The following is a 144,179-nucleotide window of genomic DNA, read 5'->3' on the forward strand; positions in this document are numbered from 1 at the left end:
ATGTAGCAACAAAACCTTATTTATATAGATCTATTAACATGGTTTTTGAACAGTATAGTTTGTTTAAACGCATGATAGCGGCACTTTTAGTTCATGGTTGACGTATTTTGTTGGCCATTAGCCAATCGGCGTTTCTCAATGAGTTCTAAGCACGTTAATGCATCCAACTGGTATTTACAACTTCAAAACCGGTATTTACCACCTTCCCACTTGGTTATAAACGCACATCAGTTGTTTCTACTCCAAATTGTCGCTAGTTATTTGGTGGGAGGCGCTGTAGCCATTTCGCCACTTTAAAGAGAGAAGGGGAACCAACATCCGAGTTCTGGGGAAAATAAATTATCCCAAAGCACTGCATTCAGACAAACTACCCCCACCGCTGCGAAGGAGCACGACTGAACGCAAACTTCGAACTCTCCATGCAGAGCACGCGGAGAGCAGACCAGGACCATCTAACGGGCTTTTGAGATTTTTTTCGGTTTCCGTTTTTTCCTTTATTTGCGGTGGATGTTGATCGAACAGTTTATGAGAATCTTGCTTGCTCTGCGGTGAGAAGAGAAGTTTGGCTGTTTTCCTAGTCGGAGGGAGACGCGGGAGGTTCGGGGAAAAAGTGGGGGAAGATGGTTTGGAACGCCGCTTTGAGAAGAGGCTTGTTGTGCGTTCTGGCGCTCTGGCTCGGTTTTACGTCTGCCCCGTGCAAAGCTCGGATTTACACTAACCATTGGGCTGTACGGATAAACGGGGGACCTGTGTTCGCTGATCGGATAGCAGACAAATATGGCTATAAGAATATGGGACAGGTATGTTTTAAATTGTTCCTCTCAGTTATCTTTTCGTTCCTTTTACATTTTTATTCGAAAGAGTTTCAAAGTCAAATCCTGCACAGCGTTGGTGTTTTTTCTTTGATATATTAAAACTTATTTTGCTTTTGAACGGTGGTGTTTTGTTGTCAGTCCGATTGAAGTTCACACGTCATAGTCACCCGGGCCCACACTGGATAGTCCACATCCCGGGCCAGCCTGAACACGCTACCTCCACTCTAAATAATGTGCCTTGAACCCTGGCGTGTGTGTGGCGGGGATCAGCCTGGCACACACGGGACTGACTATGACATGAACAAAGCGAGAGGGGCAGGGGTGCAGTGATTAGGCTCCACACCGGTGGGACAACAGGTGCCCCACAGTTCCGCAGAACAGTTTTATTGGGCTGTTAGGAGTGGAGAATTTTACCAACAGTTTAATGTCTCGTATTTCATGGCTCAGACCAATATGGGCCTCTTAAACCTAGAATCCTTAGTTGCTGCATACATTTGGGGATTTATAAATTATTTACAGTACCAGTCAAGTTTGGACACACCTACTCATTCAAGGGTTTTTATTTTCTACATTGTACAATAATAGTGAAGACATAAACTATGAAATAACACATGGAATCATGTAGTAACCAAAAAAGAGTTAAACAAATCAAAATATATATTAGAGCCTCTTTTTGCCTTGACAGCTTTGCACACTCTTGGCATTCTCCCAACCAGCTTCACCTGGAATGCTTTTCCAACAGTTTTGAAGGAGTTCCTACATATGTTGAGCATTTGTTGGTTGCTTTTCCTTCACTCTGCGGTCCAACTCATCCCAAACCATGTCAATTGGGTTGAGGTCGGGTGATTGTGGATGCCAGGTCATCTGATGCAGCACTCCATCACTCTCCTTCTTGGTCAAATAGCCCATATACAGCCTGGAGGTGTGTTGTGTCATTGTCCTGTTGAAAAATAAATGATAGTCCCGCTAAGAGCAAACCAGATGGGATGATGTATCACTGCAGAATGCTGTGGTAGCCATGCTGGTTAAGTGTGCCTTGAATTCAAATAAATCACTGACAGTGTGACCAGCAAAGCACCCACACACCATCACACCTCCATGCTTCACTGTGGGAACCACACATGCGAAGATCATCCATTCACCTACTCTGCGTCTCAAAGACACAGCGGTTGGAACCAAAAATCTTGTCACAACACAACTGATTGGCTCGAACACATTAAGAAGGAAAGAAATTCCACAAATTAACTTTTTTTTTTTTTTTTCACCTTTATCTAACCAGGTAGGCTAGTTGAGAACAAGTTCCCATTTACAACTGCGACCTGGCCAAGATAAAGCAAAGCAGTGCGACAAAAACAACACAGTTACACATAAACAAACACAGTCAATAACACAAAATAAAAATTGATAAATCTATGTACAGTGTGTGCAAATGTAGAGAGGTAGGCAATAAATAGGCCCTAGAGGAACATAATTACAATTTAGCATTATTACTGGAGTGATAGATGTGCAGATGATGATGTGCAAGTAGAGATACTGGGGTGCAAGAGGGTAAGTAATATGTGGATGAGGTAGTCGGGTGTACTATTTACAGATTGGCTCTGTACAGGTACAGTGAAGTAAGCTGCTCTGACCACTGATGCTTAAAGTTAGAGGGAGTTATAAGGCTTCAGAGATTTTTGCAATTCGTTCCAGTCATTGGCAGCAGAGAACTGGAAGGAAAGGCGGCCAAAGGAAGTGTTTGCTTTGGGGATGACCAGTGCAATATACCTGCTGGAGCGTGTGCTACGGGTGGGCGTTGCTATGGTGACCAGTGAGCTGAGATAAGGTGGTGCTTTACCTAGCAAAGACTTCTAGATGACCTGGAGCCAGTGGGTTTGGTGACGGATATGCAGTGAGGGCCAGCCAACGAGAGCATACAGGTCGCAGTGGTGGGTAGTATATGGGGCTTTGGTGATAAAACGGATGGCACTGTGATAGACTGCATCCAGTTTGCCGAGTAGAGTGTTGGGGGGCTATTTTGTAAATGACATAGCTGAAGTCAAGGATCGGTAGGATGGTCAGTTTTACGAGGGTATGTTTGGCAGCATGAGTGGAGGCGGCTTTGTTGTGAAATAGGAAGCCGATACTAGATTTAATTTTGGATTGGAGATGTTTAATGTGAGTCTGGAAGGAGAGTTTACAGTCTAACCAGACACCTAGGTATTTGTAGTTGTCCACATATTTTAAGTCAGAACTGTCCAGAGTAGTGATGCTAGTCGGGCGGGAGGGTGCGGGCAGCAATCGGTTGAAGAGCATGCATTTAGTTTTACTAGCATTTAAAAGCAGTTGGAGGCCACGAAGGAGTGTTGTCGTTGAAGCTCGTCTGGAGGTTTGTTAGCACAGTGTCCAAAGAAGGGCCAGATGTATACAGAATGGTGTCGTTTGCGTAGAGGTGGATCAGAGATTTACCAGCAGCAAGAGCGACATCATTTGATATATACAGAGAAAAGAGTCAGCCTGAGAATTGAACCCTGTGGTACCCCCATAGACTGCCTGAGGTCCAGACAACAGGCCCTCAGATTTGACACACTGAACTCTATCAGAAGTAGATGGTAAATCAGGCGAGGCAGTCATTTGAGAAGCCAAGGCTATTGAGTCTTTTAACAAAGCACACCTGTTAATTGAAATATATTCCAGGTGACTACCTCATGAAGCTGGTTGAGAATGCCAAGAGTGTGCAGGCTGTCAAGGCAAAGGATGGCTACTTTGAAGAATCTTAAATATAAAACATATTTTGATTTAACGCTTCTTTGGTTACTACATGATTCCATATGTTTTACTTCATAGTTTTGATGTCTTCACTATTATTCTACAATGTAGAAAATACCCTTGAATGAGTAGGTGTTTCCAAACTTTTGACTGGTACATAACACCTCATTCAAGGGTATTTTCTACATTGTAGAATAATAGTGAAGACATCAAAACTATGAAGTAAAACATATATATATATTTTTTTATATATGCCTCATGAGTTTAGTTAAACTGTCGTACCACATCGGAACCCAACATATACATTGTTTTCCTCAAATGTTTGTAAACAACAAATGTAAACACATGGTATAGCTTCAAAACATGGTTAAAACTATACATTTGATATCCTGGATGGTCAGTCCTTGCATCCATAGCTCTGTCTGTGCATTTGAGTGGTTACATTTCTTCAGCCCAATCCTTAGCCTTTTAGCAAAACAGGGGCGGGGACAGCACTTTGTTTCAATTAAGGATTCTAGCTTTAATGCATACTTTAACCAAATGAGCTGCAAGATTAATATTTTAATAACCTTATAAAATTACAAGCGCCTGAGATTATAAGTGGCCACAGTAAAGGAAGGATGGAAAGCATGCATTGACGTTGCCAAGGGTTTGATAATGTGAATTGCTCTGAAAGTATCAATCCATTCTGCATATCTGTTATGGTGTGTGCCTGTTGATGTCATTCCTAAGGAACGTCTACTGTCACCACCAACCCTCCCCACTCCAATCCATAACTGCTGTCAGGTACAACACTGGAAACAAAATGCTTTAGCCAAGAGGAGATATGGGCACACTTGCTAGATTTAATTGTGATGTCATTTTGTTCAACAATTCTCCTTGTAATCAGAGAGGCCCATGCAAGTTCAGAGTAGGCAACATTTGGTTGCTTAGCGACACACACATTTAAGAGGGTGGTCTATATGGGAGAAATATCTAGCAACGACAAAACCAGGCAATCCAAAGCGCTCTCTCTCCACAGAGAAGGCAATACTACATATTCTGACAGGTGGAAAATTGCTGTTGTGGACTAGGATAATCACAGGGACATCCTGCCCTCACACCTCCCGCCCCTCTTTCTCCATAATTATATGGTGCCCATATACCAGCCACCCCTCCTTTATGGAACTGAGAGTCTTATACCCCCCATTCCCTTTTAAAGCTTAAGCTTCCCAGTCGAAAGAGTTAGTGCATATTTTGTGAAGTTTTTGTTAGTTTTAGGTGTTAGGCAGCGTTTGGTTGGAGTTTTTCGGCTGTTCGAGCGCACAACATTTTGTCTTGAGGCAAGAAGTTCGCCCTTTGACCAGTGATTGGTCACCAGTAGAGATTCTTCAAGGAAGTGTTTGTGATTCAACAGCAGACATTGTTTTCATGCACATTTTTCTTCTCACTTGAAATAATGCACCGAACATCTTAGATGTAATATTAAATGGTTCTTGATTAATTCAGACTCCTGGCTACGGTGTCTCAAGGTGGACAAACGGTACTATTGCAGCTATTTTGTTGTTTTTCAAGCGAAGGTCTTTTAAGTGCCAGCCGACCCGAAGTATGTTGATGCCTTAAAGCTCTGAAAGACACTCCCAGGCGGCAATATTGCACCAGTCTCCTAACCTGAACTTTGACACTAGTGTCTTAAGTGCACTGTCACATACAGGCACACACTCTCTCGCTCTCTCACTCATGGGGACCCCACACATTCAGATCTTGAGAACATTGAGGTACTACTGGCTCTGAATATTAAGATTGCACAAAAAAGGCATACATGTGTGGGTGTATGAAATAAAGTTATTGACACTCAATAAGTTCCCACGATTATAAATCTTTTCAGGATGAAAGTAGGTTGTTTTATTTAGGGACATTCATGCGATAATGAAGTTGAGGAAGACCTTTATTTAACCAGGTAAGACCCATTGAGGTTAAAAACCTATTTTGCGAGGGCGACTTGGCAAAACAGGGAAATGTACATAAATACTGTTGTGGACACATGCAAAGAGATTGTCAGAGAAAAACAAAACGGTAGGGGAGAGGGGGATGTGAACAGAGTGGGTGACTGAGAAGGACAGTGTCATTCAGTTGACAGGGATAGAGAGATGAGAACATACAATGATACAGAAACACACAGATGGATGGATCATTTCACTTGCAACGCTAGGGTTGTGGGTTTGATTCCCATGGAGTGTCTGCTTAATGACTCCAATGTAAAGGAATAGTTGGCTATTGGGAGAGCACCTCTATCAGGCATTCTGTATGGAACCAACCTATAATCCTCTTACTTATGGAGCCCCCTGTGCATTTCCCAGACTCCGGGCCAAGCACTGATCTGAGAGCAGTTTTAAAGACACAGGGCTATGGTTTGTACATGAAGTGTATTGCAAGAGAATGGTCCTTTAACGTCTGGTTTTGTCCATTGATCTAGATTCAGTTGAAGTCGGAACAACTCTTAAACCAATTATATTTTAGCTAGATGGTTAAAGCTAGCTAATAAGTGTGTTAGGGTTATTTCCATGTTAAAGGACCCATGAGCACCTACGTGAAGTTCGTAGGAGCACATCAAATTGGGTGTCAAATGACAGCCAAGAGTCTCTTTTTGGGAAATGAAGGCATAGATACATTTTTCAACCATTTTCCATCTTCAAAATTAGGCATAAGTAATGGATTTGATTTCTGGTCAAACAGATGGAAAGGGGAGTTTTGAAAACATCTACCAGAAAGTCTTTAAAGGGTATTAGAAATACACAATGTTGACTTAAAGACCCCTGCTAACTAATATCAATGCTTAAATTTAGTTTTGGGGAAATTATTTGCCTATTGTATGTTTAAGGGAAAAAAACGTTACCAAAAACTGACATTTTCTAATGGAGGATCATTTTAAGTTCATGGAAGTAACAAGTAAAGGTAGATATCAATTGGTTCATGTTTTTACTGATATACATTTTTGTTTAAGAATTACTAAGTGATTTAAAACTCATTAACGGACTTACGACTCAGTACCGGACTTACTGCATTGGCTACAATACAAAATAATAGTAGTCACTAACCACAGTTGCTTCACCTGCTACTGTCCTCCCTTCCACTGGCATACAGTTATGTTCAACTCATAACTGTTTTCCGTTCTTTCTGTCTGGTGGTCAAAGCGAGTGTGAACTGTCTGGACAACCCCTCCCTCTCCTCTCCAGACAATGTTACCTCTCCCGGTACTTACTGACACCTACCCATGAGCCCCCTCTTTCCATTTGCTGTAACCAGCATCTCCACTGACCGGACGTCAATGGACGTTGAAATTGGGTCAATTCGCCCTGGCCTTGATTTCAACATCCACAGACGTCATTTTTTTGGGACGGTCTGGACCGGGTCTTGATTTCAACATCCACAGACGTCATTTTTTGGGACGGTCTGGACCGGGTCTTGATTTCAACATCCACAGACGTCATTTTTTGGGACGGTCTGGACCGGGTCTTGATTTCAACATCCACAGACGTCATTTTTTGGGACGATCTGGAGCGGGTCTTGATTTCAACACCCACAGTTTATTAAATAATGTCATTTCTGCATTCTTACTGCAGAAATCTTTTGAATCTTAATTCGGCACAGATATTTACATTTTAGGATTTTACTGTAATTTTGTAACTAAATTTTGCATCTGCACAGTTCTTCCAGTAAAGGTGTTTTTGGAAATGTTGTGAATTTGAGTCTGTAATTCCACTGCTTATGTTGACAAACCGTCGACTGGGTAAAACTAGCCACTTAATACACATTAAGATTAAAATGTATTTTCTTTATCATCTTTTGGGTAGAAAGGTGAACAGTCAGTGATAGTTTACGAGTTGTAACGTATCATCATTCTAGCCCAGAGAGTTGGATAAAGGGTATACTTGCCCCAAAGCCTGTTTTAGCATGGTCATTGCCATTGAGGGCTTTCACCATTTTGAGGTAGGTAGTCAACTGGTTGTAGCTGAATCTCAAACCAGGCCCTCATCCCTACCAACTCACTCAGAGGCCCCTCCATTGTCAGACTTGTTGACGTAACTCAGAGGGTGACATGAAGCACGGCGAGGGGATCATCCCCGATCAACTTCGGGACATGCTTATGACTTGAGTGATCCAATTCATGTTAAAAAATGTAACGGTAAAACGAGCATGAAATCCAAATGGAGATATTCCCTGTTTTATTTTAGAAGATAACCTATTAACAGTAAAACATCAATCGATGTGTCACGCCTCAATCAGACACAAAGGCACATGCCATATCATTAAGCACGGCTTTTGATTCTGTTTTATGAAATTGTGCAAACTCCTAAACATATCGCGGTGCATGTTGGGATACCAAACCATTGCAATGGGTTAAGCAAGGATCATAGCATTCCATCCAAGTTAGCAGGAAGTGTATTTATTTCCGACTTAGGAACTTGTACCTCCAATTTTCAGACGGCTTCTGAACGCACCATTTTATATCTTGCTGTGTGGGGGTTGAGACTAAAGATGTCAAATGTCTTGATTTGGAAATTTAACATGACAATTTTGGGCTTCATGTCTTTGTAGTCCTGACGCTATTGAGTGTGATTATACCTGCTGTTGCCTTGTGGCTTTCTGACAGTGACGTGATGAAAGCATGCCCCCTGGGTCTATTCTACTGAAAGAAATACCTGGACCTACCTGTCTGATAAGAAACTCTGTTTTCCTTTTCTGTTGTTTTGCTACAGTGTACCCTAATGAATACAACCCTGGTTTGGAGTGAAACATTGTTGTGAGTTGCCTGAAAGGATATAGGGGCTTGATACAGTCCCTTGGGTAGCTCCTCTAAAGCCCTGGGTCAATGGAAAGGGTATATGACACCTGGCAGCCATTGCGGTTTGATAATCTGCCTCTGAATTATTAAAGTTAATCACACTTCGCCTGCCTCATGTCTGTCTGTCTTTCTTATTTTGGAGGTTTGTGGTTCACTGGTTACGCTGTTTAATTCCTCTGTCTGACTTGGTTGACATTTGAATGCAACCAGTGTTTTTACTGTAGACTGATCGTGGTGTGTTTTTATTCGGTAGATTGGCGACCTGAAGGACCACTATCACTTCTTTCACAGCAGGACCATCAAAAGGTCAACTCTCTCCAGTCGCGGTGGCCACAGCTTCATCTCGATGGAGTCCAAGGTAAGCCTCGCCTCACCGTGCTGGCGGGCCACCCCACCAGGTCATCGACACACGCCTGCATTATTGATGAGTCACAGAACACCACCCTTGGTCTCGCCCTGATGATGCGTACATTACAGGGCACAACTGTAGTTCAGTACACCGATGGAAAGTCTACCAGCCATAGCACTGCTGAGCATAGTTGTCATTCAATGAGAGATCTTTGATGAATTATGTATTATATACTGTTGCTGGATATGTTGGCCCTTTTCAACTTTGACTCTGTTTATTACACAAGACTCCCCTTGGGGCAGGAGGCAGTTTTGCCATTGATAGACCAGTGTTCTCCCCTTTCCTCTCTCTCCCTTTCTCCCTTCTTCCCCTCAAGTTTCTCTCCCGTGTGAAGTGTTGACAGGGAGGAGATGTTTAAATGTCAGCTGGATCTGCAGTCTGAGCTGGAAGTCTTTCTGCTCCCATCACTACTGTTCAGGGATCAGTGTCATATCATTACCATTCTGATGCCAGTATCGTTTCACTGCTGTTTTCGGGCTGCTCTCTATCATGGATGCACTGGGGTCAGTCCATGTAGCCGGTTATAGAAATAATCACGTTGTTATGCTTAGTTGTCTAATGACAGTCATCTGTGTGTGAGTCAGATGGGTGTAGCGGACACACCTTGTGCGCTGTGCGATCTACCTGTTGGCACGCAGGTCTCCATGGTGACAAGGCAGTGATAATGGCTTTATGGCTTGCTGATGCACCGCCTGGCGCATGTGGGACACGGTCAAAGGTCATGGCTGTCAGTAAGTTACCAGCTCAAGGTCGTCGGCTTGGAGAGCGGGTGTGTGACTGACCTCACCCGAGTGACATTTGGCTCCATTTTCAGACACTCAAAGTACACTGAACAGAAATGTAAAGTTTTTTTTTCATGAGCTGAAATAAAACATCCCAGCAATTTGATTAAACTGACTAAACAGTATGATCATTACAAAGATGCACCTTGTGCTGGGGACAATAAAAAGCCACTCTAAAATGGGCAGTTTTGTCACACAACACAATGCCACAGATGTCTCAAGTTTTGAGAGCATGCAATTGGCATGCTGACTGCTGGAATGTCCACCAGAGCTGTTGCCAGGTAATTTTATGTTAATTTCTTTACCATATGCTGCCTCCAACGTTTTAGACAATTTGGCACCATGTCCAAATGGCCTCACAACTGCAGACCACGTGTAACCACACTTTCCCAGGACCTCCACATCTGGCTTCTTCACCTGCGGAATTGTCTGAGACCAGCCACCTGGACAGCTGATGAAACTGTGGGTTTGCACAACTGAATGATTTCTGCTCAAACTGTCAGAAACCGTCTCAGGAAGCTCATCTGCATGCTCGTTGTCCTCACCAGAGTTTTGACCTGACTGCAGTTAGGCGTCGTAACTGACTTCAGTGGGCAAATGCTCACCTTCGATGGCCACTGGCACATTGGAGAATTGTTTTTCATGGATGAATCCCAGTTTCAACTAGAGGTTGACCGACTAATCGGCATGGCCAATTAATCAGGGCCGGTTTCAAGTTTTCATAACAATCGGTAATCTGCCTTTTTGGATGCCGATTATGGCCGATTACATTGCAATCCATGAGGAAACTACGTGGCAGGCTGACCACTTGTTACGCAAGTGCAGGGTCAAAAGGACCTTGTGGCTGCAATGAGTAAGTTGCTAGCTAGCATTAAACTGATTGTTTTTTTATAAAGATAAATCTTCACATAATCACTAGTTAACTACACATGGTTGATGATATTCCTAGCTTAACTAGCTTGTCCTGCGTTGCATATAATCAATGCGGTGCCTGTTAATTTATCATCGAATCACAGTCTAATTCAACTTCGCCAAACAGGTGATGATTTAACAAAAGTGCATTTGCGAAAAAAAGCACATTCGTTGCACAAATGTACCTAACCATAAACATCAATGCCTTTCTTAAAATCAGTACACAGAAGTATGTATTTTATGCAACAGTTTGGGCCGCCTGGCTCGTTGCTAACTGTGTTTCTTCCTAACAAAGACCGTCATTTATTTGACAGAATTTTACATAATTATGACATAACATTGAAGGTTATGCAATGTAACAGCAATATTTAGACTGAGGGTTGCCACCCGTTCGACAAAATACGGAATGGTTCCGTATTTCACTGAAAGAATAATCGTTTTGTTTTCGAAATGATAGTTTCCGGATTTGACCATATTAATGACCCAAGGCTCGTATTTCTGTGTGTTTATTATATGATAAGTCTATGATTTGATACAGCAGTCTGACTGAGCGGTGGTAGGCAGCAGCAGGCTCGTAAGCATTCATTCAAACGGCACTTTACTGTGTTTCCGAGCAGCTCTTAGCAATGCTTGATGCACAGCACTGTTTGACTTCAAGCCTATCAAATCCCGAGATTAGGCTGGCAATACTAAAGTGCCTATAAGAACATCCAATAGTCAAAGGTATATGAAATACAAATACATTTTTTATTTATTTCACCTTTATTTAACCAGGTAGGCAAGTTGAGAAGAAGTTCTCATTTACAACTGCGACCTGGCCAAGATAAAGCAAAGCAGTTCGACACAGAGTTACACATGGAGTAAAACAGACAGTCAATAGTACAGTAGAAAAATAAGTCTATATACAATGTGAACAAATGAGGTGAGATAAGGGAGGTAAAGGCAATAAATAGGCCATGGTGGCGAAGTATATACAATATAGCAATTAAAACACTGGAATGGTAGATTTGACAGTAGATGAGTGTGCAAAGTAGAAGTACTGGGGAGCAAAGGAGCAAAATAAATAAATACAGTAAGGGAAGCGGTAGTTGTTTGGGCTATTTATAGATGGGCTATGTACAGGTGCAGTGATCTGTGAGCTGCTCTGACAGATGGTGCTTAAAGCTAGTGAGGGAGATGAGTGTTTCCAGTTTCAGAGATTTTTGTAGTTCGTTCCAGTCAATGGCAGCAGAGAACTGGAAGGAGAGGCGGCCAAAGGAGGAATTGGCTTTGGGGGTGACAAGTGAGATATACCTGCTGGAACGTGTGCTACGGGTGGGTGCTGCTATGGTGACCAGCGATAAGGCGGTACTTTACCTAGCAGGGTCTTGTAGATGACCTGGAGCCAGTGGGTTTAGCGACGAGTATGAAGTGAGGGCCAGCCAACGAGAGCGTACAGGTCGCAGTGGTGGGTAGTATATGGGGATTTGGTGACAAAACAGATGGCACTGTGATAGACTGCATCCAATTTGTTGAGTAGGGTGTTGGAGGCTATTTTGTAAATGACATCGTCGAGGATCGGTAAGATGGTCAGTTTTACGACGGTATGTTTGGCAGCATGGGTGAAGAATGCTTTGTTGCGAAATAGGAAGCCGATTCTAGATTTAACTTTGGATTGGAGATGTTTTATGTGAGCCTGGAAGGAGAGTTTACAGTCTAACCAGACACCTAGGTATTTGTAGTTGTCCACATATTTTAAGTCAGAACCGTCCAGAGTAGTGATGCTAGACGGGCGGGCAGGTGCAGGCAGCGATCGGTTGAAGAGCATGCATTTAGTTTTACTTGTATTTAAGAGCAGTTGGAGGCCACGGAAGGAGTGTTGTATGGCATTGAAGCTCGTCTGGAGGGTTGTTAACACAGTGTCCAAAGAAGGGCCAGATGTATACATAATGGTGTCGTCTGCGTAGAGCTGGATCAGAGACTCGCCAGCAGCAAGAGCGACATCATTGATTGTATACAGAGAAGAGAGTCGGTCCAAGAATTGAACCCTGTGGCACCCCCATAGAGACTGCCAGAGGCCCGGACAACAGGCCCTCAGATTTGACACACTGAACTCTATCAGAGAAGTAGTTGGTGAACCAGGCGAGGCAGTCATTTGAGAAACCAAGACTGTTGAGTCTGCCGATAAGAATGTGGTGATTGACAGAGTCGAAAGCCTTGGCCAGGTCAATGAATACGGCTGCACAGTATTGTTTCTTATCGATGGCGGTTAAGATTAGAGGTTGACCGATTAATCGGAATGGCCGATTTAATTAGGGCCGATTTTCAAGTTTTCGTAACAATCGGAAATCAGTATTTTTGGACACCGATTTGGCCAAATTATTATTATTTTTTAAATATTTTTTTTACACCTTTTTATTTAATCTTTATTTATCTAGGCACGTCAGTTAAGAACACATTCTTATTTTCAATGACGGCCTAGGACCGGTGGGTTAACTGCCTTGTTCAGGGGCAGAACGACAGATTTTTACCATGTCAGCTCGGAGATTCAATCTTGCAACCTTACAGTTAACTAGTCCAACGCTCTAACCACCTGCCTCTCATTGCACTCCACGAGGAGCCTGCCTGTTACGTGAATGCAGTAAGCCAAGGTAAGTTGCTAGTTAGCATTAAACTTATCTTATAAAAAACAATCAATCAATCATAATCACTAGTTAACTACACATGGTTGATGATATTACTAGTTTATCTAGCGTGTCATGCGTTGCATATAATCGATGCGGTGCGTATTCGCGAAAAAGGACTGTACTTGCTCCAATGTGTACCTAACCATAAACATCAATGCCTTTCTTAAAATCAATACACAGAAGTATATATTTTTAAGTAATATTAACCAGGTTAAATTGTGTCAGTTCTCTTGCATTCATTGCACGCAGAGTCAGGGTATATGCAACAGTTTGGGCTGCCTAATTTGCCAGAATCTTACGTAATTATGACATAACATTGAAGGTTGTGCAATGTAACAGGAATATGTAGACTTATGGATGCCACCCGTTAGATAAAATACGGAACGGTTCCGTATTTCACTGAAAGAATAAGCGTTTTGTTTTTGAGATGATAGTTTCCGGATTCGACCATATTAATGACCTAAGGCTCGTATTTCTGTGTGTTATTAAGTCTATGATTTGATAGAGCAGTCTGACTGAGCGATGGTAGGCACCAGCATGCTCGTAAGCATTCATTCAAACAGCACTTTCGTGCGTTTTGCCAGCAGCTCTTTGCTGTGCTTCAAGCATTGCGCTGTTTATGACTTCAAGCCCATCAACTCCCGAGATTAGGCTGGTGTAACCGATGTGAAATGGCTAGCTAGTTAGCGGGGTGCGCGCTAATAGCGTTTCAAACGTCACTCGCTCTGAGACTTGGAGTAGTTATTCCCCTTGCTCTGCATGGGTAACGCTGCTTCGAGGGTGGCTGTTGTCGATGTGTTCCTGGTTCGAGCCCAGGTAGGGGCGAGGAGAGGGAAAGATGCTATACTGTTACACTGGCAATACTAAAGTGCCTATAAGAACATCCAATAGTCAAAGGTATATGAAATACAAATGGTATAGAGAGAAATAGTCCTGTAATTCCTATAATAACTACAACCTAAAACTTCTTACCTGGGAATATTGAAGACTCGTGTTAAAAGGAACCACCAGCTTTCATATGTTCTGAGCAAGGAACTTAAACGTTAGCTTTCTTACATGGCACATATTGCACTTTTACTTTCTTCTCCAACACTTTGTTTTTGCATTATTTAAACCAAATTGAACATGTTTCATTATTTATTTGAGGCTAAATTGATTTTATTGATGTATTATATTAACTTAAAATAAGTGTTCGTTCAGTATTGTTGTAATTGTCATTATTACAAATACATTTTTTTTTAAACGTCAGATTAATCGGTATCGGCTTTTTTTGGTCCTCCAATAATCGGTATCGGCGTTGGAAAATCATAATCGGTCAACCTCTAAGATATCGTTTAGGACCTTGAGCGTGGCTGAGGTGCACCCATGACCAGCTCTGAAACCAGATTGCATAGCGGAGAAGGTACGGTGGGATTCGAAATGGTCGGTGATCTGTTTGTTAACTTTGCTTTCGAAGACCTTAGAAAGGCAGGGTAGGATAGATATAGGTCTGTAGCAGTTTGGGTCAAGAGTGTCCCCCCCCTCTTTTGAAGAGGGGGATGACCGCAGCTGCTTTCCAATCTTTGGGAATCTCAGACGACACGAAAAAGAGGTTGAAAAGGCTAGTAATAGGGGTTGCAACAATTTCGGCAGATCATTTTAGAAAGAGAGGGCCAGATTGTCTAGCCCGGCTGATTTGTGGGGGTCCAGATTTTGCAGCTTTTTCAGAACATCACCTGACTGGATTTGGGAGAAGGAGAAATGGGGAAGGTTTGGGCGAGTTGCTGTGGGGGGTGCAGTGCTGTTGACCGGGGTAGGGGTAGCCAGGTGCAAAGCATGACCAGCCGTAGAAAAATGTGTATTGAAATTCTCAACTATAGTGGATTTATCGGTGGTGACAGTGTTTCCTATCCTCAGTGCATTGGGCAGCTGGGAGGAGGTGCTCTTATTCTCCATGGACTTTACAATGTCCCAGAACTTTTTTGAGTTTGTTGCAGGAAGCAAATTTCTGCTTGAAAAAGCTAGCTTTGGCTTTTCTAACTGCCTGTGTATATTGGTTTCTAACTTCCCTGAAAAGTTGCATTTCACGGGGGTTGTTCGATGCTACTGCAGAACGCCACAGGATGTTTTTGTGTTGGTTAAGGGCAGTCAGGTCTGGAGAGAACCAAGGGCTGTATCTGTTCCTGGTTCTACATTTCTTGAATGGTGCATGCTTATTTAAGATGGTGAGGAAGGCATTTTTAAAGAATAACCAGGCATACTCTACTGACAGGATGAGGTCAGTATCCTTCCAGGATACCCGGGCCAGGTTGATTAGGAAGGCCTGCTCGCTGAAGTGGTTCAGGGGGCGTTTGATAGTGATTAGTGGAGGTCGTTTGACCGCTGACCCATTACGGATGCAGGCAATGAGGCAGTGATTGCTGAGATCTTGGTTGAAAACAGCAGAGGTGTATTTGGAGGGCAAGTTGGTTAGGATGATATCTATGAGGGTGCCCGTGTTTATGGCTTTGGGTTTGTACCTGGTAGATTCATTGATAATTTGTGTGAGATTGAGGGCATCAAGCTTAGATTGTAGGATGGTCGGGGTGTTAAGCATGTCACAGTTTAGGTCACCTAGCAGCACGAGCTCTGAAGATAGATGGGGGGGGGGGCAATCAGTTCACATATGGTATCCAGAGCACAGCTGGGGGCAGAGGGTGGTCTATAGCAGGCGGCAACAGTGAGAGACTTGTTTTTAGAGAGGTGGATTTTTAAAAGTAGAAGTTCAAATTGTTTGGGTACAGACCTGGATAGTAGGACAGAACTCTGCAGGCTATCTCTGCAGTAGATTGCAACACCGCCCCCTTTGGCATGTCTATCTTGTCTGAAAATATTGTAGTTAGGGATGGAGAACCCACCCTGTGCGTTTCCGTCGGTAGATTAGTGGGGTTCCGTGTGGTAGAGGGGACCAATCCAATTGTCAAAATAGTTATAGTGTCCCAAGAAGATTGTTCGATAGACCTGTTCAGATAGCAGCTGATATGCTCAAGACGGCTAACGATTAGCGGGCCGCAGTTAGCAGATGGGCGTTCAGGTTACGTCGCGATGGAGGGGCCAGTTGAATAACTCCCTCGGGCAGATAACGTCGGTATTCCAGTCGTGAAGGCCCGGTGGGGCTCCGCATCGGCAGTTAAACGGGTCCGGATAGGTGATTGTAGGCCAGGAGTGGCTGATGGAACTCTTCAGCTGGCTAGCTCCGGGATAATTGGTGTTTGCTCCGGAATTGACGTTAGCCTATAGTCACTCGGATAGCAGCTAGTTAGCTGCAAGATCCAGGTGTAAATGTCATAATTCCTATAATAACTACAACCTAAACTTCTTAACTGAGAATATGAACCACCAGCTTTCATATGTTCTGAGCAAGGAACTTAAACGTTAGCTTTTTACGTGGCACATATTGCACTTGTACTTTCTTCTCCAACACTGTTTTTGCATTATTTAAACCAAATTGAACACGTTTCATTATTTACTTGAGACTAAATAGATTTTATTTATGTATTATATTAAGTTAAAATTAAAGGGGTCATTCAGTATTGTTGTAATTGTCAATATTACAAATATATTTAAAAATCGGCTGATTTAAAAATTTTAAGAAATTGGTATCGGCTTTTTTTGGTCATCCAATAATCGGTATATCGGCGTTGAAAAAAATCATAATCGGTCGACCTCTAGTTTCAACTGTATCGGGCAGATGGCAGAGTGATGTCAACGTTGTGAACAGAGTGCCCCATGGTGGGGTTATGGTATGGGCAGGCATAAACTACAGACAATGCACACAATTGCGTTTTATCGATTGAAATTTGAATGCACAGAGATACCGTGACGATCCATTGTCGTGCCATTCAACCGTCGCCAGCATGTTTCAGCATGATAATGCACGGCCCCATGTTGCAAAGATCTGTACTCAATTCCTTCAAGCTGATAATGTTCCAGTTCTACCATGGCCTGCATACTCGCCAGACATGTCACCCATTGAACATGTTCGGGATGCTATGGATCAACGTGTATGACAACGCGTTCCAGTTCCCGCCAATATCCAGCAACTTCGCACAGTCATTGAAGAGGAGTGGGACAGCATTCCACAGGCCACAATCAACAGCCTGATCAACTCTATGTGAAGTAGATGTATTGTGCTGCATGAGGCAAATGGTGGTCACACCAGATACTGACTGGTTTGATGAACCACACCCCTACCTTTTTGTTTGTTTTTAAAGGTATCTGTGACCAACAGATGCATGTCTGTATTTCCAGTCATGTGAAATCCATAGATTAGGGCCTAATTAGTTTATTTCAATTGACTAATTTCCTTATATGAATTAACTTAGTAAAATCTTTGAAATTGTTGCGTCTATTTTTGTTCAGTGTAATCACTGATTATAACAGATTTGGATAGGTATAGGCAAGGACCCCCATCACTTTGCTTCTATCTATACTTTCATGTCAGATCAGTGATCCCACCAAGGAAGGAAGCATTTCTAAAGTGCCATTTCAGCCGACGCTTCTACAGTATAGATGGATTTTTTTGGGATCCTGGTTGCCCTTGGTTACAGACCAAGTCAGCGGGAGATACTGCAAGAGAGAGCCACCTCCAAATCCTTAAGAAGGGGGAATGCAGAAGCAGTTGTATTTCAGGAGTCCAATTCACCATCTGGAGAGGGAGGATCCGTCTCAGTGGACTCTCAGGTCAGTGGTGGAACTAATGGAGGACTGGCTGCCGGCTGTCGGACTTCCTGTCTGGTTGACGGTCTGAGGACCGCCGCATTAGGCTTACCGCTTATCATCCGTTACACAAACACACATGGACATTGGGTGGGCAGACAGACAGGGAGCTCTAGACAGACACACACACACACATATAATGATGGCTCTGCTGTTCTGAGCTTAATGAGGTGTGTAAATGGTTGCTTTGAAACTGATGACAGAATTGTTGAAATGAGCAGAGACTTGTGCCTGCTCTGTCTTCACATGATCATCGCCATCCATCACTGTTACAAATGTTTTTTATTTTTTGACTTAGATTTCATAATCCAGAATGTAATTTTCTCCCTCAGTTCCCCCCCCTTTCTGCCTGTGTTTTTCTCATTCTATCCCCCCTTTTCTAACACCCTTTCCTCTCCTCTATCTCTCAATCACACTCACTCTCTCTTTCTGCCAGTGTTTTTCTGTGTCCATCCCTCTTTTCCCTCCTCTGCTCTCTGGAGAAACTGACAGATTGTTTTAGTAGGTCATACTTCACTCCGATAGGATTCTTTCTTCCACTCCCACTTTCTTTTTAGCTTTGTATGAATGTTAAAGTCGATCACCTCCGTCTCTGGTTTGTTATTGTTTTACCTGAACGATTAGGCTACCTAGGGTAAAAGTGAAAGGCAGCAGTCGTTATAAAAATAATCCTACCCAACGCTTCCAAATGTCTGAGATGAGCTTGCCAAGGAATTCCTTGAAACGAACCCATTAGGTTTGAGAGCTTGATTGTGACCTGAGAAATTTGTATGCGTGTTCACATTTTTTTGTCAGCCAGTGTTTTATTTTGTGTACTTATCCACAAACATCCCTCCATCTTCCATTGTCAAGTTAGTTTTGCATGACCTGGTGCCCCGGGTGGGTGGAGATTCCACCACTATTTAAAACTAACTCGCCCATTGTCCACTCTGAACATGCTTGCCCAACAACCATGCGTATTCATGTTCAACCATTGGATATGTTTTGATGCTTTTTTTTCTTCTTCACTGTGCAATGGTGTGGCCTCTGCTATAGGTGGAGTGGATTCAGCAGCAGGTGGTAAAGAGGCGGATCAAGAGGGATTACAAGGCGGCCCCTCCCCCCCTCACCAGCCCCGCCCAGACCAGCTCCGCCCAGTCCATATTCTTCAATGACGCCAAGTGGAGCAGTATGTGGTACATAGTGAGTATGCGGACCACACCCTAGCTCTCAGGGTCAAGGGTCACCAGACCTACTTAATGGAGGTCTCCATAAGGGGGGGGAGGAGTGTGTGCATGCGCCTTGGTTGTAGTGTGCCTAAGAGTGTCGTGCCTCAAAGGCAAATGTCTAGATGACTTTTCAAACATTTCCCTGAGATTTCAAATGACATTCATAGGAATGTATATCGCAAAATTTATAGCGCATAGAATTTAAAAAGATATTGCCGGATATTATTCATTCTAATCAGAAAGCTTTTTTACATGGACGATACATTGGCGATAATATAAGACAAGTACTGGAAACAATAGAACACTATGAAAAATCTGGGAAACCAGGCCTGCTATTCATTGTTGGCTTTCAATGGGCTTTTGATAAAGTACGACTGAAGTTTTTATATATAAATGCCTGGAACATTTCAATTTTGGAGAATATCTTATAAAACGGGTTAAAGTTGTGTATAGTAACCCTAAGTGTAAAATAGTATATAATGGCTACTTCTCAAAGTATTAAACTGTCAAGAGGAGTAAAACAAGGTTGTCCACTAATGGCATATCTATTTATTATGGCCATCGAAATGTTAGCTATTCAAATCAGATCCAACAATAATATCAACGGGTTAGAAATCCAGGGCTTAAAAACAAAGGTATTGTACGCTGATGATTACTGTTTTCTTTTTAAATCCACAATTTGGATCCCTCCACAGCCTCAGAGGATCTAGATACTTTTACTAACCTCTCTGGATTACAACCAAATTATGATAAGTGTATAATATTGGATCACTAAAAAATAAAACTTTTACATTACCATGTAGTTTACCAATAAAATGGTGTGATGTGGATATACTCGGTATACATATCCAGAAATAAATAAATGCTCTCCAATAATGTTAATAAAATTACCAAAAATGGACAAGATTGTGTTACCATGGAAAGGATAATACCTGTCTATTTGTGGAAAAAAGTTTTGAGAATGACACAAATATTAATTTCCACAAAGTTTGCTGCTTCAGTGTCTTTAGATATTTTTGTCAGATGTTACTATGGAATACTGAAGTATAATTTCAAGCATTTCATAAGTGTCAAAGGCTTTTATTGACAATTACATGAAGTGGATGCAAAGAGTCAATATTTGCAGTGTTGATCCTTCTTTTTCAAGATCTCTGCAATCCGCCCTGGCATGCTGTCAATTAACTTCTGGGCCACATCCTGACTGATGGCAGCCCATTCTTGCATAATCAATGCTTGGAGTTTGAGTTTTTGTTTGTCTACCCACCTCTTGAGGATTGACCACAAGTTCCCAATGGGATTAAAGTCTGGGGAGTTTCCTGGCCATGGACCCAAAATATCAATGTTTTGTTCCCCGAGCCACGTAGTTATCACTTTTGTCTTATGGCAAGGTGCTCCATCATGCTGGAAAAGGCATTGTTCGTCACCAAACTGTTCCTGGATGGTTGGGAGCAGTTGCTCTCGGAGAACGTGTTGGTGCCATTCTTTATTCATGGCTGTGTTCTTAGGCAAAATTGTGAGTGAGCCCACTCCCTTGGCTGAGAAGCAACCCCACCACATGAATGGTCTCAGGATGCTTTACTGTTGGCATGACACAGGACCGATGGTAGCACTCACCTTGTCTTCTCCGGACAAGATTTTTTCCGGATGCCCCAAATAATCGGAAAGGGGATTCATCAGAGAAAATTAATTTACCCCAGTCCTCAACAGTCCAATCCCTGTACCTTTTACAGAATATCAGTCTGTCCCTGATGTTTTTCCTGGAGAGAAGTAGCTTCTTTGCTGCCCTTCTTGACACCAGGCCATCCTCCAAAAGTCTTCGCCTCACTGTGCGTGCAGATGCACTCACACCTGCCTGCTGCCATTCCTGAGCAAGCTCTGTACTGGTGGTGCCCCGATCCCGCAGCTGAATCAACTTTAGGAGGCGGTCAGAGGCAGAGTTGCAAAGAAAAAGCCATATCTCAGACTAGCCAATAAAATATTAAGATGGGCAAAAGAATACAGACACTGGACAGAGGAACTCTGCCTAGAAGGCCAGCATCCAGGAGTCGCCTCTTCACTGATGACGTTGAGACTGGAATTTTGCAGAGACTATTTAATGAAGCTGCCAGTTGAGTACTTGTGAGGTGTCTGTTTCTCAAACTAGACACTCTAATTTACTTGTCCTCTTGCTCAGTTGTGCACCGGGGCCTCCCACTCCTCTTTCTATTCTGGTTAGTTTGCACAGTTCTGCAAAGGGAGTGGTACACAGTGTTGTATGAGATCTTCAGTTTTACTGGACAGAAATGTGCTTTTATTTCAAAAACAAGAATTTCTGGCCTCCCGGGTGGCGCAGTGGTCTAGGGCACTGCATCACAGCGCTAGCTGTGCCACCAGAGTCTCTGGGTTCGCGCCCAGGCTCTGTCGCAGCCGGCCGCGACCGGGAGGTCCGTGGGGCGACGCACAATTGGCCTAGCGTCGTCCGGGTTAGGGAGGGTTTGGCCGGTAGGGATATCCTTGTCTCATCGCGCTCCAGCGACTCCTGTGGCGGGCCGGGCGCAGTGCGCGCTAACCAAGGGGGCCAGGTGCGCGGTGTTTCCTCCGACACATTGGTGCGGCTGGCTTCCGGGTTGGAGGTGCGCTGTGTTAAGAAGCAGTGCGGCTTGGTTGGGTTGTGCTTTGGAGGACACATGGCTTTCAACCTTCGTCTCTCCCGAGCCCGTACGGGAGTTGTAGCGATGAGACAAGATAGTAATTACTAGCGATTGGATACCACGAAAATTGGGGAGAAAAGGGGGTTAGAAATTCTTTTTTTTCTTCTTTTTTTTTTTTTAAGTGACCCCAAACTTTTGAACTGTAGTGTATATATGCAAAAAAAAAAGTATCTGCAATATTAAAGCTGATCTGACATTGAGAGGATTTTAAATGCCCACAGCAGTGTCAAATGACTCCGTTCAGACTGCACAAGATATGTAGCTCTACACAGAAAGAATACTTCACTCGCTTGTGGCCGCTAGTCACATCCACGTACAATCATTACTTCCCTTCCATTTTGTGTGTGAGTGCGCTATTTGTAAGCTCTCTGGTCTTTTGCTCTTCTTCTGGGTTCTGTCAATGGTTAACTTGGCAAAGATAACACCAATACTTTGACCTTAGTTCTTATCAGTCCAGTGTTTTTGGACAGAGGCTAGAGCTTGGACTTTGTCATAAATAATCAATCATGAGTGTTTACTGTTTGATTTTAGGCAGTACTTGTTTAGTACTCTTTGTCCATGTTCATGTCCATTGGCATTTAACCTGGGCATTAGCCTACAACTGACTTTCTCCTGCCATCTCTGGACCTGCTTGACAGCTGTTCAAATGCTTTGTTTCTTTTCTCATTGGACTATTCACTGATGATCTAGAATGATTTGATAGGTTAAAGCAAGAACCCCACTTCATATCTTTCACCAACCCAGACATGTCAGATCAGTGATTAATTCAAGGAACGGAGGGTGGAAATCTGCATTTCAAAAGTATTCAAGCAGGGCCTATATCTATGCGTTCACACTTTTGCCACCACACAGATGTCTCACTGTTCCAGAACTGTAATGACCACTTAAGTGGGTTGCTAGTTTTATTTCAGCACTATTCCTGTGTATGTGTGTGTGTGCCAGCACTGTAACGATGACATCCATAACTGCCAGTCGGACATGAACATAGTGGGGGCTTGGAAGAGGGGCTACACAGGGAAGGACGTGGTGATCACCATCCTAGACGACGGCATCGAGAGGAACCACCCCGACCTCATTCAGAACTACGTGAGTGTGGGTGCGTTTTGGAATGGGGTATGTGTGTTGTAGTAGGAGTGTGTGTGGTGTGTTCAGCCATTGGAGGATTTATGCTGCTCGGCCATAAGAAGACCATGATGGTGAAGGCTTTTCCCTCTGTTTCCAGGACAACCAGGCCAGTTATGATGTCAACGGGAACGACATGGACCCCATGCCCCGTTATGATGCCAGCAACGAGAATAAGTAAGATACCAGGTCACAGCATCACTCGTGTGTGTGTGTGTGTGTGTGTGTGTGTGTGTGTGTGGCTCTTCTCTGCCTGGGAGCCCTGTGTCCTGTGCCAGTTTGGCTGTCAGTGGTTTTGGACGCTCTAGCCCAAATGCCTTGGCAAATGTTCAGCACTCTGTGGTAGTTTGTTTTCTTAAAGAGACAGGAGGTTAACTAGCCCACTGCTTTAGATGGATCATGGTCTGCTCTTTCCCTCGCTCGCTCACTTTGCCCTTCCCTCTCTCTTTCTCTCTCTCTCTCTTTCCACCTCTCCCTCTGAGTGGGGCTCGTTGACAAGTCTGTCACAATAATGGGTACGTTCCAATGTCCATACTAGCATACTGCTTAGAATGCATGGCCCAACTCATTACTTTATTGTAGGTAGTATGCTGCTAGCGAGGCTATTGGAACATAGCCATTAGTGTGTTTTTGCTAGCTACCTAAAGCTTACACACTACACGCATTTTCAGACAGACTTGTATCTTTCCATCGTCCCAACTTGTCTTGGAGGACGTATTCTAAGTGATCATATAAACATTGAGGGAACACCATTTATGAGCGGTTCTATGAAAGCTGCCCCACACTGTTCATACACTTGCTATGTCCCTATTCAATACGTTTGGTTAGAGACACGAGTGTGGTGGTGGTAGGTGATCCAATTTCTCTGCTCTAGCTTTATGACATGGTACTGACTTTAAGCGGGAGGACTTGCCACTTCTGATCCAGACCAAACAAAGACACCAGAATGGTTTGGTTACACTCCCCTCTACCGACTCAGTCCCTTTCTATAACCAGCAGTTTCTCAGATGTTCAAAGTAAACAGACAATAACCTTGCATCCACTGTGTTTTTGTTACCTATTCTGAGTGCGTGTGTTTCTAGAGGAGAACAAGCTGTTCTTTCTGCTTATGAGGAACACATCTGCTGGTGAATTTGGCCATTTCCATGTGGTAGAATCTCTGCTATAATGTAAAACTCCACTTCCGTGAGCTAAACAAAGGATTGACCTCCAGGATTGATCCAGACAGTGTGTTATTCACATCGCCCTTTATTCATCGCACAGATGGTCTGGTTCAGACTGACTTGGAGCAGGCATGGCATGGAGATGGGCTGAGAGCAGACGACACAAACAACACACACATATGTAGAGGAGACTCAGGAAGACTATGGCGCTGTGTGAAGCCAAACAGGACTGAAGGATTTTAATGTTGGCTCAACAAACTGTCCATACGGCTGCCATAAGTGTAGAGGTTCCAGCCAGGTGATGGAATACACTACAGTAGAACCTTTAGGCTAGCGAGGGCGTGTGTGTGTTTGAGCATGGGATTGTGTGTGCGCACCCTGCCTGCCAATGGGTAGATGCTGGGTTGCCATGACAGCGGCCAGTGGTGACTCTTGGCCACTTGTTCCAGATGTTCTCGGCAGGAGGGCTGGTCGTGCCGAGCGAGAGAGTGTCTTTGCCTCTTCCTTCTCTCCTAAAACCCACTCTTGTTTGTTTGCGCTCGTCACTGAACCTGTCCGCTTGTTGACGCGGCTACAGTCTGGCAGAATGTTACCCTTGCTTGTTGAGTGCTCGGGAACATACAAATCATTGTCTCTTTCACATTGTGAAAATATTTGAGGGCTGTATGTATCCCAGTGCAGCTGCTGCTGCCTCTGAATCCAGGGTCACGTCATTGGGCACCAAAGGGAAGAAGACGTTTTAAATTGCGTGGCCTTATGAACAAGACCCAGCCCCTGCTACTGGCCATGTGGCGACCTGGTCCTTCAGCCTATAGCTTGAACTAAGTCTAACTACACTCGCTTCTCCCCACTTCTTTTTCTCCATACGTCTCAAATATGCTTGTTGTCAGATAGTATACTGATTGTTTGTGCATTCTTCAGTTTTTATTATTTGTTTTTATATGATTTTTTTGTTACCCCTTTTTCTCCCCAATTTCGTGGTATCCAATTGGTAGTTACAGCCTTGTCTCATCGCTGCAACTCCCGTACGGACTCGGGAGAGGCGAAGGTCGAGAGCCGTGCATCCTCAAACACAACCCAACCAAGCCGCACTGCTTCCTGACACAATTCCCGCTTAACCCGGAAGCCAGCCGCATCAATGTGTTGGAGGAAACACCGTGCACCTGGCGACCGTGTCAGCGTGCACTGTTCCCGGTCTGCAACAGGAGTCTTTAGAGCGCGATGGGACAAAGGACATTCCTGCTGGCCAAACCCTCTCCTAACCCGGACGATGCTGGGCCAATTGTGCGCCGCCCCATGGGTTTCTTGGTCACGGCCGGCTGCAACACAGCCTGGACTCTAACCAGGATCTCTAGTGGCACAGCTTGTACTGCAATGCATGCGCACACACAATGTGCCTTTGACCACTGCGCCACTTGAGAGGTCCCAGTATATCTGTTTACATATTTGTGAGTTTGTTAATGTGCGTGTGTGATTTTTAAATGTGTGTCTGTGTGTCCCTCCCTCTTTAGGCATGGAACTCGCTGTGCTGGGGAAGTAGCTGCATCTGCTAACAACTCCCATTGCACTGTGGGAATCGCCTACAACGCACGGATAGGGGGTGAGTATGTGTGTTTCACGTTTCAAGGTTATTTTAAATCTCATTCAACGGTGGTGAGTATGTGAGGGCTTGGGTGTGTGTTCACTCTGTGTGTGTGTGTGTGTGTGTGTGTGTGTGTGTGTGTGTGTGTGTGTGTGTGTGTGTGTGTGTGTGTGTGTGTCTCAGGGGTGCGGATGCTGGACGGCGACGTGACGGACATGGTGGAGGCCAAGTCTCTGAGTCTGCAGCCGCAGCATATTGACATCTACAGTGCCAGCTGGGGTCCGGACGATGACGGGAAGACGGTGGACGGCCCCGCCTCTCTGGCCAGGCAAGCCTTCGAGAACGGCATCCGCATGGTGCGTCTCGCGCGCACACACTGTACGTTGTGTACACACACACTCACACCAGCGGCCAGTGTTATCAATGCTTCCTTCAAGACATTTGGATTAAAGAGCTGCGTCTGATTAGCATATTCATGCATGGTATCCATATTCATAAGTATGTTGTGGAGATGGCTCAAAGAAGGAGCTTAGCCTAGGGTTAAGTGGAGGGGAGTGGCATTCACAAAGTCCACTTGCGGTGATGTCAGAGCACCCTCTCTCCTTGCTGAGTCAGAAATGCTGCTGACATTTTGATTGCGGAGAAAGTAAAACAATGGTTAGAGTTTGGTGGTGGGTTACGTACATCTCTGTTTGGCATCGAAGCTGCAGAGGTCTATTGGGCTATTATGAAGTGTGTGTGGACATATTTTCCTATACTTGTGAGTACCAGAAGTCCTCACAAGAATAGTAAGCCAAATAAAATTCAGAGAAGTAAGGACATTTTTGCCAGTCCTCACTTGTGAAAAGGCTATTTTAGACTTAGAATTAGGGTTAGGCTTAGAATTAGGGTTAGGCTTAGAATTAGGGTTAGGGAAAATAGACTTGAATGGGAATCACTTGTTGGTCCCCAAAAAGTCCTCAAGTATAGTAAGACATAGCTGTGTGTGTGACCTGCTTTCTTGGGCAAATGTTCTATGTTTTTTTTTTGTCTATCTTTTCTGCCTCCCTCTTTCTTTAAGAAGTCACCTTCTCTCTTCCTGCGCTCTCTCCCTCGCCTCCCTTCATAGCTGGTCCAAATTGTCCGTCAGCGTTTTCTCCCGTCTGATCCACTCTTCACTCAGAGGGGCTTCTCTCTCTTATCACTGGCTGACAGAGGCCTTTTGAAGTGCTACCCTCCACCTTTTATCCCCTCTGTGTTTGAGTGATAGTCAGAGCTCAGAGCGATAGGCTTCCTCCCGTGTCCCTACCAATCACACAGAGATTTTGACTTTTTTTAGGATCCCCATTAGCTGACGCCAATGGCGTGGGTCCGACACTTGGGTCCGACACGTAACGAGAAAGACGTTACAGACAAAATACGTTTTACATCGATTAACGTGTGTTCATTTATCAGTTACGCATACATGTCAATACATAGACACAACAAGTAGGTTACATAAGAGAAACACTCACAGAAATAGAACACAGCATTTTAGAATTCCCCCTCCACTGCTGCGTTCACTTGCTATTACCATTTCTGCATTCAGGTGGCGGGAGAACTTTCTTTGTTGCCGGGCGCAGGAAGTCCCGCCTCTGATCTAATTTATATTGATTTGATTTCCTGCCAGGGAAGGAAGGGGCGCGGCTCCATCTTTGTGTGGGCGTCAGGGAACGGCGGGCGGAGCCGGGACCACTGCTCCTGTGATGGCTACACCAACAGCATCTACACCATCTCCATCTCCAGCACCGCTGAGAGCGGACGCAAGCCCTGGTACCTGGAGGAGTGCTCTTCCACCCTCACCACCACCTACAGCAGCGGAGAAAACTATGACCGGAAGATAGTAAGTCTGTCTCTGAGGGGGAGGGATAAAGGGTATGTGGATGTTCCTCCACTCTTACCACAACATGCAACAGCAGAGAGAGGACAGAACTAGTGTGTGTGTGTGTGTGAGCGAGAAAGTGTGCTAATACCGCTATGTGGTGTTATTTAGGCCGACTAGATGGCATACTAACATGTAACTAATTCCTGTGCGGGCAAAGCCAGACAAACAGGCTTTAGTTGTAAAGCCTGTGACCTTTGAACCCAAGGCTGGGTGAAAGAGGTCATCGTGTTGGGGTCAAGCTGTGTCCTGGGCTGACCCCCTGGCCCAGGGTGCATTGGGACAGACAGTCGGACAGACACAGTGACAGTTGGCCCTTTTGTCCTAGCTTGTCTGGCAGTGTCTTGTCACATTCCCCATAGAGGGTCGGAAGACTAAGCAGGGGGAGACTAAGATCCAGCCAGGCCTACGCTGCCATATAGACTCACACAGAACCATGACCAGTACTCAACACGTACAGTCACACGCATGCGCACACACAACCAAAAACCACCAATTCAATCCAACCATACCAGGAGGCACCTCATGTCCCAGACCCACTCCAGGGCCCGTATTCATTAAGCATCTCAGAGAAGGAGTGCTGATCTAGGATCCGCTCCCTCCTGTGCATATACAGTGCCTTCAGTATGTATCTATACCCCTTGACTTATTCCACTTTTTGGTTATGGTACAGCCTGAATTCAACATCGATTTAAATTGGTTATTACACACAATACCGCGTAATGATTTTTTGCTAATTTATTGAAAATGAAATACAGAAATATCTCATTTACAGTGGGGAGAACAAGTATTTGATACACTGCCAATTTTGCAGGTTTTCCTACTTACAAAGCATGTAGAGGTCTGTAATTTTTATCATAGGTACACTTCAACTGTGAGAGACGGAATCTAAAACGAAAATCACATTGTATGATTTTTAAGTAATTAATTTGCATTTTATTGCATGACATAAGTATTTGATACATCAGAAAAGCAGAACTTAATATTTGGTACAGAAACCTTTGTTTGCAATTACAGAGATCATACGTTTCCTGTAGTTCTTGACCAGGTTTTCACACACTGCAGCAGGGATTTTGGCCCACTCCTCCATACAGACCTTCTCCAGATCCTTCAGGTTTCGGGGCTGTCGCTGGGCAATACGGACTTTCAGCTCCCTCCAAAGATTTTCTATTGGGTTCAGATCTGGAGACTGGCTAGGCCACTCCAGGACCTTGAGATGCTTCTTACGGAGCCACTCCTTAGTTGCCCTGGCTGTGTGTTTCGGGTCGTTGTCATGCTGGAAGACCCAGCTACGACCCATCTTCAATGCTCTTACTGAGGGAAGGAGGTTGTTGGCCAAGATCTCGCGATACATGGCCCCATCCATCCTCCCCTCAATACGGTGCAGTCGTCCTGTCCCCTTTGCAGAAAAGCATCCCCAAAGAATGATGTTTCCACCTCCATGCTTCACGGTTGGGATGGTGTTCTTGGGGTTGTACTCATCCTTCTTCTTCTTCCAAACACGGCGAGTGGAGTTTAGACCAAAAAGCTCTATTTTTGTCTCATCAGACCACATGACCTTCTCCCATTCCTCCTCTGGATCATCCAGATGGTCATTGGCAAACTTCAGACGGGCCTGGACATGCGCTGGCTTGAGCAGGGGGACCTTGCGTGCGCTGCAGGATTTTAATCCATGACGGCGTAGTGTGTTACTAATGGTTTTCTTTGAGACTGTGGTCCCAGCTCTCTTCAGGTCATTGACCAGGTCCTGCCGTGTAGTTCTGGGCTGATCCCTCACCTTCCGCATGATCATTGATGCCCCACGAGGTGAGATCTTGCATGGAGCCCCAGACCGAGGGTGATTGACCGTCATCTTGAACTTCTTCCATTTTCTAATAATTGCGCCAACAGTTGTTGCCTTCTCACCAAGCTGCTTGCCTATTGTCCTGTAGCCCATCCCAGTCTTGTGCAGGTCTATAATTTTATCCCTGATGTCCTTACACAGCTCTCTAGGTCTTGGCCATTGTGGAGAGGTTGGAGTCTGTTTGATTGAGTGTGTGGACAGGTGTCTTTTATACAGGTAACGAGTTCAAACAGGTGCAGTTAATACAGGTAATGAGTGGAGAACAGGAGGGCTTCTTAAAGAAAAATTAACAGGTCTTTGAGAGCCGGAATTCTTACTGGTTGGTAGGTGATCAAATACTTATGTCATGCAATAAAATGCAAATTAATTACTTAAAAATCATACAATGTGATTTTCTGGATTTTTGTTTTAGATTCCGTCTCTCACAGTTGAAGTGTACCTATGATAAAAATTACAGACCTCTACATGCTTTGTAAGTAGGAAAATCGGCAGTGTATCAAATACTTGTTCTCCCCACTGTACATACAGTAAGTATTCACATCCCTGAGTCAATACTTTGTAGAAGCACCTTTGGCAGCGACTACAGCTGTGAATCTTTCTGGATAACTCTAAGAGCTTTCCACACCTGGATTGTGCAACATTTACCCATTATTCTTTTCAAAATTAATCAAGCTCTGTCAAATTATTTGTTGATCATTGCTAGACAGCCATTTTCAGGTTTTGCCATATATTTTCAAGTAGATTTAAGTCAAAACTATAACTCGGCCACTTGGGAACATTCAATGTTTTCTTGGTAAGCAACTCCAGTGTAGATTTGGCCTTGTGTTTTAGGATATTGACCTGCTGAAAGGGGAATTAATCTCCCAGTGTTTGGTGGAAAGCAGACTGAACCAGGTTTTCCTCTAGGGTTTTGCCTGAGCTCAGCGCCATTCCATAAAAATAAAACATTATCCTGAAAAGCTCTCCAGTCCTTAACGATTACAAGCATACCCATAACATGATGCAGCCACCACTATGCTTGAAAATATGGGGAGTCGCGTTGGCTTTGCCCCAAACATAACACTTTGTATTTAGGACATAAATTTACTTTATTTTGCCACATTTTAGAGTATTTGTATTCTGTACAGGCTTCCTCCTTTTCACTCTTGTCAATTAGGTTAGTATTGTGGAGTAACTACAATCTCAGTTTTCTATCATAGAGTTTAATGACTGTTAGTCACCGTTGGCCTCATGTTGAAATCCCTGAGTGGTTTCCTTCCTCTCCGGCAACTGAGTTAGGAAGGATGCCTGTGTCTTTGTAATGATTGGGTGTATTGATACACCATCCAAAGTTTAACTTCACCATACTCAAAGGGATATTCAATATCTTATTATTTTTTTTTTTTTACCCATCTACCTGTAGGATACATTTGCGAGGTCTTGGAAAACCTCCCTGGTCTTTGGTTGAATCTGTGTTTGAAATTCACTGCTCGACCTTAGATAATTGTATGTGTGGGGTACCGAGATGATGTAGTCATTCAAATATCATGTTAAAAACATTAAGTCCATGCAAATCATTATGACTTGATAAGCAGATGTTTACTCCTGAACTTATTTAGGCTTTCCATAACAAAGGGGTTGAATACTTATTGACTGAAAACATTTCAGCTTCTCATTTTTTACAGTTTTGAAAAACATAATTCCACTTTGACATTATGGGGTATTGTGTGTACTAGGCCAGTGACCAAAAAAATCTAAATGTAATCCATTTTGAATTCAGGCTGTAACACAACACAAAGTCGAGTGGTGTAAATACTTCCTGAAGACACTGTATACAACTAACTGCCAAAATAAAGGAAACACTTGAGCAAATGAGCGATACAACGTATATTGAAAGCAGGTGCTTCAACACTGGTGTTGTTCCTGAGTTAATTAAGCAATTATTATGTATAAAAATGCCCAGTTGCCCGCAATTGTGTCCTATCCAGCTCTACAGTGACCTTTCAGTCAGCCAGGGATCCCTTTTGGATGATGGCTTTTATTTTGACTGACTGGATTTGGCACACAGCACCAAGCTTTTCTCTCCTGTCATTGAGGGACTGACTGAAGTCCTGCAATGGGAATATATATATATATTTTTTTCCTTCTTCCCAATCCCTTTGGTCCTCTTGGCTAGGAAATAATTTCCTGGGTACCTTTGGGAACAGCAGGTTTGTGTGTGCGTGTCATCTCTAGCAGGTTAGAGTATCAAAGCTGGAATGTATGCAGTCTCAGGTGTGCCTCCAACTCACCCTGATCCACAGGATTTAACCCCCCTCCTTTCCATCCCTCCCTCTGTAGATCACTACAGACCTGCGTCAGCGCTGCACCGACAGCCACACAGGGACCTCGGCCTCTGCTCCTATGGCAGCTGGGATCATCGCGCTGGCCCTGGAGGCTAAGTAAGCTCCTTAACCTTAATGCAGGGATTCACACGATTGCACTGCAGTCAGTTTACTCAGCCAGTCAATCACATCGCTTTCCTGCATTATCACAGTCACACTGTTCTCTCTCTCTCTCCTGACTGTTTGCCTTTCTTCACTTTCTCTTTCTGTCCTCTGCTGCACCCCCCCCCCCCTTTTTTACACACACACACACACACACACACACACACACACACACACACACACACACACACACACACACACACACACACACACACACACACACACACAAACTTCTCTTTGAGCGCTGCTGATGGTATCAGTGGTTATCTGGTGAATGAAAGAGTGGAGTCGACTTTGATAAACATACCCGAGAGGAGCTGGAGCTGGGGCTGCCAGCAGGCCTGCTCTGTCATTTGAAATCCAGCTTATCTTTCCTCCCTCCGCCTCAGATTACGCCTGTATGTTTTTACCATAATTACACTTCAGTCAGAACACCAGAGGAGACGCTCTGCTCACTGAGGAATTCAGCTGGGTTTGATGTCGGGTCTGTTGGGACCGAACGAGCTGTTGAAACAGTTTGTGTGTGTGTGCGTACTCTGGCAGCGTTCAAATGATGTTAGGATGCCTGTGCCATGGCCTAGTTAGTGCACCACGGCAATGATGATGAAACATTTATAGAACTTGAATTATGGATGGAGTTGTGGAGTTAAACTATTGATTGGTTTTGTTTGTCAATTAATCTGTTTTTATGGATAGGTATTGGAGTTGGGACTCCCCTGTTTTCCCCCTCCAGAAGACCTCTCTCTGTACTTTGTAACTGGTGTGAAATGGCTAGCTAGTTAGTGGTGCACGCTGGTAGCGTTTCAATTGGTGATGTTACTCGCTCTGAGTAGTTGTATCCCTTGCTCTGCAAGGGCCAGGGCTTTTGTGGATCAATGGGGGATGAAGCTTCGAGGGTGACTGTTGTCGATGTGTTTAGAGGGTCCCTGGTTGGGGCAAAGAGTGGGAAGGAAGCAACACTGTTACACCATTACTGGCGCCCAGGCTAACAACTTCTGGTTTTCACTTGAGAACTTTGAACAGAGTGAGAGTTGGACAGCGAGGGTAAGGGCAGACATCCGGACAGATGACTCCTGGGAAGGGAAACGCATCCACATACTGTCCCACTAGTGTTCAAGAGTTTGTTGGCATTGGGTAGCTGTGAAGGTTTTCCCCATTCCACAAAATATATATCCATGCGGAGTAGTACTTTTCTAGAATGTTCCCGGAATGCTGTGCCCAGAGGATGAAGGAGAGATGAGAGAAGAAAAAAAATTAAGCATCTGGTCGGCATATGAGGGGATTCCTGGGAAACTTGGTGACCCACATATTACATTTTTTTTTAAGTGTTTTTGCATCAAAGGACACATGGCTACCATCTTGTAATGGTTTTACGTGAGATCAGACACGGGAGGGAGATGGATAGACATATCTGCTATATCTCGCCCTCTTCTCCCCCTCTCGCGTTCTTTTTCTCACACACACACATCCATTCACCTTTTAAATGTGTGTACACACACACACACACACACACACACACACACTGTTAAGTCTGTGTATATTTGGTCACCAATGTGTGTCTGTGGTGTTTTGTGATTTATCCCCCAGTCCTCTGTTGTCGTGGAGGGATGTTCAGCACATCATCGTCAAGACATCTCGAGCCGGCCACCTCAATGCCCCTGACTGGAAGACCAATGCCGCTGGATACAATGGTGCTTAACACTGCTTGCCTCCTCTCCTCCCTTCACCTCAGCTACTCCCCCCCCCCCCCCCCCCTCTTTCTTTCATACCCCTGACTGTCCCAGTCGCTCACCATAAAACATCCCACCGCCTGCCAACTACCTGTCAGGCATTCCATGTGGTGTACTTTGTTTCATACGTGTGTTTGTAGTGTGTGCGTGTGTGTGTATTCGAGAGAGAGAGAGAGTGTGTGTGTGTGTACACACATGCTTGAGAGAGTGTGTGCTTGAGGTTTGTGTGTGTTTGTAGTATGTGAATTGAGGGTCAGCCAGGCTGCAGTCCCAGTCTGTCTGGAGTTTTTCCAAGCGGCTGTTTCAAAGAGCAATGGGAAATTGAGAGAGAGAAGTGGGGGGGAGCATGTCACCCAGAAGGAAATGGAGAGGAGGTTGAGAGAAAGGGTGAAAGCGTAATGAAAGAGCGGGTGAGGAAACAATATTTGATTGGCTGTGTTGATTGGGTTGACATTGATATGTAACTGTGATACTGTTTTAATTGGTTGTTCTATGACATCAATAACTATAGACTCAGAGCCATGTACAGGGACCATAGAACCCATTCCCCTGCACAATTTTCACGTTTACATTTTTTCTTACGTTTCAAATGAGTTTAAAAAAAGTAAAAGTATCCACTCCTGTGTCAACTAGAATCCTGTACTCTTTATCCATTCCTCTGGTTGAAATTACTCAAGATCTGTCATAGGAAAGTCGGTGGATACTTATCGAATTAAAACATTTCAGGCTGTAATACATGTTAAAACTGTCTAGATTTTTGGGGGGTGGGATATGTTGTTTACATCTGAATTCAATAACAACCCAAGTTGTAAGGCAACACATTTGTGGTAATTGTGGTGGATCCTTCCTACAGACACTGTATAGATATGTGTATGGGTTGGTGTATGTATTGACTTGATGTTTTGAACGGTTCGGATTGCCTGATGAGTGGGCGTGTCTTGCAGTCAGCCACCTGTATGGCTTTGGTCTGATGGACGCGGAGGCTATGGTAAAGGAGGCGGAGCGATGGAAGCAGGTCCCCGCCCAGCACATCTGTGTGGAGAGTGCCGACCGCCAGATCAGGTACTACACAACCAACGCCTCCCTAGTTTTCCTGTCCTTACCCAATCAACCAACCAATCAAATTTGATCTGTTCAAAGCTATTGCCAAATACATTACAACACTATATTAAACAACAACCAAGGGTAGTGTTCATCAGGGCAAAAAGTTGTTTCACTCCGTTTTGGAGAATATTTTCCCATTTCGTGCCTACTGACTCTCTCCCGGGGGGTGTGTTTTTGTCCAGAGGTTTTCATGCACCTACATGTATGGGATTGTGCAAGCTCCTGCACTGAGGGGAGCCAGCCAAGCATTCGTTCTGGAGGGTCTAACGCGCGCGCACACACACACACACACACACACATCCCAGATGACTTACAGGCCCTTTCAATTTGATCTGCTTGTTTTTTTTCTTCTGCGCAGCTGGATGCTTAATCGGGCCCTTGTTGAACACATCGACGAGCCAATCACAGTTTAGTTTACTGGCTTTGAATGGAAACAATTATCCTCATGCTAGTTCCCTAGTCGATCTCCCTATCTATCAGCCCCATGATGGCTGGACGATAGGAATCTTATGGGAAGCATATCATGTTTGTGTGTTTTGAGGGACTGTTTGTAGTATGTGAAGTGAGGCAGCACCGGGTGTGTTTTGGCAACACTGTGTTTTTGCTCTGGAGCTGTCCTCCGGGCGTCATCTTCCAGCCGCTGGGCTCTGCACTGAGACACCCCTTGGCTGGCCTCTCCATTGCATTTGGTAACGTCTGGGCCTTCTCATCCTTGGAGTATTGGAGAGAACCATGAGATCTGTAGACTGCCAGGGAAGTCGTAGTCTGGGTTTGTCTCGTCCTCCCAACCCCCCCCGTCCCCTGTCCCCCCCGTCCCAAGCACACTTAAATGCAGATCTACACCTCAAACCACACACTTGCTAGCGTGGATTCTGGCATAGTGTTTGGGAGCCAAGCTGCGATATCACTCGTCCTGTCCCCTCTGCTCTCAAAAAAACACGGTTCAGATTCATCAATAATCCATGATGGCTGGGTAGCACATGGCTCGCCTACTCTGTGTCTGTGGGTTCCAATTCCTCTCACACGTCAGATTTAGATTCTGATTGGGTGACTGCTCTGACACTGACACCTGATTGGTTGCTTCCCTCTGCCTGCAGGACGATCCGCCCGGAGCATGTGGTACGCTCTGTGTACAAGGCCACCGGCTGCATTGACAACTCCAACCACCATGTCATCTACCTGGAGCATGTGGTCGTACGCATCACCATCACACACCCGCGCCGCGGTGACCTGTCAATCAACCTCACGTCCCCCTCGGGAACCAAGTCCCAGCTGCTTGGCAACAGGTGAACCTCCCCTTCAATTCTACTGTACTACTCTCGCTCTTACACTACGCACCAGGGTTTCTTCACTCCTGGCTGGAAGGCTTGTGTTCCATCCCAGCATTAACACACTTGTTTTGACGAATCATTAAGCCGTTAAATAGTTTAACCAGATGTGTTGGTACTGGACCGGAATAAGAAGAACCTGCACATCCCTGTGGCTCCCCAGGACCAGGATTGAAGAGCACTGGTCAACATGTTTCTACTACTGAGTCTCTCCAGTTTGTGGTCTGAATGTGGTTGAACCGTGTGGTTTCTCCCTTGTAGGAAATAGAAGTGTGGTTGACTTGTGGTCTCCTCTAGGTTGTTTGACCACTCCATGGAGGGCTTTAAGAACTGGGAGTTCATGACCACACACTGCTGGGGGGAGAAAGCGGCCGGGGACTGGATCCTGGAGATCCATGACTCCCCCTCGCAGCTCCGCAGCCAGAAAGTCCCAGGTACAGTAGACTAGAGAAGCCCTGTCTAAAGAAGCGACAGCACCAGTGGAAAATATGCTGAAAAAAGTGACCTATCCCCTTAAGGATACTCACCAACCAGAGTTATATTGTGTAGCAGTAAACCAATGATGTGTCCTTTACCAATGATGTGTAATTTTTCACCTTTTCTCTTGTCTGTCTTTGCTGATGCTATGCTGGGCGGCATAACCCAGGTAAGCTGAAGGAGTGGTCCCTGGTGCTATATGGCACCTCTGTGCACCCATACTCCTCCCTGCGCAGCGACAAGCCCCGTTCGGCCGAGCCCCCTGCAGACGAAGAATTCACTGAGGAGTACAGTGGTGAGTGGGGAATATGACGGAGGGACTAAAGAAAGAGGTGGAGGACAGAATACAGGAGTTCTCTCTCCCTACCACTTTCTGTTCCTTACCTATCTCTGTTTGCTACCTTGTTACATTGCATTTGGAAAGTATTCAGACGCCTTGACTTTATCCACATTTTGTTAATTTACAGCCTTGTTCTAAAATTGATTAAAGTTTTTTTTCCTCATCAATCTACACACAATACCCCATAATGACAAGCAAAAACTGGTTTTTAGAAATGTTTGTAAGTTTATAAAAAATGTAAACATTTCACATCACATTTACATAAGTATTAATACCCTTTACTCAGTACTTTGTTGAAGCACCTTTGGCAGCAATTACAGCCTCAAGTTGTCTTGGGTATGGTGCTACAATCTTGGCACACCTGTATTTGGGGAGTTTCTCCCATTTTTCTCTGCAGATCCTCTCAAGCTCTGTCATGTTGAATGGGGAGCGTCGCTGCACAGCTATTTTCAGGTCTTTCCAGAGATGTTCGATCGGGTTCAAGTCCGGGCTCTGGCTGGGACACTCGAGAACATTCAGAGACTTGTCCCGATGCCACTCCTGCGTTGTCTTGGCTGTGTGCTTAGGGTCGTTGTCCTGTTGGAAGGTGAACCTTCGCCCCAGTCTGAAGTCCTGAGCGCTCTGAAGCAGGTTTTCATCAAGGATCGCTCTGTACTTTGTTCTGTTCATCTTTGCCTCAATCCTGACTAGTCTCCCAGTCCCTGCTGCTGAAAAACCTCCCCACAGCACGATGCTGCCACCACCATGCTTCACCGTAGGGATGGTGCCAGGTTTCCTCCAGACGTGATGCTTGGCATTCAGGCCAAAGAGTTCAATCTTGGTTTCATCAGACCAGAGAATCTTGTTTCTCATGGTCTGAGTCTTTAGGTGCCTTTTGGCAAACTCCAAGCGGGCTGTCATGTGCCTTTTACTGAGGAGTGGCTTTGGTCTGGCCACTCGACCATAAAGGCCTGATTGGTGGAGTGCTGAAGTGATGGTTGTCCTTCTGGAAGGTTATCCCATCTCCACTGAGGAGCTCTGTCAGAGTGACCATCGGGTTCTTGGTCACCTCCCTGACCAAGGCCCTTCTCCCCCGATTGCTCAGTTTGGCCGGGCGGCCAGCTCTAGGAAGAGTCTGTATTCTAGTCAATGCCATCCTATTAAACTATTGCTGTACTGTGTATGTACTATTCTATCCTATGTATTCTACAGATATACAAAATATTCTATCCACATACTTTCCAAAATGTCTATACATCCCATCACATAGATACAGTTGAAGTCAGAAGTTTACATACACCTTAGCCAAATGCATTTAAACGCCGTTTTTCACAATTCCTGACATTTAATCCTAGTAAAAATTCCCTGTTTTAGGTCAGTTAGGATCACCACTTTATTTTAAGAATGTGAAATGTCAGAATAATAGAGAGAATTATGCATTTCAGCTTTTATTTATTTCATCACATTCCCAGTCGGTCAGAAGTTTACATGCACTCAATTAGTGTTTGGTAGCATTGCCTTTAAATTGTTTAATGTGGGTCAAACGTTTCGCTTAGCCTTCCACAAGCTTCCCACAATAAGTTGGGTGAATTTTGGCCCATTCCTCCTGACAGAGCTGGTGTAACTGAGTCAGGTTTGTAGGCCTCCTTGCTTGCACATGCTTTTTCAGTTCTGCCCACAAATTTTCTATGGGATTTGTTGTCAGGGCTTTGATGGCCACTCCAATACCTTGACTTTGTTGTCCTTAAGCCATTTTTCCACAACTTTGGAAGTATGCTTGGGGTCATTGTCCATTTGGAAGACCCATTTGCGACCAAGCTTTAACTTCCTGACTGATGTCTTGAGATGTTGCTTCAATATATCCACATAATGTACCTTCCTCATGATGCCATCTATTTTGTGAAGTGCACCAGTCCCTCCTGCAGCAAAGCATCCCCACAACATGATGCTGCCACCCCCGTGCTTCACGGTTGGGATGGTGTTCTTCGGCTTGCAAGCCTCCCCCTTTTTCCTCCAAACATAACAATGGTCATTATGGCCATACAGTTCTATTTTTGTTTCATCAGACCAGAGGACATTTCTCCAAAAAGTACAATCTTTGTCCCCATGTGCAGTTGCAAACCATAGTCTGGCTTTTTTATGGCGGTTTTGGAGCAGTGGCTTCTTTCTTGCTGAGCGGCCTTTCAGGTTATGTCGCTACAGAACTCGTTTTACTGTGGATATAGATATTTTTGTACCTGTTTCCTCCAGCGTCTTCACATGGTTCTTTGCTGTTGTTCTGGGATTGATTTGCACTTTTCGCATCAAAGTACGTTCATCTCTAGGAGACAGAATGCGTGTCCTTCCTGAGCGCTATGACGGCAGTGTGGTCCTATGGTGTTTATACTTGCGTACTATTGTTTGTACAGATGAACATGGTACCTTCAGGCGTTTGGAAATTGCTCCCAAGGATGAACCAGGCTTGTAGAGGTCTACAATTTATTTTCTGAGGTCTTGGCTGATTTCTTTTGATTTTCCCATGATGTCAAGCAAATAGGGACTAAGTTTTCAAGGTAGGTCTTGAAATACATCCAGAGGTACACCTCCAATTGACTCAAATCATGTCAATTAGCCTATCAGTAGCTTCTAAAGCCATGACAACATTTTCTGGAATTTTCCAAGCTGATAAAAGGCACAGTCAACTTAGTGTATGTAAACTTTTGACCTATGGGAATTGTGATACAGTGAAATAATCTGTTTGTAATCAATTGTTGGAAAAATTACTTGTCATGCACAAAGAAGATGACCTAACTGACTTGCCAAAACTATAGTTTGTTGACAAGACATTTGTGTAGTGGTTGAAAAACACTTAGGTTGGAGTCATTAAAACTCGTATGTAAACTTCCGACTTCAACTGTAGACAGATATCTCAAACTTCTTCCATTTAAGAATGATGCATGCCAATGTTCTTGGGGACCTTCAATGCTGCATATTTTTTATTTTTTTTACCCTTCCCCAGATCAGTTTCCTCACACAATTGCGTAACCTATAGAAGTGTTGCGCAATATGAGCTCATGGGTTCTCATGATGTGTTTGATTAGATTTTCGAATTACATTTGCATTGATGTCAGAGTGATTAGAGGGACAATAGAGTCTGGAGTACCAGGCAGTTAGCAAGTTTGGTAGGCTACTAATGACCATTAGCAGCATCAGAGCTTGGAGAAGCCTAATTGCCGTGACTAAATGTTTGTAACAGGGACTGAATACTTTCCGAGTGCACTGTACCTCCTATGGTTACTATCTCGCACTACCTTGAACCACTTTCCTTTTATAGCTCTAGCTCTCTCCGTAACTTCTTTATCAGCAAAGTCCGTGCTAGTAGGAAAAGAGAAGTACACATTTTTTCTCTTTCTTTTCTCCCCCTTTCTCTACCTCTGTGGGTTTCTCCTGCAGGGTTACAGTGAGCAGGCAGCTGATAGTCATTAGCCAGTGTGATCAGCCACAGCCATGATAGCAGAACATAAACACCCCCAACATTTTTATGCTCGTTAGACACAACACACTCCTGCCTTCTGCACAACAGGAACACCTTTCACACTCTCACTCACTCACTCAAACAGACCTAGCAATAGGAGAATATTACACAAGACACTGAAGACTTTCTACTTCTCTAACGGTAATGTGATTCGCTGTAGTACACATCAGACACTGCACCCTAACATCACACTACATGGTTGTTTCTTCAAAACTTAGAATTATGGGTTGGAATGCCAGTCACCTCCCTTTAATCGCACCCAGTTTTGTCTCATTCATAAAGTCAACTAACCTCCCCCCCCCCCCTGTAGCATGGTGTATTACAGTACCCATAATGCTCTGTATAACACATCCTCTTCACCAGGGCTCTGTAACAGTGAGTGCAACGAGAACGGCTGTGAAGGCCCCGGACCTCACCAGTGCATCAACTGCCTCCACTACTTCCTCAAGTTCAAGAACAACACCAGGTTAGAATGTCAGTGTTCTGGCTGTCAAGTCATAGGCTGTGTTTACACAGGCAGCCCAATTCTGATCTTTTCCCCAGTTATTGGCAGAAGATCTGATTGGTCAAAAGACTGCAGTGTCAGGGATATTGCACCTCTCTTGTTTCACTCGTTTGCTTTGATTGAAGTCGGTGGTGACCCGACTATTGCCACACGGTGAGAACCATTCTTACAAGGCCATGATCCGTAGAGTAAGGCGTACCATAAACAAATCGTTTCCAAAACGAATGTGTGTGTGAGAGGGGGAGGTTGACCTGTGTGAATGTGTGCAGTGGAGATCTTAGTCCACTGTAATTGCCTATGTCTGGAGCACATTACACAGTACACTAATAAACAAGAGGGGTGTGCAGGTGCCTCTGTCTTGTAAAACCTTATCATTAGCCATCTTAAGAATACAATGTTTTTCCACTACTTCCAACCCCTGAGTGCTTAATGTAGCTGGAGTGGGGTTTGGGAGGGGTGGAAGGAAAGGGGGGGGGGGGGGGTACTGACGCTAATGCTCATAATTATATCCCTATGTTTCTCTTTGATGACCTCGCCTAACAGGTGGGGATGTGAGTGTGGTTGGAGGGGGAGGGGGCTCTGACGTGGGAGAAGTTCTGGAGCACACGGTTTTACATTTATTTAAAAACAGGCGGTTTATGAAGTTATCTAACAGATGTGCTTTAAAAGAAGCCACCTGTTCACCGTACAGAAACGCACGGACATTCCCACGCTTATGCAGTCACAAATCTGATACGCACGGAAACAAATGCTGTGTATAATTTCGGACCATGAACTTTGTTCGCTCCCATGGGGGGAAGAGGGATTGTTATTCTAGAATCTAGTGGATTTTGGTTTATCACCTTGTTCAAACAGAGTCAGCGGTCAGAGTGCAAAAATCTAGCCTAGCATTCCGTTTCTTTCCTTTAGCCTGTTCCTGTATGCCGATAACATATTTCTCCTCTCTCTCTGTCCCATCCTTCTCCCTCTTTCTCCACTGCGCTGCAGGACGTGCGTGTCGGAGTGCCCATCCGGGTTTTTCCGCGACGACAGGAAGCGCTGTAAGAAGTGTTCATCTCTGTGTGAGACGTGTGTTGGTAGCCGTAGCGACCAGTGCTCCACCTGCAGACCGGGCTTCCACCTTAACGAGGGCTCCAATAACTGTGTGGCCAGCTGTGTGGACGGCTTCTATCTGGACCACGGCAAGTCACACACACACACGGAATATTCTAATATGGGCCTTGACGTGCCTTGAAGGCAATTGGTTGGTTGATTGATTGGCTAGAAAACCAACCAATGACCTGGTGTCCCAGGTATGAAACCTTGAGGCACAGATTTGAACCCACCCTCGCCCTTCCCCTCCACCATCCTCAAACGCCACCTCTTCTCCCTTACCCACCGCTGACCCCGACTCCGACACCAACCCCCCTAACACTTCCAATGCCTCTTTGGCCCCTATGTGACTAGACGTCTTCTTTCGTGTTACAGATTCCAACATGTGCAGGAGATGCAACGAGAACTGCAAGAAGTGCACCACGTCTAATATCTGCACCGAATGCAAACCAGGGATGAGGTAAGCCAAACACACTCCCTCTGAACCCGTCACCTCTAGCCCCCCTACACACAAACACACTCCCTCTGAACCCGTCACCTCTAGCCCCGCTACACACAAACACACTCCCTCTGAACCCGTCACCTCTAGCCCCGCTACACACAAACACACTCCCTCTGAACCCGTCACCTCTAGCCCCCCTACACACAAACACACTCCCTCTGAACTCGTCACCTCTAGCCCCCCTACACACAAACACACTCCCTCTGAACCCGTCACCTCTAGCCCCCCTACACACAAACACACTCCCTCTGAACCCGTCACCTCTAGCCCCCCTACACACAAACACACTCCCTCTGAACCCGTCACCTCTAGCCCCCCTACACACAAACACACTCCCTCTGAACCCGTCACCTCTAGCCCCCCTACACACAAACACACTCCCTCTGAACCCGTCACCTCTAGACCCCCTACACACAAACACACTCCCTCTGAACCCGTCACCTCTAGCCCCCCTACACACAAACACACTCCCTCTGAACCCGTCACCTCTAGACCCCCTACACACAAACACACTCCCTCTGAACCCGTCACCTCTAGCCCCCTTACACACAAACACACTCCCTCTGAACCCGTCACCTCTAGACCCCCTACACACAAACACACTCCCTCTGAACCCGTCACCTCTAGACCCCCTACACACAAACACACTCCCTCTGAACCCGTCACCTCTAGACCCCCTACACACAAACACACTCCCTCTGAACCCGTCACCTCTAGACCCCCTACACACAAACACACTCCCTCTGAACCCGTCACCTCTAGACCCCCTACACACAAACACACTCCCTCTGAACCCGTCACCTCTAGCCCCCCTACACACAAACACACTCCCTCTGAACCCGTCACCTCTAGCCCCCCTACACACAAACACACTGCTGGTCTGTAGTTGTAGTTGAATCACTAAACGGTCCAGTGACATTTTCATGTGTCTCTGGAGTTTTTGATTATCACCGCCACAACACTTGCCCTCAGACAGAGGGGCAATTCCAAAGCGCTTCAGTTAATATGAGAACCAAACACTTTGAAGTGTTTCAAAACATTGGTCTTGAATCCAGGCTGACTTACTCCTGCTAGTTTTCAGTGCTGTCTGAGACAGCGGTGGTAACACGTGCAGTAATCCTTCCGAACGCCTGCGAGACCACAGACAGTCGCTCTTGTTCACCCTTCACAGGAGAGGGAGGACAAAAACCCAACTCCTTTCTGGAAAACAGAGCTAATATAACCCAGGCCAGTTGTTTTTCAGCTCTGCTCACCACAGAAACCTGTCCTCGCAGGAACTTCTCAGATCCTAGAATTGAGATCCAAACCTAAGTGAAATTCCCATCATACACCAACAGGACCCAGTAATAAAATTAAAAATATTTAAAAAAAATATATATATATAGTATTTATTTTTATATATATATATATATATATATATATATATATATATATATATATATATATATATATATATATATATATATATATATATTTTTTATATATATACATATATATATATATATATTTTTTTTTTATATATATATATATATATATATTTTTTATATATATAAAAATAAATACTATATATATATATATATTTTTTATATATATATATATATATATATATATATTATTTCTATATTTTTTTTTTTATTACTGGGTCCTGTTGGTGTATGATGGGAATTTATTTATATATACACACACACACACACACACACACACATACACACACACACAGTGCATTCGGAAAGTATTCAGACCCCTTGACATTTCACATTTTGTTACATTACAGCCTTGTTCTACACACAATACTCCATAATGACATTTCTAAAAACCTGTTTTCGCTTTGTCATTATGGGGTATAGTGTGTAGAATAAGGCTGTAATGTAACAAAATGTGAGAAGTCAAGGGGTCTGAATACTTTCCGAATGCACTGTATATTCGGTTCCGAGGTGGACCAGATCCGACCCAGAATATGTCAGAGATGAGTGCAAATTGGATCCAAATTGGGTCGGGTCTTTATCGGACCCAAATGGATCCGAAATATTAAAATTGCAGCTTTATTGCTGTGCATGCCAGCAGAATTGTTTTGACTTGTCTGGCAGGCAGTGAATGTTAACGTTTCACATGCATTTTCTGTTGTTGGCCTATCTAAAATAGAGTGTGTCTACACTACAGCTTAGTATTTTCATAAATGCATCCCTAATTTTAAAATATCGACACAAAAAGGTGTGTGGCAAAGACGTTTTATTTCTCCCACAGATTTGTGCGCATTCATTGTGAGTTGTTTTCCCTTTGTTAATCTTTATTTTTGATATATACGAACAAAAATATAAACACAACATGTTACAGTTCATATAAGGAAATCTGTCAATTGAAATAAGTTCATTAGGCCCTAATCTATGGATTTCACATGACTGGGCAGGGGTGCAGGCATGTGTGTGTACGTAGGAAGGCATAGGCCCACCAACTTGGGAGCCAAGCCGACCCACTGGCGAGCTAGGCCCAGCCAATTAGGAGTTTTTCCCCACAAAAGGGTTTTATTACAGACAGAAACACTCCCCCCCCCCCCCCCCCGACGATCCCGCAGGTGATGTGGCGGAAAACTGGGCTGTTGTGGGGCCGGTTGGATATACTGCTACATTTTCTAAAATAACGTTGGACGCGGCTTATGGTAGAGAAATGAACATTCAATTATCTGGGAAAGACTCTGGTGGACATTCCTGCAGTCATCATGCCAATTGCACATTCAACTTGAGACATCTGTGGCTTTGTGTTGTGACACAACTGCACATTTTGTGGCCTTTTATTGTCCCGGCACAAGGTGCACCTGTGTGATATGTCACACCTGTCAGGTAGATGGATTATCTTGACAAAGGACACAATTCTCACTAACAGGGATGTAAAACAAATTTGTGCACATAATTTGAGAGAAGCTTTGTGTGTGTGTGGAACATTTCTTGGATCTTTTATTCCAGCTCATGAAACATGGGACCAGCACTTTACATGTTGCGTTTATTTTTTTGTTCAGTGTATTTTGCTTGAGCACGCATAAAAGTACCTGGCCTGTGCACAAATGTAGGCCTATTAAAGTTCCCATTTGTGGATGTCTGATGATAGAATTTCTGATTGTATTAACTCACCACCACTTATGAGCTGCGGGGCACCACATTTATTTTATTTTACATCCATTGCGAGTATTTCTTATTGCATTTGAAAAATCTTTCCAACACTCTCCTTCTCAATACGGTTAAGTAACCTCCTTGCCTCGGTGTGACATAGCAACATGTTGCTAATCCCATATCACCAGTGGAAACGTCATAAAATAGGCTGTCTGTTCCGAGCTCATTGGCACGGGAAACCACGAGGGCCCAGTTGAAACAATGTTGCAAGTTCGCTATAGCAAGAGATGAAGCCAGCGAAGGTGAGAGGCAGACAGGTGGAGGAGAGATGAATGCTTTAGACTGAACTGCCATGCGTAGCATGTGATTTATAGAGGTGATTTTTTGTTGTATTTTCATCAGGATATTGAGCGTGAGCCGACCTGGGATCCAAGGGTCAATTATAGAATTTTGGATCCGACCTGTTCGGATACCGGGTTGGATCTCTGGTAATCGGGTTAGGATATATCCGTGAAGACCTCCTAGTTTAGAACCTTTAGTGCTGTTCTTAAACATATATATTTTTTCACACCTCTCCTCTGGGATCCCCAGCTGTTCCAAGTATTTGAACTATTCCACAGCTAGCACACCTGATTCGACTTGTTCACTAATCATCAAGCTCTTGAATAGGTGAATCAAGGTGAGCTGGTTCAGGGTTACAAAAAAAATGGGAAATGTCTTGGGACATCCGAGGAGAGGTTTGAAAGCCACTGGACTAATGTATAGTTTATGATTTTAATTTGATGTATGAGACAAATGTATGAAAAAAGGGACCGGTTGCTAGTGAAGTGTGTTGTGTACTAACGCTTTGTAATTCAGTGTATTGCTCTCTCCAGTCTTCAGGGGAATAAATGTCAGATGACCTGTGACCCCGGGACCTACTATAATGGCCACAGGAGAACCTGCGAACTGTGCCATCGAGCGTGTGCCACCTGTGCAGGTAAAGCTCCCTTCATAAAGTGAAGATGGTCCCTCCCAGTCAGTTGGCCAAAGTAAAAATCGATATTTTGCCCAAAGTGAAGTTTTTGCACTGCTCACAGTCTCCCCCTGTCTGCAGGCACGGGGATGGAGGCGTGTAACAAGTGTGCAGAGGGCTACTTCTTGGAGGAGTGGCGCTGTGTGTCCACCTGCAGTGTGGGATACTACATGTCTGAGCAGACCTCTGACAACGGAGACATCAACAAGTCCTGCAGGAAGTGAGTCTGCTGGACGCGTACAAACTCCACACCTTACACTCCCTCCTCTCTTCTACACCTCCTCCCTACAACCTGGCATGTTTATCCTGTCAAACTGCCTCAAACCGGACTATAATCTTCAAAAGGGTTCCAACATCTGTGATATACCTAAGGTCCCTTAAACCTGCCTTTTCTCCCTGTTTAATCTAACGCTACTCGCTATGTGGTCTGGAGGATATCTGCGCGTTAGCCCTCCTGTCTGATGTACCAAAATCATAAAGCTGGAAAAAGGGACCAACACGCTTTGTGGAAAGTGCTCCCTCTATCCAACTATGACCTAAACTATAGCTTTAACCCCCCCCCCCCCTCCCCCCACCCCAGGTGTGACCACAGCTGCTATGCCTGCACAGGGCCTGGTGAGACGAACTGCAGCACCTGTGTGAATGGCTATAACCTGGAGGCAGGAGTGTGTGTGGTCAGCACCATCTGCAAAGATGGTGAGTACTAGAAACCCTCTTATATTTATATGCGTTATAGACTCTTTAAGGACCTCATTCTAGAAGTGTCTGCTCAGTCACTGCACAGGTAACAGCGGTTTTAAACTTTCTCAGTGCTCTCTTTCTCTTTTTGTCACGATCTTTGCTCATGTATTCACCCCTAACTAAGCTATACCAATCTCCCTTTACATCTTGTCTAAATTGCGCATGTTTAAAATTAGGCAACTTTTTGTCTGATTCTGCAATGCCTTCCCCATATCTCACACTAGATGGAAGGTTGGTCTTGTGGCCTCATACTGTAACCTAGGATAGAAAATATCCATGCTCTTGTTGGTATTCCATTGATATGGCTAACCTTTTCAGCCCTATCCTATAGGGCCCATTTGTCTGTGAGATATGATGAAGGTTTTCGATGATCTGATTTGTCTTCAAATTGTCATCCCCAGTCTGTCCATGACCCACTGAGACCAATGGTGTTTTATTGACTACAAAACAAATTAATTACTTCTGCTTGTAGAAAACGGACTCTTAGTTTTAGAGTGCACTGCAAGTAAAAAAAAAAAAAAAACATATTTCAAATTGAGGTTATGACAGACTGGCGATCCACTTTTTCTGTGCAAAGTCATCTCTGATGAAAAATGACTTCATGTTTTGACTTTTGAAATTGACCCTCTTTGAAATTGATTGACGTTTTTTCTCTTCTTCCCCAAATTTCTGTTTTACTTTCCAACATGGATCCAATCATTCCTGCTGGACTACAATCTTTCCCCTCCGATGAACATCACACCTCTGATGGATCAAAACCAAACTCTTTCTGTCACCTGACCCCTCCTGACCAATCACTTGGCTCTGTCTGTCTGCCTGTCCTGACCAATCCCATGGCTATGCCTGTTGTCTCCCCCCCACTCATCTCTTCTTCCTGGTATGTGGAAAGCAAATGAAGAATCTTGGGCGGAAGGCAGTTTCTGTGTGCTTGTAAAAAAGAACAATTTGTGCCAGAGAAAAGTGCTGCAGCAACTGTGCTGCAGAACATGCTCGCTAAAAGGGTGACGGGAGGTCCCGCAGGGAGCCGGGGGGGGGCACCCCTCTACCCAAGCCCACTCACTCAGTCACATAATTTATAAGAAAATCTGTGCCTCTTAAGGGACTGCGTCAGAGGTGTGAGGACAGAACTACAACAAACCTACCTTTTTTCTGTACTGGGACATGTGGTCAGGGCAACAGTAGCAACTGGGACTTACTAAAAAAACAAAAACAAATAATGTGTCGGTATTTTGTGACCAAAGCATCGATGCCAAAATAATTGTACCATTTTCCAGTATAGGATGTGTAGCTTGCAGGAGGGACCTGCCAATCTGTGTTTACTTCAGTTTTTTGCTCCTCAAGAGTAACGATGCGAAGGTGAAAGCTGATGAACGTACCAACCCCCGGCTGTGTGTTTGTAAATAAACGTTAAAGCTCACTCAATAATGTGAAAACTGTCTGGGTTGCGTTTGCTATCTGCCAAGTGAGGATGCACGCATGCACACACACACACACAGCAGGATTGTGCAAACACTTGAATTGATAGGTGGGAAAATCATGTCCCCATTCTAAATGCCGCAGGGAATCCATTGTGTGCCACAGGGAATCCTGACTGCTAAACTGTCATCTATTTTTCAGGTTTTGTGTGCGAGAGAAAGTATTACAGGTGCCCTTGACTCACTCATCATTCCACAGGCACTAAGATCAGATCTGTTTATCAAAGACCACATTAGATAAATCAGGGTCGTATTTATTAGGCACAAAACATAAGAAAACTGACGAACAGGGATGACGACCTCATCTCGCCCAATAAGAAACACTTATTTTCATTACAAAATGCTTTAAGTTTTCGTTGCGTGCCCTAATGAACAAGACTCATCTTACTGCTACAGGAGACCATGGGGCCATCGCACTGACAAACAGCAGCACGAGCAGGACTTTATTCCACAACATTGCACGGTTATGTCATTGCATTCGAGCAGAGGTGGTACTGTATCTTCTTGATCATCAAACAATTTTGATATGGTCAATGTTTTTGGTGAACTTCATTTAAATGTTATTCTATCCTTGCTAGCTGCCACACATTCAAGACATGTCCATGACACTATAGCAAAGGGCGTGCATTTCATTAAGATTGTGTTCATTTTGCTCCTCAATGGAAGAGAAGACTGTTACTTATTAATGTATTAAAACATCAGAGAGACTGAGAATCCAAGACAATGGTTGGTGCTGCAAAATTGGACCACAGTCTGTCTCTCTGTAACACGCAGGCTATGGGAGTCAACTTTGTAATGGTTGAAAACCCTTTTCGTGAAACCCATTATAGAATGAGTACTGAGGTGAATACGACACTGTATTCCAATAAAGAATGTGTCAAATTTAATTCTCAATGTGGGTTTATACCTTTTGAACAATTACAGTATTACTGTAGTCGTGTTGTGCTGTTGATTGTGGTTTAATTGAAATAAAGATTGATTGATCCTTTTGGTTAACAGAAACCTATTCTTGGTCATTGTTGAAGATGACTTAGATTTGATTAGTGTCAGTAGTATGTTGATTTATATCATGTCTTGTCAGACCCCCCCCTCACACACACGTTTATATTGTAAACCAGTGTCAATGTTATACATATCAATGTTATTACTAATTAAAATGGTTAATCTGTTCATTTTTTGGGGGGTTTTCTGCTAAGCTCTGTTGGTCATTGTGAACATCCTCATTGTCCCACACTGTTTATTTGGGTTGTGTTCATTAGGGTGAACATGGAAAAATAACGGATTGAAACAGGGAGAGACTTCCTGGACTTTTTCAATAAGAAATGCTAATTTTTGTTTTCCATTGCAAAAAGTTATGAAATGTTTTCTGTTGCGAGCCCTAATGAACACAACCCTGGTTACATGATAAACCTCCCAGTCTATTCCTCACCCAACATTGTTCCTGCAAGAATTTACAGAATGTATGTAATATAATAATAGTATTTGGTCATTTAGCAGATGTTTTTATCCAAAGGGACTTACAGTTTGTAGTCTCACATGTAGTTGTCACATGTAGCATGTATGCGTGCACAACAGGTCTGTGGCATCTTAATTGGGGAGGATGGGCTCGTGGTAATATCTGGAGTGGAATTAGTGGAATGGTATCAAATATTAAACACATGGTTTCCATCTGTTTGTTGCCATTCCATTTACTCCATTACAGCCATTATGCGCTGTCCTCCCCTCAGCAGCCTCCACTGATGTGTGCACGCATACAGTCAAAGTTTGATATCAGCAAATGAAGGTTGGGAGAGAGAAGGGAGCAAATTTTCAGAATGGTACCAGATGGTATCCCCATTCACTACCACTGCTACCTCCATGAAGATTGCCAGTTTCTTCCAACACAACTACTACTCATTTTACTGTTATTATTACTACTGTTAGATTTGGTGATTGTAAGAAATGCAGTACAACTGGTCTTAATGAATGCAGCAATGTACAGTATACTTGTAGTGATTATGCATTGGGAACAAATACCATTGTAGCCCCAGTCAATATCCAGCAAGTCTGGGTCTTGTTCAGTAGGGCACACAAGCAAAACGTTATTGCAACAGATATCATTTTGTAAATAAAAATGTGTTTCTTATTGGACAAATTCAAGTAGTACTTGCTCGTTTTCAAGACATTTTCTCCATACTGGATTCTTTCAAAAAACTTTGAGATTTGGATGGGCCTGGTTGACATGCCAGATGGACAGGGTTGGTTCTGTTGCGCAAGGCAAGCTCAATCAAGCACCACTGTGGTATTTGAAAGAAAATGGATACTATTTGAACCCAGGGTAATGTTCTTTAGGCACCAAATGGAAGAAAATGGACTGAAACGGGGAGAGAATACTTGACTACCAGAAACGCTCATTTTTGTTTTCTATTGCAAAACGTTTTGATAATGCATGCACTAATGCAGTATTTCCCAACTCCGGTCCTCGATTACCCCCAACCATACACATTTTTATTGTAGCCCCAGACAAGCACACCTGATTCAACTTGTCAACTGATCATCAAGCCCTCAAGCTGAATCAGGTACGTATTGTCAGGGGCTACAACAAAAAATGTATACCGTTGGGAAACACTGCACTAATGAATACGAACCAGGTCTGGTATCCAGGGTCCATATCTGGCAGTGGGGTCCATATCTGGCAGTGCAAAATGCTTTTCCTGCTGTCAGTTTGCCCTCAAGGTCAGCCAACTCCATCACTGCAACAACTCAGGCTCTCTCCAAGTGACACATTCTTTCCTCACTCTATTCTTTGAGCTGTTCTATTCAGAAGTTGTTTGTCTTTTGTCGAGTTTAGTTTCTCTCCCTGCGTTCTGTGTTTTGGGGAGAGGGGGGCTATTTGAATGGCTGCAGCCCAGGTTCGTCTGAATGGGAGCATCTGCCCGTTGTGTTGATAGCACAAAGAGATGCTTTTGTTTTGCCCGCGAAAACAATTTGGCTTTTCACAGAAAGCCAGAGCCCACAGTCAGCGACCTCGCACTGCTACCCTCGGAGGGCTGTGACACCCCCACCCTCTGTCAGTCATGTCCTAGTACATGTAGGTGGGGTGGGGGGTGTTGATAGAAATAAAGGTGGGGGAGGGGGTAGGTGATGTTAATTCCTCAAATCTCTTTTCAATGCTGAAAAAAAACTCACCAGCAGAATCGTTAGTTTTTAAAAAATCTGCATGAGAAGTGAAGTAGTAGTAGTAGTACTAGTAGTGTTGACCTCACCTGACCAAAAGAATGGTATCATTTGACATGTTGTCCTGGTGCCTATGTTGAAGGTGGCTTCAACTATGGTGGATGCATAACCAGGCCATCGCAGTGCGGCTCGGCTCTGCTCAGCTCAGTAGTATAAAAATGACATTTGTCAGGCCACTGATGTGGAGTATGTGTCAGTTGTGTGAGACCTGAGTCCTAGTAGGGTTGTGTAAGGATATTCTCCCTCTGTTTTCAGGTGAGTACCTGAGCAGGCATGGGCAATGCCACCTATGTTACACCACCTGCTATAAGTGCGTAGGTCCTGAGAAGGAGGACTGCATAAGCTGCCCATCCAGAAGGTAAGACAGACATACAAGTGTATTAGAATGGGTTGTATTCATTAGTGCACATCGTCACAAAATGGCAACTAAAACAGAAAAAGGGTATTGTATTGGACAAGTTTAGACAGTCCCTCTCCGTTTCAGTTTTCTTCTGTTACGTGACTAATGAATATGACCCTGGAGCATCGTTTGATCCACTGAATGTCAGTGAGATGATATTTATCATCACAATGTTCTTTGATTAAACTTTGCTTTGGATGTTCAGCCATGACTAATCTCTCGTGGACAGATTCGCGTGTAAATGGGAAGTGACAATTTTCGCGATTATTTTACTTCTGGGTAACCGAGATTAAGCCATGACAAAACTAAATGAAATAAACATATTAATGAATGATGATCATGCCTTGTAGATACAACATACTTTCCATGTCAATATTATTGAAATTCTATTCAAGGTAACCATTTACGTTAACTGTGTATATTATTTTAATCCAAAAATCTGATTTTATTTGTCAACATGCTTCATAAACAACAGGTGTGGACTAATAGTGAAATCCTTAGTTACGGGCACTTCCCAGCAATCCAGAGAAAGAAAATGGCTAAATAATAGAAAAGTAAAACAGATAATAATAGATACACAAAATGAGTAAGGATAACTATTATGCAGCATACATCACACATCTATAACCTCATCATAAACGTTATAGCTACATGGAGTGTTATTACAACCAGAATTATTCAAGCTTATTATGAATGAATGAAGAGATCGGATCACAGCTGTTAGAAAAGCTAACTGGATGTATCACCCGTGCTGACTTTATGCCATTGCCTTATCAAGTCCAACTAACTCTTCCACCCTGCTTCTCCTTCAATCAAAACACTCCAAGTATTTATGGAACACCTTCATACTATGTATTACAATGAATACATTCATTAACCCTTTATAATGCTCTATGTAGCAATAATGCCCTGTTTGCAATGTTCTCATAGATAATGTGTGTATATTGTCTATAGTGTACATTAATTATACATGAAATGTTAATTGTTAACATGTATTATGTTATATACTGATGTAATAAAGTCATGAAAACCAGTGCATAAGCGATGTGTGTTCTCAACCATAATCCCCCAGGTATTTTGAAGATGGGCAGTGTGTAATCCAGTGCCAGGGAGTGCGCTATGCCATGGAGAGGCAGTGCCACCTGTGCCACCACACCTGCCAGGAGTGTGATGATGGAGGACCTGACAACTGCACAAGCTGTGACAAAGGTACAATCATCAGTTCTTAGTCATAATAAAGCACCCAACATCAATGGAGAACATGATATCGATAGTAATAGCTTTGTTTTTATAGTGTGTGACAGAAAGTATTATCTCTATCAACACTGTAATACTGACTCTAGCCACACAAAGGGCTTACTGAAAGACACACATGCCAGACTGCATAGAGAGCAGATGAACACCAGATTTCTATGCAGCTGGCACCCTATCAATACGTGCACACAGACACATTCAATTAGTTAGAAATGTGGTTCTGTTTAAAACCAGTCTGTCTGGAATTTGAGGAGACAAAACAATAACTCCACGGCCCAGTGTCTATTTCATGTGCTTTCCAAAGATGTTCTCTTTTATTCATAGTACCTCAGAACAGGGGTTCCCAAACTTTTTCACTCTGGGCGGGGAGGGCCTTCCAGCATTGGGGAACACCCTGCGCCCCCTCTGCGCACGCGCCACAACTGTTTCTACAGGCACAAGCACTGTTCATGACACAAACTGTTCACATCCCTCTTGTTGGTAGAGAGAATTTAGTAGATTTAGAGCATATTTTCTGCAATTCTACACGTTGTCATTGGGTGCAAAGAAAATGTTCCAGTTTTAAAGGCAATTTTCTTGCAGTTCTATAAATTTTGCCACATCTAATGTGTATTCATGTGATATTTGAGTGACAAAAAAATTACAGCAATATCTATGGGCTAGTTGATCTGGACATTTACAAGTTATAAATAGCTTTCCAAGGTATGCATTGACTAACATGACAAGAGGAACTGATGATGCACTACCCAATTTCAAAATTGCACCTTGTGAATTCTACTATTACAACTTTCAAGAGTAAGTCTAAAGCCGGACCCCTGTGCCCCCACGTTGACCGCTCGCGCGCCCCACAGTTTGGGAACCACTGCCTCAGAATACTGACATGATCTCACTCCTGATGGAGTAATGAACGTTTTAAATGAGATATCACATAATTGACTAATATAGGCTGGAGTTTGATATGATTGCTCTCCGAGAAAGAAGTAAAGGTGTCGTGAGACTCGGGTAGAGATGTAAAGAAAGGAAGGGGAGAAAGGAGGGGAATAGGGGGTGAAGAGTGCAGAAAGGAAATGGGATAAATCTTAGAAAGAGAAATGCTGAAGTAATTGAGAAAGATCTTTACTTTTCGACCTCCTGTTGTTACTGTTGATTGGAATATATTAAGATCACTGTATTGGTCAATTGCACACAAGGTCCAACCAGAATTTGACTGCCGCTTTTAACCCTACCTGTCCCGAGACCCCAACAAAAATGAATTGATATGAATGCTGTAAGTACAGAAATAGTTTGCTCACTGGGAAATATATATCTAACTAGTCAGTGACAACAGTGTGGAGTTTGTAAAAGCAACTATGTGAGTTAAAATTTTTATAATTAAGTGTTATATATACAGTACCAGTCAAAAGTTTGGACACACCTACTCAACCCTTGAAAAAGTAGGTGTTTCCAAACTTTTGACTGGTACTGTATTTATTTTGTTACCCTCTTTTTCTCCCCAATTTTGATCTTGTCTCATTGCTGCAACTCCCCAACAGGCTCGGGAGACGAAGGTCATGTGTCCTACGAAACATGACCCGCCAAACCGTGCTTCTTAACAACCGCCTACTTAACATGGAAGCCAGCCGCACCAATGTGCCGGGGGAAACACACTGCAGGCGCCCTGCCCGCCACAAGGAGTCGCTAGAGTGTGAGGAGCTAAGTAAAGTCCCCAGGCCAAACCCTCCCCTAACCCGACAACGCTGGGCCAATTGTGTGCCGCCCCATGGGACTCCCGATCAAGGCTTGTTGTGATACAGCCCGGGATCGAACCCGGGTCTGTAGTGACGCCTCTAGCACTGCGATGCAGTGCCCTAAACTGCTGTGCCACTCGGGAGGCCTATGTGAGTTTATTACAGTGTTACATACACTATGTTCAGGGATTTACTATGATCTTCCATGTAGAAGAACAGCTTACATTATAATGACTGTTGTGTAGATTGTGAGTGTCATAGAGAAAAACATGTCACATGAGCGTCTTCGTGAGAGTCTCAGCTTTAATAGATTGCTTTTAATAGTTTGTAACTCGAACCATTAGGACTCTAGAGATATTTTTGTTAAAAGACCGGGCCCGTGCTCCTTCAGGATTCGCCCTTGTTTCACAAACACCGCTCTAGTTCATCCCCCGTTCATCATACACAGACTAATGGTTGGTTTCTACGGATGCAGAATATATAGACAAATTCAATGGTACAACCCAGGAGTTTGTAGCTCACAATGTTTAAAAGGGATTAGAAGTCCAAAACGTGCCGGCGTTACAAAAGACACATACATACAGTATACAGATTTTAGAGAGTTGCAAGGGGCTGCCACACTAGGCGCCCAGGGAGCTGTTGTAGGATGTACTGCTATGAAGCTGTGTTTTCCTGTCTGAATCGTTTGAAGATAAAGGAAATGACAAAGTTCAATGCAGCAACATTACGACCTTAGTTGGTCTTTGTCTGTTTGATCAACTGACTCACTGTCTGTGTGTTTGTACTGGTGTTTTTGCCAATGAAACTGACTGTGTTTGTCTCTCTGCCTGGCCTAGACAAGTTCCAAACAGACAGGTACCACTATAGAGGGGAGTGTCGTGACGTGTGTCCAGAGGGCTTCTTCCATTCCTGGCGGAAGCGGTGTGAGGCATGCTCCGTCAACTGCACTGTGTGCACCGACTTCGACCGCTGCCTCCACTGTAGCCCCTCCCACTACCTCCGAGACGGACTCTGTGTCCCGCTGGAGTGTGGCGAAGGTGAGACACCCCACAAAGCACACACAATTTGTTCTCTTCTCTCGCTCTCTCCCCCCACTTTTCATCTCATTTTGTCCTCTGTGCTCTACCACTCTACTGTTTTAAAAATTTTATTTAAAAGATTGAGTCTGAGACAGAGAATGTTTGAGAGTGAGACATGATTGAAAACTGCTAAAACAAGAGAAAGGGAGAGGGGGGATGAAAGGAAAGTCTTATCATATGTGTCAGACATGTCCAAACTGATCCCCTGCACGGCCCTGCAGCCTGCCACAGCTCACGCCTCAGAACACTTTGCATTTAACACCTTCCCCTCTCAGTGCTGCTGTAAAGCCGCCACACCCCAATTTCACCTCTGTCTCCCATCCAGCGATGGTTATAGATAGCATTGGTATGAATGTAACTATGCGTCTGATAGTCCAATGAGTGTGTATGACTCCAATATCCACACTAGCTAAGTTTAAAGCAATGTATTGAATGGCTGCGGTGGTGCCAGTGTTGATAGATCCATTAGTCTTTGATGTGTGTGATGTATATATGATGTACCTATCCTACAGGTGAGGTGGAGGACCCAGAGTATGAGGATTGTCTGCCCTGTGAGGAGGGCTGTAAGAAATGTCTGCAGAGTAAGTATACACTTGTCACGAAAGTCCAAGACAATCTACTTTCGAACCCCACTACAGACTCCACTAGACTGCCTCAGATCCCCCACAAGACCTTAGACTAATACTTAGAAGTTTTACAATAATACTGATCATCTTAGATCCTTTCAGAACTGCAAAACCTTCTTATGGGAACCTGCAGTTCATGTTCATTTCCTGTACCCTAACTGAACACCAGGTATGCATCATCAGCATTATTCTGTTTTATTCAGTCAAATCTTAAACAGGCCCACGCAAGATGTTATTAATCGTGGGCGGAATGTCTTTCCTCACCATCCCCCCTGCCCGCCTCCCCACTTCTGGTAATTATAATCCTCAGAATTAAAAGACAAGCAGCAGACTTTGAGATTATTGTTCCTGGAACGCGATGCCATCGGCTAAAATGTCGGAGATTAAGTGAGCAATCAGTGTGGCGCTAAAAACCAAGTTCATATAGACCCCTTCAAGACCCCTTACAGCCTGACTGAGCATGATAAGACCCCTTACAGCCTGACTGAGCATGATAAGACCCCTTACAACCTGACTGAGCATGATAAGATCCCTTACAACCTGACTGAGCATGATAAGACCCCTTACAGCCTGACTGAACATGATAAGACCCCTTACAGCCTGACTGAGCATGATAAGACCCCTTACAGCCTGACTGAACATGATAAGACCCCTTACAGCCTGACTGAGCATGATAAGACCCCTTACAGCCTGACTGAGCATGATAAGACCCCTTACAGCCTGACTGAGCATGATAAGACCCCTTACAGCCTGACTGAACATGATAAGACCCCTTACAGCCTGACTGAGCATGATAAGACCCCTTACAGCCTGACTGAGCATGATAAGACCCCTTACAGCCTGACTGAGCATGATAAGCGATAGCAGCAGCAGCCCCCCCCCCCCCCCCCCCCCACACACACACACTACTTTTCACATGCAGGTTCTGATTATGTGCATTTCTCAATTGGAACTGAAACTTCTCCAAACTGTACGGACGCTGAGAGTAGGAGGGGGAGTGAAAGATCACCTCTCTCTCTCTCTGTACTTAAATCTCCACACAATTTCTCTCCAGGATGTCTGTCACTAACTCCTTCCCTCAGGCCACAGTTGTCTTCATGACTTAAAAAACACTCCATACACCTCGTAGAGCAGAGCGCACAGTACTGTAGTCTATTTCTGTAGTCTATTCCCAGCCCGCTCTGCAAGGGGCGATAGCACCTGAACCCGGGAGTCACATAATGAAGTCTTTTGGGTCTCTTGTAAACTTCATCTCCCTTGTTCCCCAGAGGGATCGACTAACCAACCCCACAGAGACTTTGATTATGCAGCTTGTGTTTCTGTGACTTACTGAATGTGCCATATCACGTGTGTGTGTGGATGCGTGTGTGTGTGTAATGTTTTGAAAAGCTGTGGAAGTTTTCATCTTGGCATGCTCCATGAACATTTATATGAGGTGTTTTCTTCCCTGATGTGAAATAGACAGGGCCTGAAGGCCTGATTTCCGGCTCTTTGCTCTCCTGTCTTTCTCTCTCTGTCTCTCCCCTCCGCTCTCTCTCTTAGTAATTGTTCTCGCAGGTAGAGGCTTGTGGGTGCTGGGAGGCCTGGGCTGGGCTAGCCTAGCCGTGTAGCTGCGTGGTGCTGCGCTGGGGGAAGAATCTCCCAGGAATGCCCCATGGGGCACAGCTGAAGAATGAGCTTTTGTTGCTCCTGTCTTTCCTCCTGGGATGTTTTGGCTGCTGAGAGCTGAGGGGATGACAGGGATTGGCGTTTCCTGGACAACTCTGATGGTTGGGAGGGGAATTAGGTTGGATGGTTCTGGTTAGTGGTTATCATTAAAAGTCTTGGTTAGGGTCAGTAAATAGGACTGTACGCCCTGTTCTTACATGTCCCCATCTAGTTACACACCTTTTAATTGCAACAGTCCTGAGACAGATGAACTCATTAAGGGGTCTCTGCTTTTATTGTGATATCTGTGGGCTGAGCTGGTTGTGATTAGTTTGAACTTGGTGAACTCCACATATGAAATGTGGAAAGAATAGTTTGGATTGGATTAGGCTGCATTGATATGTTCAAGTGGATCCCATTCATCCCCACAGTGGGCAGATAGGTGTAGGAGTGGTGACTGCCTGGTCTGTTGTGATGCTAGGCTGCCATCTGCTGGCATGAAAAGGGAACCTTTCAAATGATAGCTGTTGGTTATGTCTTAATAGTGTAGAGTGGCTTGCTCTCCTCGTCTTCTTGCCTTCACATTCACTGATGTGAAAAACTGGACAGGTGGGAGCAAATTCACAGGAAGTTTCTTATCCACCATATTGCCTTCACCTGGCCTAATGTTTTCGGCTCAGTGCAGATTATGAAGAGAAGACTGATAGTGGAATCCACCACATGATTGAGATGCCCCCAGTAACTGACAGGGTGAGGAATGAGATGGACAGTGAAACTGACTTTTGGATGAATGATTGACACCAATCCTTTCCTCCATACAGAAAACCCCAAGCAATGTGTCACCTGTGCAAAGGAGTACTACCAGTAAGTTCATTCTTGTTGAATCATCTTTCTTACAGTTCCAGTGCAGCCTGTAGAGATATTGTGCTGTGGCTCACCTCTCTGTCTTTGTGGAGGTTCGGGCCTGATTGCCACACGAGCTGCCCAGACAGGACCTACAGTGTTATTGATACCATGACATGTGCCAAGTGTGAAGACAGCCACTGTGCCAACTGTGATCAGTCCCAGTGCTACTGGTGTGAGGAGGGCTTCTATGTTTCAGGTAGGACCTTTCATTCAGTTGATATTTCAACTCTGGGTTGTGCCACTGAGTCAGTTGGTAAAACACGCACTTTATGTCGTTGATTTTTAAACGAGTGTGTGTGTCTCTAGACGGAGAGTGTGTGGAGCAGTGTCAGGAGGGGTTCTTTGTCGACGAGGAGAGTCAGGAATGCGAACCGTGTCATCGTATGTGTCGGACGTGCGGCGGGCCCAACTATGACGACTGTGACTCATGTGAGGATGACTTCACTCTGAAGGACGGAGAGTGTGTGGACAACCACTCCGCTTCCTGCCCTGACAAACATTTCCTCAACAGTAAGGCCTCATCTGACCTTCATACTTACTTAACTAACATTTCATATAAGTTCAGGGGTCTGCAACTGGTGGGCCCACGGGCCAAATCTGGCCCCTGCCCATGTTGTCCAGTGCAATATAGTCTCACTATTTGAATAAATATTTGCTCAGGTCAGGGGGAATGTGAGCAGTGCTACTCCAGCTGTAAGACATGCGCTGGCTCTGGGAGGGAACAGTGTAACACCTGTGACACAGGTAAGAGTTGAGTGCATGGTATTTAGTATCTGAGTGCTGTGTTCTCCTCTATCCTCGGCAGGGGGTAGTTGCCAGACTTTGCTTGTGTAATTTATCTGCGTTCACCTGTTTTAGTCATTCTTAAGTCATCTTTACTGTAGTTTGATGGTGTGCTTCCATTGTGAAGGTGATGGTGAAGCGTGACACTTTCCATTTAGAAAATACTAGACTTTATTGAAGAATAATCTTAATGTGGCGTACGGTGACACCTGCATGCTTGTCTGGCTCTGTAGAGCGCTTTCTGACGGCCCGCCAGGCGTGTGTGGCAAAGTGCCCGTCTGGTACTTTCGTCAATGCCACGTCGGGCCACTGTAACGACTGTCTGCCAGGCTGTGTTCTGTGCCAGGATGCCCATCGGTGCCAGAGGTGCCGGACTGGACACACACACCTCTACCTGCAGGGCGACCAGTGTGTTCCCGAGTGCCAGAGGTCAGATCTATTCATCAATCTTTCCCCATTTTTCCATCCCTTCCCCCTGAAACTGATCTGTGACTTTCACATATGCATATACACACACAGTACACTCTTACACACACGCTCCAACTAGAATGCTGTAGGTGTCTTTTTTGTTGTTGTATCATGTCATTAGAATAGTTTTCTCCCCACTTGCAGTCAAGTTCAGTTCCGTAAAACTCCCTTCACCTCTCCCCTCCTGTCCTCTGTGCAGGGGTTACCCTAAGGGGGGCGAGTGCCAGCCCTGTGCCCCAGAGTGTGCCTCCTGCCTGGGGAACGCCACCCACTGCCTGAGCTGTGAGACCCAGTACTTGCTCCTGGAGCACTCTTGCAGAGGGCACTGTCCCAACGGGCACTACCCCAATGAGCGAGAGTGTCTACGTTGCCCACCCGACTGCATAGAGTGTAGCCAGGACGGCCTGTGTAAGGGTAAGGCTGCTGCACGGGGAGCAGAGGTGGAGGGGTCAGGGTAAAAGGGGGTGGCGGGGACGTCAGCCACAGTACGAAAATATCCACTTTCTTTCTAATCTCCTCTATTCAGCCATAAAAAAGAATGACATTCAATATGGCGGCCATATTAAGTGTACCAATAGGAGTCATTTTATATCTGTATTTAGCGTTCTCTCTCTCCCTGTTTCTCTGCACCAGAGTGTGAGGAGTACTACTTCCTACATAAGGACCAGTGTGTAGATGACTGCCCAGAGGGCTTCTTCCCCAGCGAGGAGCAGAAGGAGTGTGTGCGTTGTCACACCGACTGCGCATCGTGTGACGGGCCTGACTCAGACGACTGTGATATGTGCAGGCACCCCGCGGCTGTGCGCTACAACGGGGAGTGCCTGTCCCAGTGTCCCTCAGACACTTACCACAACGTAGCCACCTCCGAGTGCCAGGGTACTGGGATTATACACACAACTCATTTTACCATAATTGGATCGTCTCATGACCTACCATAGGAGGCATTTATTTTGTGAAGCGATAGTGCTGTGTCTAACGGATAGTGCTGTGTCTAACGGATAGTGCTGTGTCTAACGGATAGGCTGTGTCTAACGGATAGTGCTGTGTCTAACGGATAGTGCTGTGTCTAATAGTGCTGTGTCTAACGGATAGTGCTGTGTCTAACGGATAGTGCTGTGTCTAACGGATAGTGCTGTGTCTAACGGATAGTGCTGTGTCTAACGGATAGGCTGTGTCTAACGGATAGTGCTGTGTCTAACGGATAGTGCTGTGTCTAACGGATAGTGCTGTGTCTAACGGATAGTGTCTAACGGATAGTGCTGTGTCTAACGGATAGTGCTGTGTCTAACGGATAGTGCTGTGTCTAACGGATAGTGCTGTGTCTAATGGATAGTGCTGTGTCTAACGGATAGTGCTGTGTCTAACGGATAGGCTGTGTCTAACGGATAGTGCTGTGTCTAACGGATAGGCTGTGTCTAACGGATAGTGCTGTGTCTAACGGATAGGCTGTGTCTAACGGATAGGCTGTGTCTAACGGATAGTGCTGTGTCTAACGGATAGGGCTGTGTCTAACGGATAGGGCTGTGTCTAACGGATAGTGCTGTGTCTAACGGATAGTGCTGTGTCTAACGGATAGTGCTGTGTCTAACGGATAGTGTCTAACGGATAGTGCTGTGTCTAACGGATAGTGCTGTGTCTAACGGATAGTGCTGTGTCTAACGGATAGTGCTGTGTCTAACGGATAGTGCTGTGTCTAACGGATAGTGCTGTGTCTAACGGATAGTGCTGTGTCTAACGGATAGTGCTGTGTCTAACGGATAGGCTGTGTCTAACGGATAGTGCTGTGTCTAACGGATAGGCTGTGTCTAACGGATAGGCTGTGTCTAACGGATAGTGCTGTGTCTAACGGATAGTGCTGTGTCTAACGGATAGGCTGTGTCTAACGGATAGTGCTGTGTCTAACGGATAGTGCTGTGTCTAACGGATAGTGCTGTGTCTAACGGATAGTGCTGTGTCTAACGGATAGTGCTGTGTCTAACGGATAGTGCTGTGTCTAACGGATAGTGCTGTGTCTAACGGATAGGCTGTGTCTAACAGATGTGTCTCTCAGACTGCGACAGGTCGTGTCACACCTGCTCAGGTCCCGAGCTCTCGTCCTGCCTCAGCTGTGGGCCCAACATGCGAAAGGACTCCAGTGGTCACTGTGTCTTCTACAGCCAGTGCTCCCTGCGCTCCTACAAAGATGAGGAGGGCGACTGCCAGACCTGCCACCCCCTCTGCCACCGCTGCTCAGGGCCCACCAAGGAGCACTGTCTCAGCTGCAACCCGCAGACCTTCCTGCTCAGTGAGTCACCCGTCAGCACTGACTTACAATTAATGAAAATGTGCGTTTCTTATTGGACCAAGTCCAAGTAGTCTCTCCCTGTTTCTGTCTGTTTTCTTATGGTTTAGTTCGTAATGAACATGACCCAGTTGTTCTGTGGTTAGATGATATGATGTGTGTTCTTCCTCTAACCGTGTTGGTTTTTCTGTGCTCGTCAGACAACACCTGTGTGAATGAGTGTCCGGTGGGTTTCTATGGTGATGGGGACGAGCGTGTGTGCGAGCGATGTCACTTCAGCTGTGTGTCGTGTGTGGGACGCCACAGTGTCCAGTGTGCAGCGTGTAAACCCAGCCTGTTCAAACAGGGACGCAGCTGTGTCGAGACCTGTGGTGACAGGTAGGAGACGCACACACATCAGTGAAGAGCCAATCATCACTTATATAAGTTACAGACAAGTTTAACCCTGGGTGCCAGTCTGTTTCTGCTTTTTTGTGGGAAAAGGAGTTGGCAGGTGAGCAGAAACAGGCATCTTCACCGTTTGTGATGAACCGTTACAAGTTCTTTACTTCTCTCCCTTTCTGTAAGTCACTTCGGTAATACCATCACCTGGACGTGCGACCGGTGTGACCCGTCGTGTAGCAGGTGCAGGGGAAGGGGCAGTGGAGACTGCCTGAACTGCCGTGATGGGTACCTGAAGCAGTCGGGCCAATGCCTCCAGACGTGCCCCACAAACTACTTCCCTGACACCAGAGCCAAAATCTGCCGCAAGTGCCACCCCACCTGCAAGACCTGCGAAGGTAAAGGCCAAATGGAACTCGCGCTCAACCTGCAATAGGGGAGAGACACAACCTAGAGACACAAGTAGCAAAGATCAACTCACTCTACCTGCATCACCTGAATAGCAATGTCAACTGCTGCACTGGTTTGCATGGATATCACTGAAATCTAGTATAAGCTCAGACTTGAAAGTTACTAGGATGTAGTGATGGTAATATGAGCTGAGCAGCATTGACTTTGTTGAGTAGGAAGGTCATTTGATCGTCCACAAAAGGTGGTGAGCATGTTGAATTTGTGGCACATAATTCCTGTTTTTCACTAAATGTAGCATTACAAACGGTGTGCCATATTGAATGCTGTACTACTGACTTCTTAGTAAGTATGACAATGTCGAGTTCCTCCCACTGTTCTCTGTTTGCAGATGAGGGAGCCCTGTTCTGTAAGTCGTGCTTCGAGGGCTTCAGGTTTTTTGGAGGGATATGTGACTCTCCCTGTCTCGTTGGACTTTACGCTGCTTCAGCTATTTGGGTAACTCCCTCTATGGCCTCCTTCTCCAGTTCTGGTGCTAAAAATCAGGAATTATCCCAATAACTGGGAATATTCAACATCCCAGTCTGATCATCTATGCATGTATGTGTGTTCCCAGGGCTTGGATCCACAGTGTGAGAAGTGTGACCCATCCTGTCTGGACTGTAAGGGTCCTGGTCAGTGGAACTGCACCGTGTGCCCAGCCAGCCAGCTCCTAGCTGACGACGGCCGCTGTCTGTCCTGTTGCGGCAACGAGACCAGACACGACGGCAGCCCCCTCCCCCGGGAGTGTTGTGACTGCCGTGCATCACAAAGTAAGCGAAGCTCCCCTCTCCCCCTCCTCACTTTCCCATGGTTTATTTGACCATGGGAAAGCGAGCTACTGGTTAAATACCACAATGCAGGTTTGATTGAATTGGACTCTAGGTCTAAGCCATGCTGTATTGTGTGGTTGTATATTGCATTCAAATGTGCTCTTGGCAACAAAATGTATATTGCAAGTTACAACATAAATATCAAAGCACTATACTTTCTGTGGTGCCTATTCACTGACCCCTAACCTTGACCCTTTACCTCCCACTGTGTCGTCCCCAGTGGAGTGCGTCTTTGGGGTGAACTTTGTGTTACTGGGCATCGAGGAGCTGCCAGAGGGACATCTCAAGGTCTTCATCCTGGCCATCGTGCTCCTGGTGTCGGCCCTGGGTGCCGCTGTCTTCCTGTTCCTCCACTTGCGCTCCAAAGCGGGTGCCGGTTTACCCCAGACGAAGGCCAATGGCTATAAGAACCTGGGCGCCAATGGGGGCTGGGCTGGGTCAGACTTAGACCCCGCTTCCTCCTTAGGCGACTACAGTGACCGCGTCGTTGAGGATGAGGAGGAGGAAGAGGATAACGATGATGAAGATATTGTGTATATGGGTCCGGATGGTACAGTGTATCGGAAGTTTAAGTATGGACTCCTGGAGGAAGACGAGGACATTGAGATGGATTATGACGACGAGAGCTATTCCTTCAGATGAAGAGGAATGTAAACACAAACAGAAACCCTCAGGCTGGCCCACTACTTTTATACAATATTTATTACCTTCTGTAGTAGTGATGTATCCCAAGATGTTTACACACAAACACCTCGAAAATGTTTACTGACCTCGATAGTGAAGATCTAAATATTTGGCACAGTAGTAGGGCTTAATATGAGGGTCTTTGAGAGAATTTCTTAAATAATACATTGTGATTTTTGTCAGTCATTAAATTTGCGTCTATGAATCACAGCATTTCCATGTTTATTTTAGACATGCAGGTTGGTTTGACATTTTAGAGTTTTTATTTGGACTTCTAAGGGTTAGTTTGTCATTTTAGTTCACTATTGAAGTCCAATCACTTTGTAATCAATATTGCGAGACGAATGAGACAGAGGCTGGTCGCATCACTAAGAGATTCATCCAGTTTCACTCATGCACTGCTAAAGGGACAGTAAGATAGATGTGAAAATATTTTTATGCAACTTATTTTGATTAGAATTAGAGCTCATAAAAATACTTTATTTCCCTGCGTTTTTGCATCCCATGCATGTGAAAGAGTAGTGTTGATTTATAATAATCAGAAAGATAATTTTCTCTTTGTTGAGGTGAAACAATGTTTACTTGAATAAAGTTGGAGTTACTGTGAGAATGTTTTCTGGAATTCTGGAGTCATTGTCATGAATGATTAACACACACAAAATGTACTGAGGCATTTCAGTTGGGTCACTTCAACATAACACATGGGGCTGTGGCTGAACTTTACAAGCTGTTAAAACCTTGCTTCATCCTTACATGTTTCCTCAATTCTTCCCATAGGGCCCAATTCCCGACTTACTGTAGGAAATTACGCCTTTCTTTGGCACACCTTTCCTACACACTTCTCAATAGTTGGTATTCAGACTTACCTTACAGGCAGGTATAACAGGCTTGGTTGCGTGTTGTATAAATGTCATTCAACCACTGAAAACCCTCCCACTTGCTGGCCAACGTATTTTCCTGTGAAGTTATTCAATAGGGTTTTCAATACATTTATCTTAAACCATCCCTTTTAAATACGGTGTACCTTAAATTAGAATTTTGTCCACAGACTAGAATCAATCAAGAAAGGGTTCAGTAAGAGAATGGGTTCAATAAAATAAACACATTTTAACACCAACTGGTAGATTTAAAAAACTATCTGATTTTGTAGATTATTTAGGCAAATTTTAGGGTTCGGAAAGTATGTATGAATCATAAAAAAACTAGTTTGGAGAGTCTTTCCATATGAAACATATTGATGAATTCTGAAAATTGCCACATTCAGTTCTTTAACCCATTGTAATGTTGGAAGATTAGTGTACATAGAATTATAATAGGGAGAATAGTGTACATTAGTAGGCTATACCCTTGTCTGTTACCTGCAATAACTATGGAACTGGGTGATGACACACCCAAGCATTGTGCCATGTGTCAAGTTCAAACTGTTACGCCTTGGTCTGAGCTCCTCCGCTCCATAACCTCTTTTTTTATATTATCAACTGTTACTAATGATCCTCAGCAACAACATACTTGCTGTGACAGCGTTTACAGAGGAAGCAAATGAAGGTAAACGAAACAATGTAATTAAATGGAATGATAATGTAGGCTATTCCATTGTTGTCCATTCGTTTACTCCAATTAGGGAAGGGGTGGTAGGGTTAGGGGAAAATAATAAAATATAAAAATGTAGCCTATATACCAACTGAAGGGAACTTACAGTAAATTGGCAGTTGAATATGTTATTTGGCCTACTAACGGTCAATACTGATTGGGGTATTTAACATGATAGAAATAGGAAACAGAGAAAGTCGGGGTTACCTATAATTAACCCATGCCTGCAAGTTAAAAGGCAGTACAATTTTTATTCTGCATAATGGCACAGCATATAAACTTCAATGTGTGAAAGTTATGGGAAAGTTGATTGGCTTTAATTGGTTGTCATATGACTGGTTTCACGTCTCCAGCGATTATAAGGTAAAATATATCTAAAACAAGTGTCATTAATATTTACAATTCCTTTATCCAAACGGATTACTCATTTATCTAGCTCTTATCAATAGCGCCTATCAATTTGTAAATTACAGTGCATGGAGAATGCTGTTATTTATATCTAAAAAAATTAAGTAGATGCTTTTTCCACTTGGAACCGGTAGGTTCACTAGACCTTTTTCATGGTTTCCTCACGGAATTGGTGGAATTAAGTCAAAGTCAGACAGAATACAGCGTAGCTGTAACACACCTCCGTGTGTTCAATCTCCACCCACAACAATAAGCAGGTGAATAGCATGATTTTCTCATGCTTAAGTTCAAGGTCAGAATACACAGAGAGAAAAGTGCATAAAAGGGATTAACATTCCATTTATGCACACTTAACTCGGGTTGGAATCGGGCCAAAGTGCATTGGACGAGAAAATTCAGCCTCTCCCTCAGACCTCCTCCAAAAGAGCTTTCAGAGGAATTGAGGTAACAAGGACTAAGAAAACAAGGATTTGATGGCTAATAACATTTTCAGACACAGCTTTGATACTTCTTGTCCCTTGTTATCGACAGAGTAGGCTATCCCAAACATACAGTGTGTTGTCTCATGGCCCTCCTTCGAGGCTACATATGTAACCAGACATTTACTTGTGTTGTGATATTTTATGCATTTGAAGGAACAATATTCAATAACAATGGAGGTAGTGTAATTCCTGGAAAGAAACTACTTGTAACAACCCAATTTCCAATGAAGCAGAAATGTCTTACCCCACCATAAAATCTACAATAGCACTGATAGCTGATCGAGTTTGAGCAACGAGAGGGAGAGAATGAGACATGCATCTTTGTACGTTTAATAAGAAAAAGGGCTCTATTCCAGCCGCATCGCTTCAGCTTTATAGCTTGAATAGAGCCATAAAACTTCAAGCAGGATCATACAGCAGGGTTCTGAAAATGATGAGCCCAACACACACAATGGGTCCCTGAACACAGACCCATGGTTAACTGTGATGACAAAATTACACAGTTACGCTTTCTCATATTTTTTTTTAATTCAAAACTATATCTCAGGACATGTTACTTCGTCAACAATTACAGTATTGCATGGTCTGATTTTGTTACATACAAAAGAACTGTCAAATCTGTATGCCTTCACAGTGGAAATAACAAAGAATAGTTTGTACTGGAGGTCTGGAAAATCCAAGTGTTACTTGGAAAGAATTTGAATGATTTACGAGGCCTATCCAGCTAAAACACATTTTGGGAACAATTAACAGTCTGCCATCACACACTTTATAAAGGAACAAACAAAAGCAGAATACAAATGGAAGAACAAAAGTGGAGAAGAATCAGGTGACACTGGTTCATGACATTGTCTGATTCTACTAAGCACAGTCTCAACTGAGCTAGATGTTTTCCTTGTTTAGTGATGAGATCATATGTTGGCTGAGGGTGGTGGTTCGGTGCCAAACTGGAGAGCAACCCTACAACACTATCACTACCAGATGCCTTCGAGTACAGTTACCTAATCCAACACTAATGCATAGGCTACTTGATCATAAATATGAGCCATGTTTTTGGATAGTTCAATGAGAGCTTCTAGCTACACTGATTTATAGAACATCTCTGACCAGTATGTATATAAAGGGCACAACGATCAAAACACAAGCTACAAAACGAGCTGCTTCGTGGTCTGGGGAGGTTTGTATTGTTTATACAATTACCACAGAGTACACTGACCTCATTAACCAGACCTTGGCCTTCAGAGTAATGCCATTACAGACTGAAAACTGGAGCTGGGAAAAACAGAGACAAACAAAATGTCCCTTCTTGAGTTGTGTTTGCTTACTGTATGTTTTACTACAGTAGTATGGTGATAGCTAGCGTTACAAGATAAAAGTATACTGGTTTAATGGAATAACTGCTTATAATATCTTTATATGATTGGATGCTAAGATAATACATGTAGTAGCAGCCATGTTTTACCAATCCTCTTCCCTGGTGCTTGTACACAACAAACTGATGATAGGGAGTCAGATTAGTCACAGACAATGGGGTGCCCTGGGTTTCAATTAGCAAAGATTCTGCTGTGTTTGTTTGTGAGAAAATGTATGTATATGTTGGGCTGTGACAATATGTGTGTGAATGTGTCCCTCTATGGTATTAAGGCACAGTACTGCCAACCAGTCAGGCGTATAGGTCCGGGGCACAAAATAATTAGTCCCCTCTTCTACAACTGGTGCTCTGAGTCACTATTCTAACCAGAAACCTTCCCTAAGGACTTTTAGGTGCTAGCGACTAGATGCTTACCTCAGTCATTTGCATAGCGTTCAATATGACATTGTATCGATTTACATATGCATCCATCAACTGCTTACTACATACAGTACATTTTCTGCATGGTATGGATGAAGAGGAATTTAAGGTCAGCTGCAATAAAAAGGCCAGGATATCTTTTTGAGAGGAATATAGTCTCTTATTTCCAGATTCGGTCTACGAAAACAGTAATATATTATGAATAGCCATATTTTTTCCCTCTGCCAATATTAGAGACTCTTAAATACAGTACATCTCAAATCACATGAACTCACAACTCATTTTGAACTAGGCTATTTACAGGCGCTATAAAGCACTACATATGTATGTTCCTCGACACTCTGTCCTCTGAGAAAACGACAAAAAAAAACATGCCCACCGCATCTATCGGTAGAGAATCAGAGGCCTGGACTTACTCCTCTTGTACCATATCATTGCTCATCTCAGTGGAATTAGGGTCCAAACATGGTTAAGCCAGTAAAAACTACATTGTTGAAACTTTCAGACACTTAAGTGGGGTCATTTGGTTATTTTCTACCTCACAAACCTTAAATAAAATGTCCCTCATTTCTGAGGAGGTAAAATGCTGGATTTGACCAATGAGGAACTATACAAATGAAGGACAGCAGAAAGCTGAAGCTGCATTGACATTTTCTCCAACCACGTAGCTCAAAATCTGAGGGGGTAGGGACAGGGAATAGATACTCTCATTCACAGATTTGTCTACGAAAACAGTAATATATTATAAAAACTAGCCATACTGTACATCAAATAAAATAAAGCACATGAATTCAGCGAAGTGTATAATGCAATTATTTAGCCTAGATTACATGCAATTGAGGACTTCTCTGCTTCAAGGCAGACATTTTTAATACATCTGAATATGAAAAGGATGAATAAACTTTGACGGCAAAGCTGAGACTAAACTCCAATACAAAACGACCATTCATTTCTATTAGCAGTGGTTTGATGGTACAGGGCTTGTGACGAGACACAATTTGTTCCCCCTCAACACACAAAGATCACATTCACTTCCTGGAGTTGCACATTATCTTGCATTAACTTGGTCGTGTTCATTAGGGACCAAACTTGTCCGACAAAGAAACTCGTTCTCCATTGGAAAACTTTTATAACGGTTTTTGGTATTGTGCCCTAATGAACACGACCATGGTCTAAATGTAGCTTCAGGTCAGATACGAAGATTTGATCCTCAAAACAAAATCTCTACAGAGGACTGAATAAGTGGCATATTGGCCATTGGTGTGGTAGTGATTACAGAGAGAAAGACAGAGCAGAGGATAACATACAGGAGAGCCCATTAGCTGTCGAACAACAGACAGGGTTGTGTGATGTGCTCAGAGGTCAGTGGCCGTTCATGATCTTGTTGGATGTTGTCATGGACGTGCTGGCGGTGGCTCTAAAGAAGTTGTCCTCTTTGAGTTTGAGGTGTTCAGGGAGCTCCAGGTTTCTCTTGGCCTCCTCAATGTCATTGTTGATTGCTGCTATGAGGGCGTCTGCAAAAACAAAGACAGGTGTGAGAATGTGTTGCCTTAGGTCTCTGAGGATTGCAGTGTGTGTACAAGGATGGGGGAAAGTGTGTGTGTGTGATATAGATTTATACAGTACCAGCCAAAAGTTTGGACACCTACTCATTCAAGGGTTTTTCTTTATTTTGACTATTTTCTACATTGTAAAATAATAGTGAAGACATCAAAACTATGAAATAACACATATGAAGTCATGTAGTAACCAAAAAAAGTGTTAAACAAATCAAAATATATTTTATATTTGAGATTCTTAAAAGTAGCCACCCTTTGCATTGATGACAGCTTTGCACACTCTTGGCATTCTCTCAACCAGCTTCATGAGCACCTGGAATGCTTTTCCAACAGTCTTGAAGGACTTCCCACATATGCTGAGCTCTTGTTGGCTACATTTTCTTCACTCTGCGGTCGAACTCATCCCAAACCATCTCAATTGGGTTGAGGTCGGGTGATTGTAGAGGCCAGGTCATCTGATGCAGTACTCCAACACTCTCCTTGGTCAAATAGCACTTACACAGCCTGGAGGTGTGTTGGGTTATTGTCCTGTTGAAAAACAAACGATAGTCCCACTAAGCACAAACCAGATGGGATATCGCTACAGAATGCTGTGGTAGCCATGCTGGTTAAGTGTGCCTTGAATTCTAAATAAATCACTGATGGTGTCACCAGCAAAGCACCCCCACACCTCCATGCTTCACGGTGGGAATCACACACGCAGAGATCATCCATTCACCTACTCTGTGTCTCACAAAGACACTGCGGTTGGAACCAAAAATCTAAAATTTGGTCTCATCAAATGAAAGGACAGATTTCAATTGCTCTTGTTTCTTGGCCCAAGCAGTCTTTTCTTCTTATTTGTGTCCTTTTAGTAGTGGTTTCTTTGCAGCAATTTGACCATGAAGGCCTGATTCACGCAGTCTCCTCTGAATAGTTGATGTTGAGATGTCTGTTACTTGAACTCTGTGAAGCATTTATTTGGGCTGCAATTTGAGGTTGGTACCTCTGCCGCAGAGGATAAGTTCATTAGAGTTAACTCTGGGTCTTCCTTTCCTGTGGCGGTCCTCATGAGAGCCACTTTCATCATAGTGCTTTTATTTAACCTTTACTTAACTAGGCAAGTCAGTGCTTGATGGTTTTTGCAACTGCACTTGAAGAAACTTTCAAAGTTCTTGAAATTTTCCGCATTGACTGACCATCTTAAAGTAACGATGGACTGTCGTTTCTCTTTGCTTATTTGAGCAGTTCTTGCCATAATATGGACTTGGTCTTTTACCAAATAGGGGTATACCAACCCTACCACAACTGATTGGCTCAAACACATTAAGGAAAGAAATTCCTCAAATGAACTTTTAGACGGCACACCTGTTTAATTGAAATGCGTTCCAGGTGACTACCTCATGAAGCTGGTTGAGAGAATGCCAAGAGTGTGCACAGCTGTCATCAAGGCAAAGGGTGGCTACCTTGAAGAATCTCAAATAACACATTTTTGGTTACTACATGATTTAATGTGTTATTTCATAGATTTGATGTCTCCACTATTATTCTACAATGTAGAAAACAGTAAAAATAAAGAAAAACCCTTGAATGAGGTGGTGTGTCCAAACTTTTGACTGGTACTGTATCTCACACACGTACACCAGTACTCACTCTTACCAAGCGAGTCATAGCTCCTCTCTGGACGGATGTAGCCCACCATGACTACACTGAGGATCTGTCCATAGAAATCTTCTTTAAACGTGTGTATCACATGAGTCTCCTGCAATACACATCAATCAATAAACATCTGAATCAATAACCATCAGCACGTGACCACTACAAGTCCCAATAAACATACATACTAAGGAAAACAAAGCAGTCAACACTACCACCAAGTCTGATTCTCTTCAGAAATCACAGTCTTCATATCCACCACAAAACACACTAACAATACAAGTCAAATAAGCATGTTTACACTTGGGTTGGGCAGGTATACAATCATTTTGAAATAACGGAGGTATGATAATAAATGTCAATGTTTGCACTTTTTAAAACAAATACCTGCAATCAATGTGTGCACTGGTTGAAAGACAAAGCTACTTTTTATTCCCCAACGCAGTGAGTGTCATCTTATGTCAATGTCCACAAACCTATGTATTGACATAGGTCTTTGACAAGCCATAGTCACGGCACTACTTCCGCTAAAATGTCTATGGCAGGGTCATCACTAGTTAACAAAGGCACAGTCATAATTATGGCTAAACCCCGCTCATTTCTACAATATCTCTTGAAAATGTATTTTAAACCTAACTAACACCACACTGTTAACCCTATGTCTAAACCCTAACCTTAAATGATGTCTAAAATGCGAGCCAATTTTGACTTTGTGGCTGTGTTAACTAGTGATGACCCTATGGCAATGTGTGTGGAGATGGGTATAACGTATACCAGGATAATACCATATAAGGTAGTATGACATCATACTGGGATAATACCGTATAAGGTAGTATGACAATCTGAATAGCGTCCAACACTTTGTAGAGTCCATGCCAAAACTAATTGAGGCTGTTCTGAGGGCAAAAGGGGGTGAAACTCAATATTAGGAAGGTGTAAGTCGCTCTGGATAAGAGCGTCTGCTAAATGACTTAAATGTAAATGTAAATGTGTTCCTAATGTTTGGTATACCCAGTGTATATAAGCTTAAATACTTTTATATAGACTATATGGGTGGGCGAGCTGGACTTGCCATGGATTTCTTGGAGTTTTTGTAGTAGGGGTTCCAGCCGATGCTCATCACCATCTTGTGAATGTCTCCGCTGCCCACGCATGCCCAGCCATAGTAGATCCCTGTGCTGATGTCGCCAGGGAGGTGCTCCACCACTGAGTCTGGGAAGTTGGCTGATCAGAAGAGACATTAAAAGGACATTTAAGTCAATCAATCCGATGTGTCTGCAGTGAGTGTCCATTTGATCACTAACCCACTCAATAAAAAGGACAACAAAGGTATTTCCATGTTTGTCTGAAAAGGGTAAGGTTGACTTCACCGGCAATAGTCTTAACTTGACAGTATTCTTATTGACCAAGTAGTCGCATTCCATCAAATGCATTTCTGCCCGACCTAGTAAGGACGCTTTTATCATCTTTCATGTTGGAAGCAGAATCCCTTTAGGCTTCCATGAATGACATTGAAAACAAAGCAATGTGTTCAGCCAAAACCAAACAGCTGTACTGGCTAAGGTCACACACAAGAGAAACGGGTTAGCCTACCATCAGTAGCCAAAAAGAGCCCAGAAAACAGACTTTGAGGGAAGAGGTTGCTTATATTCTAATACCTGAAAAATGTTGGCCAATATGCAAAATGATTATTTGTGATTTCCGTTTGAAGGCTTTCCCCATCTGTGTGGGCCTACTGATGCAACAGAGTTTTGACCATAGGCGCAACTTTCACTGGGGACATGACCCCCCCACCCCACACATTCTGAAATTGCATTTTTTGTCCCCAGTGAAAGTTGTGGTAATTTAATGGTAATTCCAATTATTGAACCATCGATTCTATTCTTGGATGATATAATGTATAAATGTACACCAAGGTAATTCTTTGTCATGTCTCATCTGAGCAGGTGGTGACAGGGGTCTCAGCAGAGTCAGGCAACCACGGAAGACAAGTCTGACAGCGTTGAGGTGAACTTTTGCATATACAATAATTTATTCTCTCTGTGCAGCAAACACTGGACAAGCCAGAAGCATCACAGATTGAAACTATTTTAAGGCAGTCTGACAAACCTCTAAAGTTGATTTGCCAAACTGTATCAAGGGTTGAGAGGCTTTTCCAGATTACACAAAACATGTCAAACAAAAATGTGAGAAAGACCTGGAAGACACTGATGATGAATGGATACAGATATGTTTGAATGCCCAGTCATGTTCATATAATCTCAGACAGACAGTTGAAGTCGGAAGTTTACATACACTTAGGTGGAGTCATTAAAACTTGTTTTTCAACAACTCCACAAATTTCTTGTTAACAAACTATAGTTTTGGCAAGTTGGTTAGGACGTCTACTTTGTGCATGACACAAGTAATATTTTCAACAATTGTTTACAGACAGATTATTTCACCTATAATTCACTGTTTCACAATTCCAGTGTGTCAGAATTTACATACACTAAGTTGACTGTGCCTTTAAACAGCTTGGGAAATTCCAGAAAATTATGTCATGGCTTTAGAAGCTTCTGATAAAGGATGTTAATTAGCCTGAGTCAATTGGAGGTGTACTTGTGGATGTATTTCAAGGCCTACCTTCAAACTCAGTGCCTCTTTGCTTGACATCATGGGAAAATCAAAACAAATCAGCCAAGACCTCAGAAAATAAAAATTGTAGACCTCCACAAGTCTGGTTCATCCTTGGGAGCAATTTCCAAATGCCTGAAGGTACCACGTTTATCTGTACAAACAATAGTACGCAAGTATAAACACCATGGGACCACGCAGCTGTTATACCGCTCAGGAAGGACACACGTTCTGTCTCCTAGAGATAAACGTACTTTGGTGCGAAAAGTGCAAATCAATCCCAGAACAACAGCAAAGGACTAGGATTAAATGTCAGGAATTGTGAAAAACTGAGTTTAAATATATTTGGCTAAGGTGTATGTAAACTTCTGACTTCAACTGTAAATTACTGCAGTTTAAGACCATCCATAGAACACACAGTACTATATGCCAGTGAAACTGAATATCATGCACTCAGAAATATAATTCCTCTGCCGGAGGTGGTGAACATAGGGGACATATATTTGCATGTTATGATCTTGTGAAGGCTGGCTGAATTCTGGCAAAGAGTATGTTATTTTATCTCTGCATGTCTAGATTCTCCCTTCTCCATTGGAAATGTTGATACTGGAGACTTATCAGAAGATACTGTGTAACCTAGCATTTATAGCGGCTAAGAAATGCGTTGCCATTAATTGGAAGGTTGGTTATCCTCCCACAATGCATGGCAGAAATGTAAAATTATGTATCACTAGATTTGATTTATTACAAGATTAAGGGTAAACTATGAAACTTTCATAAGGTCTGGGTGCCTTGTATGGAATACTGTATGCCTAAAGGGGTCTATATTGAAAACAGTAAATCTTTTTAGGTTGCGCAGTCACAAATAGATTATTTTCATGGCACACGAGACACCAGTCTGATTTGTGCCCGTCTCAGTGGATTAATCCATTGAGGAGGCCGGGGGATACCACGGTCCAAGAATATGGGGATTGTGACTCAGATGCACAAGGCACGTCTCTAACTAAAATGTGTTGTCTCCCGCCATTTCGTTGGTATCTCATTGTGTGCATTGTTAGCTGTGTCTATCAATTAACCATTACATACATCACCAGTGGTAGACTACATTTACCATTAATTCCCATTATTTCTCATCTGTAATGTTTGGTTATGGTAATTCATGTTAATGCATTGACTATATCATTATTACGGTCATTTACCGTTCTCATTGTCGGAGTGGACATGTGACTTGCAGAACTCAATCTATGCTACACTTGTGAGAAACAAGTTTTTGTTTATTTATTTGTCAATTTATATTCTGTGTATTTTGTTTTTAACGCTCCTGTCGACTTAGTTCACTCTGTCCGTAACAGATTGTAGTTTTGGGAACAGAAAACTGTAATGAGATGTTTCATCTTTGAGTAAATTATCTCGTTCCATCTTCTCCCACTGCTGGCCACTAGGCTTCTGCTAACTACCATATTTGGTACTGAGTGGAAAAGCCAACTGAATGCTTCACATTTATACATCCGGTGAAATATATCTCTCATTGTTCCATCTGTGGTATAACGGAGTGGAATAAGGTTTGTAGACTTTACCCTTTGCTAAAGTTTTTTTTTTAAAGGCATTGTTTAGGAGTGCAAAGGCAAATTGAGTTATAGCACACACGCACTTCACACAGTTGGCGTTCCATAACATGTGGTCCACACGGCTCGTGTGGCAAAATACATTTACACATGTGTTATTCAATCATTGCACCCACACGGCTCACGAGCGTCCTACTTGTGAAGCTCAACGCGCTGCAAGACCTGCCTCTCAAATCTCCTCATTGGTTTTTAGGAGCATATACCCACGTGGATGATTGAAAGATGAACTGAGGTCCACACTCCAGTCGGTTGTAGTAATGTTATAAAGTTGGTTGCCAAACGCCATATAAAAGTCCAAAGAAGAAAAAGAAGCGTAAAGTTAGGAGGAGATGAGACAAATTTGGTTTACCATTTTATCTGTGGATTAATTGTCAGAGTAGAGAACCTTGTGCATTTCAGGTAAAATAACAACCCAATGTTTATATCCCAGGACAAATTAGCTAGCAACAGCAAGCTAGCTAGCTAAATTGCCATAAATGTTTAATGCTTTTTGACCTGTCCCCAAATTAATATAATTGGTTCAGAGTTTGTTTTGATATTTCGACATTCGTGTCCTGGGCGCATCTGGTGTGGGTGAACAAAATCAATTTGTGCGCGCGGTCTGATCAGCATGTAACTTAAATATCCAAATATGTGCTACAACGCGCCAATAGGATATCGCTAGCTCGTGTTTGGTCTGCCCACCTCCTTGCTTGTTCTGCCAACTATGACTAATTTGTTTCCATCTGAAAAAAATCTTTGGTGTAACTATAGGTCAATCAACACAGCTTCAGTAGTTAGCGTTTGTGGCTACAGTAAATAACGTTAGCTAGCAAATGTGAGTTGTACATATAACATGTCAAATATCTTTCGGGCAAGTCCACCACTAGCTAGTAAAACAACAACGTTATAACTTAGCTAGGTAGGTAACTCGGGCATGGACTTGGGTTTCATTGTTTCAGCGAGACATCCCACTCAATGTTTTTCTGGTTTATATACAGTCAATGAACTAACATGCTGACCAAACCTGGCCATTGCACGCACATTGATTTTGTTCACCCACACTAGCTATCAGGACACGCAGGTTGAAATATCAAAACAAACTGAACCAACTACATTAATTTGGGGACAGGTCGAAAAGCATTAAACATTTATGGCAATTTATTTGCTATCGCTAGCTAATTTGTCCTGGGATATAAACATTGGGTTGTTACCTGAAATGTACAAGGTCCTCTACTCCGACAATTAATCCACAGATAAAACGGTAAAACGAATTAGTTTCTCGTCATCTCTCCTCCTTCCTCAGGTATCTTTTTAAAAACGTATTTGGACTTTATACAGCGCATTACTACAACCGACTGGAGTGTGGATGTCAGTTCATCTTTCTATCACCCATGTATATGCGCCTAAAACACTAATGAGGAGATGGCACGTGGGTATATGCTCCTAAAAACCAATGAGGAGATCGGAGAGGCCGGACTTGCACCGCGTTATGCTTGACACATAACTTTTTTATATTTTAGCGACTTGCCACGCACACGAGCAGTGTGGTTGCAATGATTGAATAACATGTATGTGTACATTTATCGCGTTGCGAGCAGTGTGGTAAGAATGGCAGGCTAACTAACATTAGCTAGCTAGTTATGTAACCGGTAGCTTGCGACACAGACATTGCAGACTGCTAACGTTAGCCTGGCTGTCTAGCAAACGTTAACTACTGTTGGGAATCCTACTTCAGTCAAATCAAAGGGAGTTAAAATACTAAATTAGCTAGATACCTAGCTAAAAGTACTAACGTTAAATAGTACGTGATACAACGCAAACCAATGTTGGCTAACGCGTATGTTGCTAACAGCAGTAGGTAAGCAGTTAGCTATCAAAACAGTGTTAACGCTATGCCGGTGAAGCTTAACGTTAACACACAATCATAAACAAAACATTTTGTTAACTAACGACATGCCATCGAAGCATACCGTTAAGACAAACATCTTGGGTGATAGCTATCCTTGTTAATGTGGACGTTACGTCGTTACCTGTGGGAATCCCTAGTTCTTTGCTTCCTCGTCCGAATCCTCGAACGACTTCCCCCCGGGAGAAATACGGAAGACAATTCATGTCTCCTTTCCAACTGGGGACGGCTTTCAGTTTAGCGTTAGTTAGATAAAAGGTTTGCGGGCTACCTAGTCAAGCCTATACAGTGTCTCAAAAAAATATTTCTGTATCGTTAGCTAACAATACGCACTGCCGAGAATGACCTCGAAAGACAGCTAGCTAGCTAGCTAACCACTGATAACTAGCAACAGAGATGATTCCTACTCAGCGCAAGGACCACAGTTCGCCCTTTAATGCTGAACGCCGAAAATGACAGAACAGCTATTTGCTATGCTAAGTTAGCTTGATATACTTATCTTTCCTCCCGTTGCGCTTTGGCCAAGTACCTAGCTAGCATATTTGAAGTTGTGAATGTGATTGTGGCCGATTCTTCTTCTGGGGATTTTATATGGCGGTTAGCAACTTTAAGGTGCATTACCGCCACCAACTGGACTGGAGTGTGGACATGGAAACCAAGACTGTTCTCAGAGCAGGTCTGTGGGTTTTTACTAGTAAATGTTATTTTTAGTAGCAGGTGAGGAGAATTAACGTGGTAGGTTAAGATAATTAGGTTAAGAAAAGGGTTAGCTAAAATGCACAATTGTCCTCGACGTGACTCAAACATACAGTATCTAGCTACAACCAGGTCTGCCCTTAGAATCAATCAAATTGAGTTATAAAGCCCTTTTTACATCAGCCGATGTCAAAGTGCTATACAGAAACACAGCCTAAAACCCCAAACGGCAAGCAATGCAGATGTAGAAGCAAGGTTTTCACTAATGCCATACTGCTAAAAACGCAGTAGGCATAAAAGAAATGGAACAGATTTGGAAGGTCGGGGGGAGTTTGATGCTCTTCGTTTGGTGTGACGCAGACAGGGTAGCGTGACTGCTGAAACAGAAGAGTAGTCGTCCGTTCTTTTTAGTTTTTTAATTCATATTTAAAACATACAATCTACCTACAGTAAAGCCGCTCAACATTTACATTACATTCAGTCATCTAACAGACTCCCTCCAAGAGTGACCCACAGAAGCATCCAGGGTCAACGTCCTGCCCAAGGGCACGTCGACAAATCTCCCAACAAGTCGAAACAGGGACCCGAACCAGCGACCTATCGGCCACTGGCCCAAGCTCCCAACCGCCAGGCCACCAATCTACCAAGATCCCCTCACAGGACAACAAATATCAAAACAGCAAGGCCAACTGTGTACGTTTGAGCAGGGGTGCAATTTTGGTTTTAGAAGTGGGGGGGTCATTATTTGTATATTTTTTTAATCCAGTCGGTTAAACACTCCAAACAGCCTACCCAACCTCTCGGAGGCATCCACATGGTCTTAAAGCACACCGTTGCATCGTTTTGTATCACGTTCCAATGATAAAACTGGGGGAGACGTGTGTGTCTGTGTGTGTGTGTGTGCACGTGTGCTTTTGAATGCGAGGGTGTGTATATGCATGTGTATGTAACTGGTGCAAAATGGCTTGCTAGTTAGTGGAGTGCGCGCTAATAGGGTTTCAATCAGTGACGTCACTCGCTCTGAGACCTTGAAGTAGTTGTTTCCCTTGGTTCGACCCCAGGTTGGGGTGAAGAGATGGACAGAAAAAACACTGTTACATTGATGCTGTTGACCCGGATCACTAGTTGCTGTGGAAAAGGAGGCGGGCAAAGGGGGTGAGTGTAACCGGTGTGAAATGGTTAGCGGGGTGTGCGCTAATAGCGTTTCAATCAGTCACGTCACTCGCTCTGAGACCTTGAAGTAGTTGTTTCCCTTGCTCTGCGAGTGCCACGGCTTTTGTGGAGCGATAGGTAATGATGCTTCGTGGGATGCAGTTGTATTCAGAGGGTCCCTGGTTCGAGCCCAGGTTGGGGTAAGGAGAGGGACGAAGCAACACTGTTACATGTACACGCGTACAAGCACCTGTGCGGCATCAGCCTCAGGCAAACAGGCATTGGATGTAACAGCGTTGCCCTCAGTGTCATTCAAACATAATTTTTTGTTTTGTTTATTTTGACTTTATTTTTGACTTTTATCTTTGACCGTCATTCTATGCCTCGCCCAGCAACTCCACTCCCACTTGACTCGAGTTCCACATCCCAAACCTCAGCCCACCCCACCTATCTCTGTTGGCCACCCTCTTTGGATTTCTACACGCCATATCTTTCAACTATGCTGTGATGTTAAACATACAGAACCAGTCAAAAGTTTGGACACACCTACTCATTCAAAGGTTTTTCTTTATTTGACTATTTTCTACATTGTAGGATAATAGTGAAGACATCAAAACTATGAAATAACACATATGGAATCATGTTGTAACAAAAAAAGTGTTAAACAAATCAACATATATTTGACAGTCTTCAAAGTAGTCACCCTTTACCTTGATGACAGCTTTGCACATTCCCTGGCATTCTCTCAACCAGCTTTACCTGGAATGCTTTTCCAACAGTCTTGAAGGAGTTCCCACATATGCTGAGCACTTGTTGGCTGCTTTTCCTTCACTCTGCGGTCCAACTCATCCCAAACCATCTCAATTGGGTTGAGGTCCGATGATTGTGGAGGACAGGTAATCTGATGCAGCACTCAAACACTCTCCTTGGTCAAATAGCCTGGAGGTGTGTTGGGTCATTGTCCTGTTGAAAATCAAATGATAGTCCCACTAAGCGCAAACCAGATGGGATGGCGTATCACTGCAGAATGCTGTGGTAGTGTGCCTTGAATTCCAAATAAATCACAGACAGTGCCAGCAAAGCACCCCCACACCCCCATCTCCATGCTTCACGGTGGGAACCACCTACTCTGCGTCTCACAAAGACAACGGTTGGAACCAAAAAGATCAAATTTGGACTCATCAGACCAAAGGACAGATTTCCACTGGTCTAATGTCCATTGCTCGTGTTTCTTGGCCCAAGCAAGTCTCTTCTTCTTATGGGTGTCCTTTAGTAGTGGTTTCTTTGCAGCAATTTGACCACGAAGGCCTGATAGTCTCCTATGAACAGTTGATGTTGAGATGTGTTTGTTACTTGAACTCTGTGAAGCATTTATTTGGGTTGCAATCTGAGATGCAGTTAACTCTAAGGAACTTATCCTCTGCAGCAGAGGTAACTCTGGGTCTTCCTTTCCTTGTTCTTGACATTTTCCAGATTGACTGACTTAAAGTAAAGACTTCATGTCTTAAAGTAATGATGGACTGTCGTTTCTCTCTGTTTATTTGTGCTGTTCTTGCCATAATATGGACATGGTCTTTTACCAAATAGGGCTATCTTCTATATACCACCCCTAGCTTGTCACAACACAACTGATTGGCTCAAACGCATTGAGGAAAGAAATTCCACAAATTAACTTTTATTACACGGCACACCTGTTAATTGAAATGCGTTCCAGGCGTTCCAGGTGACTACCTCATGAAGCTGGTTGAGAGAATGCCAAGAGTGTGCAAAGCTGTCATCAAGGCAAAGAGTGGCTACTTTGAAAATTCTAAAATCTAAATATATATTTTTATTTGTTTAACACTTTTTTGGTTACTACCTGATTCCATGTGTTATTTCATACGTTTGATGTCTTCACTATTAGTCTACAACGTACAAAATCGTAAATATAAAGAAAAACCCTGAAATTAATAGGTGTGTCCAAACCTTTGACTGGTACTGTAGGTACCATGACTTCCATGGGATTTGTGCCACAAATGCTAAAACGTTAGTATTTGGAAATAGTGCCATTGAAACTAAACCAAAGCATGTATTGAGGTTCACCTTGTTCATACACTGCTTACAGGGTAAGGAAAGAAATGTGTAATTTGGGTGAGCTATCCCTTTAATATTCATAAATTCTTTATCTAAACCTTTTTGTGCCACTTAAAAAACTCCACTTAAACTGATATAAAAACTTTTTGGTCCCCGGTCAAATTGTTTGTATCGAGTCAAAAGTGTTTTTAAAGAATGTCTTTGTCTATTTTGATGAGAGACGACGCTGTCAGGGCACAGAGAGGGGTAAAGAGACATTTGATGATTTATCGTTTGGAAATTAACTGTTTGCTCTTAACACATCCAACATTCCAAGATTATGGTAATTCTCTGACAGCTCCATTGATTGATGGAGAGAAAGTTGCATTAATTAATGGATTTGTTTGTCAAGGGAGCTTGTTTTTTCCCATCTAGGTTATTTCTCTCTTCAATGATTAACAATGATGCTGTGGCATCCCTAATTTGCAAGACAATGTTCATGAAAAAAGTGTGTAAGTGTTACATTTTAAAACAAATAGCGAAATGAATCACTACGTTTGTTGTATGATGGTTGTTTGTTTTTTCAATGGCCCACAAGTTAACATACTTGTATGCTTTTAAATAACACCCTTCATTTTTTAAAGAAACCTATATGTCATTATAACTTAGAATAATACAGGGAAATTTTCAACGCATTAAAACACAACTTTATATCAAATATAAACAAAAAGATAACATGAAATGAATAGACTTAGAAAATTAACAAATCTTGTTTAAATAAGTACTGTGTGTACAAGTACATTGTAATTGCATGAAAGATATGGGTAAAGAAACTTCTCTCAGTCTCCTCCCCTGGTGTTTCCAGATCAATGAAGGAAAATTCTGGCATTAAGACTGGTATAATGTGTCCTGGGACAGGAAGCAGTTTATGAGCTATTGTAACGAAGTATAGGAAGTGAATAGCTATTGCACATGTGCAGAGGCAACAGTGGATATCTATAAGAGGTTGACATACTATGTCTCGGGAATTTTCAATCACTCCTGTCTCTTTGCATCTCTGCAACCTTGTTATACACCATTCCAGGCTATATGCCATGTGCTATGTCTGTGTAGGTGCGTACGACACACCTGAGTATGTGTGCGTGTGTATGCGGAGTGCATTGTGAGTTGTGTGATCCGTGTCTGTGTGGTGTGTGAAGGTCCAGTAGAAGGGATAAGGGATGGATGGATGTTGTAGAGCATGTTGTTGCCTAGGCTGAGTTCATATTAACCTACGTGGATGAGGGCCGCACGGCTTCTCTCTCAACTCTCCTCCTGCACAATATGGCTGCTGTCAGGGAGAGCCCCATCAATCTGCTCACACACAACTGTCACCCCGGCGACACAGTCATTTTTCACCAGCGATATCCTGATGAGTGCTATGAGGCCTCCGAAGCCTTGTTAAAAACACACATACAGTGGGGAGAACAAGTATTTGATACACTGCCGATTTTGCAGGTTTTCCTACTTACAAAGCATGTAGAGGTCTGTAATTTTTATCATAGGTACACTTCAACTGTGAGAGACGGAATCTAAAACAAAAATCCTGAAAATCACATTGTATGATTTTTAACTAATTAATTTGCATTTTATTGCATGACATAAGTATTTGATCACCTACCAACCAGTAAGAATTCCGTCTCTCACAGACCTGTTAGTTTTTCTTTAAGAAGCCCTCCTGTTCTCCACTCATTACCTGTATTAACTGCACCTGTTTGAACTCGTTACCTGTATAAAAGACACCTGTCCACACACTCAATCAAACAGACTCCAACCTCTCCACAATGGCCAAGACCAGAGAGCTGTGTAAGGACATCAGGGATAAAATTGTAGACCTGCACAAGGCTGGGATGGGCTACAGGACAATAGGCAAGCAGCTTGGGGAGAAGGCAACAACTGTTGGCGCAATTATTAGAAAATGGAAGAAGTTGAAGATGACGGTCAATCACCCTCGGTCTGGGGCTCCATGCAAGATCTCACCTCGTGGGGCATCAATGATCATGAGGAAGGTGAGGGATCAGCCCAGAACTACACGGCAGGACCTGGTCAATGACCTGAAGAGAGCTGGGACCACAGTCTAAAAGAAAACCATTAGTAACACACTACGCCGTCATGGATTAAAATCCTGCAGCGCACGCAAGGTCCCCCTGCTCAAGCCAGCGCATGTCCAGGCCCGTCTGAAGTTTGCCAATGACCATCTGGATGATCCAGAGGAGGAATGGGAGAAGGTCATGTGGTCTGATGAGACAAAAATAGAGCTTTTTGGTCTAAACTCCACTCGCCGTGTTTGGAAGAAGAAGAAGGATGAGTACAACCCCAAGAACACCATCCCAACCGTGAAGCATGGAGGTGGAAACATCATTCTTTGGGGATGCTTTTCTGCAAAGGGGACAGGACGACTGCACCGTATTGAGGGGAGGATGGATGGGGCCATGTATCGCGAGATCTTGGCCAACAACCTCCTTCCCTCAGTAAGAGCATTGAAGATGGGTCGTAGCTGGGTCTTCCAGCATGACAACGACCCGAAACACACAGCCAGGGCAACTAAGGAGTGGCTCCGTAAGAAGCATCTCAAGGTCCTGGAGTGGCCTAGCCAGTCTCCAGATCTGAACCCAATAGAAAATCTTTGGAGGGAGCTGAAAGTCCGTATTGCCCAGCGACAGCCCCGAAACCTGAAGGATCTGGAGAAGGTCTGTATGGAGGAGTGGGCCAAAATCCCTGCTGCAGTGTGTGAAAACCTGGTCAAGAACTACAGGAAACGTATGATCTCTGTAATTGCAAACAAAGGTTTCTGTACCAAATATTAAGTTCTGCTTTTCTGATGTATCAAATACTTATGTCATGCAATAAAATGCAAATTAATTAGTTAAAAATCATACAATGTGATTTTCTGGATTTTTGTTTTAGATTCCGTCTCTCACAGTTGAAGTGTACCTATGATCAAAATTACAGACCTCTACATGCTTTGTAAGTAGGAAAACCTGCAAAATCGGCAGTGTATCAAATACTTGTTCTCCCCACTGTATTCACACGATGTATATAATATGTCGACTCATGAATACAATTATACAAACAGTGATGTGCACAAACCTTGACCCCCCCACGCACGCACACACAAACTGGAAAACACAGAGAAAGTAAAGCGCAAATCAGATGACACACAGAGCCACAGTCTGTCTGCCATTTGTTTGTAATGCGAGTAAATTACAAGCCACATCCCCCCCATCCTCACCCCCCCAACATCCCCAAATCATTAGCTACAATTTTATTTACTAACCTCATGATACCAACCATGGCCTCTCTTTCACATTGCCTAAAAGCACAGAACCCATCTTCTAAACTTTAAAACACTATCTACGTCGGAGTTATTTCTAAAGAGTTTTTCCTCCACGAACAACCACTCCCCCCTCCCCAGTCATTCCACCCATTTAAACTGAGCCTGTCACGTTCCTCTCCTTAAGCCACTCCATGGTTTTGTATCTCTCATGTAGAGAATCTAACAATGTAAGTCTATACAAATGCACTGGAATAAGATATAAATCTATGTAAGTCTTTACAAATGTACTGGAATACTGTAAAGGTTGCTGGCTCGAATCCCTGAGCTGACAAGGTAAAATTTGTCGTTGTGCCCCTGAGCAAGTCAGTTAACCCACTGTTCCCTGGGCGCCGAAGACGTGGATGTCGATTATGGCAGCCCCCCACACGTTATGGCAGCCCCCCACACGGGTTGGGTTAAATGCGGAAGATACATTTCAGTTGAATGCATTCAGTTGTACAACTGACTAGGTATCCCAAATCAAATAACATTTTATTGGTCACATACACATGGTTAGCAGATGTTAATGTCAGTGTAGCGAAATGCTTGGCATAGGCAAGATGCAGTAGATGGTATAGAATACAGTATGAGTAATGTAGGATATGTAAACATTATTAAAGTGGCATTATTTAAAGTGACTAGTGATACCTTTATTAAGTCCATTTATTAAAGTGGCCAGAGATTTGAGTCTGTATGTTGTCAGCAGCCTCTCTATGTTAGTGATGGCTGATTAACAGTCTGATGGCCTTGAGATAGAAGCTGTTTATCAGTCTCTCGGTCCCTGCTTTGATGCACCTGTACTGACATCACCTTCTGAATGATAGCGGGGTGAACAGGCAGTGGCTCGGGTGGTTGTTGTCCTTGATGATCTTTTTGGCCTTCCTGTGACATTGGGTGCTGTAGGTGTCCTGGAGGGCAGGTAGTTTGCCCCGGTGATGCGTTGTGCAGACCACACTACCCTCTGGAGAGCCTTGCAGTTGAGGGCTATGCAGCTGCCGTACAAGGCGGTGATACAGCCCAACAGGATGCTCTCGATTGTTCTTCTGTAAAAGTTTGTGAGTATTTTAGGTGACAAGCCAAATTTCTTCAGCCTCCTGAGGTTGAAGATGCGCTGTTGCGCCTTTTTCACCACTCTGTCTGTGTGGGTGGACCATTTCAGTTTGTCCGTGATGTGTAGGCCGAGGAACGTACACATCAGTTTCATAATAAATGACTGGAAATAATATACATTTTGGTCAATATAACTAGATTAATGAGATGAACATGGGAGGTAAAGCCATACACAGCTGATGCCTTTCTTTCTCTCTCGATACTTTGTTGCTTCATGTTTTACTCGCTCCCTTCCTCTATTAATCTCAGTCTGCCTGTCTCTATGCTTCCCTCTATCTATGCTCTATTCTATTTATCCCCCTTCTCACTCTTCCTTTTTTCACTCTCCCTCCCCTCTCTCTCTCCTCCTCTCTCTCCCTCCTTTCTCCTTCCCCTCTCTCTCTCTCTCTCTCTCTCCCCTCCCCTTCTTTCCCCCCTCCCCCTAGTTGTGTTTGCTCCACAGGTAGTGAGTCTTTAGTGTCTCCTCCAACCTGCCGTCATTATGCAGAATAATAGCCTTAGGTATAAACTGGTGCTCCATAACTCACACCCGCGCGCAAATTCCCATGCAAACACAGTCAAAGCAAAAACACATTTCCTGCTGTCGACAACATCTCAGGCAAAGAATTAATCAACCATTCATCGATTCAGGCTCTTTGCATACCCTTTCTGTGAAAAACACGATGCTCAGAGAGCTCCGGCGCTCTTCTGAGGCGATCGTTTCGGCGCCCTGATGAATCCATCAAGCTAGGTTTGATTTATACGTCTGTCTGTGATCACAGCAGTACAGCTACTGCAAATGGAGTGGCAAGGAGCGAGCTGACACCATCCGCTCCGTGCACAACTCTGTGGAACTTTGGGAGACAGACTGGATGGGGGTAAGGGGTGGTAAGGGGAGGAGGTGGAAGAGGTAAACGTTTGTCACACAACATACGCACAAATGTAATTTGGATATTCTGCCCATGTGCTTGATTCACCCAACAACATGGTAAGAGATTTGGGGCTAGAATCTATCAATGCATTGTTTTTTTGCTTACTTACCTACCATTGATCTTTTTGCCCAAACCAACTCAAAGGGAGGGATATGTCCCCAACAACGACAGGATGAGTCCAGTGAGCAACATGGAAACATATACAAAAACTAAAAGTATAGCCATTGGCCATATCAAATCTCTAAAGAAGCCATGGGATGCTTACGAAATTTTTGTCTTTTCAAAGATGGATATGACTGGTGTCCTGGTCAGGCTTCATGTAATCTCTCGTGACAGACTGTCAAGCAGTAGTTAGCTACCTCGAGATTTGGTTATGGATTCCGACATTAGGGGGGAGGCCCACTCTTTAATCTTAGTCCCTGGGAGGGCCGCCCTGCACCTGCTATCCATCTCAACAGAAAAGCATTTGGAGCGCTGTGACTGCAGGCCCATAATTAGCACAGATCATTATTTGCAAGGGGTGCTGGGTAAAACTGTCCTGGCATAAATAAATAAAAAGGAAGGCTCAGAGACGAATAAACAAAATTAACACACCCTCTAACACAGACAAACACAATGATGAGACACAAACACACTTGCATACTCAGAAACACAAACATTGTGTCTAGCTAAAATGCCAGGTAAAACAACGACAAAAGAAAAACAGGCATAAAAAACATCTCTAACTCTGGCACACACAAACATAGAACCCCCCCCCCCCCTCACACAAACTCACTCTCATGAATATGGTAACGTCTCTATGCACGTGGCTCCAGGCTTCTATGTCTCCTACAGTTCATCAACTCCTCAGCACGCCGACACCAACCAACACTTCAACGAAATGCTAATTACCAGGCTTGCCGTTAGCTTAGCAGAAAACACCAAGACCCTGCATCTCCTAACATTTGACAGCATTCCATTCATTCTGTTTGGGAATATTCTTTTACAATTTTAACCCAATGAAATATAAATACGTTATTGACAATGAAAAACTATGTGGCTCCTCTTGGAGATAAGATAACCATTAAGATTGGGTTAAAATGTCCCCCAAAAAATCCTTTTAAGTATTACTTGTAGGATGCTGGAAGATTACTTTTGGGGGGTATTTGTGTAAAGAAGGAAAGTGTAGGCACTTTCTACTGTACGAAACTTGGAACGGAGATGTGAATGGGGTTTGAGGTAGGTTTCTAAACCGAAATGTAATTTGTACAAGTAACTTCATTACTGCAGAGATAAAGAGAAAAGAGAGAGAGATAAAGAGAGAGAGAGTGCTCCAGATGGCTCAATCACTTTGATGAGTTGAAGAAATCGCTTTGTTTTACCAACAAGTAAATTTGCTAAATAATAAATAAATGCTCCCATTTTGGAAAATGTGTTTTTGTGAAAGTTAGATGCACTTACGGCTGTTTATCTCGCTTTGCTTAAACCGAGTCAGAGGAGCACAGATACTACATGCACAGAGACAAACATCTAGTCACAGCAACACAGAGAAACACAGACACACACTAACACTTTATTTGGATAGTCCCAAATAGATGGTTTGTAGAAGTTCTGCAGATGTTCAACTAACTGTCAACAACATTTCCACTAACTATACACTAACCCTATACATACAATGCCTTCATAAAGTATTCATACCCCTTACTATTCCAAATGTTGACGTGTTACAGCCTGAATTCAAAATGGATTAAAAAAATATATATATATGTGCCCCCATCTACACACAATACCACATAATAACAAAGCAAAAACATGTTTTTAGAATTTTTTGCCAATTGACTGAAAATGAATACAGAAATATCTAATTTACACACCCTTGTGTCAATACTTTGTAGAAGGACCTTTGGCAGTGGTTACAGCTGTGAGTCTTTCTGGGTAAGTCTCTAAAAGCTTTCCACACCTGGATTGTGCAACATTTGTACATTACTCTTTTCAAAAGTCTTCAAGTTCTGTCAAATTTGTGTTAAATCATTACTAGACAAATATTTTCAGGTCTTGCCAAAGATTTTCAAGTAGATTATAGTCTAAACTCTAACTCGGCCACTCAGGAACACTCACTGTCTTCTTGGTAAGCAACTCCAGTGTAGATTTGGCCTTGTGTTTTAGGTTATTGTCCTGCTGAAAGGTTAATTAATCCCCCAGTGTTTGTTGGAAAGCAGACTGAACCAGGTTTTCCTGGTTGCATATCAATAGAGTTGCCGTTGATCGTTTTTTATAGTTTAGCATCAGATTATAGGGAAATATCCTGATAAAGTGTGGCCTACTGATCCACTGGTACAGTTCTACAGACAGAAACAGTGACAGGTGTACAGATGTCTGAATGATGGAAATAATTGATTCGTAATGTTGATCCACCAGACAGTGACGTTGGATTGTAACGGTCTTCCTTATGGATTGATATCAGTCTTTCTAGTCCCTCCTCCTCACTCTCTTCTATCCATACTGCATCAGTACAGGCAGACTGATGTATATTTGTCCAGACTGATGTATCTATCCACATAAGTACTTACACCCAACACACTCAGGGGCTTATTCTTGTGCTAACAAGACAATCAGTGCTACAAATCGCTTCTACAGCACTAGTAAAAATCTCCAATTCCTCTCTCTTTACCCACCACACCCACAAAGATAAATCACACACACACACACACACTAGAGAACACGCACGCACACACGCACACACGCACACACACACTCCATTACGGGCTAATTGAATCTAATTTATTTTGTTTTTGAAAAGCATTTAAGGCAAACCTAAATGATGTGCTTAGCGTTTTGTTCTTCTCAAACACAATTAAAAAATAATATATAAATATATACATACTGCATATAACGGATTCATTTGGAGCCCCTGCAGATCATTAGTAACTCACCATGATGCTGCTGAGTCGCGCGTCCACTGACGCCCCTGGCCATTTATTCTATATTAGGTCCCTAATGGGCCCTCTCCTTGGGCTGGTAAAATATGCACAGAAGTCCAGCGCACAAAGCCATTCAAATGAATAGTTATTTATTCGTTAAACGAGGATCTGATGTTTAATGTTCCTTGGACGTAGGTAGTTCCGGGGGAGCCAGAGCTACCCTACAGCTATAGACATCATTTATTTTACACATACCCTAATATCTCACGCCAGGCGGCAGGGGAGAAAAATGACTTGGGAAAAGAAAAAGAAAAAAATAATAATAAATGAATTGGATAAACACATTAGAAGTTGCAGCAGAGAGAGCAGGGAGGGATACAAAAGCACAAGCACGCAGGTGTCTGGAAGCACCCTCTGTGAGTGTGTGTGTGTGTGTGTGTGTGTGTGTGTGTGTGTGTGTGTGTGTGTGTGTGTGTGTGTGTGTGTGTGTGTAGGTCTCGAGCCTTGCTCCCTTGTGGCTCTCAGTCAGGCCAAGTAGAGGTTTAATGCAGAGCCCAGGGTGGACAGGTAGAGGTTTATAATGCAGAGCCCAGGGTGGACAGGTAGAGGTTTATAATGCAGAGCCCAGGGTGGACAGGTAGAGGTTTATAATGCAGAGCCCAGGGTGGACAGGTAGAGGTTTATAATGCAGAGCCCAGGGTGGACAGGTAGAGGTTTATAATGCAGAGCCCAGGGTGGACAGGTAGGGGTTTATAATGCAGAGCCCAGGGTGGACAGGTAGGGGTTTATAATGCAGAGCCCAGGGTGGACAGGTAGAGGTTTATAATGCAGAGCCCAGGGTGGACAGGTAGAGGTTTATAATGCAGAGCCCAGGGTGGACAGGTAGAGGTTTATAATGCAGAGCCCAGGGTGGACAGGTAGAGGTTTATAATTCAGAGCCCAGGGTGGACAGGTAGGGGTTTATAATGCAGAGCCCAGGGTGGACAGGTAGAGGTTTATAATGCAGAGCCCAGGGTGGACAGGTAGAGGTTTATAATGCAGAGCCCAGGGTGGACAGGTAGGGGTTTATAATGCAGAGCCCATGGTGGACAGGTAGGGGTTTATAATGCAGAGCCCAGGGTGGACAGGTAGAGGTTTATAATGCAGAGCCCAGGGTGGACAGGTAGGGGTTTATAATGCAGAGCCCAGGGTGGACAGGTAGGGGTTTATAATGCAGAGCCCAGGGTGGACAGGTAGAGGTTTATAATGCAGAGCCCAGGGTGGACAGGTAGAGGTTTATAATGCAGAGCCCAGGGTGGACAGGTAGAGGTTTATAATGCAGAGCCCAGGGTGGACAGGTAGAGGTTTATAATTCAGAGCCCAGGGTGGACAGGTAGGGGTTTATAATGCAGAGCCCAGGGTGGACAGGTAGAGGTTTATAATGCAGAGCCCAGGGTGGACAGGTAGAGGTTTATAATGCAGAGCCCAGGGTGGACAGGTAGGGGTTTATAATGCAGAGCCCATGGTGGACAGGTAGGGGTTTATAATGCAGAGCCCAGGGTGGACAGGTAGAGGTTTATAATGCAGAGCCCATGGTGGACAGGTAGGGGTTTATAATGCAGAGCCCAGGGTGGACAGGTAGGGGTTTATAATGCAGAGCCCAGGGTGGACAGGTAGGGGTTTATAATGCAGAGCCCAGGGTGGACAGGTAGAGGTTTATAATGCAGAGCCCAGGGTGGACAGGTAGAGGTTTATAATGCAGAGCCCAGGGTGGACAGGTAGAGGTTTATAATGCAGAGCCCAGGGTGGACAGGTAGAGGTTTATAATTCAGAGCCCAGGGTGGACAGGTAGGGGTTTATAATGCAGAGCCCAGGGTGGACAGGTAGAGGTTTATAATGCAGAGCCCAGGGTGGACAGGTAGAGGTTTATAATGCAGAGCCCAGGGTGGACAGGTAGGGGTTTATAATGCAGAGCCCATGGTGGACAGGTAGGGGTTTATAATGCAGAGCCCAGGGTGGACAGGTAGAGGTTTATAATGCAGAGCCCATGGTGGACAGGTAGGGGTTTATAATGCAGAGCCCAGGGTGGACAGGTAGAGGTTTATAATGCAGAGCCCAGGGTGAACAGGTAGAGGTTTATAATGCAGAGCCCAGGGTGGACAGGTAGAGGTTTATAATGCAGAGCCCAGGGTGGACAGGTAGAGGTTTATAATGCAGAGCCCAGGGTGGACAGGTAGAGGTTTATAATTCAGAGCCCAGGGTGAACAGGTAGAGGTTTATAATGCAGAGCCCAGGGTGGACAGGTAGAGGTTTATAATGCAGAGCCCAGGGTGGACAGGTAGAGGTTTATAATTCAGAGCCCAGGGTGGACAGGTAGAGGTTTATAATTCAGAGCCCATGGTGGACAGGTAGGGGTTTATAATGCAGAGTCCAGGGTGGTGCACCTGTCTGTGACATACATTACAAGACCAAAAGTATGTGGACAACTGCTCGTTGAACATCTCATTCTAAAATCATGGGCATTAATATGGAGGTGGTCACCCCTTTGCTGCTATAACAGCCTTCACTTTTCTGGGAAGGCTTTCTGCTGGAACATTAACCAATCTCGACAAACCATTGTTGTATGGACCTCGCTTTGTGCACAGGGGCATTGTCATGCTGAAACAGGAAAGGGACTTCCCCAAATGGTTGCCACAAGGTTGGAAGCACAGAATCATCTAGAATGTCATTGTATGCATTAAGATTTTCCTACACTGGAACTAAGGGGCCTAGCCCGAACCATGAAAAACAGCCCCAGACCCTTATTCCTCCTCCACCAAACTTTACAGTTGGCACTCTGCATTGGGGCAGGTAGCGTTCTCCTGCGATCCGCCAAACCCAGATTAGTCCATCGGACTGCAAGATGGTGAAGAGTGATTTCCACTGCTCCAGAGTCCAATGGGGGCGAGCTTTACACCACTCCAGCTGACGCTTGGCATTGCGCATGGTGATCTTAGGCTTGTGTGCGGTTGCTCGGCCATGGAAACCTATTTCATGAAGCTCTCGACGAACAGTTCTTGTGCTGACGTTGCTTCCAGAGGCAGTTTGGAACTCGGTGGTGAGTGTTGCAACCGAGGACAGACAATGTTTACGCGCTACGTGTTTCAGCATTCGGCGGTCCAGTTCTGTGAGCTTATGTGGCCTACCACTTCGCAGCTGAGCCGTTATTGCCACTTCACAATAACAGCATTTACAGTTGACCGGGGCATCTCTAGCAGGGCAGAAATTTTAATGAACTGACTTGTTGCAAACGTGGCATCCTATGAGGGTACCACTTTGAAAGTCACTGAGCTCTTCAGTAAGGCCATTCTACTGCCAAACCTTTTCTACGGAGATTGCATGTCTGTGTGCTTGATTTCATATACCTGTCTGCAATGGGTGTGGCTGAAATAGCCGAATCCACTAATTTGAAAGGGTGTCCACATACGTTTGTATATATAGTGTATGTATTTAGGTTCCTATTTCCATAAGATCTCAATGCAAAAGAACACAGAGGGCCCCATAAAAACACAGGCAAAAGTCTGTCATTAAAAGTTGTCATAAAAAGTTTAAGACTAAGTCAATGGGGAAGAAATGCTTTAAATTTGCTACCTGACACCGAATGAAGGTTTTGACTTCTCTGGTGTGTCATCAGTTCTGTTTTAAAGCACTATACCAATTTTGTCTTAGGATTCCTTTAATTTGCCAGTCAAGTTGGAAAAGAGCATTGTTCGCATTAAATGTATCCGAATATCCATACTTGTGCCCTAAATAAGAGGCCGTTTGAAAGTTTTATAGTATATGAAATTTCGAACATGTTGTATACTTTAAATGCCCGGATGTCATACTCATTTCGGCATTTCATCTAGTAGAATTCACTGCACACTATTGAGGAAGAGAATAGTTTTTTCACATCCATGTGTGTTCGACAACAGTTGATAATCAGAATAGGGGACACACTACAAAAATCAACGAATGGTGGGGAACAAGCCCGATTGCCCATTTGATGATGCCTTCTCGGTATGGATGAGTAGTATGTTGATATTTGTTGCATATTCCATACATCTGTACTGAACAGTACGTTATAAATAGTATGTAGTACGATTCGTTCACAGTATGCAGAAAGTAGTAGGCAAGTCAGATTTCGAACACGACCCATGACTGACCAATTATATATATATTAATGTTGTAAATGACTATTGTAGCTGGAAACGGCAGATTTTTTATGGAATATCTACATAGGCGTACAGAGGCCCATTATCAGCAACCATCACTCCTGTGTTCCAATGGCACGTTGTGTTAGCTAATCCAAGTTTATCATTTTAAAAAGGCTAAGTGATCATTAGAAAACCCTTTTACAATTATGTTAGCACAGCTGAAAACTGTTGTTCTGATTAAAGTAGCAATAAAACTGGCCTTCTTTAGACTAGTTGAGTATCTGGAGCATCAGCATTTGTGAGTTCGATTACAGGCTCAAAATGGCCAGAAACAAATAACTTTTTTTTGAAACTCGTCAGTCTATTCTTGTTCTGAGAAATGAAGGCTATTCCATGCGAGAAATTGTCAAGAAATTGACGTTCTCGTACAACGCTGTGTACTACTCCCTTCACAGAACAGTGCAAACTGGCACTAACAAGAATAGAAAGAGGAGTGGGAGGCCCCAGTGCACAACTGAGCAAGAGGACAAGTACATTAGAGTGTCTAGTTTGAGAAACAGACGCCTCGCAAGTCCTCAACTGGCAGTCAAAAATAGCGATATAATAAATGCCTTACCTTTGGTGATCTTCTTCTGTTGGCACTCCAAAAGGTCCAAAAGGTCCCAGATACATCACAAATTGTCCTTTTGTTCGATAATGTCCTTCTTTATATCCATAAAAACTCAGTTTAGCTGGCGCGCTTCAGTCAATAATCCACCCAGTTTCCCTCCATCAAAATGCATACAAAATGAATCCCAAACGTTACTAATAAACTTTTCCAAACAAGTCAAACAACGTTTATAATCAAACCTTAGCTACCCTAATACGTAAATAAACGATCAAATTTAAGACGGAGAATCGTTATTGTCTTTACCAGAGAAAAATACCAAAGAACGCGCTCTCTTCCACACGCTTGGAAACACTACAGCCAAAATGGGAGCCACCTAGAAAAACTACAATTTCTGGCTCATTTTTCCAAAAACCAGCATGAAACTCTTTCTAAAGACTACACTGTATTTCTATTCAATTTGATGTTATTTTAAATGTACAATTTTTGTTGTTGCTTTTCTTTAAAAAAACAAGGAAATGTCTAAGTGACCCCAAACCTTTGAACAGTAGTGTATATTTTTTACACAATTTAATGTAAACACAAAATAACACTATCAGGGTAACCAAAAGGGGAAATTATGGGAGTTTATTTCCATTTCTAGTTTTGTTTTGCTAATGACCTTCGACCTTACCTTCAGATCTACATCATAGTGGTGAACGATATGGTCAGCTCCCCATCAGAGAACTCCTTCAGCTCCTTCAGAAACATGTGCTCTATATCCATACCTGTAAAACACACACCCCATTCACCAGGAGTACATGTTTGGAGGAAGCCAGCTAATATCGATTAGAACTATACTGTACGTTTAATGTCATTGTTTAGGCACAGGAAATCTGGCTATAATGTAGACACAAATATATAAATACAAATATGAAATTATTAAAATGTATATACAAACTACATATCGTTCAATAAAAGTTGTAAATATCTCAATTCTAATTCCATTCCAAACAAATGTTTTATAATTCCAATTTAAACTGTCTAGTCTAATTCCAATTCCATGTAAATTCTCCAGATCATGAGTTACACTGCCTTTAGACAGACAGACAGACATTACACTACACAAATAACCACATCTTTAACCTTGCCAGCTATAAACACACACCTTGAAGCTGGGCCTCGCCAGCGAGGACTGGTTGTGTCATCATAGGGTGAGAAGCCGCTCCTCTCCTGCAACACCCTCAGCAGCTCCTCTAGGTCCACTGAGCGACGGCCATCTTTGATCCACAGCCCCTCTGACTGCAGCCTCAGGGCCTCTGAGAAAACACACACCGGCTACATAAAAAACAAACCGATATTCAGTCATTGGTGTAATATTAGCTATACATGCTATTATGTTTGTATGTGGCACTGAAACGAAGGAAAATATACTGACTGCAAAAATCTCAGGGACTTTGCATCAAGACTATCATATCATACAGAGGCTAACAAATTGATGTCAGTGACATCAGTTAAATTCATTACACTTAGGAGCTGTTGGGTGGTACTGTGCTCTGTAAGCACAGCACACATACACACATAAGCATGCGCGCACACCCTAGCCGGTACATCACAGCTAAAACAATAGATATAAGCAGGATACGCAATGGAGAACAAAAATCTGTAATTTCTGTCATTTCCTGATAACCTCCAGAGCTACTTAACCTCTCTAACAAGATTGCAGGCTTGTTTGACTGACTTATTGGCAGGGGAAGAACACACACACATGCAGTCAACACTCACACACCATGTACATTTACATTACATTTAAGTCATTTAGCAGACGCTCTTATCCAGAGCGACTTACAAATTGGTGCATTCACCTTATGACATCCAGTGGAACAGCCACTTTACAATAGTGCATCTAAATCTTTTAAGGGGGGGGTGAGAAGGATTACTTTATCCTATCCTAGGTATTCCTTAAAGAGGTGGGGTTTCAGGTGTCTCCGGAAGGTGGTGATTGACTCCGCTGTCCTGGCGTCGTGAGGGAGTTTGTTCCACCATTGGGGGGCCAGAGCAGCGAACAGTTTTGACTGGGCTGAGCGGGAACTGTACTTCCTCAGTGGTAGGGAGGCGAGCAGGCCAGAGGTGGATGAACGCAGTGCCCTTGTTTGGGTGTAGGGCCTGATCAGAGCCTGGAGGTACTGAGGTGCCGTTCCCCTCACAGCTCCGTAGGCAAGCACCATGGTCTTGTAGCGGATGCGAGCTTCAACTGGAAGCCAGTGGAGAGAGCGGAGGAGCGGGGTGACGTGAGAGAACTTGGGAAGGTTGAACACCAGACGGGCTGCGGCGTTCTGGATGAGTTGTAAGGGTTTAATGGCACAGGCAGGGAGCCCAGCCAACAGCGAGTTGCAGTAATCCAGACGGGAGATGACAAGTGCCTGGATTAGGACCTGCGCCGCTTCCTGTGTGAGGCAGGGTCGTACTCTGCGGATGTTGTAGAGCATGAACCTACAGGAACGGGCCACCGCCTTGATGTTAGTTGAGAACGACAGGGTGTTGTCCAGGATCACGCCAAGGTTCTTAGCGCTCTGGGAGGAGGACACAATGGAGTTGTCAACCGTGATGGCGAGATCATGGAACGGGCAGTCCTTCCCCGGGAGGAAGAGCAGCTCCGTCTTGCCGAGGTTCAGCTTGAGGTGGTGATCCGTCATCCACACTGATATGTCTGCCAGACATGCAGAGATGCGATTCGCCACCTGGTCATCAGAAGGGGGAAAGGAGAAGATTAATTGTGTGTCGTCTGCATAGCAATGATAGGAGAGACCATGTGAGGTTATGACAGAGCCAAGTGACTTGGTGTATAGCGAGAATAGGAGAGGGCCTAGAACAGAGCATCTAGTAAAGATGAGGTCGAGCGTATTGCCTGCCTTGTGAGTAGGGGGGAAGGTGAGAGGGTGAGGTCAAAAGAGGAGAGGAGTGGAAAGAAGGAGGCAGAGAGGAATGAGTCAAAGGTAGACGTGGGGAGGTTAAAGTCGCCCAGAACTGTGAGAGGTGAGCCGTCCTCAGGAAAGGAGCTTATCAAGGCATCAAGCTCATTGATGAACTCTCCGAGGGAACCTGGAGGGCGATAAATGATAAGGATGTTAAGCTTGAAAGGGCTGGTAACTGTGACAGCATGGAATTCAAAGGAGGCGATAGACAGATGGGTAAGGGGAGAAAGAGAGAATGACCACTTGGGAGAGATGAGGATCCCGGTGCCACCACCCCGCTGACCAGAAGCTCTCGGGGTGTGCGAGAACACGTGGGCGGACGAAGAGAGAGCAGTAGGAGTAGCAGTGTTATCTGTGGTGATCCATGTTTCCGTCAGTGCCAAGAAGTCGAGGGACTGGAGGGAGGCATAGGCTGAGATGAACTCTGCCTTGTTGGCCGCAGATCGGCAGTTCCAGAGGCTACCGGAGACCTGGAACTCCACGTGGGTCGTGCGCGCTGGGACCACCAGATTAGGGTGGCCGCGGCCACGCGGTGTGGAGCGTTTGTATGGTCTGTGCAGAGAGGAGAGAACAGGGATAGACAGACACATAGTTGACAGGCTACAGAAGAGGCTACGCTAATGCAAAGGAGATTGGAATGACAAGTGGACTATACGTCTCGAATGTTCAGAAAGTTAAGCTTACGTACCAAGAATCTTATTGACTAAAATGATTAAAATGATACAGTACTGCTGAAGTAGGCTAGCTGGCAGTGGCTGCGTTGTTGACTTTGTAGGCTAGCTGGCAGTGGCTGCGTTGTTGACACTACACTACACTAATCAAGTCGTTCCGTTGAGTGTAATAGTTTCTACAGTGCTGCTATTCGGGGGCTAGCTGGCTAGCTAGCAGTGTTGATTACGTTACGTTGCGTTAAAAGAACGACAATAGCTGGCTAGCTAACCTAGAAAATCGCTCTAGACTACACAATTATCTTTGATACAAAGACGGCTATGTAGCTAGCTATGTAGCTAGCTACGATCAAACAAATCAAACCGTTGTACTGTAATGAAATGAAATGAAAATGTGATACTACCTGTGGAGCGAAGCGGAATGCGACCGGGTTGTTGAGTGCGGAAGTTCATATGTATGAGGCAGTGAGTTCATATGTATGAGGCAGTGAGTCATAATGATGTATTTGATAAACACAACAAACCCAGTATACAGAGGGTATGAAAGAAACACACATGGACAGATGCACAGACACACATACACACACTTACACACTCTGACCCTCTGACCCCCCACACACTCTGATTCTCTCACTGCCTAGATGTCATGATTTGTTACTCTGCAGTACGGTCCCTCCTAACTGCACACTCCTAACTGTTATAACCGAGTCATATCGGGGGCTTAGTGTGTGTCCTGCATCAGCCCATTACCCCCAGCGGGGGCACCATTGGTCCTCACCTCCTAGCAGCTCCCCCAGCGGCACGCAGATCTGCTCCACTGCCTCTTGAAGAATCTCCCTGGTGACCACCCCTTCCCCTCCTGTCCGTTGCTTGTGGTGATGGACCACTCGGAGGATGCTGGACTTCAGAGCAAGAACAGACAGGGGAAGGGCATATTACACTAAATCTTCACAAAGCCCTCAGGACCTGTCTGAAATCCTAAACATACACGTTCATACTATACCACCTAATACACACGTCTGAGCAATACCAACACGCAAATGTACACACACACACACACAATATCAACTACATGATTTGTGTGTGTGTGTGTGTCTGTGTGTGTACCTGTTGAGCACATCATCCCTCATCAGAGTGAGGGAGAGTTTTCCTCTGTGGTGGAGCTGTAGTAGGTTGATGTCGTCTTTCCACAACAGAACAGACTCACACACCCTCACAAGGTACTGCATCGTCTCCCTGGCAAGCCTACATCACATCGCTGACCACACAGGACCGGGACACTCACACAGCCTGAGCTCTCCTTCTGAGACACACACACACAAACAGACACACAGAAAGTACAAATACAAGACACGCAGATACATATACAGTACCAGTCAAAATTTTGGACACACCCACTCATTCCAGGGTTTTTCTTTATTTTTACTATTTTCTACATTGTAGAATAATAGTGAAGACATCAAATATAGTTTGGTTTGTTTAACACTTTTTTGGTTACTACATGATTCCATATGTGTTATTTCATAGTTTGATGTCTTCACTATATAGTAAAATAAATGGTCAAAATAAACACAAAACCTTGAATGAGTAGGTGTGTCCAAACTTTTGACTGGTACTGTAAGCTCAACCTCAAACAAGTACTCAAAGGCTGTAATACATACACACACACAAACACACACATAAATACCATGAACACGTGAACATGTCCCCACACATTACCTGGCTGAGGAAGTACTCAGTGTTGAAGCCACAGAATCTACATCTGGCTCCACCACTCCTAGAACAGCATGGACTTTAGGACCCTCAGGTCCTGACGCCCGGAACAAACAAACATACTAACAAACAGGTTCAAAAGACCACACAAGATCCAATGTATTACATCAATAACATTTACATTTCGTTTTGTTTTTCCACAATTGCTGAACCTACATCTGTGGATTAGCAAGTATTTCAATGGGATGTGCCGACATTGAAAAAGTAATTTCAAACTTCTTATGCCACTGCAGCCTGTGACATGAAAGAAAGCTAAGTTGTGAGAAGGGGTGGAATCAGAGTGTAGGTAGAGATAGCTGAGATCCTCTCATCTCCAGAGCGGTACAGGACAAGTATGACTGCGCTGGAATGCAGCACTCAGAAATCCATGCATAATGCAAAATATGATTTAATATGCATGAAAGAGATGACTAAGATTCATGTACCCTGTGGTGGCCATGATGGTAGATCAGTGGTGTGTGTATTTGTATTTATTAAGGATCCCCAATAGCTGCTGCAAAGGCAGCAGCTACTCTTCCTGGGGTCCAGCAACATTAAGGCAGTTATATACAATTTAAAATATTACATGACATTACATTTCATAACACTTTCCACAACACATTAAGTGTGTTCCCTCAGGCCACTACTCTACTATCACATATCTACAATACTACATACATGTGTAGGTGTGTATAGAGTGTGTGTTTTATCATGTGTATGTGTGTCTCTTCACAGTCTCCGCTGTTCCATAAGTTGTATTTGTATCTGTTTAAAAAAAATCTGATTCTACTTCTTGCACCAGTTACCTGATGTGGAATAGAGTTCCAAGTAGTCATGGCTCTGTGTAGTACTGTGCGCCTCCCATAGTCTGTTCTTGACTTGGGGATTGTGAAGAGACCTCTGGTAGCATGTCTTGTGGGGTATGCATGGGTGTCCGAGCTGTGTGCTACCGTAGTAGTTTAAAATAGACACCTCAGTGCATTCAGCATGTCAACACTTCTTACAAAAACAAGTAGTGATGAAGTCAATCTCTCCTCCACTTTCAGCCATGAGAGATTTAAATGCATATTATTAATGGTAGCTCTCAGTCAGTGTTGGATCCTTAGAGGAGGAAGGGGGGACCATCCTCCTCAGTGAATTTCATTAAAATAAATGGTAAAACATTTAAAAAGTTGTACTTTTTAGATAAAACTATAATAAATATATTCATGTGACCAAATAATTTATTAAAATACACTGTTTTGCAATGAAGGTCTACAGTAGCCCCAACAACCCTTTGTAGGGTAGCACAATGGAGTAGCCGGAGGACAGATAGCTTCTGTCCTCCTCTTGGTACATACTTTAATACAAACCTTGGAGGCTCTTGGTTCTCACCCGCTGCCATAGACTTACACAGTAATTATGACAACTTCCGGAGGACATACTCCAACCTATCAGAGCTCTCTTGCAGCTTGAACTGACATGTTGTCCACCCAATCAAAGGATCAGAAAATGAATCTAGTACTGAAAGCATAAGCTACAGTGAGCTAGCACTGCATTGCATAAAATGTGGTGAGTTGTTGACTCAAAGAGAGAGAAAGAGTTTTCAAAAATGAATTTCTTCACAAATTAAGGAGAAGAGAGTCTTTCTTTTTCACTTTCATTTTCACTTACTTAGCTAGCAAATGTAGATGGCTAGTTTAGCCTACACAATGACCTGGCTCAAACAGAGGGATGCTATGTTAGCTAGCTGACTCTTCCAAGTCAAGGTTAGCTTTTGGTTTTATAATTTTTTTGCCACTGGGGCCTGCCGGTGTAAATGTTAAACTGCTTACTGACTATACACTGTAACGTTACTGCATGATTGTAGTGGGTTTACCAACACAGTTCTATTAGCTATGTTGACTAGGATGCTAATGTTACTTTAGCTAACAAGGGAACAACGATGTAGGCTGTGTGTAGTGGTTATGACATGGTTTGGCTTGGAAATAATTTTTCGCCTGGTCACATACAGTGGGGCAAAAAAGTATTTAGTCAGCCACCAATTGTGCAAGTTCTCCCACTTAAAAAGATGAGAGAGGCCTGTAATTTTTATCATAGGTACACTTCAACTATGACAGACAAAATGAGAAAAAAAATTCCAGAAAATCACATTGTAGGATTTTTAATTAATTTATTTGCAAATTATGGTGGAAAATAAGTATTTGGTCACCTACAAACAAGCAAGATTTCTGGCTCTCACAGACCTGTAACTTCGTCTTTAAGAGGCTCCTCTGTCCTCCACTCGTTACCTGTATTAATGGCACCTGTTTGAACTTGTTATCAGTATAAAAGACACCTGTCCACAACCTCAAACAGTCACACTCCAAACTCCACTATGGCCAAGACCAAAGACCTGTCAAAGGACACCAGAAACAAAATTGTAGACCTGCACCAGGCTGGGAAGACTGAATCTGCAATAGGTAAGCAGCTTGGTTTGAAGAAATCAACTGTGGGAGCAATTATTAGGAAATGGAAGACATACAAGACCACTGATAATCTCCCTCGATCTGGGGCTCCACGCAAGATCTCACCCCATGGGGTCAAAATGATCACAAGAACGGTGAGCAAAAATCCCAGAACCACACGGGGGGACCTAGTGAATGACCTGCAGAGAGCTGGGACCAAAGTAACAAAGCCTACCATCAGTAACACACTACGCTGCCAGGGACTCAAATCTTGCAGTGCCAGACGTGTCCCCCTGCTTAAGCCAGTACATGTCCAGGCCCGTCTGAAGTTTGCTAGAGAGCATTTGGATGATCCAGAAGAAGATTAGGAGAATGTCATATGGTCAGATGAAACCAAAATAGAACTATTTGGTAAAAACTCAACTCGTCGTGTTTGGAGGACAAAGAATGCTGAGTTGCATCCAAAGAACACCATACCTACTGTGAAGCATGGGGGTGGAAACATCATGCTTTGGGGCTGTTTTTCTGCAAAGGGACCAGGATGACTGATCCGTGTAAAGGACAGAATGAATGGGGCCATGTATCGTGAGATTTTGAGTGAAAACCTCCTTCCATCAGCAAGGGCATTGAAGATGAAACGTGGCTGGGTCTTTCAGCATGACAATGATCCCAAACACACCGCCCGGGCAACGAAGGAGTGGCTTCGTAAGAAGCATTTCAAGGTCCTGGAGTGGCCTAGCCAGTCTCCAGATCTCAACCCCATAGAACATCTTTGGAGGGAGTTGAAAGTCCGTGTTGCCCAGCAACAGCCCCAAAACATCACTGCTCTAGAGGAGATCTGCATGGAGGAATGGGCCAAAATACCAGCAACAGTGTGTGAAAACCTTGTGAAGACTTACAGAAAACGTTTGACCTCTGTCATTGCCAACAAAGGGTATATAACAAAGTATTGAGATAAACTTTTGTTATTGACCAAATACTTATTTTCCACCATAATTTGCAAATAAATTCATAAAAAATCCTACAATGTGATTTTCTGGATTTTTTTTTCTCATTTTGTCTGTCATAGTTGAAGTGTACCTATGATGAAAATTACAGGCCTCTCTCATCTTTTTAAGTGGGAGAACTTGCACAATTGGTGGCTGACTAAATACTTTTTTGCCCCACTGTACAGATGATGTGCATTGAAGTCCACAAACAAAGGGAAAAGGTGAGAGGAGGGGAGTGCATAGATGCGAGAAAGAATACAACGTGGCTGCTATGAAAGTGAACTGTAACGCTCGTCGTGGTTGGAAGAAGAGGAGGACCAATGCGCAGCGTGGTAAGTGTCCATATTGTTTTAATACGAATAATGAACACTGAACAAAAAACAATAAAATGACAAACGAACACTCCTGTACGGTGAAACAAAACACAGAACAGAAAATAATCACCCACAAAACACAATGAAAAACAGGCTACCTAAATATGGCTCCCAATCAGAGACAACGACTGACACCTGCCTCTGATTGAGAACCATACTAGGCCAAACACATAGAAATAGAACAACAGAACAAAACATAGAAAAACAACATAGAATGCCCACCCCAACTCACGCCCTGACCAAACTAAAATAAAGACATAACAAAGGAACTAAGGTCAGAACGTGACATGAACTGTGTTTACGCGTGATCAAGGGTGTATTAATTCCGCCGATTCTGTTGAAAAACGTTTCTTAAACGAAAGCAAACGAAAAGGGGATAAAAATACCTGAATTTGTCTAATAAAAACGTTTGATTGCAACTGTTGGACAAATGACTACACATGATTACCTAGATAAGCTAGATGCAGGCAAGAGTGTGGAAGGCGGTATTGAATGTGTCACTGTCCGTCCATGTGTCACCTCAAATTTTTCTCTCGACCTGTGTGCACCTACGTTGTAAACTTTCATTCATAGGCTAGGTTGTATCAACCTCATGATGGGTATAAGGAACATTTGAGTATGATGCAGTATCATAAACCTATTGATGTTGCATTGAACTGGGTGAATGGAATATGAATGACAGTCATCCAATATGCTGTAATGGAAATAAGGCCATGCTCATCAAAAAACAAAATTGTCCTCTCTCACCATAAATGACACTGCTCTCCATGTACATTTAAGGGCCAGTCGTGCTGCCCTGTTCTGGGACAATTGTAATTTTCCGAGGTCCCTCTGTGTGTGTGTGTGTGTGTGTGTGTGTGTATCCTAGTTACTACTACCAGTACTAGTACTACACCAATAAAAACAATGTGGCTGCCATCTGCTAGTACGAAGAGTACTATGTTGTACATAGTTGTAAGCAGGTGGGAAGTAAGTATCTGTGATGGTAGTTACGTTGCGCTAGTCAGCATTGGGTAAACACAAACTACAGAATACGGTGCCACACTGGCCTGCTGCAATCCCTCCTGGATACAACCATAGAACAAATAAGAAAATTTGCAATGAATACCACTCCATATCTCAGTCTCATATTACAATGAATATCCCTCCATATCTCAGTCTCATATTTCAATGAATATCCCTCCATATCTCAGTCCCATATTACAATGAATATCCCTCCATATCTCAGTCTGATGTTACAATGAATATCCCTGCATATCTCAGTCTGATGTTACAAAGAATATCCCTCCATATCTCAGTCTGATGTTACAATGAATATCCCTCCATATCTCAGTCTGATGTTACAATGAATATCCCTCCATATCTCAGTCTGATGTTACAATGAATATCCCTCCATATCCCAGTCTCATATTACTGTGCAGGTCCATGATTAGAGCTGATGCGTAGCGGAGCGGGGTTGCAGTGGGCAATCAGTGACATATCTGTTTGAGATGCTAATATCTGGTTTCTGTCGAGCAGGCATCACTCATGTTTGAGGGGATGGAGGGGGAGGGGGGCAGCGGGTTGGTCGATACTCGGATGGCTACGGGAGGAAGAGACACATTAGAAATGAAAGGGCACTCACTGGCTGTTCCACAGCAGCAGCACCAGCAGCAGAACACACAGACAACAGAATACACAGCCGGTACCGCTCTCTCATCTCCATTTCACTGTGTGCTCCTCATCTAAAATTCACCCCATTCATCTCAAGGAGGCTCGGGGTGAACGGACGCACTGCTGCTTTTCTGTTTCTCTGCATGCCTTCCTTAGCTCTCTATCTTGCTCTCTCTCTTTCCCTCCATTATCTCCTTCCTTTCATCATCCCCTCTTTCACCACCGTCTTCTATTATCAGTACCCCCTATTCCCCCCTCCTCAATGGGTCAGTGGTAATATTGTGATTCCTTCTCCAGTGACGTGGCTAATTTACCAGGGCTGCCTGCACATAAAGCCTTCATTACTAAAGACTCCACTGACTAACAGCTGACTAACTGCTGCCTGGGAATCAGTGATTTACAGTGTTCTGATTCAGAAGAAAGCTCTTTATACAAATGTATACAGTCGTGGCCAAAAGTTTTGAGAATGACACAAATATTAATTTCCACAAGGTTTGCTGCTTCAGTGTCTTTAGATATTTTTGTCAGATGTTACTATGGAAAACTGAAGTATAATTACAAGCATTTCATAAGTGTCAACGGCTTTTATTGACAATTACATGAGGTTGAGGCAAAGAGTCAATATTTGCAGTGTTGATCCTTCTTTTTCAAGATCTCTGCAATCCGCCCTGGCATGCTGTTAATTAACTTCTGGGCCACATCCTGACTGATGGCAGCCCATTCTTGCATAATCAATGCTTGGAGTTTGTGGGTTTTTGTTTGTCCACCCGCCTCTTGAGGATTGACCACAAGTTCTCAATTGGATTAAGGTCTGGGGAGTTTCCTGGCCATGGACCCAAAATATCAATGTTTTGTTCCCCGAGCCACTTAGTTATCACTTTTGTCTTATGGCAAGGTGCTCCATCATGCTGGAAAAGGCATTGTTCGTCACCAAACTCTTCCTGGATGGTTGGGAGCAGTTGCTCTTGGAGAATGTGTTGGTACCATTCTTTATTCATGGCTGTGTTCTTAGGCAAAATTGTGAGTGAGCCCACTCCCTTGGCTGAGAAGCAACCCCACACATGAATGGTCTCAGGATGCTTTACTGTTGGCATGACACAGGACTGATGGTAGCGCTCACCTCGTCTTCTCCGGACAAGCTTTTTTCCAGATGCCCCAAACAATCGGAAAGGGGATTCATCAGAGAAAATGACTTTACCCCAGTCCTCAGCAGTCCAATCCCTATACCTTTTGCAGAATATCAGTCTGTCCCTGATGTTTTTCCTGGAGAGAAGTAGCTTCTTTGCTGCCCTTCTTGACACCAGGCCAGCCATCCTCCAAAAGTCTTTGCCTCATTGTGCGTGCAGATGCACTCTGTCTGCTGCCATTCCTGAGCAAGCTCTATACTGGTGGTGCCCCGATCCCGCAGCTGAATCAACTTTAGGAGACGGTCCTGGCGCTTGCTGGACTTTCTTGGGCGCCCTGAAGCCTTCTTCAAAACAATTGAACCGCTCTCCTTGAAGTTCTTGATGATCAGATAAAATGGTTGATTTAGGTGCAATCTTACTGGCAGCAATATCCTTGCCTGTGTTTCCTTGAAGATAACCATGGTTGACAGAGGAAGAACAATGATTCCAAGCACCACCCTCCTTTTGAAGCTTCCAGTCTGTTATTCGAACTCAATCAGCATGACAGAGTGATCTCCAGCCTTATCCTCGTCAACACTCACACCTGTGTTAACGAGAGAATCACTGACATGATGTTAGCTGGTCCTTTTGCGGCAGGGCTGAAATGCAGTGGAAATGTTTTTGGGGGATTCAGTTCATTTGCATGGCAAAGAGGGACTTTGCAATTAATTGCAATTCATCTGATCACTCTTCATAACATTCTAGAGTATATGCAAATTGCCATCATACAAACTGAGGCAGCAGACTGTGTGAAAATGTATATATTGTCATTCTCAAAACTTTTGGCCACGACTGTACACAGACAGACACACTCACACACCCACCCACACACACATTTATTGTCCATGGATTTAAGAAACAACAGTCTGTGTCAGTCCCACGCTGTCTCTTTCCCTCAATCACACTCATTGTCCAAGTCAAAGACTTTCCAAGTCAGAATGTTTTTAGGTCTACTATGGCAATATACTGTTTCTACTGTATGTAAGTGGTGTCTGTCTCCAATCTCCACAAAGTGTTCATGCACTGGGCAGGGTTCTGCCATGGGGTAAAGGATGTGGTCATTCCATGTCATTTCAGCAAGCCATGACACCCACCATCTTAGATTGTTCTTAAATCATATCCGTAGTTAGAAACATAAGATAAGCATTAGGAAACATTTTGTTGAAATATAATTTGATCTATGAGAGATTAAAATCAAAATCAAATCAAATTTTATTTGTCACAAACACATGGTTAGCAGATGTTAATGCGAGTGTAGCGAAATGCTTGTGCTTCTAGTTCCGACCATGCAGTAATATCTAACAAGTAATCTAACCTAACAATTTCACAACAACTACCTTATACACACAAGTGTAAAGGAATGAATAAGAATATGTACATAAAAATATATGAATGAGTGATAGCCGAACGGCATAGGCAAGATGCAGTAGATGTTATAGAGTACAGTATACACATATGAGATGAGTAATGTAGGGTATGTAAACATTATATAAAGTGACATTGTTAAAAGTGGCTAGTGATACATTTATTACATACATTTTTTCATTATTAAAGTGGCTAGAGATGAGTCAGTATGTTGACAGCAGCCACTCAATGTTAGTGATGGCCTTGAGATAGAAGCTGTTTTTCAGTCTCTCGGTCCCCGCTTTGATGCACCTGTACTGACCTCGCCTTCTGGATGATAGCGGGGTGAACAGGCAGTGGCTCGGGTGGTTGTTGTCCTTGATGATCTTTTTGTCCTTCCTGTGACATCGGGTGGTGTAGGTGTCCTGGAGGGCAGGTAGTTTGCCCCCGGTGATGTATTGTGCAGACCTCACTACCCTCTGGAGAGCTAACCCTCTGGATTAAGCTAATTGATTGCACACAAATTTGACATTTTAATGTATAGGATTCATATAACATTCAATAATGATAGTACCTGACATCCAATTTGGACCAAACTTTTTCTAACAATGAGTAAGACAAGAGAGATCCAATTTGCTAGTTTTCTTTTTTTTTCACTGTTCAGAGAAATTTGTCATTGAAGTTGTTGCATTTATGTCCCATCCTACATCCTGATATTACCAGGTTGTGACCACTAGAGGGTGGTGTTCCTCCTATTCTTTTTAAAGAATTTCCCCAAATTACAGAATTTCATAATGGTTTTCTTACCCTGTCACGACTTCCGCCGAAGTTGGCTCCCCTGCCTGTTCGGGCGGTGCTCGGCGGTCGTCGTCACCGTCCTACTAGCCGCCACCGATCCCTTTTTCGTTTGTCTGTTTGTTTTGTCTTATTAGTTTCACCTGTGTTTCTGTTGTTTTCGGTTAATGAGCTTCCGTATATTTAGTAGGTAGACCCGCCCTTGTTTTGTGCGGGATTGTCTTTATGTTACGTGTGTGTGTGTTTAGGTAGAGGTGTATTATTTTTTCTATTTACTTGGCACCCTGTGTTTTGGGTGATCAAGTTGTTCTCTGCGCCCTGTATGTTTGGGCTTATCATTTTTTGTGTGCAAGAGTAAAAGGAATATTTTTTTCCCAAGTGTATCTCTCTGCGTCTGATTCCTTCACCCACCTAGTCCCGCGTGACATACCCTGTAAGCAGTCTATGTACCAGGTATGACAGCAACCCATGCTTTGGTTTTGTTTACCTGGCAAGTCAATGATACCTATATTAATATTTTTGTGCTTCATATCCAATCATCGATAAGTAACATCATTGAGTAACAACACATTTTTAGATACTTTAGGATAATTTGGACATAACGCGTGAAAATGCAAATATTGATACCATTGGCTTGCATTGGATTAGTGACACAAATGCTAAAAATTACCATTTGAAACATTGCCCAGGTAAACAAAACCAAAGCATGGGTTGCTGTCATACCTGGTTCATTGAAACAATACTCCCAAGCAGCAGCTCCATACCACTTGTCAAACATATAGAACTGATAATGTTTCATGGTTGTGGGGTGGCTTTTGACAATTTCTTTTGATTCTTCATGTCTTACTCAATGTTAGAAAAAAGTTTGGTCCAAATCGGATGTTAGGTACTATATTTATTGAATATTGCATGAATCCTATAAATTAAAATAGCCAAATGGTGCAATCAATTAACTTAATTTTTGAGAGATCAAATTATATTTCAACAAAATTATTCTGCTGTAATGCTAATCTTATCTGTTTTTAACATACAGATGAAGTAAGAAGTTTACATACACTTTAGCCAAATACATTTAAACTCAGTATTTCAAAATTCCTGACATTTAATCAGAGTAAATATTCCCTGTCTTAGGTCAGTTAGGATCCCTACTTTATTTTAAGAATGTGAAATGTCAGAATAATAGTAGAAAGAATAATTTATTTCAGCTTTTATTTCTTTCATCACATTCCCAGTGGGTCAGAAGTTTACATACACTCAATTAGTATTTGGTAGCATTGCCTTTAAATTGTTTAACTTGGGTCAAACATTTCAGGTAGCCTTCCACGAGCTTCCCACAATAAGTTGGGTGAATTTTGGCCCATTCCTCCTGACAGAGCTCGTGTAACTGAGTCAGGTTTGTAGGCCTCCTTGCTCACACACGCTTTTTCAGTTCTGCCCACAAATTTTCTATAGGATTGATGTCAGGTCTTTGTGATGGCCACTCCAATACCTTGACTTTGTTGACCTTAAGCCATTTTGCCACAACTTTGGAAGTATGCTTGGGGTCATTGTCCATTTGGAAGACCCATTTGCGACCAATCTTTAACTTCCTGACTGATGTCTTGAGATGTTGCTTCAATATATCCACATAATTTTACCTCCTCATGATGCCATCTATTTTGTGAAGTGCACCAGTCCCTCCTGCAGCAAAGCACCCCCACAACATGATGCTGCCACCCCCGTGCTTCACGGTTGGGATGGTGTTCTTCAACTTGCAAGCCTCCCACTTTTTCCTCCAAACATAATGATGGTCATTACGGCCAAACAGTTCTATTTTTGTGTCATCAGACCAGAGGACATTCTCCAAAAAGTACAATATTTGTCCCCATGTGCAGTTGCAACCCGTAGTCTGTCTTTTTTATGGCGGTTTTGGAACAGTGGCTTCTTCCTTGCTGAGCGGCCTTTCAGGTTATGTCGATATAGGACTCGTTTTACTGTGGATATAGATACTTTTATACCTGTTTCCTCCAGCATCTTCACAAGGTCCTTTGCTGTTGTTCTGGGATTGATTTGCACTTTTCGCATCAAAATACGTTAATCTCTAGGAGACAGAACGCATGTCCTTCCTGAGCGGTATGACGGCTGCGTGGTCCCCTGGTGTTTATACTTGTGTACTGTTATTTGCACAGATGAACGTGTTACCTTCAGGCGTTTGGAAATTGCTCCCAAGGATGAACCAGACTTGTGGAGGTCTACAATTTAATTTTTCTGAGGTCTTGACTGATTTCTTTTGATTTTCCCATGATGTCAAGCAAAGAGGGACTAAGTTTGATGGTTGGCTTTGAAATACATCCACAGGTACACCTCCAATTGACTCAAAGTATGTCAATTAGCCTATCAGAAGCTTCTAAAGCCATGACATAATTTTCTAGAAGTTTCCAAGCAGTTTAAAGGCACAGTCAACTTAGCGTATGTAAACTTCTGACCCACTGGAATTGTGATACAGTGAATTATAAGTGAAATAATCTGTCTGTAAACAATTGTTGGAAAAATGACTTGTGTCATGCACAAAGAAAATGTCCTAACCAACTTGCCAAAACTATAGTTTGTTAACAAGAAATTTGTGGAGTGGTTGAAAAACGAGTTTTAATGACTCCAACCTAAGCGCATGTAAACTTCCGACTTCAACTGTAGGATGACCCATGACTAGAATATGGTATATAATAAGTGACCAGTGTTCAATGACTCTTGGTACATAGGGCAGCAGTCTAAGGAGCAGGGTAGAGTACAGGGTGGTAACCGGCTAGTGACAGCGTCTAAGATTCAGGGCAGGGTACTGGGCAGAGGCCGGCTAGTGATGACTGTTTGAATTGTGTGTTATCCTTCTATGTCATCCTAGGATTTCATGGTCTCATCACACGAAGGGGACTGTGTAGCCAATAGATGGACTAGCAAAAAACAACCATTACACAAACACTCCAACAATAGGCCTATTGCCACAATTAGGCTTCCAACACCCACAACATAAAACTGTAATGCAGGGGTCTATAGATATGCAGTATGCAGAATAAGACTGCCTTCACTGGGGTCTGACTATTCATAGGGCTGAATATAAAAAATAACTTTGTGGAGAATGACCAATCAAAATCAAGAAACTTCAGACCTCACCGGAATGTTGATCGTTAGACTAACTAACTAATGTTACAGGCCTACACGCATTTATTTTATTGTGACGTAGCCTTCCTGCAACTAACAGTTAGTATCCTTTAGCCTACCGGTCAAGTAAGTGAGTAGTCATCAGGTGTTTTCAACAACGTTTTACTGGAAACTACTTGTATGTGTTCTGCCGAGACAGTATGTGGCTATTTGTTTTTCAATAAAATACGAATAAGCGTGATGACAGACCTGCAGACCAGGTGCGTGCGAAGCTTGTGCGTGACTCATTAAAATTAATTTTAAAAATGTGTGGCAGGAGAATCTTATGGTTTGGACCATTCGTTTTTCTTCATCATTCCGGACGTCCGCCGTAGCCTAGCCTACTACTTATGCTTGGGGAGCAAAGAAACAAGAGACTACGTTTTCAGCAACAGGAATACAGACTGTATGTAGCACGTTGTCATCATCCCAACCAGTAAAACCCTTATTATCCGCGGGCTGTTTAGGCTAAAACTCACCAGCATTGTCTTGGCCCGCCGCAAATAATCTTCCATGTTGGCCTCTGTCATTGTGGGGATGCTTTAGCCTCCATGTACAATTTTGCAACGCTTGTTGTCGTAGTTGCGCTAGCCACCGAATCCCCCGGTGCGCTCACTGCAGCACTTGCTCAGCTAGCGGTCCTCCCTCTCCCGGCTGGCCCATAGAGAATGTCAGTGTCCTCTAGTGGCCAAAAGGTAGTTTAGCTTGGGCAGCGCCATTGAGGGCTTCCACGTTCGTCACTAGTTACCACAGCCACAAAGCCATAAAGCCCGCCTATTTCTACCGTTTCTCTTTTTAAAATCTTATTTTGAACCTAACCTTAAACACACTGCTAACCTTATGCCTATCCTTAAATTAAGACCAAAAAGCATATTTTTGTTTTCATTTACTTTTACAATATAGCCAATTCTGATTTTGTGGTAACTAGTGGAGACTGACTTCCACCGTGCTTCCACCATTTTAAAGTAGTCAACTGGATGAGATTCCTATGGGTTGTAGCCTCAATGCCGCTGCCCATGCTGTCAGAGACGCTATAATGGCACAGTCAAAGATGAGTCCTCTATCTATCTCTATGGGCTGGCCCACTCTGGAGTGGATGTGACGAGAAGCTATGCAGGGGGGGGGGCTCGCTGAATTCAACGCGCACCCAGCGTTTGGGAATCCCCGCCAATGGCAAAAATGTATCCATGTAGATTAAAACATTTTTATTTTATTATTTATTTATTTGTATAACTTTAGTGTTGAATAGAAATCAAACCCAACTCCCAATTGAATTAAAACGTAAAGCATGTTGTTATAAGAACAAAGTAACACAAGTTTGGCAAGATCTCTGTCTCACACACACACACACACACACACGGACAGACAGAGTCTGGGTAACAGGCCAGTTCTGAAACTTTAATATTTAAAATGGAGGTCATCATGATAAATACATGTGCCATCAGATTTATCCATTTGGATTTGGGACTCTCTCGGGTGACATTGCGTTTTTAGGGGTGACTTTGCAGCCAGGTGACTTGCGTTTGGCCTTAAACAGTTCTCACAATATCAAACCATGGTAGCCTATGTAAAATTGGAGCAACAAACACCTCAGCAGCCTGTCGCTCACCACTCTTCAAGCTCACTCCTGTCCTCTGTAAACAGGAGGCCTAGTCATTATGGTCATCACTGTAACTGACTGGCTAGCACTTGGTAATAATCTCGTTTTGTTCCTCAACTAAATGTAATTCTATATCATTTTACTATAAAATAAAATAGGCTAATATAGGCTAGTCAAAATGAATATTGTTTTTCCTTGATTGAAAACAAAATGAAAACAATTTTCTGAAGTCTCGGCCTACTTTGTTGAAACCACACATAAATTGTGGTTGAACATCCGACTTTAGATTTCAGTACTATCGACAGCCGCATAAGAGGGGTTCCGAGATCTGGCATTCAGCACCACGGTGCAGTGAACAGCGGCCGTCTCAAATAGGCTTAGACAGTAACTGCCCCTAAAAAGCAACTTCTCGTTTTGAAAACGGCTTATGTGGCATCAATATGAGTCAGAAACATATATTCTAGTGTCATATTTGACCATACAAAGCGTAAATAGGATAATTTGGTCAGTTAGTCTCATCCGAAACAGAGATTTGCGAGAAAATAGGAAGAAATGGTATGTCAAGATGGTGAAGAGTACAGTAACAGTTTTCCTATAGTTATTTATTTCAATCCTGCGCAAATGAATTGAATGTACTTGAGTTTGAGTTGAGTTTGAGTTTATTTTTACAGGGACAGTGCACATTAATCAACGTTTCAGTAAAAGTGCCGGTTTTAGCCAGCCGGCTAATTTTCAACCGCAGTCCCTGGGCAGGTTATTAAAAACAATTACAATATAGACAATAGCAACATAGAACAAGCAAGACATAGCAACATAGGACAAGCAAGACGTAGCATACAGACAGAGCAACATAGAACAAAAAGCAGCAAGACAAAATTCATAAAAGCAACAAAGTGTTTCCACACCTCACAAGTTACAGACAACAGACATGGAAAGCGGCAACACACAGCTAGGGACCATGTTCACAAATCTGATTGACCTTTAGCCATGTCTTCAAGCATTTTGTGAAAGTGTGATATGTGGTGCAGTTATGTGTGTCTGATGGCAGTGTATTCCAGACATGGGAAGCTCTCACAGAAAAAGCGGATTTACTAAAGGTGCTTTTCCTTAGGGGAACTATACAGTCACCTCTCATGGCAGACCTTGTGGATCTGCTGCCATATGTTTGGGTTTTCTGTTTAACAAAAATACTAAGTGGAGGGGGAGCCAAGCCATTTAGGATCTTGAATACAAGACATGCATCGGTGTATTGCACAAGATTTTCCCAACTCAGGAGCTCATGCTTTCTGAGGATGTGACAGTGATGATGGCTATTGGGCTTCCTATCAAGCACTTTGAGAGCCTGTTTGTAGACAGACTGAATAGGTCTTACTGTTGTACAGCAACCTTGGCCCCAACTAGTCAAGCAGTATGTTAAGTGGGGGAGTATCATAGATTTGAAGTACAGTTTTGCTACCTCTGTAGTCAAACAATTTCGTATAAATCGAAAATTAGCTAGGTTGAATTTGGTTATTTGAATTACCTTTTTCACATGCTTTTTAAAAGAGAGGTTGGAATCAAGTATGATGCCAAGGTACATAAAATCAGATACCACCTAGAGCTTCTCCCCTGACACATAGACATCTGGCTCAGTAGCATCTGTTGCCCTCTTTGTGAAGAACATGCAAACAGTTTTTTTCACATTGAGATGCAAACACGAGTCACTGAGCCACTTTGTAACCTGGACCATTACAGTAGTGAGTTCTTGTGCAGCTTGTTGTTTGCTCTTTGCATGCACATATATCACTGTATCATCTGCATACATTTGAACTTCAGACCCAGTACAGACAGAAGGCAGATCATTAATGTACAGGCTGAACAGGAGGGGCCCCAGTATTGACCCTTGGGGCACGCCCACATCATAGCTAAGAGTGAGATCGTGTTGGACCTGATCATAATGCCTATGGTCAATTTGGTTTGACATATCACTATGGGGCTAGTTAAGGACCATCAATAAATTACACAATGTACGTGGGATAATGTAAAGAAAATGTCAATAGCGACAAATTTCAATGACTTAAAACCTCAAACCAACTATAAAATGTAGAAATTCATATACAAATATTGAAAGCATTTAATGAGATAGCTAAAATATATGCAACATGAAAATGTTGTCCCATTTACATTGTGTAATTTATTGACGGTCCCTAACCTAGCCCCAGAGCTAGGCTATTCAATGTCAAACCAACTTTGCCATGGTCACACACCTGGCTAAAGCTAATTGGCAAAAGAAGTTGGCTAGCAATAGCTATCAGCAACTTCAAGACACAAGACCTGGTTAGACTGTTTCAAGTTATCTAGAAGGGTGAGTGACTGTAACTGTGTACTGTTTTGGATCCCCATGAGGTAGTTCAGCAATATTTCAAACTTTTAACTTTTACACTTGTAAGTAATAGGGGTAGGGTAAGGTGTATTGAGTGATTTCAGTGCCAACATATATTGTATTTTAATTCCATCATTTTGAATTTGTATTAGGATATGGAATTTGAATGTAATATTTTTGAATATGTAATTGAATCATTGAATTCATAAACTGAACTTATATTTCATATTTTGAAACTGAATTGAATTACTTTTGCATTCGAATTCAATATTTATATATTCAATTTCAATATGGTAGATATTGCATTAATTGTCGGTGTATAAAGTTTACAAACTATAATTACAATTTTACCAAAGTTTCATATATTAAATTTTTCAGATGCATTCAGATTCAGTTTTCAAATTCAATTCTCTACATTCAGATTGAAAACCAGAGACAACAACCTGGTACTTGCCAGCCAGGAAAGGTAGAGGAAAATAAATAGAATCAAATGCTCTCTGCGATAAACAGAAGGTAGCGATACAAACAGAGTGGTTTCTGGTGGATTCTGAAGCCAATGTGGCATGTTGAATTTATTTTCTTCCTATGAATTTGGCTCTAGTGTTTGAACTGTTTGAGCTATAACCCATTCATGAAAGCTAAGACTCTCTGGAATATGGACGTGCCTTCTGTTCCCCTCTATGATGATCACAGGCCGCACAGGACACGTTAGAAGGGAGTGTGACAAAAAAAACTGCAATTTGTCCCCCACAGTGGAGGTGTCATAATACCTATAAAACCTAGCAGTCAAACAGGGAAAAGGTTCCAATCGTTTTTCCATCATTCATTTTTCCCATAGGGGTTTTTAAACAAGTCCTGTGTTTCGTGTAGGCTTGCCCTGGTGTGATGTTTTGATAACCATCTAAATCTCTCTTGAACAATGTGGCTTGTATCAATATATTTGGCTTTATTTACTCTCAGATTCAAACATTTTATGCTGAACAAAATATAAAGGCACACCTGGCTAAAGCTGAAAAGATTTGGCATGGGTCCCCAGATCCTCAAAAAGTTCTACAGCTGCACCATCGAGAGCATCCTGACCGGTTGCATCCTGACCGGTTGCATCACCGCCTGGTATGGCAACTGCTCGGCATCTGACCGTAAGGCGCTACAGAGGGTAGTGTGTACGGCCCAGTACATCACTGGGGCTAAGCTTCCTGACATCCAGGACCTATATACTCGGCGGTGCCAGAGGAAGGCCCAAAAAATTGTCAAAAACTCCAGTCACCCAAGTCATAGACTGTTCCCTCTGCTACCACACGGCAAGCGGTACGGGAGCGCCAAGTCTAGGACCGAAAGGCTCCTTAACAGCTTCTACCCCCAAGCCATAAGACTGCTGAACAACAAATTAAATGGCCATCCGGACTATTTACATTAACCCCCCCCCCCCCCCCCCCAAGAATACATTGGCCCCCGAAGATTCATGTGTTTAAATCTATATTGAAACAAAATGGCATTGCACATCTCACTAATAAGTTCCCTCTTCATTTTATTGCCAAATCATATCCAAATCTTCCTAGTTACTTCGGTACTTTGGAAAAAATACCCCTTTTCTAAAACCAACATTTCATTAAATAACAAAAAAAGTGTACACTGTAGCGACTTATTTCCCTTCATAGTTTGTTTGCCTAAGTATGACCATCATCCACATACCACATTTTTTGACCAAACTTAGCTTTTTTGTGTCAGCAGTTGGACATTGTTTTTAGGGGGGCTAGTTACCTCATGTTTATGAAGTGATATAAGTGCCAACAGAAACTGTATTTTTGAATTCAATATTTTAGAATGTTTTATGCACAAATTTAATCATTGAATTCATAAATTGAACTTGTATTTCATTATTTGAAATGAATGAATATTGAATTTAGTTATAACATTTTATTTTAATTTAATTTAATATTCAAATACACATTTTTAAGGTATCTGTGACCAACAGATGCATACAGTATCTGTATTCAAAATTATGTGAAATCCATAGATTAGGGCCTAATGAATTTATTTCAATTGACTGATTTCCTTATATCAACTGTAACTCAGTAAAATCTTTGAAATTGTTGCATGTTTAAATCAAATTATATTTGTCACATGCCCAAAATACAACAGGTGACCTTACTTTCAAGCCCTTAACCAACAATGCAGTTCAAGAAATAGAGTTAATAAAATATTTACTAAATAAACTAAAGTAAAAAAATCAAATCAATCCAAATGTAACACAATAAATGTAGATAACAATAACAATGCTCTATAAAGGGGGTACCGGTACCGAGTCAATGTGTGGGGGTACAGTCGAGGTCATTTGTAAAGTGACTATGCATAGATAATAAACAGCAGTAGCAGCGGTGTAAAAACAAAGGGGGGGGGTCAATGTAAATACAGAATACAGATGCATCTGTATTCCCAGTCATGTGAAATCCATAGATTAGAGCCTAATGAATTTATTTACATTGACTGATTTCCTTATATGAACTGTAACTCAGTAAAATCTTTGACATTTTTGCATGTTGCTTTTCTATTTTGTTCAGTGTAGGTACCATTGAACTTGCATTGGATTGCCAGGGGGACAGTCCCATTGGAGGAGGGGCCAGTCGCCCCCAACACACTCACCTTAAATTTGACTGCTTTATTAAAAACGGATAAATGTTTTTTATCTCTAAACAAGTGGATTATTTAGTCTCCCTTAATGGTATGTATATTAAAAGGTTACATCTAACTTCATTAGATTATACTGTAAATATCTAACTTTTTCTAAATGACTAAATATTAGATCAATTTACCTCAAGTTACCCCACCTTATCCTCTAACTTAAATAGACTTCTTCAGTTATTTGGACTAACCAGGCTGGTCAACTCCACAACTGTAACATTTGAGCAAATAACTGGGGCTTGCATGGCCAGGGCAGGTTGCATACATAACCAATGGTGTGGCATGTGCAGAACATTGTCGTCGAAATAGGCGGGGAGGGAGATAGAGAGGGAGTTGATGAAGAGAGGTTACCACTGCCGCCCAGCGTCTGTCGCCCGGTAAAGCATCAACGGCCTCGCTCGCTTAAACTAACCACTACACCACAACCGACTCGCGCCAAATCAAATGATCTTCCTTATTGTATTTTCTCTGAAAAACAAACTGTCTCTGATGCGAGTGTAATTCACTTAGTCGACATGGATCAGACACATTGTGTATAGGCCGGCATTACTCAAATTACTAAATGAAGACCAGATTTGTGTAATCTTTCCAACCAAAAAGCCACTTTTCTGTCACGACTCATGAGGCCTATAGGTTCGCCAGAACTTGACTGAGTTTCCAAGAACTTTTAACGACAACAAGGAAACGCCATCACCACCCACCCGCTGTTTTATGGAGAAATAGAGCGATCACGGAGCATTAAGCGTCACCACTAAATAATTTCCCATTACTCCAACCGTAAGCCTTACCACACCCAAACCGGCTCATTTTCCTGTTGAAACAATACTAATTGATTTAAATGGCTCGCTATGCCGCGATGCGCCCACGATGACTTCGTGAGGGGTCCTTAAAGATTATTATCATAATTGCCATTTTCCACATCTCTTTTCAAATGGGAGACAGAGGAAGAATATCCTGCCCTAAGCTGAACAAATAATTATTAGACTCTCGAAACAAACAGACGACCCCTTTCCCGCAACCCCCACCACCATGTGTGGGCCCCCTCCCTGCGCCTTCATCCCCATACCTCGTTTTACAGCGGTGTGCAGCCTTAATTTATGCTAAATTAATTGATATATCTTTTATAATTGATGTGCTGTAAAAAAAAAATATATGAGTAATTTACGTAATTAGTCAATTAAGGATAATTCCAGCATATGTTCAGTATGCCCAGAAGGTGTGCTTTACAAGTAGCCTAGTTATTTGTCCAGGAGTTGGATGCTGCAGACTACAGTACCTAATTAATTGTGTTATGCATATCAGCGTGGTGTCTACTAAACGGCCCCCTTTGTGAAAACAGATTTAATATTTATCTTTCCCAAGTGTTTAAAAAGGATGTATACCCCCGTGTTAGCCTCTGTGGGCCTCAAAGGGCACCAACACATTTTTAGGCTCTGAAAAACAATGCATTCTTCATGAAGCCTATAGCCTAAATTCGTTTTAAAAGTGCTCTCTTGGTCAGCGAGCGACAAAAAGAGCTGCTAATATAAAGACTCATATGTATAAAATATGCTCTCCTTTGGCACCGGTAACCCTTTAGTGCTTGAAGGACTTTGGGGGGGGACATAATGGGAGAGATCTGTTGGCTAATTAATTGACACCGGTTTGAATATTCATATCTAATATAGCAAGCTCAACTTAATTAAATTTGCTGACCTCTCTCCATGGAAGGTAAATCATGGAAGGCTTCATTACTCACTGGGCAAACCTGGTTGAATCAACGTTTTTTCATGTAATTTCAACCGAAAAAACTATGTGATGATGCTGAATCAAAAAGTTTAAAAAAAAGTCATCAATGTTTCCTACATTTTTGTTGATGTCAAGTTGAATTCACTTAAGTTGACAACCCAACCAAATGTAAATCAAAACTAGACGTTAAACCAGTAGTGGTGCATGGGTAAAATCACTGGGGAAGCCCCCCCCCCCAAAAAAGCCATTTGCAACCTGTGTGTTGTGATAATTGCGTTGTTGGCTCTATATATCATGCGACCATGATATATAGGCCTAAAGGCCGAGACAATAAAAAGACAGTATCAGAATAAATTCAGCCACATCTTTGTTTTATCACAAAACCAGATAGCAACCTCTGTCCAGTGAAGTCCACAAAGCATATTCCATGTACAGTAACAGACAGTTACATGATGTACAGCATGGTCAAGCAAGTTAATGTTTCCGACATTTTCGGGCCACTAAACAACTATTTATTTAGAACCACAGAGAGTTACTGCAAGTCGCAAAGAAAACAGGAACTGCCTCCACTATTCGTGCACCATTTCAACTTCAATATTTCAACATCATCAAATTTCCTCTGCTTAGTCTAATACAGTGACAACTAAACGATACCAAAAACAATTTAGTCAATCAAAGTAAGCTAAATATGATGTGCCTGTCCATTATTCTGATTTCTGTGTGTGTGTTTGTGTGTGTTCGTGCAAGTAGAAACTTGTAGAAAAACGCCAATGCCATCCTCCTCTCTTTCATGTTTGACGAAGCAGTCTATCACTCTATCATACAGTACATGCTTGTTGTTGTCCTAGGCTACCTGGCTAAAATGATTGCTCGCTAGCCTAACTTCCATTCATGGGCAACGTTAGCTAGTTAACAGTAGCCTTCTACATCTAGCTACATATTGAACTGCCATCCTCTCAGGCCAGGGGCACAACAGTGTATGAATTAATGGTTGGATCAGAATCGTTATTATAATCATTGTCCAGTACGGAGAATTAAGTAAAACCACAAGTCCAAATCCCTATCTCCATCCATGACTAACTTAGGAAAGGGACAATTTTAGCTAGCTGGCTAGCTAGCCACTGGAGGACAACAACACAACGAGATTCAACAATTCAAGTTTTTCTGTTAAAGACATATGCTCTCAATGGGATTTGATAGGAGTGACGGCAAATCGAAGCTGGCTTCCCTTGAAACTGTTTTTTGGTGCACCAGGACCATTTAGTTTAGCTCAACTCTGATTGGCAAATGTTTTAATACTTTTTTTGTCAATGGAGGCCAGATGGTTGCTGGCTTCTCTTGCATTCAATGCTACAGGCGGAAACAATGTCATTCTCGTTTGGACCATAGAGAGATAGAGGGGCGCTGTTTCACTCGCTCTGAAGCTTTCTCCTGTGAGATACATTCAGCCTCTTGCGAATTGATGGAACATTCTGAAGCAGAGAGAGACGGAAAAAAAATTGTTTTATGTTTTTTTATTGTAATTTTTTTTGAGAAGACTGGCTTTCCTTGGCATCCATGAATACACGCCACTGCGTTGAACTGACGTCTGTGCCCAATGGGTATTGTATTGTCTTTGTGGGCGCCGTCAAGGGCCGAGACATTACACCTGGCAATGCAAAAGCAGGAACAGCTTTTGTTATTCTGTTAATCAACTCAGAGATGGGAGCAAGTTTGTTTACATCCTTGTAGGATACACGAGAGGGTGTTTAAACAAACAGACAGCAGGTTGGCTGCAACAAGTTTCCTCAACGCAATTAATCTCCAACAACATGATCGTGTGTGTGTGTGTGTGTGTGTGTGTGTGTGTGTGTGTGTGCGTGCGTGCGTGCGTGTATGCGTGCGTGAGATGGCAGGTTGGTTGCAACAAATCACCTCTCAGCAATTAATCAACGTGTGTGTGTGTTCATAGCCTACATAAGTTATGGACAACTTTGATGGGGGCCGCAGCTGCTCATGTTATGGGTATACTTGTCATCATCAAGGACTATGGAGTTTTTTAGGATAAAAAGAAATGGCACAGGTAAAATGCTAGAGGAAAACCTGGTTCAGTCTGCTTTCCAACAGACACTGGGAGACAAGTTCACCTTTCATCAGGACAATAACCTAAAAGATAAGGCCAAATGTACACTGGAGTTGCTTACCAAGACAATTTTGAATGTTCCTGAGTGGTCTAGTTAAAGTTTTGACTTAAATTGGCTTGAAAATCTATGGCAAAACTTGAAAATGGCTGTCTAGCAATGATCAACAACCAACTTGACAGAGCTTCAAGAATTTTAAAAAGAATAATGTGCAAATATTGTACAATCCAGGTGTGCAAAGCTCTTAGAGACTTACCCAGAAAGACTCACAGCTGTAATCGTTGCCAAAGGTGATCCTAACATCTATTGACTCAGGGGTGTGAATACTTATGTAAATCGAGATACTGTATTTAATTTTCAATAATTTTGCTAAAATGTCTGAAAATATGTTTTCACTTTGTCATTTGTCATTATGTGTAGTTGGGTGAGATAAAAACAATCTATGTAATCCATTTTGAATTCAGGCTGTAACACAACAAAATGGGAAAGTATGAATACTTTCTGAAGGCACTGTATGAGTTATCCTTCTGAACAGCGTGCATAAAGTTAAACAGGTTGCATAAAGTTTAATTTTGAAGCATCAAAATTACTGTGCATAAAATACACTTAGTGTACAAAACATTAGGAACTATGATCCCTTACTGATGTCACTTGTTAAATCCACTTCAATCAGTGTAGATGAAGGGGAGGAAAGGGAAATGGGGATACCTAGTTAGTTGTACAACTGAATGCATTCAACTGAAATGTGTAACCCAACCCCACTGAATCAGAGAGGTGCGGAGGGCTGCCTTAATCGAGATCCACGTCTTCGGCGCCCGGGGAACAGACAGGTTAAATAATGATTTTTAAACCTTGAGAACATTGAGACATGCATTGTGTATGTGTGCCATTCAGAGGGTGAATGGGCAAGACAAAATATTTAAGTGCCTTTGAACGGGGTATGGTAGTATGTGCCAAGCGCACCGGTTTGAGTGTGTCAAGAACTGCAACGTTGTTTGGTTTTTCACGCTCAACAGTTTCCCGTCTGCATCAAGAATGGTCTAACACCGAAAGGTCATCCAGCCAACTTGACACAAGTGTGGAAAGCGTTGGTCAACATGGTTCAGCATCCCTGTGGAACGCTTTCGACACCTTGTAGAGTCCATGCCCGGACGAATTGAGGCTGTTCTGAGGGCAAAGGGGGTGCAACTCAATATTAGGAAGGTGTTCCTAATGTTTTGTACACTCAGTGTAGCTAGGACTAGCTTGGAATCGGTCATATTTCTTCACATAAACAAAGAGAAAACTAAGATAGAAAATAAAGATAAAGCCTATAATGATTTTTTTAAAACGCAACTTTAATAATTCAGGGATCTGTAGTAGCCTAGTTAAAAAGCCACAGTGTTTCAAGTTGACCTTATTAACTAACATAAAGCACAGAGACAAGTTGTTAATTTTCATGAATGATTTACAATTAGGGCTATCGGTGATTAAAATGTACAAAATTGGTGAAAGATAAATTACATTTCAACTTATTATAATAAAGACGTAGGCTGTAGGGCTATTCCACAATTTAAAAAAGTGTAAGAACATTTTGGTCTGTTTTTTAATAATCTTTTAATAATCTCTTTATAGTAATCATAATATTAACATTAGTATTATTAGATTATAGGCTACTCTTATGGGCTTTTATTTGCCCCATCACTAAAACTATTATGTCCACCCTTTTTCCTCTCGGAGCGCGCGAGTTTCCTGATTGGCACCGGCTAAGGGCGCACGGATGTGTTTAGATTCTCCCTTCCCCTCTCCTGTAATCCTCACCATCCATCCCTCCCCTTCCCCCGCGACGGGTCCGTAAGTGCCTGAATGCCATGTGATAATAGAGCGAGACCTGCAGGGGTCTCTGCGCCGCTCCAGCCTTACAAAAACGGCGCGGGGTGGCCAGAAGAGCGCACACGAAGAGCACTAGGCCCGAAGCGAGGAGCATCACCAACCCCTTGCCCTGTACTGTCGCAGAGACTGCGCAAGAGACGGACTGTATTTGATGTGTTGTACTTTTACGCGCGAGATGAACGTGTAGGCTAAATTAGTGTGCGCCTGTGGAAGAAAAAAAACACGATTCTTCAAGGAAACCTTTTGGTGCTTTTTGTGATCCGCATCTTTGGGGAATTCCTCTGGAGAGAACATGACCAGAGTCTGTGTCTGTGTTTGCCTGACTGACTCACCTAGGATCTTCCATGTACACCACTAAAAGAAGAACAACATGCCAGGAGATCAATGATTTTGGAGTCTCCAAACTTTGGAAAACTCTGACTCGCGCAAAGTCACTCATACTGACCAAAGACTTGCAACAATATTCAGGCGCCCTCAACAAACAATATACAGCTTATGCTATTGATACATCATAAATAAGTAACCAAAAGCATGCCTCGTCCGGGGAAAAACTCGTACAGCGACCAGAAGCCGCCTTACTCTTATATCTCTCTGACAGCCATGGCTATCCAGAACTCCACCGAGAAGATGCTCCCACTGAGCGACATCTACAAGTTCATCATGGACCGATTCCCTTACTACCGGGAGAACACACAGCGGTGGCAGAACTCTCTGCGACACAACTTGTCCTTTAACGACTGCTTCATCAAAATCCCCCGGCGGCCCGACCAGCCGGGGAAAGGCAGCTTTTGGGCCCTGCACCCAGACTGTGGGGACATGTTCGAAAACGGCAGCTTTCTACGCAGGAGGAAGCGCTTCAAACTGCTGCGCGCTGAGCACATGGCCTGCAAGAGCTCCCCGATGATGCACTATTTCCACCACCAGGGCAAGCTGAGTGGAGGACATCATGAGCACCAAGGCCCCGCCGCGGCAGTGGGAAGGCTCCCCCACTTCCAGAGCTACGGTAGCATCAACTGCGGACAGTCCGGCGGCTTCAAGCACCCGTTCGCCATTGAGAACATCATAGGTCGGGACTACAAGGGCGTGATGACGAGCGGGCTGCCCATCACTTCGGTAATGCAGCACCTGGGCTACCCTGTGCCCGCGCAGCTCAGCAGTGTGGTCAACTCAATGTGGCCGCACGTCGGCATGCTGTCAGATTCCATGAGCGCCATGCCCATACCAGTCTCCTCAGAGTACGCTCCTTTTGGCGTGTCCATGAAGGACCTCTACCATCACGCGAGCGGACAGACGCTACCCACCATGCCCGTGCCCATCAAACCGACCCCGTCTATGGGTCCGATGCCCGGTCTTTCGGGCCTTCCGCCCGGCCCATCGCATCTCTGCTCCCCTTCATCCTTGCTGGAGAAGAATGGTTCCCATCCTTTGGAGGGCATGGACAATCCGATACACCCGGCTCTCCTGCTGCCTTAACCTGACAAAACGTCAAAAACTCGATTCTGTATCGATGAGGGAACAAACAACATAAGGGGCAAGAGCAGTATCTAAAATGTTAATCATTTAGCCTATAGTTGCCTAAAAGTTGAGCAGGTATGGTGACCTGTGAAGGAATTCAGACTGTAGTCCTATCATTCAGTGATGAGTTGGCTACCACGCATTTCAGCATAATTTGTTCTTAATCCATTAGCACATTGTGAAGGCATTTGCCACATTAAAAGTGGCACTGAAATACAATCAGGAATTGACCCAAAGAGAGTTTTGATTTAATAATCATAATTAATTAAATAAAAATATAGAGGAAGATCAAAACTTGCTGCCTCAGTTTTTACATGTTTGAGTGGATAATATAAATTGTTTTAAAGTTTTTGTTCATTAGATTTAATTGAATAATTAAATGTGTAGTTTAATAATAACACAATGTATATGGACTGTTGTTATTAGCACGTAAGATAAATGTTATAACTGTAAAATAACATTATTTATCTTAAGAGATTTAAGTTTTTATTGGAATGATTTGTTTGAATTATCGAGACGTTTTTTTCTGATGTTGTTTGCTAGTTTTCATTTAGTGTGTGACACCTCGTGCGAAAGTCATGAGAACAAGTTCAACTATTTTGCACCTTATTAGGCCTATAGGCCTACACACGATATTTCAGGTTTCAATTTATGCGGTTACATTCAAGCTTATTCAAACTCATTCACGCTCTTGAAAATGTTGTAATACAAACAAGAAGGCAAATGTTTGCTTTGAGGGGTATCGTGATATTCACAGAGCTCGTCACGGAGCTGAAGAGTAGTTTATGCCTTTTATAGTTAGGTTTGAATCATCTACACATAATCACACACATGGGCGAGGGCAATAAAGCGCCAAAAAAACATTCTGACTCGCGCGGAACCTTACCCAAATGAAACCGTTTATTAACAAGTGATTTCACAGTTTTTGTATACAAGCCAACGTCCCACATATTGAATTATATTGAAACATGCTGTTAGACTATGCTAACATCAAATATCATTTTCCGAATATTGTTGTAACATGTAGCATATAGGCCTATAATTGGAAGCTCTAAACGTTAATTATCAAATGAATAGGTTATTAAATCTGTCAATCAAATTCAGTTTTTGCAAGAACTCAAGAGGTAGCACTGTGTGTGTCTGTGTGCATGTGTGTGTGCATGTGTCCCTATGAGTGTGTGTGTGCCACAAAAGATGGATAGGGGGTGGGGGGTATTATATATCTCCATAACTTCAAAAGCGGGCATTAGATGAAGTTTTCTTTTGTTTTTCTCTTTTCAACATAATCCCACCTTTGAAGTCCAGGGAGCAGGTCCCCTCCAGAAGACAAAGGGCTTGGTACTGCCCACTGACAGTGACTTACTTTCAGGCTGTCTTCCTGTTTAGCATGCCAAAGGCAACCATAACCCATGCCATTGTCACACCAGCCTCTGAACAAATAATTGAGATGCACAAGTGGAGGAAAGACGTGGGAGCTAGGGTTGAAATTGGTCTGTGTCATTATTAACGAGGTCTCTGTCACACAAACACACACACATGCACACACACTCTTTTCTTTCAAATTATATTTTTTAGAATTCATCTCTCTTTCTCTCTCAAGTCATATCAAATTCAAGAGACAAAAGACACAGAGGTATGAATCTGAATAGGGCTGAAAGTGAGATTATAACATTTTGTTTGCACAAGGCAAAAACTTTATTATATCTTATAAAAACTGTTAGCATGAACTAAATTGTATGACATGAATATGAATCTAACTTTTGTTCTGTGAAAATCTGTTAATCATGAATAATATGACTGTTAAGATGAATAAAATATGAGGTCAGGGGGTCGTTGCTGCGCGACCCTCCCAAGCATGATGCTCCAGTCTTGAATAGGAGATGAGACATTAACCATAATTACCCAGACTCCATCGGGCCAGGGTGACAAATTCTACATGCGTTTTTTTAATGACCAACAAGAACAGACCATCATAATGAGCAGCTTAATTCATTAATGCTCTCATTCATCCACACACACACACACACACACACACACACACACACACACACACACACACACACACACACACACACACACACACACACACACACACACACACACACACACACACACACACACACACACACACACACACACACACACACACACACACACACACACACACACACATATTAAGCAGAGCAGAGATATGATATTCTCTGAAACGGATCGTACATTTTAGTATAATGGGTAACATTGCATGAGAGAAATTGAGTTAATTGGTAAAAACATATAATTGCATTGATAGATTCATTATTTAATCCAGTAGCATTTAGGGTGAACAATGAGATATCTCTGTGCCACCGCTGCAGTTATCTATAGTCAAGTTAAACCATCAGTGCGGACATAAACGAACAGGTCTACTCATCCACACAGGCTAAACTATAGAGAAAAGGGGTGTGTTTGAGATTGACTATATTGCAGGTGGGGATTGCAGACTACCAAAAAACCACAATGAGCCGTCATTTAGGATGTGAGGTGATTTGTAGATCATCAGTTAGTCTGCGTTCGCCAACTGCAATGTAGTCATTCTCAAGCATGCACAAAGACCCTTGGACTGCAGCAGTGCATCTTTTCTCCCTCTCTGCACAAACTCGTGGCTTTAGAAGACAGGACAGTAGAGAACGAGACCCCACACAAGGGCACAAGGGCTTCACTATGTAGCAGCACTAATGAAATTATAATATTCTTAAGAGGTTTCTTTTTCAACTAGAATCTTCAGTGCCAGAAGAAGTGTGAGCTCAGAGATACATCTCAGGACCTTGAAAGAGCAACTCCACTGTGCAACTGAGAAACTTTACACACTCGATCCACAACATTAGAATATATCAAAATGCTGACATTTAACCATTGTAATTATGTCACCTACAGTATGCTGACGTGCTACTTACTATACATGTCACTCCTGACAGACTCCTGCAAGCCTGAGGGCTAGCACACTACCACCTGTGCCATAAAGGGCCACACATCTCTTGCCAGAGGTCGTAGAAGTACGACCACACACAAGGAGGCTACTCTTTTGTTGACCAGGTAGTAGTAGTACTATGCACTCCAATAGCCTACATCTGTACACAGCTGTCTTCAAAGCCAGCCTTACAGACTGCCTGAAAGAGTTAGCCTCATCGTGCTAACGTACGTGATTCACTGCTAGCGGGCGCTGGGAGTATGGACCACAGCTGCTACCACTCGGTAATGGCCGCCTCACCGTCTGTACCACACCAGCCTCTTGACGGTGGGGATAGTTGGCACGTGTCTGCTGCCCGTGGAGCCAGCCAAGCCTGACCAATGAACAGCTCACCTAGGCAGCATTAACCATCGGCCCAGGAGACAGAGAGAAGCTGTCAGCGCTAGCGCTATAAATGGCAGGTCACCTAGAGAGAACCACAGATTACAATAACTCTCTCTATTCATTGTCTCTCACTCTTTGCCCCACCTCTTCTCTTTCTCCAACCCTTTCATTCCCCCTCTCCGTTACGTCCACCCCTCTTTCCTCTTGCTCTCAATCCCTTTCTCTTTTAAGTTCTCTCTCACTCTCTATGATTGAGGGTGATTCAGTGCTCAGAGGGTCTAGCTGCCCTCCTGGCTGAAGTAAGCAATCTCCGTTGAACAAGTTCCTCTGACGCAGCTCATCCAATCTCCATTCTGCTGTCTGCTTTAATGGTTCACATTATTTTACCTGATTAGACATTATTACTCTTTATTATGGATTGCAAAAAGAGGTTAGGGGGCATTCTTGTTGGCCTCTGTCCAAAACTCTCTCCTCTTTCAATCTTTTCTCCTCTTTCATCTCTCACTTTCTCACATGGAGACACAGTCCAGTCGGAGAAGAGGTCCCAGAAACGTTACAACCTTTTGAGGAGGTTAAGGGGGGAGGGGATTAGCGCTCATATTCTTATTTATGGCCTCAACAATAGAAACGGAGGGTAAAGTACTCAAAAAATACTGAAAGGACAAAGTCAATATTTTTATTTTCTCTGTATGAACGATTATAGTTTGAACAGTTACATTTAAATCTGCTGCTGCCTACTAGACTTTCACACATGGGTTGTATACATTAGACAAAACAGAAAAAAAGGAAAAAAACAGCCTGAAAACGTGAGGGACAATCTGTGCTCATTTTTGTTATCCGTTACAAAACATTTTGCTACGGTGTGCCCTAATGAATATGACCATGACCTGATTGAGCAGGTACACTGTTCCAGCTATTTACCTTCCCATCCCCATGTCATTACCCACCTCAGGGGATGTTAAGGATCTATAGTTGGATGTCTGACCGTCCGACTGAACCACAGCCCCTTTGTCCAGTAAGAGAGTAGAGGCAACAGGACTCTCCCTACCTAAGGCCACAGATATGGAGTTACCGGGCCTGCGGGGAAGGAGGAAAGAGAGAAACAGAGAGAAGAATCAGTATGTATATTTCTATGATGTCGGTTTTAGATGTTTATATACAGGGGCGTCATGCACCCCAAAAATCTGAGGGGGCACAAATTAGGTGAGGATGGCTTTTTCCTGCAATCGAGATCCATGATCATTCTGCTTAATTCTATGTAAAAAATAAGTATATTTTACTCCATATCTGTGTATCCCTCTGACTGGTGGTTATTTATTTATATATGTTTACCCCCTTTATATATGTTTACCCCATCTTGTCTCATCGCTGCAACTCCCCAACACGCTCGGGAGGCAAAGGTCGAGTAATGCATCCTCCGAAACATGACCCGCCAAGCTTCTTAACTCCCACCAGCACCAATGTATTGGAGGAAATACCATTCAACTGATGACCAAGGTCAGCCGGCAGGCGCCCGGCCTGCCACAAGGAGTCATCAGAGTGTGATGAGCCAAGTAAAGCCCCCCTGGCCAAACCCTCCCCTAACCCAGATGACGCTGTGCCAATTGTGCGCCGCCCTATGGTACTTCCTATCACGGCCGGTTGTGATACAGCCTGGGACCGAACCCAGGTCTGTAGTGACGCCTCTAGCACTGTGATGCAGTGCCTTAGACCGCTGCACCACTCGGGAGGCCCTGGTGGATTTTTTTTTAAAGAAACTAGATATGCTTCTCTGCATCCCTGCAAAAATCTTGGTAAAAGATTGAAATGAATGTGAGTCTTATTCAGAAAATTTAATGGTTGTTTATTTTGTAATGTATACCAACCTTGCCAGCTGGCATGCCAGCAGAGATAGTTAGACAAGCCAGCTTCTTGGAAGATAGTTATGAGATTGGGAGATTGGGAACCTATCTGGGCAAGCTAAAGCCAACTTGCCAGGTGGCTAGTAGTAGGATTACAGAGAATAATAATAATAATATACAGTACCAGTCAAAAGTTTGGATACACCTACTTAAAAAATAGATTTTTTTTACTATTTTCTACATTGTAGAATAATAGTAATGACATCAAAACTATGAAATAATACATGGAATCATATAGTAACCAAAAAAGTGTTAAACAAATCTAAATATATTTTATATTTCAGATTCTTCAAAGTAGCCACCCATTGCCTTGATGACAGCTGTGCACACTCTCGGCATTCTCTCAAACCAGCTTCATGAAGTACTCAGCTGGAATGCATTTCAATGAACAGATGTGGCTTGTTAAAAGTTCATTTGTGGAAGTTCTTTCCTTCTTAATGCGTTTGAGCCAATCAGTTGTGTTGTGACAAAGGTAGGGGTGGTATACAGAAGATAACCCTATTTGGTAAAAGACCAAGTCCATATTATGGCAAGAACAGCTCAAATAAGCAAAGAGAAACGACAGCCCATCATTACTTTAAGACATGAAGGTCAGTCAATCTGGAACATTTCAAGAACTTTGAAAGTTTCTTCAAGTGCAGTTGCAAAAACCATCCAGCGCTATGATGAAACTGGGTCTCATAAGGACCGCCACAGGAAAGGAAGACCCAGAGTTACCTCTGCTGCAGAGGATAAGTTAAGTAGAGTTACCAGCCTCAGAAATTGCAGCCCAAATAAATGCTTCACAGAGTTTAAGTAACAGACACATCTCAACATCAACTGTTCAGAGGAGACCGCATGAAATCAGGCCTTCATGGTCAAATTGCTGCAAAGAAACCACTACCAAAGGACACTCATAAGAAGAAGAGACTTGCTTGGGCCAAGAAACACGAGTAATGGACATTAGACTGGTGGAAATCTGTCCTTTAGTCTGATGAGTCCAAATTGAGATTTTTGGTTCCAACTGCCGTGTCTTTGTGAGACGCAGAGTATGTGAAAGGATGATCTCCGCATGTGTGGTTCCCACAGTGTAGCATGGAGGAGGAGGTGTGATGGTGTGGGGGTGCTTTGTTGGAGGTACTGTCAGTGATTTATTTAGAATTCAAGGCAAGCTTAACCAGCATGGCTACCACAGCGTTCTGCAGCGATACCACATCCCATCTGGTTTGTGCTTAGTGGGACTATCATTTGTTTTTCAACAGGACAATGACCCAACACACCTCCAGGCTGTGTAAGGGCTATTTGACCAAGAAGGAGAGTGATGGAGTGCTCTATCAGATGTCCTGGCCTCAACAATCACCTGACCTCAACCCAATTGAGATGGTTTGGGATGAGTTGGACCACAGAGTGAAGGAAAAGTAGCCAACAAGTGCTTAACATATGTGAGAACTCCTTCAAGACTGTTGGGAAAGCATTCCAGGTTAAGCTGGTTGAGAGAATACCAAGAGTGTGAAAAGCTGTCATCAAGGCAAAGGGTGTCTACTTTGAAGAATCTAAAATATATTTAGATTTGTATAAGACTTTTTTGGTGTCCAAACTTTTGATTGGTACTGTATATACAGTTGAAGTCGGAAGTTTACATACACTTAGGTTGGAGTCATTAAAACTCGTTTTTCAACCACTCCACAAATTTCTTGTTAACAAACTATACTTTTGGCAAGTCGGTTAGGACATCTTCTTTGTGCATGACACAAGTTATTTTTCCAACAATTGTTAACAGACAGATTATTTCACTTATAATTCACTGTATCCCAATTCCAGTGGGTCAGAAGTTTACATACGCTAAGTTGACTGTGCCTTTAAACAGCTTGGAAAATTCCAGAAAATTATGTCATGGCTTTAGAAGCTTCTGATAGGCTAATTGACATCATTTGAGTCAATTGAAGGTGTACCTGTGGATGTATTTCAAGGCCTGCCTTCAAACCCAGTGCCTCTTGACATCATTAGAAAATCAAAAGAAATCAGCCAAGACCCCAGAAAAAAAATTGTAGACCTCCACAAGTCTGGTTCATCCTTGGGAGCAATTTCCAAATGCCTGAAGGTACCACGTTCATCTGTACAAACAATAGTACGGGACCACGCAGCCGTCATACCGCTGAGGAAGGAGACGCGCTCTGTCTCCTAGAGATCAACGTATTTTGGTGCGAAAAGTGCAAATCAATCCCAGCAGCAAAGGACCTTGTGAAGATGCTGGAGGAAACAGGTACAAAAGTATATACATCCACAGTTAAACGAGTCCTATATTGACATAACCTGAATGGCCGCTCGGCAAGGAAGAAGCCACTGCTCCAAGCGCTCCATAAAAAAGCAAGACTACGGGTTGCAACTGCACATGGGGACGAAGATCGTACCTTTTGGGCAAATGTCCTCTGGTCTGATGAAACAAAAATAGAACTGTTTGGCCATAATGACCATCGTTATGTTTGGAGGAAAAAGGGGGAGACTTGCAAGCTGAAGAACACCATTCCAAACGTGAAGCACAGGGGTGGCAGCATCATGTTGTGGGGGTGCTTTTCTGCAGGAGGGACTGGTGCACTTCACAAAATAGATGTCATCATGAGGGAAGAAAAGTATGTGGATATATTGAAGCAACATCTCAAGACATCAGTCAGGAAGTTAAAGCTTGGTTGCAAATGGGTCTTCCAAATGGACAATGACCCCAAGCATACTTCCAAAGTTGTGGCAAAATGTCTTAAAAACAACAAAGTCAAGGTATTGGGGTGGCCATCACAAAGCCCTGTCCTCAATCCTATAGAAAATGTGTGGGCAGAACTGAAAAAGCGTGTGCGAGCAAGGAGGCCTACAAACCTGACTCAGTTACACCAGCTCTGTCAGGAGGAATGGGCAAAAATTCACCCAACTTATTGTGGGAAGCTTGTGGAAGGATACCTGAAACGTTTGACCCAAGTTAAACAATTTTAAAGGCAATGCTACCAAATACTTATTGAGTGTATGTAAACTTCTGACCCGCTGGGAATGTGATGAAAGAAATAAAAGCTGAAATAAATCATTTTCTCTACTATTATTCTGACATTTCACATTCTTAAAATAAAGTGGTGATCCTAACTGACCTAAGACATGGAATTTTTACTAGGATTAAATGTCTTTAATTTTGAAAAACTAAGTTTAAATGTATTTGGCTAAGGTGTATGTAAACTTCCGACTTCAACTGTACATACTGTATATATACAAAATATGTGGACACCCCTTCAAATTAGTGGATTCGGCTATTTCAGCCACACCCTTGCTGACAGGAGTATAAAATTGAGCACACAGCCATGCAATCTTCATAGACAAACATTGGAAGTAGAATAGCCTTACTTAAGAGCTCAGTGACTTTCCACGTGCCACAGTCATTGGATGCCAACTTTCCAACAAGTTAGTTCGTCAACTTTCTGCTTTGCTAGAGCTGCCCCGGTCAACTGTAAGAGCTGTTATTATGAAGTGGAAACATCTAGGAGCAACAACGGCTCAGCCACAAAGTGGTAGGCCACACAATTTCACAGAACATCAGCACAAGAACTGTTTGTTGGGAGCTTCATTGTTTCCAAGCAGCCGTACACAAGCCTAAGATCACCATGTGCAATGCCAAGCATCAGCTGGAGTGGTGCAAAGCTCGCCGCCATTGGAGTCTGGAGCAGTGGAAACGCGTTCTCTGGAGTTATGAGTTTGGCTGATGCCAGTGGAGAAAGCTACCTGCCCCAATGCATAGTGCCAACTGTAAAGTTTGGTGGAGGAGGAATAATGGTCTGGGGCTGTTTTTCATGGTTCGGGCTAGGCCCCACAATGACATTCTAGACGATTCTGTGCTTCCAACTTTGTGGCAACAGTTTGAGGAAGGCCCTTTCCTGTTTCAGCATGACAATAACCCAGTGCACAAAGCGAGGTCCATACAGAAATGGTTGGTCGAGATCAATGTGGAAGAACTTGACTGGCTTGCACAGAGCCCTGACCTCAACTCCATCAAACACATTTGGGATGGATTGGAACGCCGACTGCGAACCAGGCCTAATCGCCCAACATCAGTGCCCGACCTCACTAATGCTCTTGTGGCTGAATGGATGCAAGTCCCTGCAGAAATGTTCCAACATCTAGTGGAAAGCCATACCAGAAGAGTGGATGCTGTTATAGTAGCAAAGTGGGGACCAACTCCATATTAATTTCCAAGATTTAGGAATGAGATGTTCGACGAGCAGGTGTCCACATACTTTATACTGTATGCCCTCTGTAATTATTGGGACAGTGAAGAATTTGTTCTTTTTAAATTAAACAATGACTATGAGGTTAAAGTGCAGACTGTCAGCTTTAATGTGAGGGTATTTTCATCCATATTGGGTTAACCATTTAGAAATTACAGCACTTTTGTACAAAGTCCACCCATTTTAGGGGAGCAACATTTTGAATGCTTAGCAGGACAGGACCATTGTCTAATTCACACACTTATCAAGAGAACATCCCTGGTCATCACTACTGCCTCTGATCTGGCGGAAACACTAAATACAAATGCTTCGTTTGTAAGTGTTGGCGCGTGCCTCTGGCTATCCGGAAAAAACAACAAGTAAATGATTCCTGCTGGTTTGCTTTATATAAGGAATTTGAAATTATTTAAACTTTTACTTTTGATCCTTAAGTATATTTTAGCAATTACATTTACTTTTGATACTTAAGTATATTTAAAAAAAAAACTACTTTTAGACTTTTACTCAAATAGTATTTTACTGGGTGACTTTCACTTTTACTTGAGTATGAAAATTGGGTACTTTTTCCATCCCTGCTTATATGTGTATTAAAGTACTAAAAAGTGAAGTATTTGGTCCCACATTCAGAACACACTGACTACATCAAGCTTGTGACTCAACACATTTGTTGGAAGCATTTGCTGTATGTTTAGAGGTGTTTAGAAACATATTCGATTCGAATTCGTATTTACAATAAAAGTGACTCCAAAATGCTATGAATATGGGACCAAATTCTTAACTTTTGACTACTTTAATACATATATAAGTGAATTTGTCCCAATGAATTTGTCCCTTTCCTCCCCTAAAGCAGGGGGACTATGTACAAAAAGTGTTGTAATGTCTGAACGGTTCACCCGATATGAATGAAAATACCCTCAAATTAAAGCCGACAGTCTATACTTTAACCTCATAGTCATTGGTTAATTTCAAAAGAAGAAAAAATACTTCACTGTCCCAATAATTAAGGAGGGCACTGTATATTAACAGAACAAATCTAAAGGGGACACGTGCCCCTGTGCCCCCTATGGGCATGATGCCTCTGTTTCTATAGTATGTAATGTGTGCCTGTGCGATATGAATGTGTGATGTGCATAGGAACATGTCTCTGTGTGTAGTTATGGGTTTGGGAGAGAGACGCACAAAGGGAAAGAGAAAGAAGGAAGAATCTGCATGTGTCAGTACTGTAGGGCAGTAAAGGGCCGTGAGACCTGGGTTTGAACTCTTAGATAAACCACAATGGATAAGTATGGCATAACCTGAGCAGGTATAATTCCCGAAGCTCTCATCAATCACATGATCCCTGAGGGTGTGTGTGTGTGCGTGCGTGTGTATGTTCGTATGTAAAGTATGAGTGAATGTGTGTTAGAAGCTATAGGTACTCAAGAGAGACAGGATCTCACATTACAGGTAGGTGTAGATTTCTTAATCACAAGGATGACAATCTGTCTTCTGCAACCAACAGTTTGACATTGACATAGACATTAGGGTGCTTGCTTTCACATTACACTGTAGGTACACTTCCTATAACACAGGGCCCGTAATCATAAAGTGTCTCAGAGTAGGAGTGCTGTTCTAGGATCAGTTTTGTCTTTAAGAATATAATCAATCGACAGCGGGGACCTGGTCTTAGATCAACCCTCCTACTGTTAGAAGCTTTATGAATATGGACCCAGGTTCTAGCTACTACACACTGTTCTCTCTCTCTCTCCTTAGTGTTAATTGCGGCTGTGGCAGTGGTGAAAGGAAAGGTCCTCCACTGACTCCCTGATCATTTATCTCTCCATTAGAGGAAGCACTTGGGTTTTTATTGGCACAATAAAATATATCTTAACTCCCACAAAAAGTCACCTGACCCCTGAGATCGTGGGGGCCCCGACTCCCTCTGCATATTCATCATCTCACTCAGAGCGCGAGGGGACACGGGCATGTTGTTCCTCCCAATCACTTAATTAATGTTGTCTTTAATTAGGCAAAGAAGGGGAACTAATCGCACAGACAAAGACCCTGGCGCGTAGTGTGTGTGTGTGTGTGAGTGTGTGTGTGTGCGTGCGGGTGCGTGCGTGCGTGCGTGTGTGTGTGTGTCAAGGCATGTTCTCTCTCCGGGCTATTGGCCCAGTGTCGTCTGGGTTTGGCCAGTGTAGGCCGTCATTGTAAATAAGAATGTGTTCTTAACTGACTTGCCTAGTTATGTGTGTATTTTAAACTCTGTAATTGTGTCACTTTGTTATTTATTGTCTGACTGTTAATTTTACAACATAATAAACGTGACAAATTGTTGCCGTGCTATAATAGACCCATGGAAAGAATCAAAAACCATCCATTGAAAGATACTTAAGATACGAGACACTGTGGATTTCTTCTTTGATATTCATCCATTGAAAAAATTAATGTTCAAAACCCCCAAATAAAGCCCTATACAAACATGTTGGAAGAAAAATCTAAGTAAAATCACCCTGGATCTAGCCATATTGGCATCCAAGGTTAAATTCAGTCTGCTTACACCCTCTAGTGGCCATTAGGATTCATGTTTTCATGGACAAAATCTTTCAAATCAATGCTGCATTTTTTTTAAATTAACCTTTATTTAACTAGACAAGTCAGTTAAGAACAAATTCTTATTTACAATGACAACATACCAGGGAACAGTGAGTTAACTACCTTGTTCAAGGGCAGAACAACAGATTTTTACCTTGTCAGCTCAGGGATTTGATCCAGCAACCTTTTGGTTACTGTCTCAATGTTCTAACCACTGGGCTCTACCTGCCACCCCAAATATAGAACAGGTGTAGACCTTACAATGAAATGCTTACCTACAAGCCCTTAACCAACAATGCATTTTTAAGAAAAATACAAAAAAATACAAAATAAATAAAAGTCACCATTTTTTGGCACACGGGGAGTCAGGTTGGAGACCTGAGCCAACTCCCCGTGCTTACCGTTGCGAGCGTAGTACTGGTCAGGCACCGTGTTATGCGGTGGAGCGCATGGTGTCTCCAGTACGCGTTCTTAGCCCGGTGCGCTACATTCCAGCTCCCCGCATCTGCCGGGCTAGGGTGAGCATCCAGCCAGGAAGGGTTGTGCCAGCCCTGCTCTCCAGACCCCCAGTGCGCCTCCTCGGCCCAGTATATCCTGCGCCGGCTCTGCGCACTGTGTCTCCGGTACGTCTGCACAGCGCAGTCTCTATTTTGGTTTGGTGAGGGTGTGAGTTGGGGTGGGTATTCTGTTCTATTATTTGTATTTCTATGTTTTGGCCGGGTAGGGTTCTCAATCAGGGACAGCTGTCTATCGTTGTCTCTGATTGAGAACCATACTTAGGTAGCCCTTTTTCCCATCTGTCTTTGTGGGAAGTTGACTTTGTTTATGGCATATAGCCTTTAGCTTCACGGTTTGTTTTGTTGTGTTTATTGGTTTGTCGGCGTATTCACTTAAATAAAGGAATATGTACGCTCATCACGCTGCGCTTTGGTCCAGTTCTTTAGACGGCCGTGACAAGCACACATCAGCAACACCTGATCTGGTGCTGTGATTGTGTGCATCCCTAACACGAGAAAAGTAATCACTTAGATATCTGGGCGCAGGACCATAAATACTCCTGTAAACCAAACCTAGTCTAATCTGGGACACCCTAGCCTCAACAGGCAGCCAATTGAGTTCCTGAAAGCAGCTCCTGCCTATGTGAGTACATGGACTCACCTTCAATACTACCCTGATCAGCTTCCTCTGGGCTATCTGGAGCTTCCCCTTCATAAGTTTAGATAAGCCCCCAAACCAGGAAGTACTAGCATAGTCAAAATGGCATTGAATGAGGGCAGTAGCTAGCACTTTCATGGAGTCCTTTTCAAGCAGCTTGGACTTTCTAGCCAGAAACTTAGTCGTGGCATTAACCTTCCCTAGCACCTTATTGGCCATGCTCACACCTCCCAAGCTTCCATCAAGGATACATCCCAAGTAGCTAACAGAGGTTTAGTAGTCAGCACCTCGCCCCCTAATTCCACACTGATATCAGAGGACCTACTCAATTTAGGTCTGGATCCAAAAATAATTGCTTCAGTTTTCCCTAAGTGCAGAGATAGCTTATTATCTCCAAGCCATTTGCTATTGTTAGTAAGCTTTGTGCTAAGTATGCTCTCCAACATAGTTTTACTTTTGTGAGATACCAAAAGTGTAGAGTCATCCGCATAAAGAAAAAGACGGCAAAAACAAGCATCTTTCATATCGTTAATATACAATAAAAACAGCAGAGGCCCATACACGCTCCCCTGCGGAACGCCACAACTCGTTGGTTTTGCCCAAGACAGTGAACCATTAACCTCTACTACTTTCTCACTTCCTGATATATAGGACTTTACCCAGCCTAGAGGGATACTGCTTAACCTCAGTGCCACCAGTTTGGAGATTAGGAGATAGTGGTTAACTGTATCAAAGGCCTTCTGTAGGTCAAGCTGTACCATTCCACACAGATTTCCCTCATCAATCTCTTTCCTGATGAAGTCAGTCAAGTAAAGTAGACATGAATCAGTGGAGTATGTTTTTCTATAACCCGACTGAAAATCATACATTAGACCCTGTTTGTTAACATATTCATACATTTGCTCATGTACAATTCTCTCCAGGATCTTGATATTACACAGAGGATAGATACAGGATTATAATTCCCAGGGTCAGACTTTATCCCCTTCTTATACAGAGGTATAACTTTAGCTTGTTTCATGTCCCTGGGAAAGGTACCTTTTTCAAGAAAGAGATTAACAATATGTTTAATACAAGGGCCAATTTGCTCAGCAGAATCTATAAGAAGCCTTGCAGGAATATTATCCAGGCCTGTGGCTTTGGAGCATTTAAGCTCTGCCAGCATACTGACTATTTTGGCTGTTGCTACCTTTGCAAAAGTAAAAGAGTAGAAGTTGTTTAGAAGCCTCTTGGACCTAGACTTGGCGCTCCGGTACCGCTTGCCGTGTGGTAGCAGAGAGAACAGTCTATGACTAGGGTGGCTGGAGTCTTTGACAATATTTAAGGCCTTCCTCTGACACCGCCTGGTATAGAGGTCCTGGATGGCAGGAAGCTTGGCCCCAGTGACGTACTGGGCCGTACGCACTACCCTCTGTAGTGCCTTGTGGTCGGAGGCCGAGCAGTTGCCATACCATGCAGTGATGCAACCAGTGAGGATGCTCTCAATGGTGCAGCTGTAGAACCTTTTGATGATGTGAGGACCCATGCCAAATCTTTTCAGTCTCTTGAAGGGGAATAGGTTTTGTTGTGCCCTCTTCACGACTGTCTTGGTGTGCTTGGACCATGTTAGTTTGTTGGTGATGTGGACACCAAGGAACTTGAAACTCTCAATCTGCTTCACTACAGCCCCATCGATGAGAATGGGGGCGTGCTCGGTCCTCCTTTTCCTGTAGTCCACAATCATTCCTTTGTCTTGATCACATTGAGGGAGAGGTTGTTGTCCTGGCACCACACAGCCAGGTCTCTGACCTCCTCCCTATAGGCTGTCTCATCGTTGTCAGTGATCAGGCCTACCACTGTTGTGTCATCGGCAAACTTAATGATGGTGTTGGAGTCGTGCCTGGCCATGCAGTCATGAGTGAACAGGAAGTACAGGAGGGGATTGAGTATGCACCCCTGAGGGGCCCCCGTGTTGAGTTTCAGCGTGGTGGATATGTTGTTACCTACCCTTACCACCTGCGGGCGGCCCGTCAGGAAGTCCAGGACCCAGTTGCAGAGGGGGGTGTTTAGTCCCAGGGTCTTAGCTTCATAATGAGCTTTGAGGGAACTATGGTGTTGAACACTGAGCTGTAGTTCCAATCCCAAAGCAACCTCTAAAACCCTACCTACCAGAGGGCTATCACTTTTGTACTGCTGTCATTGGGCTGCACTGTAAATAAAACCTATATTTGCGCCACCTATTTATTCTCTGGTTTATTCTGTGTGCTCAAACACTCCTAATTAGACTGTGGGATCCCACTATATCTTAAAAGACTGGAAAGGAAGGCTATAAGCAACATGCCATATTGCTTAAAGGGATAGTTTGGGATTTTAGCAATGAAACCCTTTATCTACTTCCCCAGAGTCAGATGAACTCGTGGATACCATTTTTATGTCTGGGTCCAGTACTCTGGGTCCAGTATGAAGGAAGTTATAGATAGGTAGCTTCACGAGCCAATGCTAACTAGAGCTAGCGCAATGACTGGAAGTCTATATTGCGCTAACGCTAGTTACCATTTGCGCTAACGCTAGTTGGCCACTTCCTTCAAACTGAACACATAGACATAAAAATGGTATCCACGAGTTCATATGACTCTGGGGAAGTAGATACATCTTGATCTATCCCTTTTAATATATCCATCTAACCTCTTTAGATCCTATCCCATGACATACTCTGTTTCAGTCGTCCCATCATTTCATGTGAAGATGAAAGGAAGAAACAAGGAGACAGGCCCACTAGGACTATTCATATGCAGCCGCAGTATAAAAGGAGACAAGCCCACTAGGACTATCCATATGCAGCCTCAGTATAAAAGGAGACAAGCCCACTAGTACTATCCATATGCAGCCGCAGTATACAAGGAGACAAGCCCACTAGGACTATCCATATGCAGCTGCAGTATACAAGGAGACAAGCCCACTAGGACTATCCATATGCAGCTGCAGTATACAAGGAGACAAGCCCACTAGGACTATCCATATGCAGCTGCAGTGTACAAGGAGACAAGCCCACTAGGACTATTCATATGCAGCTGCAGTGTACAAGGAGACAAGCCCACTAGGACTATTCATATGCAGCTGCAGTATACAAGGAGACAAGCCCACTAGGACTATCCATATGCAGCTGCAGTGTACAAGGAGACAAGCCCACTAGGACTATTCATATGCAGCTGCAGTGTACAAGGAGACAAGCCCACTAGGACTATCCATATGCAGCTGCAGTGTACAAGGAGACAAGCCCACTAGGACTATCCATATGCAGCCGCAGTATCAAGCCTGCCTGACACAAAGAACATGAGAGCTACTGGCCTATATGTCACTAGGTGTCACTATTTGAACGGCCTGATACTACAATGGGCCAGGGCTGCCTTTCTCCCTCTACAGGACAGTATGTACAGAGGCTACAGTGGTGGCAGAGGGTCGGCAGAGGGTCGGCAGAGGGGCGGAGGGTCAGCAGAGGGGCGGCAGAAGTCGGAGGGAGGTACGGTGTGTACTGAGTGTTAAGGTCAGTCTTTGAGGTGGTGTGTGTGTAGGCCAGGTGAGCTACTGTCTTTGAAGGTCTTTAATGTAGACGTCAGTTAGAGAGAAGAGCATAGTGACAGTGATGCTATTTTTAGAGAGCAGAGGTTTGAAACTATGTAATATGGCACACATTACACATTCCATTGCCTTGGTCAAATCAATCCTGTAGCTATGGTCACATCCTGCAGTCCCCCCTTTACCTCACCATCACAGAAGTCTATTTGACCTT

The 144,179-nt window shown here is 43.3% G+C and overlaps 3 protein-coding genes and 1 long non-coding RNA gene across 10 annotated transcripts; 2 read left to right on the top strand and 2 right to left on the bottom strand.

Annotated features, from left to right (window-relative positions):
• Positions 1-234: 234 nt before the first annotated feature.
• On the top strand, positions 235-66,119 carry pcsk5b (proprotein convertase subtilisin/kexin type 5b). Of its 4 annotated transcripts, XM_071403880.1 has the most exons (37): positions 236-800; positions 8,642-8,746; positions 18,930-19,076; positions 22,735-22,878; positions 23,015-23,091; positions 25,589-25,677; positions 25,843-26,015; positions 27,308-27,520; positions 31,722-31,822; positions 33,455-33,558; positions 34,542-34,659; positions 35,799-35,987; positions 36,327-36,463; positions 36,676-36,801; positions 40,703-40,805; positions 41,832-42,025; positions 42,312-42,396; positions 46,418-46,521; positions 46,639-46,777; positions 47,138-47,253; positions 52,245-52,347; positions 53,462-53,598; positions 56,207-56,407; positions 56,962-57,030; positions 59,544-59,586; positions 59,679-59,824; positions 59,935-60,138; positions 60,289-60,372; positions 60,645-60,840; positions 61,079-61,293; positions 61,513-61,755; positions 62,930-63,163; positions 63,361-63,538; positions 63,728-63,939; positions 64,341-64,447; positions 64,566-64,761; positions 65,042-66,119. In XM_071403880.1, the coding sequence occupies exons 1-37, from the start codon at positions 621-623 to the stop codon at positions 65,461-65,463; spliced, it is 5,634 nt and encodes a 1,877-aa protein (XP_071259981.1). In that variant the 5' UTR covers positions 236-620; the 3' UTR covers positions 65,464-66,119. The 4 variants fall into 4 exon arrangements, with proteins under 4 accessions (XP_071259982.1, XP_071259981.1, XP_071259984.1 ...); XM_071403881.1 differs by lacking the exon at positions 8,642-8,746 and having other exon boundaries at positions 235-800; XM_071403883.1 differs by lacking the exons at positions 52,245-52,347; positions 53,462-53,598; positions 56,207-56,407; ... (12 more) ...; positions 64,566-64,761; positions 65,042-66,119 and adding an exon at positions 48,197-49,943 and having other exon boundaries at positions 249-800.
• Positions 66,120-68,301: 2,182 nt separating this feature from the next.
• rfk (riboflavin kinase) lies at positions 68,302-79,769 on the bottom strand. Of its 4 annotated transcripts, none has more exons than XM_071403884.1 (4): positions 79,165-79,696; positions 74,044-74,195; positions 72,969-73,077; positions 68,302-71,291 (listed from the first exon to the last, which is right to left on the bottom strand). In XM_071403884.1, the coding sequence occupies exons 1-4, from the start codon at positions 79,304-79,306 to the stop codon at positions 71,140-71,142; spliced, it is 555 nt and encodes a 184-aa protein (XP_071259985.1). In that variant the 5' UTR covers positions 79,307-79,696; the 3' UTR covers positions 68,302-71,139. The 4 variants fall into 4 exon arrangements, with proteins under 4 accessions (XP_071259985.1, XP_071259988.1, XP_071259986.1 ...); XM_071403887.1 differs by having other exon boundaries at positions 70,575-71,291; positions 72,975-73,077; positions 79,225-79,769; XM_071403885.1 differs by having other exon boundaries at positions 70,575-71,291; positions 72,975-73,077; positions 79,165-79,693.
• A 16,941-nt stretch (positions 79,770-96,710) lies between these two features.
• Positions 96,711-103,423, bottom strand: LOC139575241 (uncharacterized). Its single transcript, XR_011674927.1, has 4 exons — positions 100,767-103,423; positions 100,438-100,561; positions 97,185-97,335; positions 96,711-96,804 (listed from the first exon to the last, which is right to left on the bottom strand). It is a non-coding gene; the product is annotated as an uncharacterized lncRNA (long non-coding RNA).
• Positions 103,424-125,749: 22,326 nt separating this feature from the next.
• Positions 125,750-128,921, top strand: LOC139575242 (forkhead box protein B2-like). Its single transcript, XM_071400211.1, has one exon. The coding sequence runs from the start codon at positions 126,228-126,230 to the stop codon at positions 127,167-127,169; it is 942 nt and encodes a 313-aa protein (XP_071256312.1). The 5' UTR covers positions 125,750-126,227; the 3' UTR covers positions 127,170-128,921.
• Positions 128,922-144,179: the final 15,258 nt, after the last annotated feature.

Source organism: Salvelinus alpinus, chromosome 5 (assembly GCF_045679555.1).
Source record: "Salvelinus alpinus chromosome 5, SLU_Salpinus.1, whole genome shotgun sequence".
In the NCBI taxonomy this organism is placed as follows: domain Eukaryota; kingdom Metazoa; phylum Chordata; class Actinopteri; order Salmoniformes; family Salmonidae; genus Salvelinus; species Salvelinus alpinus.

Coding starts and splice junctions, on each gene's coding strand:
- LOC139575242 (XM_071400211.1), top strand. CDS start 126,228: ATGCCTCGTCCGGGGAAAAACTCGTACAGCGACCAGAAGCCGCCTTAC.
- pcsk5b (XM_071403880.1), top strand. CDS start 621: ATGGTTTGGAACGCCGCTTTGAGAAGAGGCTTGTTGTGCGTTCTGGCG. Junction 801..8,641: donor GCTATAAGAATATGGGACAG/GTATGTTTTAAA, acceptor TTTATTCGGTAG/ATTGGCGACCTGAAGGACCA. Junction 40,806..41,831: donor AAGTTCAAGAACAACACCAG/GTTAGAATGTCA, acceptor ACTGCGCTGCAG/GACGTGCGTGTCGGAGTGCC.
- rfk (XM_071403884.1), bottom strand. CDS start 79,306: ATGAATTGTCTTCCGTATTTCTCCCGGGGGGAAGTCGTTCGAGGATTC. Junction 74,196..79,164: donor CCAAGATGTTTGTCTTAACG/GTATGCTTCGAT, acceptor TCTTCTGATCAG/CCAACTTCCCAGACTCAGTG. Junction 73,078..74,043: donor AAAACTCCAAGAAATCCATG/GCAAGTCCAGCT, acceptor TGTGTATTGCAG/GAGACTCATGTGATACACAC.